The sequence below is a fragment of the Rhinatrema bivittatum genome, chromosome 12 (genome assembly GCF_901001135.1).
Source record: "Rhinatrema bivittatum chromosome 12, aRhiBiv1.1, whole genome shotgun sequence".
Taxonomy (NCBI): Eukaryota; Metazoa; Chordata; class Amphibia; order Gymnophiona; family Rhinatrematidae; genus Rhinatrema; species Rhinatrema bivittatum.
The window spans coordinates 757,334-872,909 of record NC_042626.1 but is presented as its reverse complement, the minus strand read 5'-3'; the positions used below and the strand labels follow the sequence as shown (position 1 = coordinate 872,909).

The window sequence follows — 115,576 nt, the reverse complement described above, 5'->3', positions numbered from 1 at the left end:
CATTCTGCCGCATACAGAAAGAACTTTATTTCCTTGAAAAACCTGTGTTTAGATAGCACTAGGAATACCATGAAAGCACTTATATCTGCTAGAAAAAGTAATGACCATGGAACTCAAGCAGATTCATCAAATAAAGCAGTAGGGAAGTGAAATGGTAACAGAGAATGTTTTATTCCAGTGGTAAGAAAACGCTGGCAGTGCTGGGAATGGGAAGGGGACGCTGGCAGTGCTGGGAATGGGACACTGGCAGTGCTGGGAATGGGAAGGGGACGCTGGCAGTGCTGGGAATGGGAAGGGGACGCTGGCAGTGCTGGGAATGGGAATGGGACACTGGCAGTGCTGGGAATGGGAAGGGGACGCTGGCAGTGCTGGGAATGGGACACTGGCAGTGCTGGGAATGGGAAGGGGACGCTGGCAGTGCTGGGAATGGGAAGGGGACGCTGGCTCAGGGCTGGGAATGGGAAGGGGACGCTGGCTCAGGGCAGGGAATGGGAAGGGGACGCTGGCAGTGCTGGGAATGGGAAGGGGACGCTGGCTCAGGGCAGGGAATGGGAAGGGGACACTGGCAGTGCTCGGGAATGGGAAGGGGACGCTGGCTCAGTGCTGGGGAATGGGAAGGGGACGCTGGCAGTGCTGGGAATGGGAAGGGGACGCTGGCAGTGCTGGGGAATGGGAAGGGGACACTGGCAGTGCTGGGAATGGGAAGGGGACTCTGGCTCAGGGCTGGGAATGGGAAGGGGACGCTGGCACAGAGCTGGGAATGGGAAGGGGACGCTGGCAGTGCTGGGAATGGGAAGGGGACGCTGGCAGTGCTGGGGAATGGGAAGGAGACACTGGCAGTGCTGGGGAATGGGAAGGGGACACTGGCAGTGCTGGGAATGGGAAGGGGACGCTGGCAGTGCTGGGGAATGGGAAGGGGACACTGGCAGTGCTGGGAATGGGAAGGGGACACTGGCAGTGCTGGGAATGGGAAGGGGACACTGGCAGTGTATACAAGTTATGTGCAGCTATGAACCATTTCACTGTTTGCTGAGATGAAAGATAAATACTTGCTCTTTCTCCTTTCGTTGTCTCCATCACAGATTTAGCATCATTAATGCCACTTCCAGACGCTGAGCTAATCCATTCTGACAGGTTACAAGTGCACCTAATCCTGAAATGCATCAGCAGAAAGCGCCTTTCTAATCGGATCTTTCTAGCACTTATTAAAGTTTTGCAGGCTAATCTACCCCCACTTTCAATTAAAAGGCACTCTTCATCATAAGAACATAAGAAATTGCCATGCTGGGTCAGAGCAAGGGTCCATCAAGCCCAGCATCCTGTTTCCAACAGAGGCCAAACCAGGCCACAAGAACCTGGCAAGTACCCAAACACTAAGAAGATCCCATGCTACTGATGCAATTAATAGCAGTGGCTATTCCCTAAGTAAACTTGATTAATAGCCATTAATGGACTTCTCCTCCAAGAACTTATCCAAACCTTTTTTGAACTCAGCTACACTAACTGCACTAACCACATCCTCTGGCAACAAATTCCAGAGCTTTATTGTGCGCTGAGTGAAAAAGAATTTTCTCCGATTAGTCTTAAATGTGCTACTTGCTAACTTCATGGAATGCCCCCTAGTCCTTCTATTATTCGAAAGTGTAAATAACTGAGTCACATCTACTCGTTCAAGACCTCTCATGATCTTAAAGACCTCTATCATATCCCCCCCCAAGCCATCTCTGTCTTCTTCCTCTTGGGTTGGCCTGCATGTTCTGAACCTTTGTCTGATTCCAGTCAAGTGAGTTTTTGAAGGCAAAGGAGTAGTGACTGGTTTGAAGTTCTCACATAATTACTATTACAGCTGTACATGGTTAATGTATCTCAGTCTCTCCAACAGGAGACAAGGCAATGGGGGGCCTTGAGAAGAAAGAATCCATCATTCCTTTGGTCAAGCAAAAAATTGCCTGCTTTTTTAACATGCACATGACGCCCACAAGGAGGGTGCCATGTGCAAATTAGGGGATCACGCTAGCAAGGAGGCACTAGGGTCGCTTGCGTGCCCCTAGTGCCTCCTTGCCAACACAAACCTGCGGCAGCTGCCGGTTACGAAAACGGACACCGGTAAATTCGGCCAATAATGAAAGCGGACGCCGAGTTTACCAGCGTTGGTCTTCATAACTTGGCGGTCTGCCGAGGTATTTTTTTTCTTTTTTTTACTTAAGAAGTACAGAAAAGCAGAATATTCAGCAACTATTCTGTGACTCATATGAGGGAAGTAAAAATCCATAAGTAGCAAGAGATGCAGTCAGAGACCAAGAAAACGTGGCGGAAGTTAGGCCGCACAGGGAACACGAGGAAATCGGAATGTCATTATCATTGGTTGTGTCTTTATAATCTCACAATTTGCTTTAATAAAATACGTAGACAAAGGAAGTACCACAAAACTATTATATAATCACAGACCCAATAAATAGAAGCAAAATTCGATTAAACTACAAAACTAAAAGAAACTAATCACTTTACCAGACCAATTAATAAAACAAATGTAATAGGCCTACCTCCAACAGCTCCCAGTAGGCCAGCTGATTACTCAGCCTTGGCTGAGGTCCCAATGAATAAAAGCTTAGGGACATATATCTAATTCTCCTTTTGCTGACTCTACATGTAATAACTCAGCTTTTAATTTTACATTAATATATCTGTTCTCTGCTTCTGATGACTATATATATGTAATACTTCAACCCTTCATTAAACTGTAATTCTTATTGTGATCTGCTTTGAAGTGGCTAACCAGCTTCAAAAGTCAGAGTAGAACTATAATATTAAATAATATTAAATTAAAATATATTTTTTGAGGCTACATGCAGAATAGGTCATTTGAGGCTCTTTCTTCTTTTAACTTATGAGACATCTATAAATAATCTGAACAAAGATGGAATTCTAACACTGAATAAATATGATGCATTGTAATATGCTCATATATGCTTTCGGATAAAAGAAGGACTAGGGGGAATTCCATGAAATTAGCAAGTAGCTCATTTAAATCTAATCGGAGAAAATACTTTTTCACTCAACGCACAACTAAGCTCTGGAATTCATTGCCAGAGGATGTGGTTAGGGAAGTTAGTTTAGTTGGGTTTAAAAAAGGATTGGATAAGTTCTTGGAGGAGAAGTCCATTAACGGCTATTAATCAAGTTGACTTAGGGAATAGCCACTGCTATTAATTGCATCAGTAGCATGGGATCTTCTTAGTGTTTGGGTAATTGCCAGGTACTTGGATTGGTGACTGTTGGAAACAGGATGCTGGACTTGATGGACCCGCAGTCTGACCCAGTATGGCAACTTCTTATGTTCTAGAAAGATAAAGAAATAGACCGAATTATATTGGGTGCCACCGGCCTGATCAAGAGGAATTTCCAAGTGCACCATGATCTGTTGCCTGTAAAAAATTAGTTACATTCGGTGGTATGCAGGCTAACCCTGTGAACCGCTGCCCTCATCTTGTGGACCGGGCCATGGTCATGAAAGAAGTGTTCACAGCAGGACACTGCTCTCCTCCATGCCAGACCCCACTCCTTCTCGTGGCAACAAGCCACTGGCTTGCCTTGCAGCTGGATGCCACCAACTCTCTGCTGTTGTGCCTCCCTCTAAGCTTGCGTGGCTGATGCTGCCAGATTTAACGATCCCACAGTGGGAAAAGCCCGTCTGCACAGCTTGAAGACCTATAAAGGAACATCCATACTTTCACATCCTTGTCTCAGCAGCAGGTCTCCATGCTCCAGTAACAGGGCATGTTGCTCCAATGGTCCTGTCTCAGTTCCAGTATTCCTTGTCTTCAGTTCCAGCATCACTGTCTTCAGTTCTAGGGTTCCATGTCTTCAGCTCATCAGTTTCAGGTTTCCTTGTTTTCAGTTCCGCATTTCCAGCACTACTGTGTTCAGTTCTTGAGTTCCAGCGTCCTTGACTTCAGTTCCGAAGTTCCACCATCACTGTTTCCAGTTCTTCAGTTCCAGCGTCACTTTCTTCAGTTCCTCAGTTCAGCGTCACTGTCTTCAGTACCTCAGTTCCAGATTCACTTTCTTCAGTTCCTCAGTTCCAGTGTCACTTTCTTTAGGTTTTCAGTTCCAGGGTTCCTTGTCTTCAGTACTTCAGTTCCAGCATCACTGTCTTCAGTTCCTCAGATCCAGGGTTCTTTGACTTCTGTTTTTCAGTTCCACGGTTCCATGTCTTTAGTTCTTCAGGTCCAGCATCACTGTCTTCAGTTCTTCAGTCCAATAAAGCAAATCGGAAGGTGGTCCCACGTAGCCAAGGCAAGAAACAACAAGGGGACAACCTTATGCCGTGGAAAGATTTATTAATATAATTACAGAGCCCGACTCCGGCCGAGTTTCGCCAGTTAAGGCTGCATCAGGGGATGACTTCTGATGTCAAACGAAACTACATAAATAGATTCTTTTGTCAAATTTCAATCTTGATCCTGCATATAGTTATTTCCACTTCGCAATCTGACAGCATGTCACGCTCAAATTTATGTAGAAATTTTGCAATGTCTCAAACGTAATGAGGCAGGTCCTCGTATCGCTAAAAAATGAATCTATTTATGTAGTTTCGTTTGACATCAGAAGTCATCCCGATGCAGCCTTAACTGGCGAAACTCGGCCGGAGTCGGGCTCTGTAATTATATTAATAAATCTTTCCACGGCATAAGGTTGTCCCCTTGTTGTTTTTTGCCTTCAGTTCTTCAGTTCCAGCATCACTGTCTTCAGTTCCAACATCACTTGCTTCAGTATCCTCAGTTCAAGCGTCACTGTCTTCAGTTCCTCAGTTCTGGCATCAGTGTCTTCAGTGCCAGGGTTCCTTGTCTTCAGTACTTCAGGTCCAGCATCAGTCTTCAGTTCCTCAGTTCCAGGGTTCCTTGTCTTCCATTTTTCAGTTCCATGGTTCCTTGTCTTTAGTTCTTCAGGTCCAGCATCATTGTCTTCAGTTCTTCAGTTCCAGCATCACTGTCTTCAGTTCTTCAGTATCCTCAGTTCAAGCGTCACTTTCTTCAGTTCCTCAGTTCCAGCATCAGTGTCTTCAGTTCTAGGGTTCCATGTCTTCAGTTCCTCAGTTCTAGGGTTCCATGTCTTCAGTTCCTCATTTCCAGGATTCCTTGTCTTCAGTTCTTCAGTTCCAGGGTTTCTTGTCTTCAGTTCCAGTGTCACTGTCTTCAGTTCCTCAGTTCCAGGATTCCCTGTCTTCAGTTCCTCAGTTCGAGGATTACTTGTCTTCAGTTCCTCAGTTCCAGCATCACTGTTTTCAGTTCCAGGGTTCCTTGACTTCAGTTCCGGCATCAATGTCTTCAGTTCCTCAGTTCCAGGATTCCTTGTCTTCAGTTCTTCAGTTTCAGCATCATCGTCTTTAGTTCCTCATTTCCAGTGTCACTTTCTTCAGTTCCAGCATCACTGTCTTTAGTTCCTCAGTTCCAGCGTTCCTTGTCTTCAGTTCTTCAGTTTCAGCATCATCGTCTTCAGTTCCTCATTTCCAGGATTCCTTGTCTTCAGTTCTTCAGTTCCAGGGTTTCTTGTCTTCAGTTCCAGTGTCACTGTCTTCAGTTCCTCAGTTCCAGGGTTCCTTGTCTTCAGTTCTTCAGTTCCTCTTTTCCAGTGTCACTGTCTTCATTCTTCAGTTCCAGGGTTCAGAAGAAAAACAAAGCAGGCATGATACTTTACTCAGGATTCGCAGCTCACAGGAAGGCCTTGTTAGATGCTGGACTCACCCTGATGACGCCAGATTCCAGCACAGCCTGAACGCTCTCAAGTGCTGTCCACCATGCTGACATCTAGGATCTCCTAGGGCAGGCATGTGCACAACTCCTGGCATTGAAGATCCTGCAGTGGGAAAATTCCTGCAGTGCCCTCTGATAACCAGCAGGCCTGTCCTACTGAATGGCCCCTCGAACTGCTTGCCGGCACCTCCAAATGGGTCTCCTGCCATAGCAGTGTGTGTTGCTAGTGTTCCTGTTTCCTGTTGTCCTGCATTCCTGACTCTCTTTTCTTATCCAGCCTTGCCTCTTCCTGCCTTTCTCCATCCTACCTTGTCCTGCTACGTCTTATTCCTCTTGTCCAGTGTCTTCAGTGTGTCCTCGTCTTCCTTTGGACTGATTCTCCTGTACCCGACCTCTTGCTTGGACTTGACCATGTCTGTTCTCAGCCTGCCCTGACCCTGGCCTGTCTCTGTCTGGCCACTGCTTGCCCTGACCATGATGTGCTATTGGACTCTTGCCTCCACCCTTGGGACCCACCTAAGACCTGCCGGGCACTGGAACCCAAGGGCTCAACCTGTGGGGGAGGCAGTTGGTATAGGCAAAGCTCCAGTCTGTCTGGTTGTACAGGGCATGTTTGCCAGCTGCCAGCATAGGCTTTCCAACGAGGCTTTGTCAACTACACTGCAGCACCAAGGGCTCATGCCAACCTTCACCCCTGGACCCACTTCATCCAACCCAACATCCTGAACTTCTAACAAGAGACTGTGTTATACACAGCAGAGACACAACTGGGTCTTATATTCACAAATGGTTTTGCCATGCTGGTTTCCCAAACTACTCTAATTGCATGTTTTAATTGTAAGATGTTCATTTAAATGTATTGTAATACCCCTTGTGATGAACTTTGGAAAAGGCAGAATATCAAATATCATAAATAATGATGATGAATGAATAAGTCATAATTCATGTTGTCAAGTGTGAGGGGAGAGGATCAAAACAGCAAGTAGTTGACCTCATTAGGCAGAGTCATTTTCCCACCTCCACCCTAGTCACCTACTGAAATTCTTCCAAACAAAATCGTCCCCTATTGGTGACACAAAGCTTTGACAATATTCCCCTATTGGTGGACACCAAGGCCCGTGTCCTGATGATCTTTTCCTATTGGTGGACACAAGGCCTATGGTCCTGAGAAAACCTTCCCCTATTGAGCTGACACAAGGAACACAGCTCTTTCCCCACTTCCCCCATCGAGGATCTTCCTTTATCTCCCTCTGGATGCTGTTTCCTCTACTCCAACTCACCTCTCCCTATGATTTTTATCACCCTCCCTGCTCTATCGCTTCCTTCTCCATCCCACTCCTCCTCCCCACTGGAAGTCCATCTCTCTTTCCCTCCCTCACCTCTACTTCTCGTCTCCTCTCCCCAGATGGGGGGGGGGGCGTCTCGATCCTTTTCCCTTCTTTCTATCTTGGGTTGCCTTTCCTCTCCCTCCCTTTCTTCTTTCTTCCACCAAGCCGGATGCCTGTTCACTCTTCTCTCTCCTCCCTAAATCCCTGGATGATGTCTTTCCTCTCTCCTCCTCCTTCTTCTCTTTTCTTTCCCCACACCCCATGCTATGTATCTTCCTCACTCCCTGCCACCCCCTCCTTCTCCTCCATCCCCATTCCCACATGTACAGGTGCCAGATCTGAGGGTGCAGTGGTTGCAAGAGACCCCAGTATTGAGCAAACTCCTTCACCGTTTCTAAGGAGGGGTAATGTCCCAATCGTTTTGAAAAGTTGGCTCCTACCCCCAGATGTTGTCTGTCTCCCGATGCTCTCTCTCGCCCTTCCTCAATGTTGGCCTCTTCCCTGACCCTCTCCTCTCGCCCCCTTCCTCCTTGCATGTGGTATCTCCCCCCCCCACCTCATGATACAGCTTCTTTCCTCTCCCCGTCCCTTCCCCTTTCCGGATTTTATGTCTCATCTCCATTATCCCCAGCCCCTCCCTTCCCGGGAGGCTGTATCTCTCCTTCCTGCTAAGCTGCCTCCCCCCTCCCTTCCCGGAGGCTGTATCTCTCCTTCCTGCTAAGCTGCCTCCCCCCTCCCTTCCCGGATGCTGTCTCCCTCCGCCTCTCTCTCCCCCTGCCTCCTCTTCTCTTCTCCCCTCCCCTTCCGGATGCTGCCTCTTGTTCGGCTCTCGCTCTCGCTCTGCCCCGGTAGCTGAGACCGGGGACTTTGATCTGATCGGCGAGGAGGAGCCTCTCGCTTGCAGTCGCAGTCCCCCCGGCCGCACTTCCTCCTCCGCCCCCGGCCGCAGCGAGATGTCCGCCGCCACCGCTCCAAGCAAGCACCCTCTGAAGAAAACGGGGGAGCCTGCAGCCCTCCGCTCGGATAGGTGAGTGCCCCCAATCTCCGGGTGCAATCCTATCCCCACCACCCTCCTCCTCCTCCACCCCCCATCCCCGTGCATCCTATCCCCACCCCATCCTCCCTCCACCCCCCCCATCCCCGGTGCATCCTATCCCCCCCCTCCTCCTCCTCCCCCCCCCCCATCCCCCCTCCTCCTCCTTCACCCCCCATCCCTGGTGCATCCTATCCCCCTCCTCCTCCTTCACCCCCCATCCCTGGTGCATCCCTATCCCCCTCCTTCACCCCCCCCCCCCCATCCCTGGTGGCATCCCATCCCCTCCTCCCCCTCCCCACCCCCCCCATCCCTGGTGCATCCCTATCCCCCTCCTCCTCCTTCACCCCCCATCCCTGGTGCATCCCTATCCCCCTCCCCCTCCTTCTCCCCCCACCCCGATCCATCCTCATCCCCTTCCTCCTGCTTCCTCTCTCTCTCCCCTCAGATCCCCTGAACGTCCGTCTCTACTTGCCCAGAGAGTGTCCCCTCTCCTCTCTTCCTCTGGAGAACCTGCGATGGTAGAGTCTGTGGCTGATGAATATTGGCAGTTCCTCCTTCACTTCCTGCTCTTTTGAGGTGGGTGGGTGGGTGGTGCAGGATAGAGCATGAATACCTGGCCCTGGGCCCCATTCCAGCCCTCATGTGTGGCCCTGTGTGATAAATCACTCTAATCTCAATCCAGCCAATAGGCTCCCAGGGACAGGAACCTTGTGTTTTGTCCAGTGCTTCCCCATTCCCTGCTCTAGGAGAAAACATTTAAGCAACTGCAAGACTTCATATGCTGAAGGTCACCCCATGTTTCCCATCCTTGGTATCACTCCATGGTCTCTCCTTCATCCTATGCCCCATTCACCTCCTCCCCTAACTCTTTGCATGAGCTCTCATGGCTGGAGTTGGGCTTGCTTTGAAGCTATTGTGGAGATCATGGACACAGCACAAACCCTAAGCTGTTAAGATTTCCTGTGTTCTGAAATGAAGCTGCAGACCTGGAGAACCCTAAGGTCGTCTGCAAAGACAGCACGGTCAGATTTCTTGAGGAAGTCTTCCAGCCATGCCTGGATTCATTGTTCTGTGCCTGCCAGCAGATAAACAGGATGAATCGGGCACACAAGTCTGTGGCATCATTAGAGGAGGCATTTGCTGCTGTTTTTAGAGAAATTTTCCTTTCTCTAAGAAGTATTCTTAATGGGTTCACACTGATGGGGTGATGCCAATGACAATAGCATCATCAAATGACCACACACATGTCTGTGGGTGATAATCCTGCTGTCTGGGGAGAACAACTGTTAAGGTAAGTAACTCTGTTTACCAGTATCAAAATGCTTGAGCAGGAAATGTCGACACCTTGAAATAAATATACAATGTAATAGCCTGATTTATTTTGTTTAACATGTAGACTCTGCCGTAACCCTGACAGGGGCAATGTAGAGGTTTCCATTTCTATTTACATTTTACCTTGCCCTTTCAATCCCTTACAGCAGATTTAAAATACAATATTTCCTAGCATGTAGCCAGATGGACTCAGGACCAGTGGGTTATGTGCTCTTCTGCTAGCAGATGGGAGATGGAGTCAGATTTCAAAGCTGATGTCACCCCTGCAGTAACCTCAGCTCTTCAGTATCTCTCCGTCTCCTAGTAGATGTGGACACTGTCCCACACACTAGAATAGTGTTAAGAATTACAGCACAGAAGAAACAAAATTTGCCTTAAGGAAGATCGAGCCCGGCTCTGCTGCGGTGATACCTAAGGGTCCCTCCCCCAGTCGAGAATTCCTGAGGTTGATCTCCGATATCCCTCAGAGGTGTGCCTTGGTCCGGTGGCCAGTTCCCGGCTGGACTTAGCCCCCCAGTGTGGCTGAAAGGCAGCGGGTGCAGAAACGAGTGTGGCAGTGAAGGTAATTCCCTCTCCCCCCACAGCTGGAGGCCGTCTGGCACACGATCAGTAAGCGCTGAGACCAGGTAAGAAAAAAATCTTTAAATTCAGGTCTCCAGTCTCCACAGCTCGGATTGCCATGCCGAATCCATCCTTGACGAGGTTAGAAGGGAGCACCGATCGGGTTGAGCAACCTTGGTTAGGCTAAGCCCCGATCTGGTGCAAGGTTCCACACACGTGGAGACCCTCGGGGGGCACCATCTTCCCTTCTCGCCAGCGGTACGTGCGGGGCAGGCCGGGCGGCCGATGCACCTAACTTGCGCATGTCCAATACAGACGCACGCATAGCTGTGCACAACTGAGTGCACCCCGTGTGCACATCTGAGCACACCCGGCGAGCATAACTATACGCACAGCTGAGTTTACAACTGCACGCACGCAAACACATAGAAAGAATGGCACCGGTGGCCCAAGAAGGCCAGAAGGCACTCTCTTTGCACAGCCTGCCACATAAGAGCCGCGCAGCCTGAAGTGGAGTCCTGCCTGTGTCGTCATTGCGAAGAAGCCCAGGGGGAACCGAAGCCTGGTCCCTTACTGTCGGGAGATGGCTTCGGAACTGCTGAAGAATGCTCCCCGGACCTTTGCATCTCCGAGATGGCTTCCCCACAGGAGGGCACCTCTGGGGCCCCTACTCCGACTCCCCCTGGGATTAACATGGACCCAGGGACCTTCTCCTCGTTGGAATTTTTCCAAGGCCTTCGTTCAGGCACGAGAACCTCCCGGCCCTCCTCCGATGCCTCACCTAACCAAGAACTTCCCTAAAAGGGACCCAGACAACTCAGATGAGGAGAGTGACTCCCTGGAAGAAGGAGAAATCCCTCCAGGTCTGGAACCATACCGAACCATGCTTCACTTCTTCCACAAGGACGAATTACCAGCCCTTGTTTCCCAGACTCTGAAGACGCTGGGTATTCCTGGCACGGAACCTATGGCAGAACCAAAGAAGAACCCCATCTTGGTGTCCCTTCGTAAGCCCTCAGGCTACTTTCCAATGATGGAAGCCATCCAGGGACTGATTGACCTGGAGTTGGATACCCCAGAGGCCAGCTTCAAAGGAGGTCAGGCCTTCCTAACCCTAACCCTCTAGAGCCAGTGACCAAGGAACGCCTGCGTTTCCTGAAAGTGGACGCTATGGTCTGTGCCGTCTCAAAGCAAACAACGATTTCCGTTGAGGGAGGGGCTGCATTGAAGGATACTCAGGATAGATGATTAGAATCCATCCTTAAGCAGGCCTTCGACGCTACAGCAATACACTGCAGATTGCTTCCTGCTTGCTCCTCTCGAGAGAGGCAAATAACTCCGGAACGTATACCAGTGAGACGATGGAACCTGCAGCAGCCTTCCTCACGGACGCAAGCTCAGACCTGGTATGCACCTCAGCCAGGGGCATTGCCTTGGTAGTGGCAGCCAGAAGACAAGTATGGCTACGGAATTGGTCTGCGGACGCGACATCTAAAGCGAATCTCACAAGAATGCCTTTTTTTTTTTAATTCTTTATTTATCAATTTTTTACATATTACAATGCAAAAAATAGGTTTACATCAAACATCAGCAAACCTAAATTGCACTTAAACTGTTATTTTTTTCATAGATAGTGCTGTTACATTTGCTGTTTTAGTATGGGAGGGCCAAGCCTACAGCCAATATGTTACAATAGGCCTAATATCATATGGGGTCAACAACAAACCTTTTCCTTGGGAAAAAAATATGATAGAGGTGTTTAAGATCATGAGAGGTCTAGAACGGGTAGATGTGACTCGGTTATTTTCACTTTCGGATAATAGAAAGACTAGGGGGCACTCCATGAAGTTAGCATGGGGCACATTTAAAACTAATCGGAGAAAGTTCTTTTTCACTCAACGCACAATTAAACTCTGGAATTTGTTGCCAGGGGATGTGGTTAGTGCAGTTAGTGTGGTTGGGTTTAAAAAAGGTTTGGATAAGTTCTTGAAGTCCATTACCTGCTATTAATCATGAGGGACTTTGTCAAAAGCCTTTGGAAAATCCAAATACACTACATCTACCGGTTCACCTTTATCCACATGTTTATTAACTCCTTCAAAAAAGTGAAGCAGATTTGTGAGGCAAGACTTGCCCTGGGTAAATCCATGCTGACTGTGTCCCATTAAACCATGTCTTTCTATATGTTCTGTGATTTCGATCTTTAGAATTGTTTCCACTGTTTTTCCTGGCACTGAAGTCAGGCTCACTGGTCTATAGTTTTCCGGATCACCCCTGGAGCCTTTTTTAAATATTGGTATTACATTGGCCACCCTCCAGTCTTCAGGTACAATGGATGATTTTAATGATAGGTTACAAATTTTAACTAATAGATCTGACATTTCAGTTTTGAGTTCCTTCAGAACCCTAGGATGCATACCATCTGGTCCAGGTGATTTGCTACTCTTTAGTATGTCAATCTGGCCTACTACATCTTCCAGGTTCAGTGATTTGGTTCAGTTCATCTGACTCATCACCCTTGAAAACCATCTCTGGAACTGGTATGTTCCCAACATCCTCATTAGTAAACACAGAAGCAAAGAATTCATTTAGTCTTTCTGCAATGGCCTTATCTTCCCTAAGAGCCCTTTTAACTCCTCGGTCATCTAACAGTCCAGCTGACTCCCTCACATGTTTCTTGCTTCGGATATATTTTATAAAGTTTTTATTATGAGATTTTACCTCTACGACCAACTTCATTTAAAATTCTTTCTTCATCTGTCTTATCAATATTTTATATTTAACTTGACAATGCTTATGCTTTTTCCTCTTTTCTTCAGATGGATCCTTTTACCAGTTTTTGAAGGATGTTTTTTTGGCTAAAATAGCCGCTTTCACCACACCTTTTAACCATGCCATAATTGTTTTACCTTCCTTCCACCTTTCTTAATGCGTGAAATACATCTGGACTGCGTGTCTAGGATTGTATTTTTAAACAATGTCCATGCCTGTTGAACACTTTTAACCTTTGCATCTACACCTTTCAGTTTTTTTCTATTTTCCTAATTTTATCAAAGTTTCCCTTTTGAAAATTTAGTGTTAGAGCTGTAGATGTATTTATTGTCCCCCTTCCAGTTATTAGTTTAAATTTGATCATGTTATGATCACTATTGCCAAGTGGCCCCACCACCGTTACTTCTCTCACCAAATCCTGCATCCCACTAAGAATTAAATCTAAAATAGCTCCCTCTCTTGTTGGTTCCTGAACGAATTGGTCCATGAAGCAGTCATTTATTACATCCAGGAACTTTGTCTCTAGCAAGTCCTGATGTTACATTTACCCAGTCAATATTGGGTAATTGAAATCTCCCATTATTATTGCACTGCCAAATTGGTTTGCTTCCCTGATTTCTCTTAGCATTTCATCATCTGTCTGACCATTTTGTCCAGGTGGACAGTAGTATACTCCTATCACTATACTCTTACCCAACACACATGGGATTTCTACCCATATAGATTCTACTGAGCATTTAGTCTCTTGTATGATCTTTATCCTGTTTGACTCTATATCCTCCCGGACATAAAGTGCCACAGCCCCACCAAGTTGATCCTCCCTATCATTGCGATATAATTTGTACCCTGATATAGCACTGTCCCATTGGTTATCCTCCTTCCACCAATTATGTCAATCTCATCATTTGCTGCTAAACACTCTAGCTTTCCCATCTTACCTCTTAGACTTCTGGCATTGGCATACAGACATTTCAAAGTGTGTTTTTTGTTTGTTTTAACAACCTGCTTTTCAGTTGATAGGGATAATATGGAAATCTTTATCTCAGGTGATTCTTTACTTATAGGCACATGGACTAGGTTTGCTTTTATTGGAACCTCTCTGTTGGGATGCTCTAACTCTCCTGTTTCTTTAGTATCCTTCAAGGATACATTTCTCTGAACCATGCACTGCTGAGTGACTGTCGGCTTTCCCCCTTGTTCTAGTTTAAAAGCTGCTCTATTTCCTTTTTAAAAGTTAGTGCCAGTAGCTTGGTTCCACTCTGATTAAGGTGGAGCCCATCCTTTCGGAAAAGTCTCCCCCTTCCCCAAAAGTTTCCCCATCTCCTTACAAAACTGAATCCCTCTTCCTTGCACCATCGTCTCATCCATGCATTGAAACTCTGGATCTTTGCCTGCCTCTGGGGACCTGCACGTGGAACAGGAAGTATTTCAGAGATATACTTAGTTTTTGGGTAATTGCCAGGTTCTTATGGCCTGGATTGGCCACTGTTGGAAACAGGATGCTGGGCTTGATGGACCCTTGGTCTGACCCAGTATGGCATGTTCTTATGCTCTTTGCAAGTAAGAGGGCAGATTCTGTGTGTCACTGGAGGACAGGGGAGAGTGCAGATAGGTCATTGTAGAGTAAAGGAGAGGGCAGTTACTGTCTGTTACTGCAGGATAAGGGAGAGTACAGATAGCAAAAAAAGAGCCCATATAATATGTGTCATTGCAGAGCAAGGGAGAGGGCAAATACTGTGTGTCCCTGCAGGATTGAGGAGAGTCTAGATACTGTGTGTCCCTGCAAAAGAGGAAGAGCACAGATACAGAATATCTGTCATTGTAGTACAGTAAAGAGAGCACTGCGTGGCACCACATATTCTGCTTTAAGCCTTATTGCAGAAGCTGATTTTCAGATCACTGATTTGTGCAGGTAAAAAGCTTCTAAAAATTGATCTCATTACTCTTGAGAGACTCTAGGAAGGAAGCCTTTCCATGGACAAGGAATCCCATACGGAAGCTCAGCAGGGATCCTGTAGCCCTGAAGTAATGTGTGCAGCTCTGCAGAGCGCTTGGAACTTTCCAGAACTGAGTGGGGGATTTCGGGGTTCCCCTAGTAGATTCTGGGCTGACTCTGCATTTGGTTTCTAGGTTGTATATTCTCTTGGGGAGCTGGCTGTGTGCTCAGATTTGTGTCTTTCTCTCTTTTCCTTCTGTGTCCTTGACTGATGGTACTGAATCGTGTATTCACAGATGTCCGTGGCAGTGTGGGACCTCACCCTCTGCAGTCTGCAAAGTCTCTTCCAGGAATCCCCCACTGCCTGAAACATTTCCCCCTCGACCTGCGAACATCCATGGACGGCAAATACAAAGAGATTGCAGAGGTATCTCTTCAACCTGTTCTCTCTTGTTTTAGGTTTTAGAAATGCTCAAAAACACATAAAAGAGCTGACAGAGTGATCAGACTGTACATCTAAGTACCCGGTGCTCATCTGTTCAATCAATTCAAGTTGCAGTCCTGTGTGCTGCAGAGGGGCACAGTTACATGGAGGGTGGACTTGCAGAAAGTCTTCTGGGTGTTAAGATTTCACTTCCTATTTCTCCATAGTTGATTCTGCTTGTATTCTGGGACTCTGTCTCGGTGACCGGTAAGGCAAAAATGCTTGCAAATCAAAAGTTGCTGGCAGCCAGGTTCACCATTGCGCAGAGCTGCAAGGAAGATGGTTGTTTGCATAGAAAGCAATGTCAATATTGGAGAGACTGAAAGGCAGACTTAAAACATATGAGAGACAGTCTGGAGAAAAGTCTGACTCATTTTGCAGAAGTCTTAGTGAATTCACTTTTTCTCTCTTCATTGCCCTAAAGTGAAACAATTCTCAGTTTGCTAATATTATTGTAATTTTGTCAAAGGTGGTGAAAATGTATTTTCATGTTCTTTGCCTCATTTTGTTTACAATAATATCATACTAACAGGAAGGCATACAAGATTATAAATGTTTCCTGCTGTTTGTCTCCATAAGAAATAAAGAATTAAGAAAAAATACACACACACTGTCCCACCAGGTACAGCATGGGCAGCAGGAGTGCAAGCTTCCCTCACACACACACACACACACAAACACACACCAACACGTAGAGCGCTGACAGCAGGAGTGCAGGCTTCCCTCACACACACACACACACAAACACACACCAACAAGTAGAGCGCTGACAGCAGGAGTGCAAGCTTCCCTCACACACACACACACACACACACCAACACGTAGAGCGCTGACAGCAGGAGTGCAAGCTTCCCTCACACACACACACATACACACACCAACACGTAGAGCGCTGACAGCAGGAGTGCAAGCTTCCCTCACACACACACACACACACAAACACACACCAACACGTAGAGCGCTGACAGCAGGAGTGCAAGCTTCCCTCACACACACACACACACACACACACCAACACGTAGAGCGCTGACAGCAGGAGTGCAAGCTTCCCTCACACACACACACACACACACACACCAACACGTAGAGCGCTGACAGCAAGAGTGCAGGCTTCCCTCACACACACACACACACACGTAGAGCGCTGGCAGCAGGAGTGCAGGCTTCCCTCACACACACACACACACACACAAACACACACCAACACGTAGAGCGCTGACAGCAGGAGTGCAAGCTTCCCTCACACACACACACACACACACACAAACACACACCAACACGTAGAGCGCTGACAGCAGGAGTGCAAGCTTCCCTCACACACACACACATACACACACCAACACGTAGAGCGCTGACAGCAGGAGTGCAAGCTTCCCTCACACACACACACACACACACACACACCAACACGTAGAGCGCTGACAGCAAGAGTGCAGGCTTCCCTCACACACACACACACACACACGTAGAGCGCTGGCAGCAGGAGTGCAGGCTTCCCTCACACACACACACACACCAACACGTAGAGCGCTGGCAGCAGGAGTGCAGGCTTCCCTCACACACACACACACACACCAACACGTAGAGCGCTGACAGCAGGAGTGCAAGCTTCCCTCACACACACACACACACACACACACACACACCAACACGTAGAGCGCTGACAGCAAGAGTGCAGGCTTCCCTCACACACACACACACACACGTAGAGCGCTGGCAGCAGGAGTACAGGCTTCCCTCACACACACACACACACCAACACGTAGAGCGCTGGCAGCAGGAGTGCAGGCTTCCCTCACACACACACCAACACGTAGAGCGCTGGCAGCAGGAGTGCAGGCTTCCCTCACACACACACCAACACGTAGAGCGCTGACAGCAGGAGTGCAAGCTTCCCTCACACACACACACACACACACACACACACACAAACACACACCAACACGTAGAGCGCTGACAGCAGGAGTGCAAGCTTCCCTCACACACACACACACACAAACACACACCAACACGTAGAGCGCTGACAGCAGGAGTGCAAGCTTCCCTCACACACACACACACACACCAACACGTAGAGCGCTGACAGCAGGAGTGCAAGCTTCCCTCACACACACACACATACACACACCAACACGTAGAGCGCTGACAGCAGGAGTGCAAGATTCCCTCACACACACACACACACACACCAACACGTAGAGCGCTGACAGCAGGAGTGCAAGCTTCCCTCACACACACACACACGTAGAGCGCTGGCAGCAGGAGTACAGGCTTCCCTCACACACACACACACACCAACACGTAGAGCACTGGCAGCAGGAGTGCAGGCTTCCCTCACACACACACCAACACGTAGAGCGCTGACAGCAGGAGTGCAGGCTTCCCTCTCACACACACACACACACACACACCAACACGTAGAGCGCTGACAGCAGGAGTGCAGGCTTCCCTCACACACACACACACACACACACACACACACACACCAACACGTAGAGCTCTGACAACAGGAGTGCAGGCTTCCCTCACACACACACCCACACACACACACCCCAACACGTAGAGCGCTGACAGCAGGAGTGCAAGCTTCCCTCACACACACACACACCAACACGTAGAGCGCTGACAGCAAGAGTGCAGGCTTCCCTCACACACACACACACACACACGCGTAGAGCGCTGGCAGCAGGAGTGCAGGCTTCCCTCACACACACACACACACCAACACGTAGAGCGCTGGCAGCAGGAGTGCAGGCTTCCCTCACTCACACACACACACACACACACACACACACACACACCAACACGTAGAGCACTGGCAGCAGGAGTGCAGGCTTCCCTCACACACACACACACACACACCAACACGTAGAGCGCTGGCAGCAGGAGTGCAGGCTTCCCTCACACACACACACACGCGCACTTCCGACTCAGGACGGGTAGAGCATGGGAAGCAGGTTGGTGCAATTGTCTGATGATCGTGCAAGCTCCCTGGACATTGGAGATAGTGGAAGTAGCAGCTCCAGTACTGCCCCTTCCTTCATGGGTTCTAGCACCATTTGCCTGAGCAGAGCTGCTTGAAGGGCATCTTCTCTGCAGTTTAGCAAATGGCAAGGGCAGTGGAACATTTTTGTGGAGGTGCAGGCAAATAAACCAACCTCTGCCCCTGCCCCTCCAGTGCCCTGGTTGCTGATGCCTTGTGGGTTAATTGTTATTAGGGTCATGGCCCCCAACAGTGCACCCCAGTCCACCTCCCTTGGCAGACGGGATACTCTGGTCCACATCTCTGAAAAACAGGCACAGGTGGAACCTCTGCTCCCCCCGCAATGCGCCCCACCTGCTTCATAGCTCACAGTTCCAAGGGGGATTTGCACTCATGCTCTGTACACATTTATTTCCTGTTCAGTAAGAAGAGTGGGAGAATGGGTGCTCCATGCTGAGCACCCGCTCTCCCAACACGCGTTCAGCCACCTCTCCTGGGTCATGCTAAAAGGTCGATTATGTGCCTCTAGCGCCTCCCTGACCCAGAAGAGGTGGCTCTGTCAGCGGGTGGGGAAATCGAATCTCAATTTTTCAAGCGTCGGTTTTCTGAACCTACTGACAGCGATTGGTTAGGAAAATGGATGCTGTTAGAATTGAGTGTCCGTTCTCTTAACTGGTCCAGCTGGCACCTTTTTTTAATATATATTTTTTAAATTTTTTTTTAATCATTTTTGGTTCCTCCGACTTAATATCGCTAGGATATTAAGTTGGAGGGTGTACAGAAAAGCAGTATTTTCTACTTTTCTGTTCACTTTTCCGGGTTGCTCAGAATTTAATGCCTGCCCTTGGGATTGGCTGCTCATTTTACTTTCAGCCTTATCAACATGCATTTGCAGGTGATCAGCGCTATTAGTTTCCAGGGGACTTGGCCGTGCATTTGCAGGTGATGAGCGCTATTAGTTTCCAGGGGACTTGGCCGTGCATTTGCAGGTGATGAGCGCTATTAGTTTCCAGGGGACTTGGCCGTGCATTTGCACGTGATGAGCGCTATTAGTTTCCAGGGGACTTGGCCGTGCATTTGCACGTGATGAGCGCTATTAGTTTCCAGGGGACTTGGCCGTGCATTTGCAGGTGATGAGCGCTATTAGTTTCCAGGGGACTTGGCCGTGCATTTGCAGGTGATGAGCGCTATTAGTTTCCAGGGGACTTGGCCGTGCATTTGCAGGTGATGAGCGCTATTAGTTTCCAGGGGACTTGGCCGTGCATTTGCAGGTGATGAGCGCTATTAGTTTCCAGGGGACTTGGCCGTGCATTTGCAGGTGATGAGCGCTATTAGGTTCCAGGGGACTTGGCCGTGCATTTGCACGTGATGAGCGCTATTAGTTTCCAGGGGACTTGGCCGTGCATTTGCACGTGATGAGCGCTATTAGTTTCCAGGGGACTTGGCCGTGCATTTGCAGGTGATGAGCGCTATTAGTTTCCAGGGGACTTGGCCGTGCATTTGCAGGTGATGAGCGCTATTAGTTTCCAGGGGACTTGGCCGTGCATTTGCAGGTGATGAGCGCTATTAGTTTCCAGGGGACTTGGCCGTGCATTTGCAGGTGATGAGCGCTATTAGTTTCCAGGGGACTTGGCCGTGCATTTGCACGTGATGAGCGCTATTAGTTTCCAGGGGACTTGGCCGTGCATTTGCAGGTGATGAGCGCTATTAGTTTCCAGGGGACTTGGCCGTGCATTTGCAGGTGATGAGCGCTATTAGTTTCCAGGGGACTTGGCCGTGCATTTGCAGGTGATGAGCGCTATTAGTTTCCAGGGGACTTGGCCGTGCATTTGCAGGTGATGAGCGCTATTAGTTTCCAGGGGACTTGGCCGTGCATTTGCAGGTGATGAGCGCTATTAGTTTCCAGGGGACTTGGCCGTGCATTTGCAGGTGATGAGCGCTATTAGTTTCCAGGGGAGTTGGCTGTACATTTGCACGTGATGAGCGCTATTAGTTTCCAGGGGACTTGGCCATGCATTTGCAGGTGATGAGCACTATTAGTTTCCAGGGGACTTGGCCGTGCATTTGCACGTGATGAGCGCTATTAGTTTCCAGGGGAGTTGGCTGTGCATTTGCAGGTGATGAGCGCTATTAGTTTCCAGGGGACTTGGCCGTGCATTTGCAGGTGATGAGCGCTATTAGTTTCCAGGGGACTTGGCCGTGCATTTGCAGATGATGAGCGCTATTAGTTTCCAGGGGACTTGGCCGTGCATTTCCAGATGATGAGCGCTATTAGTTTCCAGGGGACTTGGCCGTGCATTTGCACGTGATGAGCGCTATTAGTTTCCAGGGGAGTTGGCTGTGCATTTGCAGGTGATGAGCGCTATTAGTTTCCAGGGGACTTGGCCGTGCATTTGCAGGTGATGAGCGCTATTAGTTTCCAGGGGACTTGGCCGTGCATTTGCAGATGATGAGCGCTATTAGTTTCCAGGGGACTTGGCCGTGCATTTCCAGATGATGAGCGCTATTAGTTTCCAGGGGATTTGGCCGTGCATTTGCAGGTGATGAGCTCTATTAGTTTCCAGGGGATTTGGCCGTGCATTTGCAGGTGATGAGCGCTATTAGTTTCCAGGGGATTTGGCCGTGAATTTGCAGGTGATGAGCGCTATTAGTTTCCAGGGGACTTGGCCATGCATTTGCAGGTGATGAGCACTATTAGTTTCCAGGGGACTTGGCTGTGCATTTGCACGTGATGAGCGCTATTAGTTTCCAGGGGACTTGGCTGTGCATTTGCACGTGATGAGCCCTAGTAGTTTCCAGGGGACTTGGCCTTGCATTTGCACGTGATGAGCACTATTAGTTTCCAGGGGACTTGGCCGTGCATTTGCAGGTGATGAGCGCTATTAGTTTCCAGGGGACTTGGCCGTGCATTTGCAGGTGATGAGCACTATTAGTTTCCAGGGGACTTGGCCGTGCATTTGCAGGTGATGAGCGCTATTAGTTTCCAGGGGACTTGGCCGTGCATTTGCAGGTGATGAGCGCTATTAGTTTCCAGGGGACTTGGCCGTGCATTTGCAGGTGATGAGCGCTATTAGTTTCCAGGGGACTTGGCCGTGCATTTGCAGGTGATGAGCGCTATTAGTTTCCAGGGGACTTGGCCGTGCATTTGCAGGTGATGAGCGCTATTAGTTTCCAGGGGACTTGGCCGTGCATTTGCAAGTGATGAGCGCTATTAGTTTCCAGGGGACTTGGTCGTGCATTTGCACGTGATGAGTGCTATTAGTTTCCAGGGGACTTGGCTGTGCATTTGCACGTGATGAGCGCTATTAGTTTCCAGGGGAGATGGCTGTGCGTTTTCGACATGCTAAACCCCTTACAGTATAAGTCGAAAACGCACAGCCAACCTGCATGTTAAAGAGTGGGCTTAGCTGCCTGTATGTTTGCCAAGAAGGTGCGATTTCATAGCAGTGTTGCTTCTGGCTTTAGTGATATAGACTCTTGCCCCATTAGGTTTGTGCAGGGATGGTAACCAATGAGCCTTTCTTTTGTTTGGTTTGTGCAGGAGCTGTTCTCCCGCTCCTTGGCAGACAGCGAGATGCGCAGCGCTCCGTACGAGTTCCCAGAGGAGAGTCCAATTGAGAAACTGGAGGAGAGAAGGCATCGTCTGGAACGACAGATAAGCCAGGAAGTAAAGTAAGCGAGAACTTACTCGAACTGTATCTCTCTGGCGGGGCCGATAAAACAAGAGGGTAGGTTATCTGAAAAAGCCGTGAGGGCAACAAAATGGATTAGACTCCAAAGAATGTCCATTTAGAATCTTTTTTATGGAGACGCGTTCATCCAAAGTTAAGCCCGACTCAGGCAGTGTTTCGCCCCCTCAACGGGGCTGCCTCAGGGGGGCTGTATGTGATATCTCTTGATTATGAATGATTGTTAACTCATATCATAGAGATTTTCTGAACGTTTTCAGATACATCCGACCAGAGTGTCCGTCTCCTTTCTAAACGCAAACCTCTTAACTTTGGATGAACGCGTCTCCATAATAAAGATTCTAAACGGACATTCTCTGGCGTCTAATCCATTTTGTTGCTCTCTCTGGCTGGGGACACCCAGGAACGTGAGTGCCAGAGATAGCACTGAGCACACATGTTCTCCTAACCTGCTCAGCAAGCTGTAAATCCCCTTCCAACCTATTCATTCCATGACAGGGTGCTTGCCTATTCTCAGACATGTGACATCCCTGCTATTTATTTATCTACTTACAAATATTTCTATACTGTTTACCCCTCAAAAAGATCAATCTAAGCAGTTTATATAAAATAAACCATAAAACAAAATACAATAAAAACCAAATTCATAACAATTTAAATCTGAAACATCTCATAACCACTGGCACTCCTGTCAGTAATCCATTAGGTAGCCCCAAGCAGTCCTAACAACCTGTGCTTCAATAACGATCTAAAACATGTGGTCACAAACATCCATGTTTAACTTTTCCCTAAAGCCTGATAAAGCAAGCTCACCCTGCTTCCATCCCTCTGTGGGACCTTCCCCTTTCATGCAATGTGACTCCTACTGCTTCCACTTTGTGAGATGGGACTTGGGTGCAATCATGGGGTTATCCTGCTCCCCCTTTCTCTCTCTCAACAACTCCATGAGATGTGAATCAAACAGTTACCAACAAGGGCCCTGAACTTGGTGGTTGGTGAAACAGATACGTCTGGGGAAATAAGTGTGGGAGCTTGCTGGGCAGGTGGATGGGCCGATTGGTCTTTTTCTGCCGTCATTTCTATGTTTCCAGGTATTGCCACACAGCTCAGCACACACACCAGGGGCATAATTATGAGGGAGCCCGGAGGACCTTGGCTCACACCCCACTCCCCTAGCAGTAGATTCATGAGGGCCTAGAAGCACTGAAATCACTGCCAGTCCTTGATCCTCTGTGCCTTTATCATTAAACTTTTTATTTAAACATTTACAATAAGTACAAAAATGCTTGCCTGAAAATAAAGGCTATTTATTACAGAAGAATAGATGAAATAATATAGTGCAACAGCCCAAAAACTATAGAAAAAAAGCTAACTTGAATAGGGAAACAGCACTGCTTACACTCCCTCCCTCAGGTCAGAAAAGGCAGGAATGAAAGTGACATTGCCAGAAGACAGAAGTGATTGATTGATTGATTTATTAACTTTTATTTACCGACATTCGTGAAGCACATCATGCCGGTTTACAAAGAACTCAGGCGGGAAATACAATGAAACAATATAACAATATAACAATAACACGTTAATAAAAGAACCAAAAATCAGAATACAAAGAGAGCCAAAGGAGCAATGATAACGGAGGGAGGAAGGGGGAGGGGGCGGTGGGGGAAGATAGGCAGGGGGCAGGGTATGGGGAGGGAGGGAGGGTAGGGGTAGGGGGCATGGGAAAAGGGGGGATGGGGAGCGGGAGGGGAAAAAGGCATAGCTAGATGAAGTATAAAAAAAAAACAAAAAACACCAGAAATAAATATAAAATAAATAAAAGGGGGGAGACTATGTACAGTTGAAGAATGTACAGGTACTATTAACTTAGGTAGTCCTACGGAAGTGTTGGAAACCGGCTACATTAATTAGGCGACAGTATTCACTAGGATATAGTTTATTTAAGGGGAAACTGGAGGTGTAAAAGCGGAATCTAACAGATTAGGTTTTCAGCTGAATATTCGCCTAAATCCAGCCTGGCAAAATTAGACAAAATAGAAACTGGAGGTGTAAAAGAGAGAGAGGTGTACTCGGGGAGATGATAGCGGCCAGGAGGCCCAAGGATCTGGGGATGGCTAGGGGGGGGGGGAGAGGGGGTGGGGATGGGTCGGGCCAAGGGTGGGTAGGAGTAAGTGACAAGGGCAGGGGGGGGCTGGGAGGTGTGGGGGCGGGTGGAGAAAAGTCGGGCGGGTGGATCTGGGGGAGAAATTAAGTTTGGTTAGAGTCGGGGTAGGCCTGTGCTTCAAATCAGCACACAGTTTCTTAATGTACAAATGAAATTGTTTTTAAATTCCTGGGGGGAGCTGATGCAGCACAGGGGTTTATGCATGGTTGGGTGTACATTTAAGTCCTCCTTAGTATCATTGTGATATTTAATTTACTGTTTGCAGTGGAGAAAAATAATGGTATATTTTGACTTGATTAAAAGAAACCCACTTTTTTTATGGCCACATAATTTACACATCAATAACAAGGGGCACCTAATATTTTGCTGAGGTTTCTGAAGTGAGATGAAACCGGACGCTCGTATTCAGCACCTGATGCAATAAACTATCGGGTGCTATGGATGCTCAATTCTCCTTTAACGCGCCCTTTTTTTTTTTGCCTCATTAAAATATTGCATTGGGCACCCAGGGGATGTGGCTGTGCTCAGTACTAGCGTCTGTTTTCAGCAGGGACCCCCTGAGGAGTCTGGAGTTAAGAAAACGGGTGGGGAGCCGAGACGCTGGAGGCCCCAGAAGCAGAAATAAACTCCCCCCCCAGGGTCTGCTACCGAGCCCCAAAGCAAAGACGAGTACCGATCCCTCTCCACTGCACACAGGAGCAGCACAGAGAGCCTATTTTTTAATCTTTTTTTCATGAGCCCTTGACTGCAAGTTGAGTTTACTCCACTTCTGAGGCTGGAGTTAAATTTTCTGCTTTAAAAAGTGCGCGTCGGGCGCCCAGCACTTTCCAGCATAAGGGGTAATAGCGAATGCCCTCATCTACATGGAATTTACATCTGTTTTAAGCAAAATATTTTGAAATACCAAAACTGAAAGCAATGTAGGGTTGATGTGAGGAAGCCACCGCTGTACAATAGTAAAAAGCAAAACAGGTTTTACAGTGCATCTCCCTGCAAATATAGAAATAGTTAAATAATTACAGAAAACCCCCTCAATTTCTGACTAGGAGAACAACTTCCAGCGCTGGGAAACCTTGAGCTAAGCCTGCTCACCTCCCTGCATGGGAGGGTAATGTTTGATCCCCTGATGGGCGTGGGATTTCCCTCCTTTTACCCTCTCACTGCAGTCAGGGGCGGAAGAATTGTGTCTCGTCAGGAGTTAAAAGCTCAGGCTTTGCTTTAGCTCTGATCAGTCTTCCGTTCCTGGATTTTGGTGTCGCTGTCCTGATGCTCTGCTCCTCTTGCCTGTCCATACTCTCATTGCAATGCATTTTATCATTCACTTTTCATCTTCCATTTTCTGACCCGAGGAGGGGAGTCTGAGCTCCAATAGAAAGAAAGCACATCTGAAGCCCTGCACAGGCCTTCGGCACATTTTAAACTCCTTGCAGATGTCCCCTTTGAAAACGTAGGGGTTGGCTGCAGCCTTTCTGTCTGGAGAAACATGAAAGCTCTGGGCCTGTCTTTGTGTGCACATAACACATGCACTTTCTTTATTGATCGCCCGTAAACCTCCAGGGCTAGGAATTGTCCCCATGAGCTGAATGTAAAAACACGAATGAGATAAACCATGCATGGAGGTGGCAGAACAAAATCTTCCTGCACTGTGCTCTCTGGCACAAAAGGGAAGGACAACTTTTTTTTTATTATTTCTTTTGTATGTTATTTTTTTGTTAACCTTTATGTGTGTTCAAATGGATTAACACAGCAGACATACTACCCCCTACATTGGTAGGAGAAGTATTGCTATAGTGGTAGCAGGTGTACACAGCACTGTACACAAACAGATAAGAGACAGTCAGTGCTCCATTGAGCTTACATTTTAGTCAAGACACAGAAACAAATAAGAAGCCTTAGGTTCAGCTCTACAGTTTGGGATTCCCATAGAAATCCATGGTGTGGCTGTGCCTTGACTCTGGTGTGTCCCATCTAAAAGAAAGGCAGAGCAGAAGCAGGAAAAGGGCAGAGAAGGGCAACAGGAATGGCCACCCCGTTATTTATCCTTTCCGATAGGACAAGGGAAAGGATTGAGAGCAGATTTGGAACAATTGTAAGAAAGCATTTTTACACTCAGCATAAGCTGTGGAGGATGTGGTCAAGGCAGTTCTGGAAGACAGAGCCAGACCCATTAACTCTGATGGGAGCTTCACCGGTTCTGGAAGGGATTTGCTGAGTTCTTCCAAGTGACCAGGACTGGTCGCTGGGCTGAATGGACCTTTGATCCGACCCAGCCTGGCACTTCTTAGGTGTAAAAAATAATACAATTTGCAGTGATTGGGCAGTTTGGCAGGATTGCTGTACTCTGGGGTGACCCACATGGCTGCAGGTGGCTGCTTCTCATGGGCTCGATGTAACTTGGGGGCATTAACAATCTCTGTTTTTTCTTCTCCTGCCTTTGCTTTATTCCTGTTTGCCCTCCTCAGATTAGAGCCGGAGATTTTGCTCAGAGCCAAACAGGACTTTCTGAAGGTGGACAGCACTGCTGACTTGGAGTGAGTACTTTGTGCGCTGCTGGGTCTCTGGGAGGGCTGATGGAGGGGATGGGCAATGGTTCGGGGAAGTTTTGCTGGATTGGGCGAGAGCTGCTTCTGCTCATTCGTTCTTGTGCAGTCTCTGGGACTCTTTCTCTGAGCAGAGATCCTTCCTTGTTCTCCTTGCTTTCAGTTTGTTTAAAACTGACTTTCGTAATCCTTGGAAAACCTCACTTCCCCCATCTGCCTATGATTGTTTTCTACATTGTTGGATTTTAAAATTGAAATCCACCTTGGGCTTGTTGAAAATTGTAGAATATTGAGAAAAAATAAATAAACAAGCATCTCCCCCATTTCTCCTCTGTCCTCCTCAGACAGTGCACCAAGAAGAGACAGGACTAAACGGGAGTCTCCTTCAAAATGAGCCCTCACCCCTCCGTGGCACTCCCAAACGCCTCGCCTCTGGGCAGCCTCATTTTCATGGGGTCCCGCCCCCATAAATTGTGAGCTCTGGCTCTTTCTCTGCTCCTCACCTGCTCCTCTTTTCCCAGGCTGTACAAAGAAGAGAATGAGGAGCTGGCCGAGGAGTTTGTGAAGGAGCGAGACGTCATGCTGGAGCAGGAGTTCCAGAGAGTCGCCATTTCTGGAGAGGAGAAATGCGGGGTGAGATGCGAATTCTTCCTGCCTGTCCTGTGAGGAGCAGGAGACAGAAATACACTCTCACTCGCAGTTTACAGGCAGGGAAATGTGAGAGGAGACGAGCAATTCGGCACCCGAAATGAGAGAGTGCATGTGCTTACTGGTTAACCTAAGGAATGTACTTTTCCTGACTCAAACAATTCCGACGTTCTTCCAAACTGAGCGCACATAATCGCCTCTCCCGGGTGCTCGATGCAATAGGCAAATGAGTCACTGTGATAAAAAGGAGGAGCTAGGGATACATTGTGCGTCCCTAGCGCGCCCATGGCATCGGGCACCCGGGAGACGTGGCTGGGCGCGGGTTAGGAAAACGGACGCTCATTTTCCTAACCCGTGCACAGCTCGTAAATTGAGCATCCATTTTCCTAACCTGATGCTAGCAAGACATTTTTATTTTTTTTCACATTGCTGCTTTCTGTGGTTCCTCCGACTTAATATCGCCAGGAGCAGTATTTTCTGCTTTTCTGTAAACTTTTGGGGCTCCTCCAGACTTAACACCAGCTCCAGGCTGGCATTAGTTTTTGACGGTTAAAATGTATGCATTGGAGGCATGGAAATGTTTTACATCAGGTGTACTAGCTAATAGCAAGAGAGGGACACACGCTAAGAGATCTCTCCACGAAGCCCACATGTACATAAGATCATAAGATATTCCATGCTGGGTCAGACCAAGGGTCCATCAAGCCCAGCATCCTGTTTCCAACAGTGGCCAATCCAAGTCACAAGAACCTGGCAAGTACCCAAACATTACATAAATCACAAGCTACTTTTGCTTGTTAATTACTGTAATAGCAGTTTATGGATTTTTCCTCTAGGAACTTATCCAAACCTTTTTTAAACCCAGTTACACTAACTGCTATAACCACATCCTCTGGCAATGAATTCCAGAGCTTAACTATGCGCTGAGTGAAAAATAACTTTCTTTGATTTGTTTTAAATGAGCTACTTGCTAACTTCATGCAGTGTCCCCTGGTCCTTCTATTATCTGAGAGAGTAAATAACCGATCTACATTAACTTGTTCAAGTCCTTTCATGATCTCTGTCAGATTTATTTATTTAAAAATTTTTATATACTGCTTATACAATGGGAGTGGGTCTAAGCGGTTTACAAGGTGAAACCATTCATAATAAGAATATGATACAAACAGAAATTAAAAATAGTAAAAAAAATCAAATTAATAACAAACATAAAAATCTGACAAGCTAAAGCCTCATAGAGGGGATAGGATGGAATCAAACCACTGTTGACCTGCCAAATACAATGGAACATTGATAAGTTTTTAGTTTTTTCTTAAACTCCTTAGAATTGGATACAAGCCTGAGGAAATCTGGAATTGAGTTCTAGAGTGCAGAACTGGACTCTAGGTGTTAAGAACTGGACTGATATGGTCTCTGGATTTTACATTAACAAGGATTCGGACTTTGTAGCATTTTGTATTAATTGGAGTGGGTGAAGAGAAGTGTCTGGGAGCCCTAAATCTAAAGCATTACAAAAGTCTAGTCTAGTAAGGATTAGGGCTTGTAAGACAGTACAAAAGTCATCAGGTATAGTAATGATTTTAAGCATTTTAATAGGTGAATCTTTGAAAAATGAACTTTTTACCACCAATGAAATGTGACAAGACATGGATAATTCTGAATCCAGGTTGTTATGGGAATGGGAACATTATCAAAAATTAAGTGAGGTGGAGGACGACATGGGGAATGTGGGATGGCAGATAGATGTAAAATTTCTGTTATGGAAGTGTTAAGTTTTAGACGGTTGTGAGAAAGTCAGATGCTAATAGACTTAACGTAAAGTCTAACAGTGGATAATGTATTGGACCAAGAAGGGTTATGTGGTACGAAAAATTGAATGTCATTGGCATAGATTTTGAAGTCTATGCCTAGACTGGCTAAAAGGTGGCAGAGGGGAAGTAAGAAGATATTGAATAGGATGGCAGAAAGTGAGGAAGCTTGTGGCCCACCAGAGGGAATAGTGTACCAGTTGGAGTGGTGTAAGCTAATATTGATTTGCTGGGGTCGCTTGGACAGGAAAGAAGTGAACCACTTGAGAATAGTGTCATTAATGCCAATAGACTGCAGACCTGAAAGAAGAATGTCATGATCCAAGGTGTCGAAAGCAGCTGAGATGTCGAGGGGAACTAAAATGTAATCAGTACTGATGTCAACCCATGAATGATAGTATGAAAGGAAGAAAGAAGAAGTGTTTCAGTACCATGGCCTATTCTCATTGATCTAATCTGTTAGCAGATGAAGCACTACGGATTCTATAATCTTGGCTAGTGAAAGTTGGGCAATGGCGTGGAAGTTGCTAATGAGGGTGGGATCCATGCTTTTCTTCTTGGGGATAGGAAGAATAGAAGTCTACGTTAGTATATCTGGGAAAGGGCCAGAACTGAGGGAGAGCTTAACGGAAGTGAAATCTTTTAGATGTCCTGGGCAGGGGGTGCTAAGGGCTGGTTGAAACCTTCATTTTAGTAAGGATACGGAGTTGGACCATAAACAAGTGACAGGAGGCAGATTGTGAGAGAATTTGGCAGAGATGTTGGTTACCTTATCTCTAAAACATTGTGCAATACTGTTACAGAAGGCGGTGTTGATATAGTTACAGGGGTCAGTGATTTAATAATGTTGAAGAGAATACTGGGATTGCCATTAGCTACCTTTCTTTTATTTCCATAAAAGGATTTTTTTTTTTTTTTGCGAGGTTAATCTGTTTTTTATATTTATTCAGATAAGCAAAGAATGCAATTTTACGCTAAGGGTTCTTTCGCCACCGTCCAAGACGTCTGAGTTCGGATTTCAGCTGGGTTTGGAAGGAACAGATAGCAATTAAACCTAAGGAATTTGTGATTGAAGAGTTCCAGTTTGAAACTAGGCAGTCAATGTCAATACCAGTACGCATGGGCATATTTGGGAGAAAAGCTTCAAAGAAAGAAGATGGATCACCTTTTTTCCTCTTCAACAGTTTTTTACTGCTGTGAGAGACATTAGAGATCTTAAAATTGATGTTACGTGATACATGAATTAAGAAGCGATATGACCATGGTACAGGTTCTAGCTGGAGTATAACAGAGGGTAAATGTACAAAATACAAGGTCAAGGATTTGGCCAAGTTTGTGTGTGAACTTATCAAATAGCTGCTCCCAGCCCAATTCAGCCAATGCTTGAAGAAAAGATGAGGCAGCAGGGGGAGTTAAGATGGATATTGAAGTCCCTGGCTAAGATCGTAAGTCCACAGGCAAAGTGACCAAATTCTCTAGGAGAGGAGATAAATCATGATTTAATAGACCAGAAGGGCAGCAAACAACACTAAAGTGAAGAACAGGCGAGGAAATTAGCAGAATTTGGAAGGACTTTTCAGTCTTAAGGTCTTCCTACAGGGATGAGGTGGAGCCTTAATAATGACGATTTCCTAGCGTACAGCCAGATGGACTCAGAACTCAGGTTATGTGCTCCCCTGCTAGCAGTTGGAGACGGAGCCAGGTTTCAAAGTTGACGTCACCCTACATACACCCCTGTAGTGACCGCGGCCTTCCAGCATTCTCCGTCTCCAGCAGACACTGGACTGCCTATCCCTATGGGATTGCTGTGCTTTTAGGAAGCAGAAATTCTACTTTTAAATTGAAGGAACATTGAGCCCTGCTCTCCTGCGGTGATACCTAAAGGTCCCTCCCCCAGTTGAGAATTCCTGGGTCGATTTCTGAGATCCCTCAGAGGTTTGCCTTGGTCCGGTAGCCGATCCCGGCATGGACTTTGCTGCTGAAGCAGCTGAAAGTTCTGGAACATACCCAGATCAGTCCAGAGAAGTGGGTTGTGTATCCCTACCAGCAGGTGGAGTCAGAGAACAATTAGACCTTTGGGCACTGCTACATAACGAGAGAGCCACCTGCAGTCCCTCAGTATTTCTCTGACTCCAGCGGGTGGTACAGATGCACACCTGCAGTCCCTCAGTATTTCTCTGACTCCAGCGGGTGGTACAGATGCACACCTGCAGTCCCTCAGTATTTCTCTGACTCCAGCGGGTGGTACAGATGCACACCTGCAGTCCCTCAGTATTTCTCTGACTCCAGCGGGTGGTACAGATGCACACCTGCAGTCCCTCAGTATTTCTCTGACTCCAGCGGGTGGTACAGATGCACACCTGCAGTTCCTCAGTATTTCTCTGACTCCAGCCGGTGGTACAGATGCACACCTGCAGTCCCTCAGTATTTCTCTGACTCCAGCCGGTGGTACAGATGCACACCTGCAGTCCCTCAGTATTTCTCTGACTCCAGCCGGTGGTACAGATGCACACCTGCAGTCCCTCAGTATTTCTCTGACTCCAGCGGGTGGTACAGATGCACACCTGCAGTCTTTAGTTATAGTTTTTATTTAGTTAGTTTGAACTTAATTTTTTGGTTTACGGTCGCTTCCTGAGGTGTTAGGCGCCTTCGTGGACCATCCCTCAGTGGAAGCCGGGTGTCCGGGGAATTGGATATTCCTGTCAGGGTTTCACCCGCCACAGTTTGGTGTCTGACGAGCAGGGGCTCCTGGCTACTCACCACCATCTCTGCTACAGCTGCTCCCTTGTCTCCTGCAACAGCTTTTCTCTGTGTCTTGGTAAAGTTTAATTAAAAAAAAAAGCTGTCTTCACTGCGGCTGACTGACAGTCTTCAGTGCTGCGGTAAGGAGAGGCGCAGCAGGGACCGGGTCTTTTAAGACCGGCTGGGGAAGCTGTCAGCAGTGTTCCCCTCAGCTCCCGGGGCTCCGGGTCGTTTTCTGAGGGCAAGGGTGAGTTTTTCTCCGTGAGCCTCATTTACGCGCCGCTTCCCTGATAGGGGCCTTGCGATTTCACTATAGACAGGCTTCCTTCCTGCGGCACGGCTGCGCGTGTTTTTTTTCTCCTCAGCCGGTAGTCTCTTAGCCCCCAGCATGAAGTTTGTTTTTCCGGCCCGGCCTGACTGAAATTTTCTCTGCATCGCAGCTCCGAGCGCTTCTTTTTTTATTCGCGCCCTTTTCTATTTCACTTCAGACTATCGGCGCTCTGCCGCAGATGGGACCGAAAACAGAATGGCAGGCCTGCCGCGCATGTGGGTCACGCGGGCAGGCGTTAGATGCGGCCTCCTTATGCGCTGCGTGTGCCCCGGGGTTAGAGGGCTCTTCAGGGCTTCTTGCCTCCTCCCTCGGGGAGGGAACATCTGTCTCGCCTTCGGCTTCGCGGGATGAGGATTCTCCACCTGTTCTAGCCCCGGTGAGGGAAGACCTCACCAGGGGAACTGATGAGATCACCCCAGCCGACTCTCCAGTGGGGGAGGGGGACCCGGAGGGGTTTTCCCCAGAATTTGTCCTCCTTATGCACCAGGTTTTCCTGGCAAGGAAACGCTCGGTGGTAAAGCGGCCAGGTCTCCTGGGGGCAGGTTCAGACCCGCCTGAGAAAAGGTCAGGGTATGGACCCTCGTCAGTGCCTCTCTGATCAGGTTCACCCCACAGGGGATTCACCTCAGGGTACACGAGATCCGATCCCGGGGTCTGGGGTAGTAGGGGTGGCAGACCCGGATCCTCGGCTGGATCCAGCTGATGTGGATACTGATGATCCGGATGAGCCCGATGACCCTCCTGCGGAGAAGGATGACCCCAGCCTGGTGCGTTTGTTCACGTGGGATGAGTTAAGACACCTTATTCTCCAAGTCCTTGAAATTCTGGGACTTAAGGTTTCTCAAGAAGAGTCTGACAACGAGGGCATCAATCCAGTCCTCGACAGCATTAGGGGTCCCACAACATCTTTTCCTCTGCCTAAGAAGGTTGGCAAACTCACTAGATGGGAGTGGGAGACTCTGGATTCCAGCTTGAAGGTGGGCAGAACTATGGCGAAACTGTACCCGTTATCGTCTGATGTTTTGGATTTACTGAAGGTTCCAAAGGTGGATGCTGCGGTCTCGGCAGTCACGAAAAAGACCACTATCCCAGTTGCGGGGGCGGCTGCCCTTAAGGATATGCAGGACCGCAAGCTGGAGATCCAGTTGAAGTGAGCATTCGAGGTTGCTGCACTAAGCCTTCGGGCGGCGCTTTGCATTAGCCTCATGCAGAGGGCCTGTCTATGTTGGGTCCAGGAGTCGGCTGCCGGAGCCGGTACGGGCGACAGGGGGGCTCTGCAGTCCACCCGCCTAGAAGCAGGCATCGCTTATGTTGCTGATGCTTTGTATGATCTGGTAGGGATGTGAATCGGGCTTCGGACAATTGAAAATATTGTCGATATTTTCAAAATCGTCAGCAATCGGGGGCTCTCCGAAAACAATAGGAAAACCCCACGATATTGATCGTGGGGCTTCCCTTATCGTTTTGGGGGAGGGCGGGAAAAAACGGCACACAAAAATAACCCCTAAACCCACCCAACCCTTTAAAAGTAACCCCTTAGCTTCCCCCACCCTCCTGACCCCCCCCCCCCCCCCCCAAAACCTTTTTACAGATGGTGGTCCAGTGGGGATCCCGGGAGCGATCTCCCGCTCCGGGCTGTCCTCCGGCTACCGGGCCGTCCTTTGCCCTTACCTTGTGACAGGGTATCCGTGCCATTGGCCGGATCCTGTCACATGGTAGGAGCACTGGATGGCCGGCGCCTTCTTGTGCTCCTACCATGTGACAGGGGCTGACCAATGGCACTGGTAGCCCCTGTGACATAGTAAGGGCAAGGCTATTGGCGCCATTTTGGTTCCTGGCACCCGACGGCACGAGTGCAGGAGATCGCTCCCGGACCCCCGCTGGACCCCCAGGGACTTTTGGCCAGCTTGGGGGGGCCTCCTGACCCCCACAAGACTTGCCAAAAGATAGTGAGGGCAAAGGTAGCGCCGGCGCCATTTTGAATACTGGCAATACGGCCCGAGTGCAGGAGGTCGCTCCCGGACCCCCGCTGGACTTTTGGCAGGACTTTGGCTGGACTTTTCGGCTGGGCAGCCGATAAACAAAACGCCATTGGGCCCGATGGGAAAAAACCCACATGTGAATCTGAACAGGAATCCGAACCGATTCCGGTTCCGATTCTCATCTCTATGTTCTGGTGAGGACCTCGGTGAGAGGTATGGTGTCCTTTAGGAGGATCTGGATCAGCTGGTAAAACTGCTTGCTGAATCCAAGGGCAATCAGTTGCCGGAAGATAAAAGATCTTCTAAGAAAGTCTTCCCTCCTCGAGCTAGGTTTCGGGACCCTTGCCGCTTCAGTGCGGGTAGATACTCCGCACCTCCTGCTTCTAAACCTGCTTTGTGGCGCCAGCAGTCCTTTTGAGGGGGATTCGGGACATCTTGGTGCAGGAAGTAATAAAAACCCCCAATGAAGCCACAAACACCCATTCCATCGTCGAAGCTGTCGGAGGCAGATTATCCAACTTTTACACGGAATGGGCAAGAATTACATCAGACCGCTGGGTCTTAGAAGTGATCAAAGACGGGTATGCACTGGAGTTGTTGCGCCCGGTCCAGGAGGTTTTTGTGGAGTCCTGAGTGGTGTCAAGTGAAAGGCGGTCCGGGTGACTCTACAACAACTTCTCGAGCTCAAAGCTATTGTCTCAGTTCCGGAGGCTCAACAGGGACGAGGTCGGTACTCCGTGTACTTTGTGGCCCCAAAGAAGGAGGGCGTGTTTTGGCCCATCCTCGATCTGCAGAAGGTGAACTGTTGCCTTCGGGTTCCTCGCTTTTGTATGGAAACCCTGAGGACAGTGATGGCCGCGGTTCGAAAAGGGAGTTTCTCGCTTCTCTGGACCTCACGGAGGCGTATTTACACATTCCAATATGGCTGAATCACCAGAAGTTTCTGCGGTTCAAGGTCTTGGGACGGCACTTCCAATTTTGAGCCCTCCCATTTGGTCTCGCAACAGCTCCTCGTACGTTCACCAAGGTGATGGTGGTGGTGGAGGCCTTACTTCGTCAGGAGGGAATCTTGGTCCACCCGTACCTGGACGACTGGTTGATTTGCACGAAGTCTCGGGAGGACTGCGAGAGATTGGTGTACATGGTGATGTTCACATTGCGATCCCTAGGTTGGGTAATCAATGTGCAGAAGAGTCACTTGGAGCCCACTCAGAAGTTGATTTATCTCGGAGCACAATTCGATACCTTGCTGGGCAAAGTGTTTCTAGCGGCAGACCGCATAGGGAAGTTGTAGGAACAAATACATTCCCTTCTTCAAAGGAACAATCCCACAGTGTGGCATCATCTTCAGGTCCTGGGCTCCATGGCTTCAACCTTGAACTTGGTTCCTTGGGCGTTTGCTCACTTAAGACCTTTACAGCGTGCGCTTTTGTCTCACTGGAGCCCAGTGTCAGAGCAATTCCATCTACCAATGCCTCTACTTCCGGAATCCAGAGCCAGTCTGACATGGTGGCTGTCACTGGACAATCTGGAATGGGGGGTGGATTTGGACACTCCGAATTGGCTGATAATCTCCACCGATGCCAGCCTCTCAGGTTGGGGGGTGGTGTGTGCAGACAGGTCCGCCCAAGGGTTCTGGTCAGTGATGTAAAGATCCTGGTCCATAAACCTGCTCAAGACCAAGGCTGTACGTCTGGCCCTGCAGGCGTTTCTTCCCTGGATCCAGGGCAGAATGGTGCGAGTCTTCTTGGACAATGTGACAACGGTGGCGTACATCATCCGTCAAGGCGGGACTCAAAGTCCCGCCATAGCACTGGAGGCACGTCTTCTTTTCACCTGGGTGGAGCATCATCTCAAGGGCATTGCCGCATCCCATGTCATGGGAGTAGAGAATGTGCAAGCCAATTATCTCAGCCGTCAGCAACTAGACCCAGGGGAATGGGAACTATCTCTCGAGGTGTGGAATCTCATTTGCGCCAGATGGGGAACTCCTCAGCTGGATTTGATGGCAACGCAGGCGAATGCAAAAACAGTTTGTTTTTTCAGCCGTCGCTGAGAACAGGGCTCGGTGGGCATAGACGCTCTCGTGTGCCCTTGGCCCACGGGGATTCTTCTGTATACCTTCCCGCCCTGGCCCCTCATAGGTAAGCTTCTCCGTCACATAGAGTGGCACCCGGGAAGGGTGATTCTGGTGGCGCCGGAGTGGCCACGTTGTCCGTGGTTCGCCGATCTGGTACGCTTGGCTCTAGAGGGTCCACTTCAGCTGGCTTATCTAACGCATCTGCTCCGTCAGGGGCCCATATTTTCAGATCGGGAGGATCGCTTCTTTCTCGCGGCTTGGCTTTTGAGAGGCAATGTTTACGCTTGAGGGGTTACTCAGAACAAGTCATTTCCACCCTCCTACAGGTGAGATGTCTATCCACCTCTTTGGCCTATGTGAGAGTTTGGAAGCTTTTTGAGACTTGGTGTCATCAGCGTTCCTGCGACCCTTTAGCGGTGCATGTTCCTCGGGTGCTTGGCTTTCAGCAACAGGGCCTCGCTAAGGGCTTGGCGTTCAGTTCCCTTTGTGTACAAGTTGCAGCTCTAGGTGCCTTGCGGGGAAACTTTGATGGCTGTTCGCTAGCAGTGCATCCGGATATTGCTCGTTTTCTTAAGGGGGTCAAACATTTGTGCCCTCCCATCCGTTCGGTGTGTCCGGATTGGAGTTTGAATTTAGTCCTGCGAGTTCTATGTGGTGCTCCTTTTGAGCCTCTTCGTGGAGTTTCTCTGAAAGATCTGACCTTGAAAACGGTGTTTTTGGTGGCCATTTGCTTGGCCCATCGGCTCTCAGAGTTGCAGGTGCTGTCTTGTCGGGATCCTTTTCTTCGGATTTACGACGATCGGGTATCGTTACGCACGGTTCCGTCTTTTGTCCCTAAGGTGGTTTCAGCCTTTCACGTCAATCAAACTGTGTAGCTTCCGGGGTTCCCTAACTGGTCCCGGGAGTCTTCTCAGAACAGAGAGCTTCATCTTTTGGATGGCTGGAAGGGTCATTTGCAGAATCGAACATCACAGGGGATTAGTCCTACTAGTAGCTCCAGATTGGCCCAGGCATCCATGGTATGCGGACATGCGCAGACTCCTGGTGGAGACACCACCCCCCCCCCCCCCCCCCGTGCCTCCCACCGCACAGGGACTTGCTACAGCAGGGACTGGTCTTTCACGAGGATCCGACTTGATTCTTTCTTATGGTCTGGCCCTTGAGAGGGCTCGCCTGATGAAGCGAGGATATTCTGCAGTGGTAATTGCCACCTTACTCCGTGCTTGGAAGTTCTCTAGGGCTCAGGTTGTCTCATGGGCGGAAGTTAGACTGCTGTCTCCCGTTGGCATCTGTCCAGCAGCGACGTGGTCCTGCTTGCACACCTTCTCCAGGTTCTGTCACCTGGACATTCAGGCCCGGGAGGACGCAGCCTTTTCAAGGGTGGTGTTAACTGGACCGCAGGCAGCCTCCTGCCCCGTTCGGGAGAAGCTTTTGTACATCCCATTGGTCCTGAGTCCATCTGGCTACACGCTAGGAAGTGGTGACATTACTTAACTGATAATTTCATTTTCCTTAGTTTAGTCAGATGGACTCAGCATCCCATCCCCGGCTGCCCAAGAACTGTGCCAAGAATTTGCCCGTACAGTGGTTATCGAATCCAAGAGTTTACGGGTAAGCCTTCATCCAGTCCCTAAATCAGGGCACCTATTGTTTGGTTGAGTACAGTTATGGTTATCTGTTTTTAATCATATTTTTAATTGTTTTTCACTAATAGGTCCACAGTGGCCTTTGAAGAGAATACTGAAGGACTGAGGTCACTGTAGGGGGGGATCTAGGAAGACGTCAGCTTTGAAACCTGACTCTGTCTCCATCTGCTGGCAGGGGAGGACATAACCCATTAGTGCTGAGTCCATCTGGCTACACTAAGGAAAACAAAATTATCAGGTAAGTAATTTCTCCAGTAGACCCCCCTCCACGATGGTTAAGCCTGGGTTCCAGGGGCAGATTGACCTATCGGGGGATCGGGCATCCCCCGGTGGGCCGGTCTAGCTGGTCACGTGGTCTCGACCGTGTGGCTCTTCCTCAGCCCAGCCTCAGCGCCTCCCAGCCAGCCCCCCGCCATTAGACCAAGCCAGCGTGGGCCGAAGAAAAGATCAGCCAGCCCCCGCGGAAGACCAAGCCGGCAGGGGGCCGACTAAATTAAAATCGAGGCTGGCGGCAGCCAAAGAAAATAAGATGGGCGCCTCCCAGCCAGCCTCAAGCGGGGGCTGGCTGGGCGGCGCCCATCTTCTTTTTTTCGGCCCCCGCCAGCCTCGATTTTAATGTCTTCAGCCCCCGCCGGAGACCAAGAGGGCCGAAGAAATTAAAACCGAGGCCGGCGGGGGCCGAAGAAGTGAACACCGGTGCTGCTAACCGCCGCCGGAGACCAGCTGTTCAGTGGGGGCTTTGGATCGGAAGGGTGCTTCTGTGTGGATGTGAGAAAGGGATGGTGCTTCTGTGTGTGTGTGTGTGTATGTGTGTATATGTATGTATGTGTGTGTGTATGTGAAAAGGAACGGTGCTTCTGTGTGGATGTGAGAAAGGGATGGTGCTTCTGTGTGTGTGTGTGTGTGTGTGTATATGTATGTATGTGTATGTGTGTATGTGAAAAGGAACGGTGCTTCTGTGTGGATGTGAGAAAGGGATGGTGCTTCTGTGTGTGTGTGTGTGTATATGTATGTATGTGTGTGTGTATGTGAAAAGGAACGGTGCTTCTGTGTGGATGTGAGAAAGGGATGGTGCTTCTGTGTGTGTGTGTGTATATGTATGTGTATGTGTGTATGTGAAAAGGAACGGTGCTTCTGTGTGGATGTGAGAAAGGGATGGTGCTTCTGTGTGTGTGTGTGTATATGTATGTATGTGTGTGTGTGTATGTGAAAAGGAACGGTGCTTCTGTGTGGATGTGAGAAAGGGATGGTGCTTCTGTGTGTGTGTGTGTATATGTATGTGTGTGTGTGTATGTGAAAAGGAACGGTGCTTCTGTTTGGATGTGAGAAAGGGATGGTGCTTCTGTGTGTGTGTGTGTATGTGTATGTGTGTATGTGAAAAGGAACGGTGCTTCTGTGTGGATGTGAGAAAGGGATGGTGCTTCTGTGTGTGTGTGTGTGTGTATATGTATGTATGTGTGTGTGTGTATGTGAAAAGGAACGGTGCTTCTGTGTGGATGTGAGAAAGGGATGGTGCTTCTGTGTGTGTGTGTGTATATGTATGTGTGTGTGTGTATGTGAAAAGGAACGGTGCTTCTGTGTGGATGTGAGAAAGGGATGGTGCTTCTGTGTGTGTGTGTGTATGTGTGTGTGTGTGTATGTGAAAAGGAACGGTGCTTCTGTGTGGATGTGAGAAAGGGATGGTGCTTCTGTGTGTGTGTGTGTATATGTATGTGTGTGTGTGTATGTGAAAAGGAACGGTGCTTCTGTGTGGATGTGAGAAAGGGATGGTGCTTCTGTGTGTGTGTGTGTGTATGTATGTGTGTGTGTGTATGTGAAAAGGAACGGTGCTTCTGTGTGGATGTGAGAAAGGGATGGTGCTTCTGTGTGTGTGTGTATATGTATGTATGTGTATGTGTGTATGTGAAAAGGAACGGTGCTTCTGTGTGGATGTGAGAAAGGGATGGTGCTTCTGTGTGTGTGTGTGTATATGTATGTGTGTGTGTGTATGTGAAAAGGAACGGTGCTTCTGTGTGGATGTGAGAAAGGGATGGTGCTTCTGTGTGTGTGTGTGTGTGTGTATGTATGTGTGTGTGTGTATGTGAAAAGGAACGGTGCTTCTGTGTGGATGTGAGAAAGGGATGGTGCTTCTGTGTGTGTGTGTGTATATGTATGTATGTGTATGTGTGTATGTGAAAAGGAACGGTGCTTCTGTGTGGATGTGAGAAAGGGATGGTGCTTCTGTGTGTGTGTGTATATGTATGTATGTGTATGTGTGTATGTGAAAAGGAACGGTGCTTCTGTTTGGATGTGAGAAAGGGATGGTGCTTCTGTGTGTGTGTATATGTATGTGTGTGTGTGTATGTGAAAAGGAACGGTGCTTCTGTGTGGATGTGAGAAAGGGATGGTGCTTCTGTGTGTGTGTGTGTATGTGGAAAGGAACGGTGCTTCTGTGTGGATGTAAGAAAGGAATGGAGCTTCTGTGTGTGTGTGTGTATATGTATGTGTGTGTGTGAATGTGAAAAGGAACGGTGCTTCTGTGTGGATGTGAGAAAGGGATGGTGCTTCTGTGTGTGTGTGTGTGTATATGTATGTGTGTGTGTGGATGTGAAAAGGAACGGTGCTTCTGTGTGGATGTGAGAAAGGGATGGTGCTTCTGTGTGTGTGTGTGTGTGTGTATATGTATGTATGTGTATGTGTGTATGTGAAAAGGAACGGTGCTTCTGTGTGGATGTGAGAAAGGGATGGTGCTTCTGTGTGTGTGTGTATATGTATGTATGTGTGTGTGTGTATGTGAAAAGGAACGGTGCTTCTGTGTGGATGTGAGAAAGGGATGGTGCTTCTGTGTGTGTGTGTGTATGTGAAAAGGAACGGTGCTTCTGTGTGGATGTAAGAAAGGAATGGAGCTTCTGTGTGTGTGTTGTGTGTGTATGTGAGAAAGGAATCTGCCAGTTTAAAAAAAATGAAATGTGATAATACATATAACTCAACTTTTATGCTGGTAGTGCAACTTTTGAAAAGTTGGATGAAAGATTAAATTACTGAATGTTAAGCATCCCTCTTCTGGAAAATAAAATTTAGCAAAGTGGGTAGAGACAAATACTAAAGCAAAAAAAAAGAAACTATTTAAAATGTTCATCTCAGCAAAATCACAAATTTAAGATACTGATGCCAGGTGGGGGTTTTTTGTTTTTTTAAGCATAATTTAAGCATGAAGACTAGAATAGTTTCAATCTGAAACGGTTTTGCTATTTTTTTTTAAACCTTTAGAAAATGTATATTTTTAAATGACTAAGACTGGAGTCTTCCCATTTAAAAGGGAAGTTGACTAAGGATGTCTTTCGGTTCCATATCTCTCACATGAATAATCATACGACTGATAGTTTGAAGAAAGACACTTGCTTTATTGCCTGAAAGCGCAAAACAAGAGAAGCTGTACGGTGTGGGTGGCTGTCCCTTGGGAGGACAGAACCTGAAGGAAGGGTGTCATTTCGCCTTCTGATAGGAATGTGGTTTTCGTATTTAATGGTTGGGAGCATCACTTTCACTTTTAGTAAAAGTGAAAAATGCTGCAAGTCTGAAAGCAAGGTGCTTCTGTGAGTGTAATGTGTATGTGAGACAGGGAGGGTGCTTCTGTGAGAGTGTAATGTGTATGTGAGACAGGGAGGGTGCTTCTGTGCGTCAATGTGTGTACGCAAGAGAGATGGAGCATGTTTTTGGCTGGCTTGTGGCTGTGAGAGAGGGCATGTGTGTGATCGAGCCTGTTTGTAAGTGAGATAGAACATGTGTGTGATTGAGAGCTTGTGTGTGATTGAAAGCCTTTGTGTAAGTAAGAGAGAGCGAGAGCATTGTGTGATTGAGAGATTGGCCAGAGAGGTGACGTGTTATGTGTGAGACTGATCAGGGAGATGACTGGTATGTGTGTGCTTGTGTGTGTGAGAGAGAGACTGGTTGAGGAGATGATTGGTGTGTGAGAGACAGAAACTGGTCTTGAGGGTATGACTGGTGTGTATGTGTGTGAGAGTGAGAGAGAAGAGATTGGTTGTGGTCCCTAAGGAAGAGGACCGTGAGGACAGCTTCAGCAGCTACTGCTGCATCTGGTGTGGCCTGCAAGGGAAAGGAGTAGGAGAACTGCTGGAGAGGGTAAGTAAAGATGGCTTTTTAAGTTCATTTTTCTTGATTGACTACAATTTTAATTATTGGGTAGTATGTGAAGTGTCTGCTGTTTGAAATATTTTATTGGTGTTTGGTAAAGGTTTCAAAATTTGCTTGAGTCTTTAATGGATATTCTATTCATCAGCTGTTTTGAAATTATTTTATTAGTATGATTTTATAATTATGATTCATGATTTATATATCTTGATTTTATTGATTGTTTCATGAGGAATAGTGTCATTTTGTTTTTCCATTGTTGCACTGTATAGAGTCTGGCGTGATACGTTTTACAGTTTAGTCTTTGTCTGCACATTTCTATTTCTACTTTATGTGGCTTTATTCTGTATTTGATGAGGGTCTGTGTTCTGCATGCAAAGACTGAGATGAAGCATTCTTTTAGCATGTGGTTTCTCTGTAGGGATCTGTAGTAGCTTGGCCTGTTCTGTTTTCCTGATAGGAGGTGTATTGATATTTTAGATTCTGGTATAATATTTGTGGTATTCTTTTTCATAGGTGGGGTTGTTATTCTTTGAGTTTTGGCAAATAGTACTGTGTTGATATGGAAGGACCATGCCGAAATATAGGGGTGTGTACATATATATGTAAATTATATATGTAAATTATATTGTATATGTAATTGGGTACCCATGGGCGAGTATGGAGAAAAATCCCCCGGGCCACTATTTTCCCTCAATCCGCCCCTGCTGGGTTCTGAGAAAGAAATATAATCAGCTGGGCATAAATAATTGAGAATAACATTGTCAAAGTCACAAAGGCAGGATTCAGAAATTAAAACAGCATTGGGTTTGTGTGTAGAGATTAAGTCATGGATAATAAACAAGGAGAAAGTCTGATACGTCACTTTCAACGTATATCCAGCATAGCTCTCTGCTCAACGGCAGGGGCAATGTAGAAAAGAGGATCTATATATTTAGACAACAACCAACAAGGACTGAATTACATAGTCGAGTAAACAAAAGCATGGGTGTAGCTTGCTTATTGAGGCGGTTACTACCCCTAACTAAGCTACATATTCAATTAGATGCAGTTCCAACACTGCTCTCTACATTAATGGTGGGGTGGAAGGGAAATAAAACTAAAAGGTTACTAAGAGCCAAGCGTAACAAGTAAGAGGGAAAAAAAAAAAAGTGCATAGCTTGCTGGGCAGACTGGATGGGCCGTTTGGTCTTCTTCTGCCGTCATTTCTATGTTTCTAATAGGAACTTTCTTCCTAATTGAGTGAGCATTAAATACCAGGATGAAAGCACTAAGGCATCAGTTTTAACAGAAGGCATGATAGTGATTAGAGAATTTCTTTGAACAGGAAAAGGTTTACGACAGTAATGTCTAAGGTTACCATATTTACTATTACCGGATACTCTACAGATCTCCATGACAAATAATAAACTAGAAAACAAGACATGGGATAGCAGAAAAAGAAAAAGTTAATAATTAAACAAATATAGCCTGGGAAGTCACTACAACAAGGACCCAGTAAGAAGAGGACTGTGAAGGGGGCAAACCTCCGGGGGCAAGCTGGCACCCCAGTGACATCAGGAATGGGCAGAGTGAGGAAGACCCCAGGATAGAACAGGCAGCGAATCACAATCCTGCCAGGCTCAGGTCAGCTTAGGCTCCCAAGGTGGTCGATAAGAGCTGACAGAGGCAGATCTGTACAAACATACATGCTAAGAGAGATATTCATAACTATTCTCCGAGAGAGAGAGAGAAACCTTCATAGAGATCTGTATCCATTCACACGCTGAGACATCTTCCATGAATAAGCACATATATGAGAGAGACGCTCATAGAGATCTGTATCCATTCTCACGCTAACAGACATCTCCATGAATAAGCACATGTATGAGAGAGATGCTCAGAGATCTGTATCCATTCACACGCTAAGAGACATCTCCATGAATAAGCACATGTATGAGACACATGCTCATAGAGATCTGTATCCATTCTCACGCTAAGAGACATCTCCATGAATAAGCACATGTATGAGAGAGACGCTCAGAGATCTGAATCCATTCTCACACTAAGAGACATCTCCATGAATAAGCACATGTATGAGAGAGATGCTCATAGAGATCTGTATCCATTCACACGCTAAAAGACATCTTCATGAATAAGCACATGTATGAGAGAGATGCTAATAGAGATCTGTATTCATTCACACGCTAAGAGACATCTCCATGAATAAGCACATGTATGAGAGAGACGCTAATAGAGATCTGTATCCATTCACACGCTAAGAGACATCTCCATGAATAAGCACATGTATGAGAGACACGCTCATAGAGATCAGTATCCATTCACATGCTAAAAGACATCTCCATGAATAACCACACATATGAGAGAGACGCTCATAGAGATCTGTATCCATTCACACACACTAAGAGACATCTCCATGAATAAGCACATGTATGAGAGAGATGTTCATAGAGATCTGTATCCATTCACACACACTAAGAGACATCTCCATGAATAAGCACATGTATGAGAGAGATGCTCAGAGAGAACTGTATCCATTCACATGCTAAGAGACAGCTTCATGAATAAGCACATGTATGAGAGAGATCCTCACAGAGATCTGTTTCCATTCACACATGCTTAGAGAGATCTCCATGAAAACTCACACATACTCCATTTGTGCACACCCACACATTCTCCCCAAAAAGGTGACTTTTTTCACTCTTCCACCAGGTCCCTTTCACAGACCTTTGGGATGCTGCTAAGAGTGTGGTGAAGGCGCTGTTCATTCGCAAGAAGTACATGGCACTGTCCCTTCAAAGCTTCTGCAAAATAACTTGCCGTTTCCTGCAAGAGCTAGCAGAGAAACCCCTTGAGACACAAGAATATGATGAGGTACCGGAGACCCCTGTACCTGCAGGTGAGAGTTGGGGAGATATGAGCTGAAGTAGGTGAGAGAGTTGCAAGGCACTGAAGACCCTCATGACTACAGCTGACACAGAGATATGAGGTGCTGGAGACACGGTAGCTGCAGGTGATGGGAGTCATGAGGTGCTGGAGTCACAGTAGCTGCAGGTGATGGGAGTCATGAGGTGCTGGAGTCACAGTAGCTGCAGGTGATGGGAGTCATGAGGTGCTGGAGACACCGTAGCTGCAGGTGATGGGAGTCATGAGGTGCTGGAGACACGGTAGCTGCAGGTGATGGGAGTCATCAGGTGCTGGAGACAAGTAGCTGCAGGTGATGGGAGTCATGAGGTGCTGGAGACACAATAGCTGCAGGTGATGGGAGTCATGAGGTGCTGGAGTCACAGTAGCTGCAGGTGATGGGAGTCATGAGGTGCTGGAGTCACAGTAGCTGCAGGTGATGGGAGTCATGAGGTGCTGGAGTCACAGTAGCTGCAGGTGATGGGAGTCATGAGGTGCTGGAGACACGGTAGCTGCAGGTGATGGGAGTCATGAGGTGCTGGAGACACGGTAGCTGCAGGTGATGGGAGTCATGAGGTGCTGGAGACACAATAGCTGCAAGTGATGGGAGCCATGAGGTGCCGGAGACACAATAGCTGCAAGTGATGGGAGTCATGAAGTACTGGAGTCACAGTAGCTGCAAGTGATGGGAGCCATGAGGTGCTGGAGACAAAATAGCTGCAGGTGATGGGAGTCATGAGGTGCTGGAGTCACAGTAGCTGCAGGTGATGGGAGTCATGAGGTGCTGGAGACACGGTAGCTGCAGGTGAGATTTGAAGAATCCCATCATAAGTATGGGAAAATAAGTGTGGAAGCTTGCTGGGCAGACTAGATGGGCTGATTGGTCTTTTTCTGCCGTCATTTCTATGTTTCTATGATGTGAGCATACTGTGAACACTCCAGTCATTGTGGCGGTTGGGTGGGACAATGGTAGAATGAGCAGTACAAGCTGCTTACTGTAGAGGAGATCATTGCTTTTTGAATTGATGGTGACCTTGACCACTGCTGTAAACAGCAGTCAGGGACTTATAACAGTGACTGATTTATGCCTCTCCTGTTGGCACACTTAATTGGTCTGGTTTTCAGGATATCCATATGCATGAATTAGATCTGCGTACATTGGAGACTCAGGGTATGCAAATCGATCTCATGCATATTCATTGTGGCAATCCTGAAAACCTGACTTGCTAGGTGTGCCTCCAGAAGAGGGCTGGGAAACACTGCTCAGTGCCATTGATCCTAGCATGTCTGCAAACATTTAATTGCTAAGAAATTTACATATTGAATTAAAATAAACATTTCTTGATAGGAAACCTTTTCACACTGAGTTATGTGGTGAGAATAGGAAGTGATGTTGTCTTTAATGAAAAGGGGCTCCAGGGGTGATCTGGGAAACTATAGAGCAGGGAGCCTGATGCCGGTGCTGGGGCAAAAAGGTAGAAGCCATTCTTGAAAGCTACTGACCACATAAATAGACATGGCTTAATGGCGAAGTGTCAACATAGTTTAATAGGAGGACGGTGTTGTGTTTGTGGCATTGTGGACACTTGGTTGCAATGGAGATGACTCCGCCCACAGGGAGGGGCCCCGTGGGGAACCATTGCAATTGGCTGAACTCAGCAGACACAGTATGGATAGAGGCTTTATTGTACTGCTTGCAGATAGATGGTAAATGCAGGAAGATAAGGCACTGATCCCAGAAGTGCCAGTACGCTCAACAGGCTGAGAAGTGAAGTCTCACCCAGATGTTCATGATAGGCAGGAGCCCGCAGTGCGGGTGACGTCACAGCTGGTGGGTGGAGCTGGAGCACCGGATCACAGAGGTACTCACAGGAATGAAGGCGTCTTCCTGGTGATGGTGGGACCGCAGGTCCGTGGTGCAGGATATAACGGCTGATAGGCCCTCGAGGAGCGAGTAGCCGATGATCCGATATCCTGAAATGTAGAAAAGAAAGACCCCCGAGGAGCGGCTGTCTAGTTAGAGAGGGCCCCGAAGGGTAGTTGGAAGCGAGAGACCCCCGAGGAGCGGCTGTCTAGTTAGAGAGGGCCCCGAAGGGTAGTTGGAAGCGAGAGACCCCCGAGGAGCGGCTGTCTAGTTAGAGAGGACCCCCGAAGGGTAGTTGGAAGCGAGAGACCCCCGAGGAGCGGCTGTCTAGAGCTTCTGCTGGAGCGAGGCCCTTGGAGAGAAAGCAGCGTCTAAGCGTGCAGCTTAGAGCGGTCAGAGTAGCTCAAACCGAAGTCCTTGCTAACTCAAGGTGGAAGTGAAAGCAGAGGCCAGATATACCCGGAGGTAGTGACGTCATGCGGTGGGCCCGCCCCCGAGGTTCCCGCCATGACAAGTATTTAAGCATAAGAGATGTGCGTGCTCGCGCCCTGGGAGGCCCACGGGAGTGAGCATGGCGAATGGGGACGCCCATGCTAGTTTGGAAACGCCAAGACCCTCGGCACCGGAGGCAGCCATCTTGCCCAGAGAGAGAGAAAGGGGAGAGAAAGGGGTAAGGCAGAGCAGTCGCAGCCGTCTGCAACCGATGGATGCAACAGACGGTGTGTCATACCAATTTTTTCTTTTAATTTATACTTTATTAAGATTTTAAACAAATGACATTGCAAAAAATCAAAGAAAAAAATGTGCATGTCAGATAATCATAAGGCAATAATCTTTGAAAATTCAATCAATTACACCAAAATTCCTAGTCCCCATCATGGGAGGATACTTCAAGAACTAAAACTAAGGGAAACTGTGGTACCAATTTTTAACATTTCTCTGAAGGTATGCATACACCTGTAGATAAAGGTAAGTTGGTGGATGCAAGGTATTCGGATTTTCAGAAGGCATTTGAAAAGTCCCTCATGAGAGATTCTTCAGGAAAGTGAAAAGCATGGGAGGCAGTGCCCTCTTGCGGATTGATAATTGGTTAAAGACAGGAAACAGAGTAGAATTAAATGGACAGTGCTGTTTATTAGGGATGTGCATTCATCACATCCAATTCGGCAGGTATGCGGTTACTTTGCTACAGGAAATGTGCACAATACCCATTTTCCCGTGCAATAGAAAGTCGGAGCAGTATGCGCATTCCCGCTGAGATGGATGTGATGAATGCACATCCCTACTGTTTAGCATATTCATAAATCATCTGGAAAAAGTAGTGAGGTGATCGGATTTGCACTTCATAGAAACTTATTCAAAGGAATTAAAACATGAGCGGCTTGTGAGGAACTGCAGAAGACCTTGGCAAGACTGGGAGACTGGACATCTAAAAGACAGATGAAATTTAATGTAGCCAAATGCAAAGTGATGTATGTAGGGGAAAAAATCCTAACTATAGTTCGGAGGTCCATGTTAGGAGTACTACTCTTAACAGAAGACAAGGGGGCAACTTGCACAGAGCGGCAGTTACTACCCTTAACAGAAGACATGGGGGTAACCTACACGGAGCGGCAGTTACTACCCTTAACAGAAGACATGGGGGTAACCTGCACGGAGCGGCAGTTACTACCCTTAACAGAAGACATGGGGGTAACCTGCACGGAGCGGCTGTTACTACCCATAACAGAAGAAATGGGGGTAACCTGCACGGAGCGGCAGTTACTACCCTTAACAGAAACATGGAGGTAACCTGCACGGAGCGGCAGTTACTACCCTTAACAGAAACATGGGGGTAACCTGCACGGAGCGGCAGTTACTACCCTTAACAGAAACATGGAGGTAACCTGCACGGAGGGGAAGTTACTGCCCTTAACAGAAACATGGGGGTAACCTGCACGGAGCGGCAGTTACTGCCATTAACAGAAACATGGGGCTACCTTGCACGGAGTGGCAGCTACTACTACCCTTAACAGAAACATGGGTGTAACCTGCATGGAGAGGCACTTACTACCTTTAACAGAAGACATGGGGGTAAACTGCACGGAGCGGCAGTTACTACCCTTAACAGAAACATGGGAGTAACTGCACGGAGCGGCAGTTACTACCCTTAACAGAAGACAAGGGGGTAACCTGCACAGAGCGGCAGTTACTGCCCTTAACAGAAACATGGGGTAACCTGCAAGGAGTGGCAGTTACTGCCCTTAACAGAAACATGGGGATAATCTGCACAGAGCGGCAGTTACCGCCCTTAACAGAAACATAGGGGTAACCTGCACAGAGCGGCAGTTACTTCCCTTAACAGAAACATGGGGTAACCTGCAAGGAGCGGCAGTTACTGCCCTTAACAGAAACATGAAGGTAACCTGCACGGAGCGGCAGCAACTACCCTTAACAGAAACATAGGGGTAACCTGCATGGAGAGGCAGTTACTACCCTTAACAGAAGACATGGGGGTAACCTGTCATGGAGAGGCAGTTACTACCCTTAACAGAAGACATGGGTGTAACCTGCACGGAGCAGCAGTTACTGCCCTTAACAGAAACATGGGGGTAACCTGCACAGAGCGGCAGTTACTGCCCTTAACAGAAACATGAAGGTAACCTGCACGGAGCGGCAGCAACTACCCTTAACAGAAACATAGGGGTAACCTGCATGGAGAGGCAGTTACTACCCTTAACAGAAGACATGGGGGTAACCTGCGTGGAGAGGCAGTTACTACCCTTAACAGAAGACATGGGGGTAACCTGCATGGAGAGGCAGTTACTACCCTTAACAGAAGACATGGGGGTAACCTGCACAGAGCGGCAGTTACTACCCTTAACAGAAGACATGGGGGTAACCTGCACATAGCGGCAGTTACTACCCTTAACAGAAACATGGAGGTAACCTGCATGGGGCGGCAATTTCTACCCTTAACAGAAACATGGGGGTAACCTGCATGGAGGGGCAGTTACTGCCCTTAACAGAAGGCATGGGGGTAACCTGCACATAGCGGCAGTTACTACCCTTAACAGAAGACATGAGAGTAAACTGCACAGTTGATTGATTAGGATGCACCAAACTATAAATTATTTGTAACCTACAAATGCACATTAAGGTTAAATTCTTTCCATCTAATATGCGCCCAATAGACAAGCTTAATGTACACACATGTTTATTGAAGTGAATTGTTACCAGCACTATGATGGCACATGATTAATTGTAATCTATACCACTTACTTTATTCATTATCGTGCCTTGCTGTAAACCGTTGTGACGGTTATCTAACTTAACGATGGTATAGAAGAGCTTTTAAATAAATAAAATAAATAAACATGGGGATAACCTGCACAGAGCAGCAGTTACTACCCTTAACAGAAGGCATGGGGGTAACCAGCACAGAGCGGCATTTACTACCCTTAACGGAAAGCATGAGGGTAACCTGCACGGAGCGGCAGTTACTACCCTTAACAGAACCATGGGGATAACCTGCATGGAGTGACAGTTACTACCCTTAACATAAGGCATGGGGGTAACCTGCATATAGCGGCATTTACTACCCTTAACAGAACCATGGGGATAACCTGCATGGAGTGACAGTTACTACCCTTAACATAAGGCATGGGGGTAACCTGCATGGAGTGGCAGTTACTACCCTTAACAGAAACATGGGGGTAACCTGCACAGAGCGGTAGATACTACCCTTAACAGAAACATGGGGGTAACCTGCACTGAGAGGCAGTTACTACCCTAAACAGAAGGCATGGGGGTACCTGCACGGAGAGGCAGTTACTACCCTTAACGGAAAGCATGGGGGTAACCTGCACGGAGCGGCAGTTACTACCCTTAACAGAACCATGGGGATAACCTGCATGGAGTGACAGTTACTACCCTTAACAGAAACATGGGGGTAACCTGCATAGAGTGGCAGTTACTACCCTTAACAGAAACATGAGGGGTAACCTGCATAGAGTGGCAGTTACTACCCTTAACAGAAACATGAGGGTAACCTGCATGGAGCGGCAGTTACTGCCCTTAACAGAAACATGGGGGTAACCTGCACAGAGTGGCAGTTACTACCCTAACAGAAACATGGGGGTAACCTGCACGGAGCGGCAGTTACTACCCTTAACAGAAACATGGGGGTAACCTGCATAGAGCGGCAGTTACTACCCTTACAGAAACATGGGGTAACCTGCACAGAGCGGCAGTTACTACCTTAACAGAAACATGGGGGTAACCTGCACAGAGCGGTAGTTACTACCCTTAACAGAAACATGGGGGTAACCTGCACGGAGCGGCTGTTACTACCCTTAACAGAAACATGGGGGTAACCTGCACAGAGAGGCAGTTACTACCCTTAACAGAAAGCATGGGGGTAACCTGCACGAAGCGGCAGGTACTACGATGAGCAACTTGCAGGGCAGACTGGATGGAGCATTTGATCTTCATCTACCATCATTGCTATGTTTCTATGTTTCAAGAGTAACCATCCAGGAAAAGGATCTTGGGTCGTTGGTGAGGCAATACATTGAAATCCTCAGCTGACACTGCAACCATGGTAAAAAAAATAAAAGCAAACCAAAGTTTAGAAATGATCTGAAAAGGAATGGTCAAAAAAATGGAGAATGTCACAGTGCCCCTGTATCCATCCACTGTGCATCTGCACCCTTGGCTACTGTGTGTAGCTCTGGTCGCCACATGTCAGAAAATATAAGAGGAACTAGAAAAAGGTACAGAGAAGGGTAAGAAAAATGATGAAGTGGATAGAGCAGCTCTTTTATGAGAAAAAGTCTAAACTGTTTAGAGAAGACTGAGGTGACTGAGAGGGGAAATGAGATGATGTATAACATCATGAGTTGGGTGGAACAGCAATTTAGGAAATATTTACTCTTTTATATAGTGTTAGGAACTGCGGTCACTCCATGAATCTAACAAGTAGCAGATTTAAAACAATTTGGAAAAAGTGTTGTTTCCATTTATCTCACAATCAAGCTGTGGAGTTTGTTGCTGGAGGATGTGGTGAAGACATCTAGCAAAATTGGTATAGAAGGAGTTTGGATGAGCTTCTGAAGGAAAAGTCAGGCACTTATCCCTGAGAGTGAAGAAATGGATCTACTGTTTTGGGATTTTCCGGGTACTTGTGTCCTAGATTGGCTACTACCTGAGACAGGATGCTGGTCTCGATGGATCTTTGGTTGTACTCAGTACCTATATCTTATATTCTTAAGTTTTTTAAATTAACTATGAACATTTCGAGATCCATATTCAAAAAGCCATTTAGACAGATAATGTAATAGTTATCCATGTAAATGACTTACTCAGTTAGAATTTAGCCAGATAGAAAAGGGGCGTTTCAGAGTGTTCTCAGGAAGGGTTGAGTTATCCAACTAATCTAGCTGAATATCAGGCATATCACTCCCCACTAAAAATACTTTATCTGTCCTTCTCTGCTTCTCCCACCCATTGCCTTCTAAAGTGGCTGGCTCTTCTGTGTGCCGGGAAAGCTCTTTTCAGCGATCCCAGCTGCTTCAAGCTTATGTAAGTAATAATGCTGGAAGCATTACCTGGAAGCATTAAGTAGGTAATAGTGCCGAAGCCTTATGTAGGTAATAATGCTGGAAGTGTTACCTGGAAGCTTTACTTAGGTAATAATGCTGGAAGTGTTACATAGGTAACAATGCTAGAAGTGTTACTTAGGTAATAATGCTGGAAGTGTTACATAGGTTATAACACTAAAGTGTTACCTGGAAGCTTTACTTAGGTAATAATGCTGGAAGTGTTACATAGGTAACAATGCTAGAAGTGTTACTTAGGTAATAATGCTGGAAGTGTTACATAGGTTATAACACTAAAGTGTTACCTGGAAGCTTTACTTAGGCAATAATGCTGGAAGTGTTACATAGGTAACAATGCTGGAAGTGTTACATAGGTAACAATGCTAGAAGTGTTACTTAGGTAATAATGCTGGAAGTGTTGCCTGGAAGCTTTACTTAGGTAATAATGCTGGAAGTGTTACACAGGTAATAATGCTAGAAGTGTAACTTAGGTAATAATGCTGGAAGTGTTACATAGGTAACAATGCTAGAAGTGTTACTTAGGTAATGCTGGAAGTGTTATGTAGGTAATAACGCTGGAAGTGTTTCCTGGAAGCGTTACTTAGGTAATAATGCTAGAAGTGTTATGTAGGTAATAACACTGGAAGTGTTTCCTGGAAGCGTTGCTTAGGTAATAATGCTGGAAGTGTTGCCTGGAAGCGTTACTTAGGTAATAATGCTAGAAGTGTTATGTAGGTAATAACACTGGAAGTGTTTCCTGGAAGCGTTACTTAGGTAATAATGCTAGAAGTGTTATGTAGGTAATAACACTGGAAGTGTTTCCTGGAAGCGTTACTTAGGTAATAATGCTGGAAGTGTTTCCTGGAAGCGTTGCTTAGGTAATAATGCTAGAAGTGTTATGTAGGTAATAACACTGGAAGTGTTTCCTGGAAGCGTTACTTAGGTAATAATGCTAGAAGTGTTATGTAGGTAATAACACTGGAAGTGTTATCTGGAAGCGTTGCTTAGGTAATAATGCTGGAAGTGTTGCCTGGAAGCGTTACTTAGGTAATAATGCTAGAAGTGTTATGTAGGTAATAACACTGGAAGTGTTTCCTGGAAGCGTTGCTTAGGTAATAATGCTAGAAGTGTTATGTAGGTAATAACACTGGAAGTGTTGCCTGGAAGCGTTACTTAGGTAATAATGCTAGAACTGTTATGTAGGTAATAACACTGGAAGTGTTTCCTGGAAGCGTTGCTTAGGTAATAATGCTAGAAGTGTTATGTAGGTAATAACACTGGAAGTGTTTCCTGGAAGCGTTGCTTAGGTAATAATGCTAGAACTGTTACGTAGGTAATAACACTGGAAGTGTTTCCTGGAAGCGTTGCTTAGGTAATAATGCTGGAAGCTTTACTTAGGTAAAAAAGCTGGACATGTTACTTAATAATAAAGCTGGAAGTGTTATCCTGGAAGCATTACATAGGTAATAGCGTACTTTACATTAGAAGGAGCTGGGATCGCTGAGAAGAAGAGGTCGGTATCAGCCAGGGGTGGGGGGGGGGGAGATGAGTGGGGGAGTAGAGGAGAAATTGTTAAAGTATTTTTAGTGGGGAAAAAGGGTTGCGATCTTGTGGCGAATCGTCGCATGAAACGTTAAACTTTCCAATCTTTAAAGGTTTGTGCCAGCTTAAGAGCAGAGTCAAGGGTGAAGAAAGTACATACATGTGGTGGTGTGGCGTGGGCATTGGGCCAGGAGGCTCGCAACTCAGAGCTTTTTTTTTATCTAAGTCACTCTTCTTACCTGCATATCTCTGAAGATATCCAAATAAGTAATGACAAAGGAGGCTGGAAACTTTTAGGCCTAACTGGCCATATTCAGTCACTGGCTGGTCAGGATTAGAGGTATCTGGTTACACATTTATCCTGCTGAAGATACTGAACAAGTTATCACGCTAACCCTAGCTGGATAACTTGTTATCTAAATGGTCTCCTCAATATGTTTAGTACTCCCTGTTGCTAGGTTCTGCTGTTGAGTTCTAATCCCCGGTATGGCTTACAAGTGCAAGAGCTGCTGCTGAGTGAAAGGATCTCATTTGGGGACAGCATTGTACTGGGTGTGTGTGTGTGCAGGATGAGGATAATACAGGAATGTACTGCAAGCCCTAGATAATATATGCATTGAATGAACTGGGGGTCAGGAGGAGGCGTTCTCGTGGCTCTTATATTAGAATTCTGCTTGCTTGGTTTTGCAGATGCTCCTGTTCATCCCCCTTTTGCTCAGCAGCACCCCTATGAGAAGTGTGACCCTCACTCTATGCCCAGTGACATAGGATTTGGGCTTCGAATGGTAGATGGGGTGGTTCATGTTTACACCAAGCGGAACATCATGGACAAGTAAGTGTGTATGTATGTATTGGTCTGGCTGTGAGTGTGTGCGTGTACTGGTCTGGCTGTGAGTGTGTATGTGTGTATGTATGTATTGGTCTGGCTGTGAGTGTGTGTGTGTATTGGTCTAGCTGTGAGTGTGTATTCAGATGGCTGTGAGTATGTGTACATATTGGTCTCGCTGTGAATGTAAGTGTGTGTGTGTTTATTGGTCTGGCTGTGAATGAGAGTGTGCATGTGTATCGGTCTCGCTGTGAGTGTGTGTGTATAGGTCTGTCTATGAATGTGAGGGTGTATATGTGTATTGGTCTGGCAGTGAGTGTAAGTGTGTGTGTGTATTGTTCTGGCTGTGAATGTGAGGGTGTGCCTATGTATTGGTCTGGCTGTGAGTGTGTGTATGTATTGGTCTGGTTGTGAGAGTGTAAGTTTGTGAGTGATTCGGTCTGGCTGTGAGTGTGTGTGTGTGTATTGGTCTGGCTGTGAGAGTGTAAGTTTGTGAGTGATTCGGTCTGGCTGTGAGTGTGTGTGTGTGTATTGGTCTGGCTGTGAGAGTGTAAATTTGTGAGTGATTCAGTCTGGCTGTGAGTGTGTGTGTGTGTTCTGGCTGTGAGTGTGTGCGTGTGTGTATTGGTCTGGCTGTGAGTGTGTAAGTTTGTGAGTGATTCAGTCTGGCTGTGAGTGTGTGTGTGTGTGTGAGTGTGTGTGTATGTTCTGGCTGTGAGTGTGTGCGTGTGTGTATTGGTCTGGCTGTGAGTGTGTGTGTGTGCGTGTGTATTGGTCTGGCTGTGAGTGTGTGTGTGTGTGTGCATGTGTATTGGTCTGGCTGTGAGTGTGTAAATTTGTGAGTGATTCGGTCTGGCTGTGAGTGTGTGTGTGTGTTCTGGCTGTGAATGTGAGGGTGTGCCTATGTATTGGTCTGGCTATGAGTGTGTAAGTTTGTGAGTGATTCGGTCTGGCTGTGAGTGTGTGTGTGTGAGTGTGTATTGGTCTGGCTGTGAGTGTGTAAGTTTGTGAGTGATTCGGTCTGGCTGTGAGTGTGTGTGTGTGAGTGTGTATTGGTCTGGCTGTGAGTGTGTAAGTTTGTGAGTGATTCGGTCTGGCTGTGAGTGTGTGTGTGTGTGTGTTGTTCTGGCTGTGAATGTGAGGGTGTGCCTATGTATTGGTCTGGCTGTGAGTGTGTGTGTTTGTGTGTGTATTGGTCTGGCTGTGAGTGTGTGTGTTTGTGTGTGTATTGGTCTGGCTGTGACTCTACGTGTGTGCGTGTGTATTGGTCTGGCTGTGAGTGTGTGTGCGTGTGTATTGGTGTGACTGTGACTGTATTAGTGTGTGCGTGTGTATTGGTCTGGCTGTGAGTGTGTAAGTTTGAGAGTGATTCGGTCTGGCTGTGAGTGTGTGTGTGTGTTGTTCTGGCTGTGACTGTATTAGTGTGTGCGTGTGTATTGGTCTGGCTGTGAGTGTGTGTGTTTGTGTGTGTATTGGTCTGGCTGTGACTCTACGTGTGTGCGTGTGTATTGGTCTGGCTGTGAGTGTGTGTGCGTGTGTATTGGTGTGACTGTGTCTGTATTAGTGTGTGCGTGTGTATTGGTCTGGCTGTGAGTGTGTGTGTTTGTGTGTGTATTGGTCTGGCTGTGACTCTATGTGTGTGCGTGTGTATTGGTCTGGCTGTGAGTGTGTGTGCGTGTGTATTGTGTGACTGGTGACTGTATTAGTGTGTGCATGTGTATTGGTCTGGCTGAGTGTGTGTTAGTGTGTATATTCACAAGGCTCCTCCTTTTTACAGAAGCACTGAGCTGGACCTGCCATATCCTGACCTGCAGGAATTTATAGCTGATATGAACTTCCTCATGGCTCTGATTATCAATGGTCCAATGTAAGTAGAGAGAACTCTTGTACCTTCACTTCTCCTCATTCCCCCCTGAACAGCTCCTCTCCCCCTACCAACACAGCCTCTTACATCCATCCTGAAGGCCTTGTCGAGCTGAAATACGTCTTCTACAGACTGACATTTCCAAATGTTCTTTTCCTGCCTTGGCACCTGATGTGTTATCCATGGAGTGCTGTCCGGGCCTGTGAATCCTATTATTGCTGTCTTTTGTCTGGGCAGAAAGTCCTTCTGTTACCGCCGACTGCAGTATCTCAGCTCCAAATTCCAGATGCATGTACTACTGAATGAGATGAAGGAGCTAGCAGCTCAGAAGAAGGTGCCCCACCGCGATTTCTACAACATCCGAAAGGTATCCTCCTCCTTCATGTCTGCAGTCAGAGCATGCAATCTGGGGTCCATGTTCTGCCTTACTCCCCTCTCCACAAGGCTACGATCAGGATCCCATTCCCCCCTCCTGCCGCCCACCCATGGCTGCAGTCAGGGTCCTCGTTCTCTCGCACTCCCATGGCTGCAGTGCGGATGTTTACTCGCTTTTATCCCTGTTCCCCTCAGCCCCATAGCTGCCGTCAGGAATTTTGCTGTCTTTCGTCTCCCCCTCCCCCTCTCTCTTTTCTCCTTTACCCCTCTCGTCCTGGTGGCTGCAGTGGAGGTTCTCACCCCGTGTGTTCCACAGGTGGACACTCACATCCACGCCTCCTCCTGCATGAACCAGAAGCACTTACTGCGTTTCATTAAGAGATCCATGAAGAAGTCCCCGGCTGAGATTGTTCATGTTGAGAATGGCAAAGAACAGACATTGAAGGAAGTTTTTGAGAGCATGAATCTCACAGCCTATGACCTGAGTGTGGACACACTGGATGTTCACGCGGTATGTGGCCTGTGCTTTTCCAAGGCCCACACATGGAGTTTAAATAAATCCACACTAACATTGCTGCAGTCAGTTACACTGAATGGGAAGACAGAGGATGTCAGTGATAGACTGACTTCTGTACACATGGAGAGAAGGAGCATGCATGTGTGAGCCAAGGGGTGTGTACACACGGAGGGGAGGAATGTGCATCTACGGGACAGGGAGTATGTACACATGGAGAGAAGGAGCATGCATGTGTGAGCCAAGGGGTGTGTACACACGGAGGGGAGGAACGTGCATGTACAGGACAGGGAATATGTACACATGGAGAGAAGGAGCATGCATGTGTGAGCCAAGGGGTGTGTACACACAGAGGGGAGGAACGTGCATGTATGGGACAGGGAGTATGTACACATGGAAAGATGGAGCATGCATGTGTGAGCCAAGGAGTGTGTACACATAGAGGGGAGGAACGTGCATGTATGGGACAGGGAGTATGTACACATGGAAAGATGGAGCATGCATGTGTGAGCCAAGGAGTGTGTACACATAGAGGGGAGGAATGTGCATGTATGGGACAGGGAGTATGTACACATGGAAAGATGGAGCATGCATGTGCACCTGTGGAGAAGGAGATGGGTACAAATTGAAGGGGAGGAGCATGCATGTGTAGGGCAGGGAGTGGGTACACATGGAGAGGAGGAACATACATGTGTAAGCCGTGGGGTGTGTACACATAGAGTGGAGGAACATGTATGTGTGGCACAGGGATTATGTACATATGGAAAGAAGCATGCATGTGTGGAGTAGTAGATGTATTCACATGGAGGAAAAGGAGTATGCATGTGTGAACCAAGGGGTGTGTACATTTGGAGAGAAGGAGCATGCATATGTGGGACGGGAGTGTGTTTACATGAAGAGGAACATGCATGTGTGGGACAGGGAGTGTGTACACATGGAAAGGAGGAGCATGCATATGTGAACCAAGGGGTGTGTACCCATGGAGAGAAGGAGCATGCATGTGTGGGACAGGGAGTGTGTACACATGGAAAGGAGGAGCATGCGTGTGTGGGACAGGGAGTGTGTACACATGGAAAGGAGGAGCATGCATGTATGGGACAGGGAGTGTGTACACATGGAAAGGAGGAGCATGCATGTATGGGACAGGGAGTATGTACACATGAAGAGGAACATGCATGTGTGGGACAGGGAGTGTGTACACATGGAAAGGAGGAGCATGCATGTGTGGGACAGGGAGTGTGTACACATGGAAAGGAGGAGCATGCATGTGTGGGACAGGGAGTGTGTACACATGGAAAGGAGGAACATGCATGTATGGGACAGGGAGTGTGTACACATGGAAAGGAGGAGCATGCATGTGTGGGACAGGGAGTGTGTACACATGGAAAGGAGGAACATGCATGTATGGGACAGGGAGTGTGTACACATGAAGAGGAACATGCATGTATGGGACAGGGAGTAGGTACACATGGAAAGGAGGAGCATGCATGTGTGGGACAGGGAGTGTGTACACATGGAAAGGAGGAACATGCATGTATGGGACAGGGAGTGTGTACACATGGAAAAGAGGAACATGCATGTATGGGACAGGGAGTGTGTACACATGAAGAGGAACATGCATGTGTGGGACAGGGGAGTGCACCTTTGGAGCAGGAGGTGTGTACACATGGAGGGGAGGAATGTTGTGGTGGATAGAGTTCTGTGTGTATGGTGTTGAGCTGGACACATCTTGTAGTACCCTAAGCATGATAAGAGGCTGCTGGCTCTATAATGATATTCTCGCCTGCTTCTTTGCACAGGACAGAAACACTTTTCATCGTTTCGATAAATTCAATGCCAAGTACAATCCAATTGGAGAATCCATCCTTCGAGAGATTTTATCAAAACTGATAACCAAGTCTCTGGAAAATATTTTGCTCATATTATCAAGGTAAATGATTGTTCCCTATCTGCTTCCTGTTGGGCCCCTCAGGCAGACTATGCTGACCGCAGCTTCTCCCTTCTCAGGAGGTGATGTGGGATCTCGAGGAAAGTAAATACCAGAATGCAGAGTTGCGCCTCTCCATCTACGGCCGCTCCCGGGATGAGTGGGACAGCCTGGCCCGCTGGGCTGTGGACCATAAGGTGCATTCCAACAACGTTCGATGGCTGGTGCAAGTGCCACGTCTCTTGTGAGTCTGCAGGCTCTGCCCTGGCCCAGCGATCAGAATAGACCATCCCACCTTTAAAGGGGTCACCAGATTCCTTGAACTTTCAAGCCCTCTGTCCACTTATGCTCTTTGTCTGCTCTCCCCTCTTCCCTTACCCCACTGCTCCTCTGGATTCTCCTATCCCCCCCCCCCCTCACTGCTCCTCTGGTTTCTCCTATCCCCCCCCCCCTCACAGATTCTCTGGTTTCTCCTCTCCCCCCCCCCTCACTGCTCCTCTGGTTTCTCCTATCCCCCCCCCCTCACTGCTTCTCTGGTTTCTCCTATCCCCTCCCCCCCTCACTGCTTCTCTGGTTTCTCCTATCCCCCCCCCCCCCTCACTGCTTCTCTGGTTTCTCCTATCCCCTCCCCCCCCCCTCACTGCTCCTCTGGTTTCTCCTATCCCCCCCCTCACTGCTCCTCTGGTTTCTCCTATCCCCCCCCCTCACTGCTTCTCTGGTTTCTCCTATCCCCTCCCCCTCACAGATTCTCTGGTTCTCCTATCTCCCCCCCCCCCCCACCTCTGCTTCTCTGGTTTCTCCTATCCCCTCCCCCCCTCACAGATTCTCTGGTTTCTCCTATCCCCCCCCCCCCCCCTCACTGCTCCTCTGGTTTCTCCTATCCCCCCCCCCTCACAGATTCTCTGGTTTCTCCTATCCCCCCCCCTCACTGCTCCTCTGGTTTCTCCTATCCCCCCCCCCCCTCACTGCTTCTCTGGTTTCTCCTATCCCCTCCCCCCCTCACTGCTTCTCTGGTTTCTCCTATCCCCCCCCCCCCCCTCACTGCTTCTCTGGTTTCTCCTATCCCCTCCCCCCCTCACTGCTCCTCTGGTTTCTCCTATCCCCCCCCCCTCACTGCTCCTCTGGTTTCTCCTATCCCATCCCCCCCTACTGCTTCTCTGGTTTTCTCCTATCCCCGTCCCCCCCCTCACAGATTCTCTGGTTTCTTCTCCTATCCCCCCCCCTCACTGCTCCTCTGGTTTCTCCTATCCCCCCCACTCACTGCTCCTCTGGTTTCTCCTGTTCCCCCCCCCTCACAGATTCTCTGGTTTCTCCTATCCCCCCCCCCCCCCTCACACGGATTCTCTGGTTTCTCCTATCCCCCCCCCTCACTGCTCCTCTGGTTTCTCCTATCCCCCCCCCTCACTGCTCCTCTGGTTTCTCCTGTCCCCCCCCTCACAGATTCTCTGGTTTCTCCTATCCCCTCCCCCCCTCACGGATTCTCTGGTTTCTCCTATCCCCCCCCCCTCACTGCTCCTCTGGTTTCTCCTATCCCCTCCCCCCCCTCACGGATTCTCTGGTTTCTCCTATCCCCCCCCCCCCCCCTTACGGATTCTCTGGTTTCTCCTATCCCCCCCCCCCCTCACTGCTCCTCTGGTTTCTCCTATCCCCTCCCCCCCCCCTTATGGATTCTCTGGTTTCTCCTATTCCCCCCCCCCCTCACTGCTCCTCTGGTTTCTCCTATCCCCTCACCCCCCCCCCTCATGGATTCTCTGATTTCTCCTATCCCCCCCCCCCCTCACTGCTCCTCCCCCCCTCACGGATTCTCTGGTTTCTCCTATCCCCCCCCCCCCTCACTGCTCCTCTGGTTTCTCCTATCCCCTCCCCTCCCCTCACTGCTCCTCTGGTTTCTCCTCCCCTCATGTTCCTTCCTCTCTCATTTCCTTCTTTCCCTCTTCTCTGACAGTGATGTCTACCATGCTAAGAAGCAGCTGTCCAATTTCCACGAGATGCTGCAGAATATTTTCTTGCCTTTGTTTGAAGCCACCATCAACCCTGCTAGCCACCCGGAGCTCCACCTCTTTCTGGAACATGTATGTACACAGGGCTTGCAAAGGTTACCAAACGTATTCAGTCCTTCAGCAGAGGACAGCCCGGGAGTGACTGGAGCACTCCCAGCCTGACAGGCCACTGCCTAAGCAATGGCGCCTTTTCAAGTTATTACTGCTTATTGTGCAAGTGCTGCCTTCTCTTTCTCTCAAAGCATCCTCTCTCTGCCTCTGGGTGGCATGCAGGTGTTTCTCTGCTGGTCTCTGCTATCCTTTATCTCTCTTTTCTCCATGCTGTTGGCTGTATAGGTGATTGGCTTTGACAGTGTGGATGATGAATCTAAACCGGAGCACCACATCTTCAGCTTAGACAGTCTGTTACCTGAGAAGTGGATGGAGGAGGATAACCCACCTTATTCATATTACCTGTACTATATGTTTGCCAACATGACAGTTCTCAATCATCTACGTAGGTAAGAGATTAGTACCTCATGGCCCTTGGCTCCAGTCAAATAGGGGTGTGATGCAGTAAACTGTACCACCAAAATTGCTCTGTAACCCCTGCGAGTGATGCTGGCACGCTCTTACACTCAGTACCCTGTAACCCCTGGGTGTGATGCTGGCACGCTCTTACACACAGTAACCTGTAACCCTGCGAGTGATGCTGGCACGCTCTTACACTCAGTACCCTGTAACCCCTGGGTGTGATGCTGGCACGCTCTTATACTCAGTACCCTGTAACCCCTGGGTGTGATGCTGGCACGATCTTATACTCAGTTCCCTGTAACCCCTGGGTGTGATGCTGGCACGCTCTTACACACAGTAACCTGTAACCCTGCGAGTGATGCTGGCACGCTCTTACACTCAGTACCCTGTAACCCCTGGGTGTGATGCTGGCACGCTCTTACACACAGTACCCTGTAACCCCTGCGTGTGGTACTGGCACGCTCTTACACTCAGTACCCTGTAACCCCTGCCTGTGGTGCTGGCCACGCTCTTACACTCGGTACCCTGTAACCCTGCGTGTGATGCTGGCACGCTCTTACACTCGGTACCCTGTAACCCCTGGTGTGATGCTGGCACGCTCTTACACTCGGTACCCTGTAACCCTGGGTGTGATGCTGGCACGCTCTTACACTCAGTACCCTGTAACCCCTGCGTGTGATGCTGGCACGCTCTTACACTCAGTACCCTGTAACCCTGCGTGTGGTGCTGGCACACTCTTACACACAGTACCCTGTAACCCCTGGGTGTGATGCTGGCACGCTCTTACACTCGGTACCCTGTAACCCTGCGTGTGATGCTGGCACGCTCTTACACTCAGTACCCTGTAACCCTGCGTGTGATGCTGGCACGCTCTTACATTCAGTACCCTGTATCCCCTGGGTGTGATGCTGGCACGCTCTTACACTCAGTACCCTGTAACCCCTGGGTTTGATGCTGGCACGCTCTTACACTCAGTACCCTGTAACCCCTGGGTGTGATGCTGGCACGCTCTTACACTCAGTACCCTGTAACCCCTGGGTGTGATGCTGGCACGCTCTTACACTCAGTACCCTGTATCCCCTGGGTGTGATGCTGGCACGCTCTTACACTCAGTACCCTGTAACCCCTGGGTGTGATGCTGGCACGCTCTTACACTCAGTACCCTGTAACCCCTGGGTGTGATGCTGGCACGCTCTTACACTCAGTACCCTGTAACCCCTGGGTGTGATGCTGGCACGCTCTTACACTCAGTACCCTGTAACCCCTGGGTGTGGTGCTGGCACGCTCTTACACTCAGTACCCTGTAACCCCTGGGTGTGATGCTGGCACGCTCTTACACTCAGTACCCCTGTAACCCCTGGGTGTGATGCTGGCACGCTCTTACACTCAGTACCCTGTAACCCCTGGGTGTGATGCTGGCACGCTCTTACACTCAGTACCCTGTAACCCCTGGGTGTGATGCTGGCACGCCCTTACACTCAGTACCCCTGTATCCCCTGGGTGTGATGCTGGCACGCTCTTACACTCAGTACCCTGTAACCCCTGGGTGTGATGCTGGCACGCTCTTACACTCAGTACCCTGTAACCCCTGGGTGTGATGCTGGCACGCCCTTACACCCAGTACCCTGTAACCCCTGGGTGTGATGCTGGCACGCTCTTACACTCAGTACCCTGTAACCCCTGGGTGTGATGCTGGCACGCTCTTACACTCAGTACCCTGTAACCCCTGGGTGTGATGCTGGCACGCTCTTACACTCAGTACCCTGTAACCCTGGGTGTGATGCTGGCACGCTCTTACACTCAGTACCCTGTAACCCCTGCGTGTGGTGCTGGCACGCTCTTACACTCAGTACCCTGTAACCCCTGGGTGTGATGCTGGCACGCTCTTACACTCAGTACCCTGTAACCCCTGCGTGTGGTGCTGGCACGCCCTTACACTCAGTACCCTGTATCCCCTGGGTGTGATGCTGGCACGCCCTTACACTCAGTACCCTGTATCCCCCTGGGTGTGATGCTGGCACGCTCTTACACTCGGTACCCCTGTATCCCCTGGGTGTGATGCTGCACGCTCTTACACTCGGTACCCTGTAACCCCTGGGTGTGATGCTGGCACCCTCTTACACTCAGTACCCTGTAACCCTGGTGTGGTGCTGGCACGCTCTTACACACAGTACCCTGTAACCCCTGCGTGTGGTGCTGGCACGCTCTTACACTCAGTACCCTGTAACCCCTGCGTGTGGTGCTGGCACGCTCTTACACTCAGTACCCTGTACCCCTGGGTGTGATGCTGGCACGCCCTTACACTCAGTACCCTGTAACCCCTGGGTGTGATGCTGGCACGCCTCTACACTCAGTACCCTGTAAACCCTGGGTGTGATGCTGGACACGCCCTTACACTCAGTACCCTGTAACCCTGGGTGTGATGCTGGCACACTCTTACACTCAGTACCCTGTAACCCCTGGGTGTGATGCTGGCACGCCCTTACACTCAGTACCCTGTAACCCTGGGTGTGATGCTGGCACGCTCTTACACTCAGTACCCTGTAACCCCTGGGTGTGATGCGGGCACGCTCTTACACTCAGTACCCTGTAACCATGCGTGTCATGCTGTCACTCTGATTTGGATTTTTATATTTATTGTTTAAATTGCTTTTTGCAAATCTGAGCTGAAGGTGAGGGTTCACAATCCAACTTGGTTGCTAGCTGAGGTAACAGAGGGTAAAGTGAATTATTTCAGTGGGGTTTGAACCCTGCTGCTCTAACCACATGGGCTACACCTGCACTCGTAATACTTGGGTGCTGTTCTTTAGGACGAGGGGCTTTCACACCTTTGTGCTGCGGCCTCACTGTGGTGAAGCAGGGCCTATCCACCATCTGGTATCAGGATTTATGCTCTCCGAGAACATCTCACACGGACTCCTGCTGCGTAAGGTAAGGCAGGAGGCAAGGCTGATGCTTGTTGGGATTGTGACTGGGCCTTGGCTGTTAACTCTTTGTTGTCACCGGCAGGCTCCCGTTCTTCAGTATCTCTATTACCTGGCCCAGATCGGCATTGCTATGTCTCCTCTCAGCAATAATAGTTTGTTTCTGAGTTACCATCGCAACCCTTTACCAGACTTCCTGTCGCGGGGGCTGGTGGTGGCCCTGTCTACTGATGACCCCCTGCAGTTCCACTTCACTAAGGTCAGTACTGGGGTGGTCTGAAGGTGGCATTTGCCACCGTTAAGATGCAATAAGGATGTGTGCATGTTAGCACACCTCTGCACATATTTTTATGCTTGAAGTGTACTTGTGAAGTATAAGTATTTTACACAGAGACGTGTGCACACAGCATAGCGCTCCTCTGTGCAGATCCCCTGTTAATCAAGGCAGAGAGGAGCAGAGGCCTCCCTAACGCTGGAAATCTATGGGCGATTTCTGACACTAATCAGGAGCTCAGCTTTCAACAGCTTTAGGCTCTTAATTTATCATTAGAGCTGAGTCCCTAAAAGCTGGTTGAGTAAGAGCAGGGAAGCAATGCTTGCAGCTTACCACTGATTTCCAGCTCTTGGAGCCTGAATCTAGGAAGATGAATAGCAGGAGTCTAAATTCAGGAGCTGGGCTTTTTTTTTTTTTAATATCGTCCTCTGTGTTATGGGCAAACAATTTTTAGGAACCTTAACTAGTGCTTTTAACCCATCTTTTCCTAGTGTGTAGCCAGATGGACTCAGGACCAATGGGTTATGCTCCCCTGCCAGTAGATGGAGACGGAGTCAGGTTTCAAAGCTGACATCACCCTAGATACCCCCGCCCCCTGCAGTGACCTCAGCCCTTCAGTGTTTCTCCGTCTCCAGCAGATGTGGATGTGCTTTCCCTATGGTGCTCGCTGTTCCTTTTGGAAGAAGAAATTCTACTTTTATATTGGAGAAAAGATTGAGCCCCACTCTCCTGCGGTGATACCTAAAGGTCCCTCCTCAGCTGAGAATTCCCGAGGGGATTTCTGAGATCCCTCCGAGGTTTGCCTTGGTCCGGTAGCCGGCTCCTGGTGTGGACTTTGCCTCTGAAGCAGCTGAAAGGCAGCAGGTGCAGGAAGCAGAGGGTGGTGGTGATGGTCAAAGCCCTCTCCCCCCATAGCCAGAGACCGTCTCTGTACTCAGCGGGTAAGCGCTGAGCTCAGGTAAGGAAAAAAAAAAGAGAGAAGAGGATATCTCATCGATTCAGAGACATTGGAGGGTTTTCGGGAAGACTTCCTCCGGTCTCCCTGCTCGGTGTTCCCGATCCCGTTGAGGTAAGGGGAAGTGGGCTTCCGAACTGGCTGAGTGGCCCCCGATGTGCTAGGACCCGCTGTAGGCTTCATCGGCACACCTTGTGTTAGGCCGCGGCATCGCCATCTTGTGCGCGTTTTTCTGCCGGTATTGCCCACCACAGAATACAAGTAAAGCCAGGTGCACGGGCTGTGCGTGTGCCTTGCTGTGGTCCGTGTAGGTGCCTGAAAACTGTGTGCATAAAAGTCTAAGTGTAAGCTGTCTAAACTCGCAGTTACTGTCACCAGTGACTCCGGCAGCAAAGAATCTGAAGCCTTTTCTCTCTGTGCTGCTTCTCATATTGGGGACTGCAGAGTCTGACCTGGATTATGAGGAAGCCCCGGGAGAGATGGGCCTCCCCAGACTTTGCTAAGCCCAGCTCCTCCCATTCAGAGGATGGGTCAGCCATAGCCTTAACTGGAAGTACCCTGGATCCGAGTATCCCCGGGACTGGGTCTTCCATGGGAGAGGGAAATTCAGCAGCACCTACCCCACTACCTCCTGGGCTAGGCATGGACCCAGCCACCTTCTCTTGGGTGGAATTCTTTCAAGGCCTTCAGGCCTTTGTACAGGCACAGTCTGCTACCTCACTCGCCCCTGGCCGGACAGAACCTCAGCCGGTAAGCCCTCCCTATCCCAGTCCTATCGGCAGACCTTGAGGCATGCCTTGCCTCACCAAGGGTATCCCTGGCAGGGACCTGGATGGCATGGACGAAGAAGAGGACCAGATTCATTGGAAGATGGGGAAATCCCACCCTGGTTTAGAACCATATCAGACCACCTAAGTGGTGGCAACCAAAAGGCAGCTATAGCTGTCGAATTAGTCACCAGGTGCAACCTCCAAGGCAAATCTCACAAAGATGCCCTTTAAAGAATCACTCCTCTTCGGGAGCAAATTGGAAAAGCTGGACAGTAAATGGGCCATTGTCCAATACCAGACAACAACCAACAAGGACTGAACTTCACAATCTGGGTAAACAAATAAATGTGGGGGTAGCTTGCTTATTGCGGTGGTTACTACCCTAAACCAATTAAGCCTGAATCATCACTTTGAATGCATATACAGCATTTCTCTCTGCTTCGACGGCAGGGGGAAATGTGGAAAAGAGGATTTACATTCAGACAACCAACAACAAGGCATGGATCTGTGCAGTCTGGGTAAACAAGCATCAGGGTAACTTGCTTGATGCAACGATTACTACCCTTAACCATTAAGCCTTATGCTCACCTTTGATGCAACTCCAACATTACTCCCTGCATCAATGGCAGGGAATGGCAGGAAATTCAAATCAAACAGTTACCAACAAGGGCCCTGAACTTGGTGGTCGGTGAAACAGATAAGTCTGGGAAAATAAGAGTGGGAGCTTGCTGGGCAGACTGGATAGACTGGTTTGGCATTTTTCTGCCGTCGTTTCTATGTTTCTATGTATGTAAGATAAGAGAAAGCAGTTACAGCGCCCCTCGCCCATGAGGGGTCGATCCAGGGGCTCCCAATGCTTTCGCCCCTAAAGAAACTCGACTTTTCAGAGGTCTCAGTCCTTTAGGAGAACTCAATCTTTTCAGAGTGGCAGCCCAAGAGAGGGGTCAGGCTCAGGATTAGGTTTGTCCCAAACCCCCCAATGAAGTTTTCCTGACCCACCCTCAGAACGAGGAGATAGGGGGTCGCCTGTCCCTATTCTACCAATGGTAGGTTGAGATCGTTTCAGACAAATGGGCACTGGAAGTCATACAAGAAGGATATGTGCTGGAATTTCGCAGCACTCCTCAGGACATATTCATGATATCTCCTTGCCACTCCCAGCACAAGAAGCAAGGAGTGGAGACTATCCTGTTAAGGCTTCTCAGGATGAGGGCTATAATTCCAGTTCCTGTGCCCCAGGAAAATACGGGGCATTATTCCATCTATTTAATCGTACCCAAGAAGGAAGATTCCTTTCGCCCCTTCCTAGACCTCAAGAGCGTCAACCAACATCTACGATTGATTCATTTCCACATGGAAACCCTACGCTTCATGAAAATGGCTGTACAATCAGGAGAATTCTTAACCTCCCTGGACCTATCTGAGGCCTACCTACATATTCCAATCCAGCAAGAACATCAACTTTTCCTACGCTTTGCAGTATTGGGTCGCCATTATCAGTTCCAGGCACTGCCCTTTGGCCTGGCCACCACCCCTAAAACATTTTCCAAGATTATGGTGGTCTTAGCGGCAGCGTTGAGAAAAGAGGGAATCCTGGTGCACCCACACTTGGACAACTGGTTGATCCGGGCAAAGTCCATGGAAGAGAGTGTCCGGGTTACCAATTGGGTGACCTCCTTGCTTCAGGAACTTAGTTGGATCGTAAACATAGACAAAAGCAGTCTCAAACTCTCCCAGTCCTTGGAATATTTGGCAGTCCGGTTTAACACCAAGCAAGGCAAGGTTTTCCTCCCGACCACACAGATAAGGAAGTTGATGTCTCAAGTATGTCTGTTGATGAACATGATATGCCCGATGGTGTGAAGCTATCTTTAAGTCCTCGGTTTGATGGCAGCAACCCTGGAAGTAGTGCCATGGGTGAGGGCACACATGCGACCACTTCAACGTTCCCTGCTGTCACGTTGGAACCCGCTGTCTCAAGACTATTCGATTTGTTTCCACTTACTGATGGAAGTATGCTCTTAGCTCCAGTGGTGGCTGCAGCTCATCTGGGCAGGGGTGTACCCCTGTCCCCTCCAAACTGGCTGGTCCTCATGACAGACATGAGCCTCCGGGGCTGGGGAGCTCACTGTCAGGAACTGATGGCCTAGGGGCATTGGACCAAGGAAGAGGCCCTCTGGAACATAAAACTCTTGGAAGCCAGGGCAGTCAGATTAGTGTGTCTAAAATTCAGCCACATAATCCAGGGTCAAGCAGGCCGCATAATGTCGGACAACGTTACAACGATAGCCTACATCAACCAGCAGTGTGGCACCAAAAGCCAGCAAGTGTCACGGGAGATAGATCTCCTTATGGAATGGGCAGAAATACACCTATTTATTTATTTATTTTATTTCTTTTCCTATACCGATGCTCAAGACTAGGTCTTATCGTACCGGTTTACAATGTAACTGAGGGGAAACCAATTAACATCAAGGTACCAATTAACCAATTAACACCTACAGATGATCTCAGCTTCCCATATCACAGGAAAAGACAACATCAAGGCAGACTTTCTAAGCAGGGAGAGTCTGGATCCAGGAGAGTGGGTGTTGTCAGCCAAAGCCTTTCAGCTGGTAGTAGATCACTGGGGTCTCCCGTCCATCGACCTGCTGGCCGCATTTCACAATGCAAAGGTTCCCCGATTCTTCAGTTGCAGAAGAGATCAGTTGACCCTAGGGATCGATGCTCTCGTTCAGACCTGGCAGGAAGAGGAGCTCCGCTATGCCTTCTTTCCATGGCCCTTCCTAAGCAGGGTCATTCACAGAATCAAACGCCACAGGGGATTAGCTCCAGATTGGCCCAGGTGTCTGTGGTATGTTGACATGTGGAGACTCCTGGTGAAGACCTCCCTGTGCCTCCCACCGCACAGGGTCTTGCTATAGCAGGGACCTGTCCTTCAGGAGGATCCGACTCGATTCTGTCTTATGGTCTGCCCCTTGAGAAGGCGCGTCTGATGAAGTGAGGATATTCGGCAGCAATAATTGCCACCTTACTTTTTTTTTTTTAATTCTTTATTTATTGAGTTTTTCTTTTACAAATTAAGAAAACTTAAATTTAAGTTAACATTTTTGGTGCAATTTAAACAATTATACAGTAGTAATTTAAACATAAAACATTCAAGTAAATCATCACCATCATATTGTAATTATTCAATTTGTATTTTAACAACAGCATTTTTTATATAGAAACTTAAACTTGGAGGCAAGTGAAATTCTTTAAGGAGATTTCAAAAGAAAAAACAACTAAACAGTCCACTAACAGGGCATTAACATAGATTACACTCCAGCATCCACTACTCATTGAGAGTTATTGGGGAAGAGGTGGTGGGCTGTCTGGATTCCACGAATTTTTTAAGCTGATCAAACTGAAAAAATATAAATGCCTCTGTGCCTCTTTTTAGGAGACGGATAGCTTAACACAAAGGAAAATCCTAAGGCAATAACTTTCTGACGCAAAGTAAGAAATTCTTTCCTGATTTGAGTGGCCTGAGCCAAATCAGGAAATAGCTTTACCGGCTGGTCATAGAACATCAAAGGAAACTTCCTAAAATAGGATTTCATGATATTATTTACATCCTGTTTATAGATAAATGATGCCAAGAGAGAATTCCTCTCTATAACATCCATATTGGAATTTTCCAAAAAACTAGTCAAATTTGCTGGTATATTTACTAAATTTGTTCCTCTTGCCGAGGCTCTCTTATTCATACAACATTACTTAACAACCTTTAGAATTAAACAAATTCAATGTCATGAACCCTAATTAATCTGTTTTGACTTTCTATAATCGGATCGTGGGTCACCAATATAAATCTCTGTTAAGAAATTTTAATCTTTATTCAAATTATCAAATTCTAAAATAAATCTCAATTTTTCATTTTACTATTTTTAATTAAATTGTTTTGTATGTTTTTTTTATAATAAGGAGACAGAGCCACAGAACTGGTATCTTAGGTTATGACCTAAGATTGTTAAACCAGTAAGTTCAGTCACCGGCTCAATTTTGTAAGTCTCTTTTTCTGCTTTAAAATAAAATGCCAATGTTGCAAATTGTTTTAATTCTCAAAAATTCTCAAAACTGATATGAGATCAATCTTTGCATTTTTAAATTCTCAAAACTGCTGTGAGATCAATTTTCTTTGTTGGAATTTTGTTTTTATAATAGGGATGATGCAAATAATCCCTTCTGTATATCTTAACCAATGATAACAAAATTATTTCATTAAATGCAAAAACATCTGTCCATATTGGTAAATTGTATCCCAATTTGTAAGCCCAAAATCTTATAGCTTGCACAACTGTGTAATGGTTTCAGAATCTGACTGACTGACACTTGCCCGATGTTGCAGGAGAGCCCTTTGTAATTTTGCTTTGATGTGGTTTCTTTTCTTTAGCGATCAGCTTGCTACACATTTGAATTGAAAACAGCAAAAAATGGCTACAAAGTATCAAGAAGGCATGTTAGAAATACTCAAAACTTATTGCTGATGTCTAGCCAAAGCAATGCAAGCCTCTCTTGAATGGCTGCTGTATCTGCTGATTTAATGCAGCAAAAGGCACTTATCTGAAACTTGTAGCGTCATTCTGGTTTTCTTAGCTTAACAAGTCAGTGCCGTGCTCCACCCGCCAACGTTAACGTTTCGCTAAACGCTGCTTCAGGGCGGATTCTGGAAACTAATGTAAAGAACAGAGCAACAGAATAAGTTTAACAACTCAGCCTCAAAATACAATCATTTTAATGGTCTGTACTCACATGTATCTCTCAGCTTTCAGATGTATCGGGCATAATTCTGCCAACAAACATGGCTACGGCTTTTTTAAGCTACCCTCCATTTTCAAATGTGACCAATGAAAAATAACATTTAAACATCCAACGTGCTTACGTCAACTCATCCAACTAATTGTGTATTTTTTATTATTATTTAATCTTGCAGAGGATGGATCAATCAGCGAATTAAACTAGTCCACTCAATTTTACCATTAAGACCTTTAGGTTCTTCTGAGCATAATTTGTAAATCCATTCCTGTTCTCGATGATATAATATTCTCTCCCGATTCCCTCCTCTTATATCTGAACGTATGTGATCTATGACAAACCCACGATCCAGTAACAGTTAGTATATATATGTGGATTTAATTGGATTCTAACTGATCCCCTTTTTATTTTGACTTTCTATAATGCCTTTTTAGATGTAGTTTATTAGTTGTAATTGTTTTAGATGTAATGTTTTTATTTGAAATATTATAACTGTTTTAATTGGTGTTTATGTTGTTTATATACTTGTATGTTATTATGTATGTTTATATACTTGTAAACCGCTTAGCCAGACAGATACTGTTTAATTTGCGGTATATACATTCTTTTAGATAAATATTCAAGAAGTAACAACAATTAATAGAGGGAATATTTTCAGATGAAAAAGAGAGAGCTTCTATGAGAAATCTTTTCAATGTATTAAAGGGAATTTCTCCAGCAATTTTAGGAAAGTTTAAAATCCTTATATTAAGATATTTAGAGCTGTTTTCAATAGCTTCCAAAAGTCTTAAACAGGATATCTGGTCCCTGAGAATAGTCCCTTTTATCTTGTTCTCTGCCACGCCGACTTTATTCGAAATTTGTTGTACTTGTTCCTGAATTTCATCTGTTTTCTGTTGAGAATTGTGGGCAACAGAGTCCATTTTTCTTTCCAATCTATTCAGTGAAGCCCTGAGCCCCACCATTAGCTCCCAGATAGTCTCCGGACTAGGTGGTATTACCGTTAACTCACCCCCAGCACTCGATGTCATCTGGGCACGATGTTCCTCTGGAGATACCCCCTCTCTCACGTTTCCTCCGGGGTTCTCCAGCAGTCCAATCTCCTCTCCTCCGTCGCCGTGGTCAGTTTCTTCCGCAGCGTTCAGTACTTCCGTGAAGACACCCCCTCCTGCTCCGTCGCCTTCACCGCGTCATCGGTAGGCGTCTGGGCTGGGTCACCTCCGGGTTCACGCTGAGCTGGGGGCTGATGCTGGTCGGGGCTCAGGGAAGCTTCCTCCAGGGGAACTCCCCACTCTCCTTCACAGGGGTTCCCAACGGGCTCATCAGTTCCCCGATCTTCTGGAGTGGACAAGAAACGCTCAATATTGAGCTGAGAAGCGGCGGTAAGGATTCAGAAGGGTAAATCCTTATTTTGCCTTTCCTCTTTGCAGGCATAGCACATTATTTTTCAAGAAAAAAGGTTCAGCTTGAGCGTTCCATGCCGCATACTATGCCGCCATCTTGCCTCTGTCCAATTGCCACCTTACTTTGCACGCGGACATTCTCTACATTCTTAGTGTATGTGCGGGTCTGGAGAGTATTTGAGGCCTTGTGCGAGGTATGTGGTGTTTCCCCTCGGACATTCAAAAGCTCCTTGAAGATCCAGGTAGCGGCTCTCTCCAGTTTCAAGGGTGAGGTGAACGGAACCAGTCTGTTGGTTTATCTGGACATGTCCCGTTTTCTGAAAGTGGTGAAGCACCTCTGGCCACGCCTACGGTGGCCAGTTCCCTTATGGAATCTTAATCTAGTATTGGAGTTTTTGGCAGGGCCCTCCTTTTGGCCATTGCGCAGTCTTTCCTTGCATTTATTAACACTGAAAATGGTGTTCCTGGTGGCTATATTTATTTTATTTATTCGGCACATTGCATTTCTGAACTACAGGAATTGTCATGTTGGGAATCGTTCTTCCGGATGACTCCATGAGCATTACAGTGTCGTACCATTCTATCCTTCTTGCCCAAGGTAGTCTTGGAATTTCATTTGAATCAGTTCATTTCGTTGCCATCCCTAGATAAGCACAAGGATGTGGAAGAATACTGCCGCCTCTGTCATTTGAATATTGGTAGACTTTTGGTGCGGTATCTGGAAGTTTCAGAACCGGTCCAGAAGACAGACCGCCTGTTTCTCCTTCATGGTGGAAGGAAGCAGGGCAAACCAGCTTCGCGGGCTACCATAGCTCACTGGATTAAGGAGGTGGTCCCAGGTGGAGGCAGGAAAGCCATTACCTTCTCAGGTTAAAGCTCATTCCACTAGGGCTCAGGCAGTCTCATGGGCGGAAGTTAGACTGCTGTCTCCCGTCGACGTCGGCAGAGCAGTGACTTGGTCCTCCTTCCACACCTTCCCCAGGTTCTGTCGCCTGGACTTTCAGGCCCGGGAGGACGCAGCCTTTGCAAGGGCAGTGTTAACCGGACCATGGGCAGCCTCCTACCCCATTCGGGAGAAGCTTTTGTACATCCCATTGGTCCTGAGTCCATCTGGGTACACACTAGGAAATGGAGAAATTACTTACCTGATAATTTCATTTTTCTTAGTGTAGACAGATGGACTCAGCATCCCGCCCACGGCTGCCCAAGAACGGCGCTAAGGATTCACCTGTAGAGTGGATATCGATTCCAAGAGATTACGGATGAGCCATCATCCAGTCCCTAGATCAGGGCATCTATAATCTTACTGGAGTTCAGTCTTTGTTTGGTCAGGTACAGTTACAGTTATCAGTTTTCAATCACGTTTTTTGAATAGTATGTCCACAGTGGCTTTTGAAGAGAATACTGGAGGGCTGAGGTCACTGCAGGGGTTTATCCAGGGTGTTGTCAGCTTTTGAAACCTGACTGTCTCCATCTGCTGGCAGGAAGCATAACCCATTGGTCCTGAGTCCAACTGTCTACACTAAAGAAAATGAAATTATCAGGTAAGTAATTTCTCCATTTATGAGGGGAGCACAGTTTTTAGGTGAACAAGTCATATTTTCTGTAATCATGAGCACAAACCATATTTTACTTACGCTAAGCACATTTTCTGGTTCGTACATGCTTTTTAACTCTCGATGGGTAAGCAGAGCATTTCCTTAGTCTATCAAGCCTCAATTCTTTTTTCTAATATGGGAACGTCAGGTCTCTTTCTACTTCCATCTTATTACAGCAGGCCCATAGTATCAGTTTTCCAATAAAATTGTACAGCTCTCAGAATAGCATCAACCGGAAACTTTTCAGACATCTATAAATGTAGAGAGTAAAGCAATACCATAAGAACATAAGAAGTTCCATGCTGGGTCAATGCAAGGTCCATAGAGCCCAGTATGCTGTCTCTGACAGTGGTCAGTCCAGGCCACAAGTACCTGGCAGATCCCAAAAAGTAGATCTAATTCCTGTTACTTACTGCCAGACATAGCAAGAGCTTTCTGTAGTCTGCCTGGCTAATGTGTTTTGGACTTTTCCTCCAGTAACTTATCCAACCTTCTTTTAAACCCCACTCTACTCGTTGTCTTCACCACGTCCTCTGGCAACATATCCCAGAGACAGAGTAGGGAGACCACACATCAAACACACATAATGAGGAAAACCACATATCACGGTCTCTGTGATACGTGGTCCTCCTCACTCTGTCTCTCTGATATGTGCTCCTTCTCATTCTGTGTATAATTATGTAGTCTTCCCCAATCTCTGTGATATGTGGTCCTCTTCACCCTGTCTCTCTGATATGTGGTCCTTCTCATTCTGTGTATAATTATGTAGTCGTCCTCACTCTCTGGGATATGTGCTCCTTCTCATTCTGTGTATAATTATGTAGCCTTCCTCGCTCTCTGTGATATGTGCTCCTCCTCACTCTGTCTCTCTGATATGTGCTCCTTCTCATTCTGTGTATAATTATGTAGTCTTCCTCAATCTCTGTGATATGTGCTCCTCCTCACTCTGTCTCTCTGATATGTGCTCCTTCTCATTCTGTGTATAATTATGTAGCCTTCCTCACTCTCTGGGATATGTGGTCCTTCTCATTCTGTGTATAATTATGTAGTCTTTCTCACTCTCTGGGATATGTGCTCCTTCTCATTCTGTGTATAATTATATAGTCTTCCTCACTCTCTGGGATATGTGCTCCTTCTCATTCTGTGTATAATTATGTAGCCTTCCTCACTCCCTGGGATATGTGGTCCTTCTCATTCTGTGTATAATTATGTAGTCTTCCTCCCTCCTCTCTGGGATATGTGGTCCTCCTCACTCTGTCTCTCTGATATGTGCTCCTTCTCAATCTGTGTATAATTATGTAGTCTTCCTCACTCTCTGGGATATGTGGTCCTCCTCACTCTCTGGGATATGTGGTCCTTCTCATTCTGTGTATAATTATGTAGCCTTCCTCACTCTCTGGGATATGTGCTCCTTCTCATTCTGTGTATAATTATATAGTCTTCCTCACTCTCTGGGATATGTGCTCCTTCTCATTCTGTGTATAATTATGTAGTCTTCCTCACTCTCTGGGATATGTGGTCCTTCTCATTCTGTGTATAATTATGTAGCCTTCCTCACTCTCTGGGATATGTGGTCCTTCTCATTCCGTGTATAATTATATAGTCTTCCTCACTCTCTGGGATATGTGCTCCTTCTCATTCTGTGTATAATTATGTAGCCTTCCTCACTCTCTGGGATATGTGGTCCTTCTCATTCCGTGTATAATTATATAGCCTTCCTCACTCTCTGGGATATGTGGTCCTTCTCATTCTGTGTATAATTATGTAGCCTTCCTCACTCTCTGGGATATGTGGTCCTTCTCATTCCGTGTATAATTATATAGTCTTCCTCACTCTCTGGGATATGTGCTCCTTCTCATTCTGTGTATAATTATGTAGTCTTCCTCCCTCCTCTCTGGGATATGTGGTCCTCCTCACTCTGTCTCTCTGATATGTGCTCCTTCTCAATCTGTGTATAATTATGTAGCCTTCCTCACTCTCTGGGATATGTGGTCCTTCTCATTCTGTGTATAATTATGTAGTCTTTCTCACTCTCTGGGATATGTGCTCCTTCTCATTCTGTGTATAATTATATAGTCTTCCTCACTCTCTGGGATATGTGCTCCTTCTCATTCTGTGTATAATTATGTAGCCTTCCTCACTCCCTGGGATATGTGGTCCTTCTCATTCTGTGTATAATTATGTAGTCTTCCTCCCTCCTCTCTGGGATATGTGGTCCTCCTCACTCTGTCTCTCTGATATGTGCTCCTTCTCAATCTGTGTATAATTATGTAGTCTTCCTCACTCTCTGGGATATGTGGTCCTCCTCACTCTCTGGGATATGTGGTCCTTCTCATTCTGTGTATAATTATGTAGCCTTCCTCACTCTCTGGGATATGTGCTCCTTCTCATTCTGTGTATAATTGTGTAGCCTTCCTCACTCTCTGGGATATGTGCTCCTTCTCATTCTGTGTATAATTATATAGTCTTCCTCACTCTCTGGGATATGTGCTCCTTCTCATTCTGTGTATAATTATATAGTCTTCCTCACTCTCTGGGATATGTGCTCCTTCTCATTCTGTGTATAATTATGTAGCCTTCCTCACTCTCTGGGATATGTGGTCCTTCTCATTCTGTGTATAATTATGTAGCCTTCCTCACTCTCTGGGATATGTGCTCCTTCTCATTCTGTGTATAATTATATAGCCTTCCTCACTCTCTGGGATATGTGCTCCTTCTCATTCTGTGTATAATTATGTAGCCTTCCTCGCTCTCTGTGATATGTGCTCCTCCTCACTCTGTCTCTCTGATATGTGCTCCTTCTCAATCTGTGTATAATTATGTAGTCTTCCTCACTCTCTGGGATATGTGCTCCTTCTCATTCTGTGTATAATTATGTAGTCTTCCTCCCTCCTCTCTGGGATATGTGGTCCTCCTCATTCTGTCTCTCTGATATGTGCTCCTTCTCAATCTGTGTATAATTATGTAGTCTTCCTCACTCTCTGGGATATGTGGTCCTCCTCACTCTGTGTATAATTATATAGTCTTCCTCACTCTCTGGGATATGTGGTCCTTCTCATTCTGTGTATAATTATGTAGCCTTCCTCACTCTCTGGGATATGTGCTCCTTCTCATTCTGTGTATAATTATATAGTCTTCCTCACTCTCTGGGATATGTGGTCCTTCTCATTCTGTGTATAATTATGTAGCCTTCCTCACTCTCTGGGATATGTGGTCCTTCTCATTCTGTGTATAATTATGTAGTCTTCCTCCCTCCTCTCTGGGATATGTGGTCCTCCTCACTCTGTCTCTCTGATATGTGCTCCTTCTCAATCTGTGTATAATTATATAGTCTTCCTCACTCTCTGGGATATGTGCTCCTTCTCATTCTGTGTATAATTATATAGTCTTCCTCACTCTCTGGGATATGTGCTCCTTCTCATTCTGTGTATAATTATATAGTCTTCCTCACTCTCTGGGATATGTGCTCCTTCTCATTCTGTGTATAATTATGTAGCCTTCCTCACTCTCTGGGATATGTGGTCCTTCTCATTCTGTGTATAATTATGTAGTCTTCCTCACTCTCTGGGATATGTGCTCCTTCTCATTCTGTGTATAATTATGTAGCCTTCCTCACTCTCTGGGATATGTGCTCCTTCTCATTCTGTGTATAATTATATAGTCTTCCTCACTCTCTGGGATATGTGGTCCTTCTCATTCTGTGTATAATTATGTAGCCTTCCTCACTCTCTGGGATATGTGCTCCTTCTCATTCTGTGTATAATTATGTAGCCTTCCTCACTCTCTGGGATATGTGGTCCTTCTCATTCTGTGTATAATTATGTAGTCTTCCTCACTCTCTGGGATATGTGCTCCTTCTCATTCTGTGTATAATTATATAGTCTTCCTCACTCTCTGGGATATGTGCTCCTTCTCATTCTGTGTATAATTATGTAGCCTTCCTCACTCTCTGGGATATGTGCTCCTTCTCATTCTGTGTATAATTATATAGTCTTCCTCACTCTCTGGGATATGTGCTCCTTCTCATTCTGTGTATAATTATGTAGCCTTCCTCACTCTCTGGGATATGTGCTCCTTCTCATTCTGTGTATAATTATATAGTCTTCCTCACTCTCTGGGATATGTGCTTCTTCTCATTCTGTGTATAATTATGTAGCCTTCCTCACTCTCTGGGATATGTGCTCCTTCTCATTCTGTGTATAATTATGTAGTCTTCCTCACTCTCTGGGATATGTGCTCCTTCTCATTCTGTGTATAATTATATAGTCTTCCTCACTCTCTGGGATATGTGCTCCTTCTCATTCTGTGTATAATTATGTAGCCTTCCTCACTCTCTGGGATATGTGGTCCTTCTCATTCTGTGTATAATTATGTAGCCTTCCTCACTCTCTGGGATATGTGGTCCTTCTCATTTTGTGTATAATTATGTAGTCTTCCTCACTCTCTGGGATATGTGCTCCTTCTCATTCTGTGTATAATTATGTAGCCTTCCTCACTCTCTGGGATATGTGGTCCTTCTCATTCTGTGTATAATTATGTAGTCTTCCTCACTCTCTGGGATATGTGCTCCTTCTCATTCTGTGTATAATTATGTAGCCTTCCTCACTCTCTGGGATATGTGCTCCTTCTCATTCTGTGTATAATTATGTAGTCTTTCTCACTCTCTGGGATATGTGCTCCTCCTCACTTTGTGTGTGTGTGATATGCTCATATAATGGCTGTGTGTGTGTATAAGAATCATTTTTCCAATCTCTAACTTTCCTGTACTAATACCTGTTCATGATGAGAGACAGAGATCTCTAATTGTGCAGAATGCGGCTATAGAAATGGTCCAAGGTTTCTAACTGATTCAGTTAGTGAATGCACAATAATGTGACTAATTCTGTAAATGTTTCTTGCTTTTGGAATTGTTTAGTCTAAGCTGCCCCTCTTTTATCCTTGGGGATATGAGAAATAATTGGATTTTCCTATCTGTCTTATTTGTAAAGTGCTTGCTTGTGCTTTCCTTAGGAGCCTTTGATGGAGGAATACAGTATTGCCACCCAGGTCTGGAAGCTGAGCTCCTGTGACATGTGTGAATTAGCTCGCAACAGTGTGCTCATGAGTGGTTTCTCTCCCAAGGTAAAACAATGCTCCATGTCTGGGTCTGGGTCCGTGGTGCACAGCATATCCAGTATCCACATCATTACTCACCTGCATGCAGGTACATATAGTTTGCTTTACTTAGGGAATGCAATAGGGAAATCAGAATAAGTCCCAGCATGCAATGGGGTAAAACCAGGACTGGATCAACCTGTCTTGAAAATTTGGAGCCAGTTGGCAACAGTAGATCATGACAATCTGAGGAAATTCTTAGAAAAAGCCACTCAATCTTATACTCAGGAAAAGAAAATTAAAACTTTGACTCAAGGAAGTACCTGCTGACCTCCAAGGGTTTATGTCCAGACTCTGAGAAAGTGAGGGCAATGCAGCAAATACCCACATCTGTAAATGGAAAGTCACTGCAATGGCTATTAGTATTTATTATCTACTTAGCAAAATGTCTTCCTTCTTTATCAGTTGCCTGTGAACCTGTTAGATGATTGTACAGGTAGCCATGGACTTGGCTACCTCAACATAACATAGCTGTCAAGCACATCAAGTATTTGCTCTGCTGAAATACCCTGATGTACAAGGTGACATCCCCAGCAACACTGGACATTGAGCAGCAATCAGATCCTTATCTCCAGCTGAAGGGAAGTACACGCAGATTGAAAAAGAGGGTCTAGCAATTGTATTTGCTTGTGAGAAATTTACCAAACTGACCATGACTGAGGTCATTTAAAAAATCGAAACTGCTTGCAAGAAAATGTCTGCAATGTATGCTCCTGTGGCTGCGGTGCTACCATCAAGATAAAAGGGAAAAGAAACGAATCCTGCAGATAACTACAACTACACAGTGAAGAGGGAGTCTAGTATGAGGGCCTCAGCCTGCTGGAACCAAATGAAACGCACAGACATTGAAAGTATCAATTAAGTTGATTAGGTTCCCATCTCACAGCAGGGCGTATTGGATAAAGCGCTACAGACTTTGTTGCTTTACAAGGGTGGCCAAATATCCCTGAAAAGGCCCTGAGGTGACCATGATGAGCTTAAATCGAATCATCATACCTGAAGCCATGAGGAGGGAACCTTATGATAGGAACATCACTGCCACTCAGGGGTGTAATATAGTGGCCAAATATTATTAATAATATAAAACTGTGAGGCAGCGGCAGTAAACTTGGAAGATACACAGAATCCCCAAGGTAGGAACTGCCTTATCACTCAGATTTTGGGAGATAGACGAGCTATCAGACACCTATGTGGTCACAGAAATTGAGAACATAATGCAGAACGTCAGCAGGCTGTAGATTTGTAGGGTGTGTCCTCCATACAATGGGAAAGCTGAATCTCTTGATGACAAGAAGACAAGCGGCAAGACAAATGCTACTGAAGGCAGGACCTGCAGGTGTATGTGGAGCCAGTCGGCTATTAAAACCAGAAGTTATGAACAGAATCACAGACCAGGGAGTCTGCAGCTGCACCCTGGGACCAGAACAGATCCAGCCCTTGCAAGAAGGCAACATGAGGAGCAGATCAGCTGATGGGCAAATGAAATTGTAGACTCATCCGTATTTACCACCCTGTATAAACCGAGGACACTCTGCAAGGAAACGGAAAAGGACGTCCGCATCAAATGCAGATGAAATGGAATCCAGAGGGCCTGCAACCCTGCCAGGGGAAGATGCCACAAATATGAAAGAAGCCCGCCATCTTCCACACTCAGCTACATTAAACCTCTTCGGAGATTCAAGGACTCGCCTCTTCTTAAAATGCGCGCTTCTCTTTCTTGCATACAAAGTTATTGGGACCTTGGCAAGCAGAAGGTGTGGAGCACTGAGCCCTCACTGCAGCCACTGGACATTTGTTCTGGTAAATGTTCCGTGCCCGGTGCCATCAAATGAAGTTATCCACGTGTGTGACTCACTCTTTCTCCCTCCCTCCCTCCCTTTCAGTGTATTCTTCCCACCCCCTCGCTTCACTTTCTTTACATCATGCTGTTCTGCACCTATGGCATCAGAAGAGAGAAACCTTCTGACCCATCGGTCTGAGAGAGAGATTCATTAGTGGCGTCACTGGATGCTTCCTTGACTCTTGCTTCAGAGAGTGGAGGGGTAAGATCTTGGTTAGTACCTGGACACTTTTGGAAGGCTGAATGCTTCACTATAGATGTGCACTCGTTAGGGTATTTGGTTAATGGGCTGTCGGCTCTATGCTGATGACATACAAATTCATATTGTTGTTTATTGTTTTGTGGGCGACCTATTATGTGTGGTTTTATGTTTCGGCAGTAGGTGGTATATATATTTTTGAAATAATTTATGAATTGGGATCAAAGCAAGATCCTAAGATGCAATAATTTGTAACTTGTTTGCGGGAAAGTTAAAAATGGATGTTTTTTTAACGGATTGACCATAAAGATGAGATGATATGGGTTCATAAAACATCTGTTAGGTTGTAGGTCAGGCTAAAACTTTGGAAAGGATACTAGCTGTCTCTCCATGACATCCCAGATTAACAGTATAGTGACAGTCTCCTATGCCCATCTCTCAGCGATCTCTCTGGCTACAGTAGGCAAGGCCCTGGGGTTACTGTAAAGCTTTATATGTTAGGGTAAATAAGAGTCTCATAGTTTGGCTTTGGTATTTTTAGAATAGGGCTGCAGGTTTGCTTCTGGGATTAGGTCCTAGCACTCCAGCACTAAAAAAAACTGTATTGGCTGCCTGTTGAGCATCGAATCTCTTTGGAGTCTTTCAGAGCTGCAAAGGGACATGAATTTATGGGATGTTGCCAATATATCAAACTCTATAAAGCAGAGGGCTTGCATTTAGAAGATAATTTAATTATCTTTTCTGGGGCAAAGAGTGTTGCCAAGCACAAATGTGCTTTCTCTGGAATTCACTTACTAAAGACCCAAGAGTAATCACTGACTAAATGAGGTTCTGAAGGGGCTGATGCAGTGTTTACTTCTTTGATTGCGTTGCTTTTCGTTGTTTATTGGAAGACTTTGGAATGAAGCTTCCGTCCTCTCTCTTCTCTGTCCTCCTGCCCTTCTGCAGGTGAAGAGTTACTGGCTGGGGCCCCACTACCTCGAGGAGGGACCAGAGGGGAATGATATCCGTCGCACCAATGTGCCAGATATTCGTGTGGCCTATCGCTTTGAAACCTTATGTGAAGAGCTAACCCTGATCACGCAGGCGCTGCGCACCGAGGACCTGCAGGTTATTCCAGAAGAGGACTCTCTGAGCATGACCTCGACTCAGGATTCACAGTGAGGCGGACGGGACACCAGGCAGAGCACTGTGATATCCAAGGGAAGATGACTGTGATAGGGAGGGTGGTGCACTGATATTAGGGTACCATCAGAGGACAGGGAGCCTGGGGGAAGTGTACCCTGGTGTGGGGGGTGGGGGAATGGACTGGGGAGAAGAAGGGGACCCTGGTGTTGAGGGTCTGAGGGAGGTGACTCTGATAGGGAGCTTGGTTCCCTTATATATAGGGATTTCAATTTACTTTTATAATAATAGATGATGATATTTATGTTAGTTTTAAATTTTAAGGCTATATTTTAATTCCATGTGCTGTTGCCTTTTTATTATTTTGTGTTGTTTAAATTGCTTAAAATATTTACTCTAAGTATTACTGAATGATGACACAAGAAAGCTCTGTGCTGGACTCTCACAAATCAAGCATTTGTCTTTGCTGCAATGTGTGAAGCCTGAAACGAGTGCCCTGCTGCGTGCATGTGAAGCAGGAGTCCTGGCCCTGTTCACAGAGTCGTGAATCCATAGAGCCACTTCCCTGCCATCTCTGAGTAGGTTTCTGATTTCAGCTGCTGATTGCACTCTCACTGCATTTATCCTGAAAGCTCATCTCTGTGTAATGGGCATAAGAGGCTCTCTTGGAATGTCACGTTTACTTTTATTTTCTTTGTAATTGTTCTTGTATTGAAATGGGACTTTCTGATAGCCAGGGAAATTTCCCTGTGACATCACAGCTGGCCCTTTGGCACACTGGAGGGAGATAGCTGGAGTTACTGTAGAACAAAATCCCTTTTCGTAATTCCCATACTAGCCATTTAGTAAGAAAACTCTTGGTTCTGCTTACCTTGTGTGTGACAGTTTCCTGTACCTGCTTCTGCCTTGCTTCTCTATTGGTGTCTGGCCATCTTTAGACGTTGCTAGTACTGTCAGGTTATAAATTCATTTTACTTGGAGAATGTGCATGTTTCGCTCTGGGGCAGCTGCACCCCTCCCCCAGAAGAGGTGGCAGTGAGGGGCTTGTACGTTTGGGAATGAGCTCCTTGCATTCCCTTGCCATGTGGTCCTAGTCTCAGCCTCCTCCCTATGCACTGTGCTGGCATCAGCAAGGAAGCTGCACCTGGATTGCTGGGAGGAGCTTGGTTTCATCCGGAACAAACAGAGGTGCAGGGAATGCTTGGTGAATATGCGAAGTCCTCATCCTGTTTATTGGAGGCCAGCTCTCTCCTCCTATCCATAGGGGGGTTGAGTGTGACGCTTGCATGAGTGATCATGGCATAGATATAGATATAGATGTGATGCATGGGATCATAGTATGTGTAGATTTAGTACATACATGTGTACATATGTGTGGTGCATAGTGTGCGCAGGTATAGTACACACAGGTGAAGTATGTGCTTTATAAAGTGTGCATGCTGCATGCACATGCTCATGATATGTATACATGTGGTCATGATGTGTACTTGTATGCTGTGTATATGTATCTGGATATAGGAGCATGGTGCATGTATGTGGTAACAAAGTGAAACAAAACCAGAACCCCTGGTGATACTATGATTGATAAATTTGCAGTTCTGTAAATAAAGCTACATCTCCCCGGAGACTGGGCGGGATACCATGTAGAAAGGAAAGGGGGCAGGGTGCTGTATGGAATGGGAGGTGATGTCTCGCAGGTGGGCGTGGCCAATGAGTGGCAGCTGGGAGATGTCTTTAGCACCGTGCACAGGGAAGGCTGGATGGGCCCATTGGTCTTTTCCTGACGTTTCTCCCAGCTCAGCTCCTGCTTATTCTGCCCCTGTAGCTCTTCAGTAGCTTGGAGTTGTTGCCACTTCTGCCCTTGATTGTCGATGATCCACAGAAGGCAAATCACAGATCTTTAAACTATAACAGCTTGGCCAGGAAAAAATACAGTTCTTTACCTTTTCAGCTTCCTTGTCCCTTTTGGGGCAAGTCCTGGGGAGAGAGATTTGCCCATAAGAATGAGGAGGATCCACCCACTGTCTTTGGAGGGGCCACTAGCCCAGCTCCTGAGGGCACCCACCACCTCCCACAGTTCCCAGGTGCTCTTCCATCAATCCTCTCCTGAGCCAGGAAGGAAGACATCTGCTGTCTCTGCATTCTCCTTTCCTTCGTGCTCAAGTTTCACGTTAATAAATACTTTATGGTAAAACAGGAGCCTTCATTTTATGAAAATGCATTGGCACTCATTTACTATTATACACAGGCAGACAAGACAACTCTAAATGTCCTAAGAAAAATGTATTTTCTATGCAATAACCAAAATTAAGCAAAAGGCTCGTCTGTGCAGAGAATGCAGATAAATGTGACAAAAACAAGTTCTCCAGAGGAAGCATCTTTCCAACAAGCAAACATCTTTAGAAAATGATGATTGCAAAGCACAGAAGTTGGCAGGTCAATATTGAAAAGGATTTATCTTCACAACTTTTAAGATACCCAGACTCTGAGATTTAAATTTCCTGCCCTGCCCTGTGGCTGTGGCCTAAATGTATTCAGTGGTACCTGAGTAACCTGATCTGGAGGCTGCACTCATATGCACCTCTTTGATCTTCCTGCAACCAGAGCTGAACCTTGCTCTAAATTTCCAGCTTCAGCAAAACTCCCATAAAAAAAAAAAGGTTTTCAAATATGAGTTTGGTACACATAAGTGAAGATATGTGTGCTGCATGTGAGATCCCGCCTCAAGGAGCAGTGTTGGGACACGAAGGGGCTCCTTCAGCAAAGCTGAGACAGAGTCTGCCGTGGTCTGGAGGCGCTGGGCCCCACTGCTGGCTCTGAGTCGCTCACTCCCTGACCTCCAGTCTCATTCATTTGTGCAGTGTCTGCCACCTTCCTACCCGTGACCTCAGCTTCTGGTGCCGGGCAGCGTGTTCAAAGCCCACAAGCACACTGCCCTCTAAAAACAGCAGCACTAGTGCCAGAGATCTGAGGGAGCAGTGGAGAGAAACAGAAATCTGCTGGGTGTAGAGGGACTTCGGGAGGGAAGGGGATGGCAGCACAGCACCCGCACCGTCATGCAAAGTGGTCACAGAGAGCAAAGTCCTCCGTCCAGCAGTATTTCGTCATGTTTGTATGTTCACTGGCATATATTGTAAAGAAGAGGCTGAGAAATAAAATCTGTATTCAATGTTTCTCATTCTGAGCAGAAGCAGTGTGTGCGTTTGTGTGTCTGATTTACTGACAACTTATTAAGCCAGATTTTTACGTAGGGACAAAGGCAGGCAGACCCAGAACACACTCAGTGACTAAGCTGTGCTCCCTGACTCTGAGCACTAAGCTCAGGGAGGTGAGTGAAGTTTTTACGCAGGTGAAATTGTCCTTACGGATGTCCTAGAAGTTTTTTTGCTGGTGCTATGATTTGTATTCGTGTGCTGTAAATATTTTAGTGAAGACATGTATGACAGAGAGAGAGAGGATGGATCAGCACTGATGGAAGTGGCTGACGGAGACTTTCAACGCTACCTTCAGGGACTGGAAAGCAGATCCTGAGAGCTCGGTACTGTATCCGCACTATGAAGAATGAGGCTAAATTTTATTTATTCATTTTTCTCATCCATGCAGTTTGAAAACATTAAACAATCAGCAAGACTTTTATGAGGAACTAGGCAATCTGATCACATCACATCACACCCTCCTCTGATTTCACTGCATTGGCTGCTAGTACAATCCCTAATTTATTATAAAGTATTAACATTAATCTTCAGAATCATTCCAGTAACCCCGACACTACAAAGCATGCACACCACAGAGAACCCTGAGAGCTCACACTAAAGGACTACGTACGAGATCGAGTGCTTCCCTAGTGAGGCCAAAGCTGTGGACTGCTCTACCTGAGACGTTACGATTGATACAGAAAGAGATTTAAATGTTAGCTGAAAACATGGCTATTCAAAGATGCGGACAACCTAACGTAAAAAAAATCAGAACGTAGAGAACTAATAGCAAGAAGGACAAGAGATAGTAATGGAAGCATGAGTAATAAATTAATGATAGAGCATAAGAATCTTAGGACAACATACTGACGATGGAAGGGGGGCGCTCCCCATTGCGGGACGAGATGTGTGTGCCTTGCGGTGAGATGGAGCCTCGTCTGGGAGATGTGAAGACCAGGTCCCTGCTGATCTGCACAGCCACAGTGAGACCAACCACGCAAGGTTTGCTCTCTGAGTGGTCCTCCGACCACTCCAAGCCCTTTCGGACCTGCCGCTGGGTAACGGCAAAGGCGGCAGGCCGGACAGGAGGCAAGGGTGGACTGGAACCGAAGTTGAAACTCTGGTGCTGATGAAGCAGGAGTCAGATGATGTTGAAGATGGATTCAGACGAAGATCAGACTCAAACGAAGTGAGGATGAGACAAGTTAAAATCAGGATAAAACTCAGGATGGAGAAGACTCCGGATAAGACTCCTACAGCCACAGCCGGGGAGGAGGCTGCAGTGGCCAGAACGGCTCTCAGGCTATCCACTGGAGCACTGCCCACTGGAGACTAGGCATAGCCGGAGTCGAGAGCATCAGAAGAATGATTAAGAGATGAGCCTCCAAAGCGAAGATCTAGGACGTCCAGGACAGACTCCCCGGACACCCAGGACGGACAAAGCGGGACATCCAGAAGACTTCAGACCTAGGAGGTGACAGAAAGGAACATGGAGATCCTCGGCTTAAAGATGGAGAAGACGCACCAGTGCCCTACACACCCCAGCAGGGGTGGTCGCTGACCACTGGGTTGCAGCGCGCCGTACCAACCCAGCCGGGCTGGTCGCAGACCACGCTAGGATGGATCAAGCGAAGCCTTGGACATCTGGACAGGACGGACATCAAAACGAGACCGAGGTACATCAGGACTGGGACAAAGGAGACATCAGCAGAGACCAGGACAGATGACAACGACAAGGAGGGATCCCATGAAGATACAGGAAGCCAAGTAGGAGCAGGAACGCAGAGAAGTCCAAGAATGAACTAGCTCCTTGCGAAGGCGAAGTTGGAATGGCAACTGAGCCCTTTTGTAGGGCTGCACAGGAAACACCCATGTGATGACATCCAGGTGGAGCCAGAGGGACCACTCCCTGCTGGCCCTTTAAGACTGGACAAGAGGCACGGCCCCGCGCCTGAGGAAGAGAAGAGGTGCAGGACCCTGGACAGCGGTCATGCAGCCGCACAGGAACAGGAGAAGGGCCGCAGGCAGGCCCCGACGTGGGAGGCGGCTGAAGCAGGAAGCAGGGCCTCGAGGTGAGCGACGGTGTCCAGCCGCGGAAGGAGGTCAAGGACGGCTCCTGCCACTCAGAAAGGGTCCAGGGAGTCAGTGGCCTCCGTGCCACGGAGGTAAGAGGCTGCCCATAGCTCAACACCATGATGTGAAAATTATCATCTTCCCGTAATACTACTCGCCTGAAGTATTAAGATCTTTAGTTCATATGAATTAGAACATCACATTAGATGTATATTAATTCTTGTTTATGAATACTACCTCTGTAAACTGTCATTATCTGTTGATTTATAGTATGAATGTTACTTTTGTAAACTGTTATGAATCTTTAAATAGAACAACAGTATATAAAAATGCTTAAATAAATAAATCTTAATATAAAACATAACTGACCACAAAATAATTCACAACACAGCAACCTTTTAAAAATTCCTCAAATATCCTAAGCCATCTGATCCCAAAATCCTGTAGAACCTTCCCCAGACTGACCACAAAACTAATAGATGAAGAAGTTGCTTTTGGCAGTGCCAAATGTTATAAGAAAGGTGAGATCAGTGCTGGATTTAGTTTATCACGGGCCTGCAAATAGTAAATACAAAACGTGACTGAGCTTCAAGTTTTACATTTTTTGCTTAAACTTGGTAGAGTTTCGGGCCTCAGCATGAGTGAGAGAGGATGGCAGCAAGCCTGGGAACCGGGGTGACTCACTGCCCCTGCCCCCTGAGGAGGCAGCACCGGAGCTTAGGCCTCCTGCTATGACCAACATGGGAGGGAGAGGAGCCAGCAGTAGCAGGAAGGGCTTCAGAGGGAGCGGGCGGTCCCTGGCAGGCTGGGACTGAAGGAAATAGACAACAGAGGGTTAAGATGGGGTTGGGAGAAAGGTGACAACTACTCCAACATCACTCCCCTGTGGGCCAGAAAGGTTGGCCTTGGGCCCTGTTGCAAAATACGACTGTTCAAAGTGTGGATACAAACAGGCCGATGCAATATCGGGCGCTCAGGTCAGCCGCCACTAAACCTGTGCTTGGATGCGCATTTTCAGTGTGCTACAGTTGTGCCTGATGCAATACTGGGATTAGTGCATCCAAAATGTGAATCCAAACCAGCCCGAGGCTAATAGCACTCATCACATGAAACTACCCTGCGAAGCCAAAAAATTGCTGCACAGCCAAGGCACCTGTTTTAATGCAGCAAATCCCTCGTTTCCCCTGGATCTCATCCTCTAAAGAAATTAATAATTATTCTGAAAAAAATGAAACCAGCAACCCACCCCTCTGACTCTATCCCTACCAAAGCACCGTTAACCATTCCACATATCATCGCCAAACCCTTAGCCAACATTATTAACTGCTCCCTCTCCTTGGCAAAGTCCCTGACACACGAAAACATGCTGTGGTCAAACCCTCCTCAAAAAACCCACCCTTGACCCTAAGGATCCCTCCAACTATCGCCCTATTTCCAACCATAAAGAACTGATGCTTCTCACGGACACTATACCCGTTATCCAATTAGTTCCTTGATCATATGCTGGTTTCTTACCTCTCCTACCTTGCTCATGTCCTATTCCATTGTTTTTTCTTTCAATATAACCCCTGTTCAATTGTTCGATGTAATTCTAACCTTGGTTCACTGTAAACCGATGCGATATGTCCTTTCATGAACGTTGGTATCAGAAAAAAGTATAAATAAATAAATAAGTAAACCTTCCCTTTATAGCTAAAATCATGGAAAAGGTGGTTAACGCCCAACTCATAGATTACCGGGACACCCACAACATTCTTCACCCGTCCCAATTTGGTTTCCGTAAGCATTTTAACACAGAAACTCTATTACTCGCCCTCTTAGACACCCTCCTTAAAGGCACAGACCGAGGTCAATGTTATATTCTTGCCCTCCTTGACATCTCCTCTGCTTTTGACACCATGCAGCCACAACCCTCCTCCTCTCTCGGCTATCAGACATAGATACATCAGGTACTGCCTACCTTTGGTTCAAATCCTACCAATAACCTGTAAAAATAGGAAACTTTGAATCCTCCCACATCCCCCTCTCCCAAGGCGACCCACAAGGCTCTTCTCTCTCATCCTCTCTCTTCAATATATACCTGTTACCTCTCTGCCATCTTCTCTCTCACCTAGGCCTCAAATTTTTCATATATGCCGATGATGTTCAAATCCCTTACCCATTCAAGAATCCATTACCAATTCCTTAAAACACTGGGAGAAATGCCTCTCCTCCATAACCACCCTCCTCACGAACCTCCACCTATCACTCAACACTACTAAAACAGAGCTGCTCAGCATATCAAATCCACAGAATCCGAGGATTGCCCTCTCAAGCAACCCTCTCTCAACTTGACCTCTACACAGCCATTTGTAACGTGACCTTGGTGTCATGATTGACCAACAACTTAACTTCAAAAAAACACATCAGCACAGTCCTTAAAAAAAAAAAAGCTCCATGTTATGAAGAAACTCAAACCCCTACTTCCGTGCACAGGATCTCCGCACAGTCATACAAGCGACCATCTGCCCCAAAATGGACTATTGCAACACCCTTCTTCTGGGCCTTCCGTACACCACAATCAAACCACACAAACTAGGACTCCCACACATCGATAAGACCACTCCAGATACTTCAAAATACTGCAGCCAGAATACTGATGGGAAAAAAGAGGAGGGACCATATAACCGAAACTCTAGCAGACTTACATTGGTTACCTATCGAATACAGGATAAAATACAAGGCCTTATGCACCATACACAAATTAATATATGATAAAGAAGCAGACTGGCTAAACACAAGCTTACGAGTACACGTTCCACAAAGAAACCTCCGCTCAGCAAACAAAGCACTACTAACAATCCCTTCAGTAAAGTCAGCAAAATTAACCCAAGTGAGAGAAAGGGCTTTATCATTGGCTGGGCCCATACTATGGAACACGATGCCCCCCGAACTCAGATTACAGAGTAATCTCAAAACTTTTAAGAAAAATTTAAAAACATGGCTCTTTAAAAAAGCCTTCACTAAAGAGTGTGGAGGGTAGAGAATGAAAGTACAGGGTAATGCAGATGAGAATGAATTTACTCAATTCTACATTTAAGAAGTAATATCTCAAAGAGATAGTAACTCAATAATATACCTGGACTTGGCCAACATTACTCAAATAATGATTTTATTTATGAAATTGTAACCAAACTTTATTGGCACCTGTTAGAATGTACGATATCCTACATTTACTTACCTTAGTCTATGTGCCTATTTGTAAACCGACGCGATGGTATATAACTTAGCGACGGTATAGAAAAGTTTTAAATATATAAATAAATAAACCACTTCAAATGCTACAGAATGCTTTAGCCAGAACCCTCACTAATACCCGTAAATCCGACCATATAACCCCTGTCCTCAAAGATCTTCACTGACTCCCCATACCCTCACGTATCCTCTTCAAAACTCTCAACATTATCCATTAAACACTACACATGCACAACTCCAACTGGCTTGAAGAGCCACTGCAGTTCATTCTCCACAATCGCCCCACTAGAACATCTCACAAAGCAACTCTCCACACCCCCACCCTGAAGAATGCTCACCTCACCTGCACCAGAGAGCGAGCTCTGTCAGGTGCTGGAGCCCTTCCCACTGATCTCACACTGAACCCTGGACCCATCCCTTGGAATGCCCTTCCCACTGATCTCCGCACTGAGCCCTGGACCCACCCGTTGCAATGCCCTTCCCACTGATCTCCGCACTGAGCCCTGAACCCACCCCTTGGAATGCCCTTCCCACTGATCTCCGCACTGAGCCCTGGACCCATCCCTTGGAATGCCCTTCCCACTGATCTCCGCACTGAGCCCTGGACCCATCCCTTGGAATGCCCTTCCTCACTGATCTCTGCACTGAGCCCTGGACCCACCCGTTGGGAATGCCCTTCCCACTGATCTCCACACTGAGCCCTGGACCCACCCGTTGGAATGGCCCTTCCCACTGATCTCCGCACTGAGCCTGGACCCACCCGTTGGAATGCCCTTCCCACTGATCTCCGCACTGAGCCCTGGAACCCACCCGTTGGAATGCCCTTCCCACTGATCTCCGCACTGAGCCCTGAACCACCCCTTGGAATGCCCTTCCCACTGATCTCCGCAACATGAGCCCTGACCCACCCGTTGGAATGCCCTTCCCACTGATCTCCGCACTGAGCCCTGGACCCACCCGTTGGAATGCCCTTCCCACTGATCTCCCGCACTGAGCCCTGGACCCACCCGTTGGAATGCCCTTCCCACTGATCTCCGCACTGAGCCCTGGACCCACCCGTTGGAATGCCCTTCCCACTGATCTCCGCACTGAGCCCTGGAACCCATCCCTTGGAATGCCCTTCCCACTGATCTCCGCACTGAGCCCTGGCTGGACCCACCCATTGGAATTCCCTTCCCACTGATCTCCGCACTGAGCCCTGGACCCAACCCGTTGGAATGCGCCCTTCCCACTGATCTCCGCACTGAGCCCATGGACCCACCAGTTGGAATGCCCTTCCCACTGATCTCCGCACTGAGCCCTGGACCCACCCGTTGGAATGCCCTTCCCACTGATCTCCGCACTGAGCCCTGGACCCATCCCTTGGAATGCCCTTCCCACTGATCTCACACTGAGCCCTGAACCCACCACTTGGAATGCCCTTCCCACTGATCTCCGCACTGAGCCCTGGACCCACCCGTTGCAATGCCCTTCCCACTGATCTCCGCACTGAGCCCTGGACCCACCCGTTGCAATGCCCTTCCCACTGATCTCCGCACTGAGCCCTGGACCCACCCGTTGGAATGCCCTTCCCACTGATCTCCGCACTGAACCCTGGACCCATCCCTTGGAATGCCCTTCCCACTGATCTCCGCACTGAGCCCTGGACCCACCCGTTGGAATGCCCTTCCCACTGATCTCCGCACTGAGCCCTGGACCCGCCCGTTGGAATTGCCCTTCCCACTGATCTCCGCACTGAGCCCTGGACCCACCCGTTGGAATGCCCTTCCCACTGATCTCCGCACTGAGCCCTGGACCCACCCGTTGGAATGCCCTTCCCACTGATCTCCGCACTGAGCCCTGGACCCATCCCTTGGAATGCCCTTCCCACTGATCTCCGCACTGAGCCCTGGACCCACCCGTTGGAATGCCCTTCCCACTGATCTCCGCACTGAGCCCTGGACCCACCCGTTGGAATGCCCTTCCCACTGATCTCCGCACTGAGCCCTGGACCCACCCGTTGGAATGCCCTTCCCACTGATCTCCGCACTGAGCCCTGGACCCTCCCGTTGAAATGCCCTTCCCACTGATCTCCGCACTGAGCCCTGGACCCACCCGTTGGAATGCCCTTCCCACTGATCTCCGCACTGAGCCCTGGACCCACCCATTGGAATGCCCTTCCCACTGATCTCCGCACTGAGCCCTGGACCCACCCGTTGGAATGCCCTTCCCACTGATCTCCGCACTGAGCCCTGGACCCACCCGTTGGAATGCCCTTCCCACTGATCTCCGCACTGAGCCCTGGACCCACCCGTTGGAATTGCCCTTCCCACTGATATCCGCACTGAGCCCTGGACCCACCCGTTGGAATGCCCTTCCCACTGATCTCCGCACTGAGCCCTGGACCCACCCGTTGGAATGCCCTTCCCCACTGATCTCCGCACTGAGGCCCTGGACCCTCCCGTTGGAATGCCCTCCACTGATCTCCGCACTGAGCCCTGGACCCACCCGTTGGAATGCCCTTTCCCACTGATCTCCGCACTGAAGCCCTGGACCCACCCGTTGGAATGCCCTTCCCACTGATCTCCGCACTGAGCCCTGGACCCATCCCTTGGAATGCCCTTCCCACTGATCTCCGCACTGAGCCCTGGACCCTCCTCCCGTTGGAATGCCTTCCCACTGATCTCACAACCTGAGCCCTGGACCCATCCCTTGGAATGCCCTTCCCACTGATCTCCGCACAGAGCCCTGGACCCACCCGTTGCAATGCCCTTCCCACTGATCTCCGCACTGAGCCCTGGACGCCACCCCGTTGGAATGCCCTTCCCACTGATCTCCGCACTGAGCCCTGGACCCATCCCTTGGAATGCCCTTCCCACTGATCTCCGCACTGAGCCCTGGACCCTCCCGTTGGAATGCCCTTCCCACTGATCTCACACTGAGCCCTGGACCCTCCCGTTGGAATGCCCTTCCCACTGATCTCCGCACTGAGCCCTGGACCCACCCGTTGCAATGCCCTTCCCACTGATCTCCGCACTGAGCCCTGGACCCATCCCTTGGAATGCCCTTCCCACTGATCTCCGCACTGAGCCCTGGACCCACCCCTTGGAATGCCCTTCCCACTGATCTCCGCACTGAGCCCTGGACCCATCCCTTGGAATGCCCTTCCCACTGATCTCCGCACTGAGCCCTGGACCCACCCGTTGCAATGCCCTTCCCACTGATCTCCGCACTGAGCCCTGAACCCACCCCTTGGAATGCCCTTCCCACTGATCTCCGCACTGAGCCCTGGACCCATCCCTTGGAATGCCCTTCCCACTGATCTCCGCACTGAGGCCCTGGACCCATCCCTTGGAATGCCCTTCCCACTGATCTCCGCACTGAGCCCTGGACCCACCCTTTGGAATGCCCTTCCCACTGATCTCACACTGAGCCCTGGACCCACCCGTTGGAATGCCCTTCCCACTGATCTCCGCACTGAGCCCTGGACCCACCCGTTGGAATGCCCTTCCCACTGATGCTCCGCACTGAGCCCTGGATCCACCCGTTGGAATGCCCTTCCCACTGAGCTCCGCACTGAGCCCTGAACCCACCCCTTGGAATGCCCTTCCCACTGATCTCCGCACTGGAGCCCTGGACCCACCCGTTGGAATGCCCTTCCCACTGATCTCCGCACTGAGCCCTGGACCCACCCGTTGGAATGCCCTTCCCACTGGTCTCCGCACTGAGCCCTGGACCCACCCGTTGGAATGCTCTTCCCACTGATCTCCGCACTGAGCCTGGACCCACCCGTTGGAAATGCCCTTCCCACTGATCTCCGCACTGAGCCCTGGACCCACCCGTTGGAAATGCCCTTCCCACTGATCTCCGCACTGAGCCCTGGACCCACCCGTTGGAATGCCCTTCCCACTGATCTCCGCACGGAGCCCTGGACCCACCCGTTGGAAATGCCCTTCCCACTGATCTCCGCACTGAGCCCTGGACCACCCGTTGGAATGCCCTTCCCACTGATCTCCGCACTGAGCCCTGGACCCACCCGTTGGAATGCCCTTCCCACTGATCTCCGCACTGAGCCCTGGACCCACCCGTTGGAATGGCCCTTCCCACTGATCTCCGCACTGAGCCCTGGACCCACCCCTTGGAATGCCCTTCCCACTGATCTCCGCACTGAGCCCTGGACCCCCCCCTTGGAATGCCCTTCCCACTGATCTCACACTGAGCCCTGAACCCACCCCTTGGAATGCCCTTCCCACTGATCTCCGCACTGAGCCCTGGACCACCCGTTGGAATGCCCTTCCCACTGATCTCCGCACTGAGCCCTGGACCCACCCGTTGCAATGCCCTTCCCACTGATCTCCGCACTGAGCCCTGGACCCACCCGTTGCAATGCCCTTCCCACTGATCTCCGCACTGAGCCCTGGACCCATCCCTTGGAATGCCCTTCCCACTGATCTCCGCACTGAGCCCTGGACCCACCCGTTGGAATGCCCTTCCCACTGATCTCCGCACTGAGCCCTGGACCCTCCCGTTGGAATGCCCTTCCCACTGATCTCCGCACTGAGCCCTGGACCCACCCGTTGGAATGCCCTTCCACTGATCTCCGCACTGAGCCCTGGACCCACCCGTTGAATGCCCTTCCCACTGATCTCCGCACTGAGCCCTGGACCCATCCCTTTGGAATGCCCTTCCCACTGATCTCCGCACTGAGCCCTGGACCCACCCGTTGGAATGCCCTTCCCACTGATCTCCGCACTGAGCCCTGGACCCCACCCGTTGGAATGCCCTTCCCACTGATCTCCGCACTGAGCCCTGGACCCACCCGTTGGAATGCCCTTCCCACTGATCTCCGCACTGAGCCCTGGACCCTCCCGTTGGAATGCCCTTCCCACTGATCTCCGCGCTGAGCCCTGGACCCCCCGTTGGAATGCCCTTCCCACTGATCTCCGCACTGAGGCCCTGGACCCACCGTTGGAAATGCCCTTCCCACTGATCTCCGCACTGAGCCCTGGACCCACCCGTTGGAATGCCCTTCCCACTGATCTCCGCACTGAGCCCTGGACCCACCCGTTGGAATGCCTTCCCACTGATCTCCGCACTGAGCCCTGGACCTCCCGTTGGAATGCCCTTCCCACTGATCTCCGCACTGAGCCCTGGACCCACCCGTTGGAATGCCCTTCCCACTGATCTCCTCACTGAGCCCTGGACCCTCCCGTTGGAATGCCCTTCCCACTGATCTCCGCACTGGGCCCTGGACCCACCCGTTGGAATGCCCTTCCCACTGATCTCCGCACTGAGCCCTGGACCCATCCCTTGGAATGCCCTTCCCACTGATCTCTGCACTGAGCCCTGGACCCTCCCGTTGGAATGCCCTTCCCACTGATCTCACACTGAGCCCTGGACCCATCCCTTGGAATGCCCTTCCCACTGATCTCCGCACTGAGCCCTGGACCCTCCCGTTGGAATGCCCTTCCCACTGATCTCCGCACTGAGCCCTGGACCCACCCGTTGGAATGCCCTTCCCACTGATCTCCGCACTGAGCCCTGGACCCATCCCTTGGAATGCCCTTCCCACTGATCTCCGCACTGAGCCCTGGACCCTCCCGTTGGAATGCCCTTCCCACTGATCTCTGGCACTGAGCCCCTGGACCCACCCGTTGGAATGCCCTTCCCACTGATCTCCGCACTGAGCCCTGGACCCTCCCGTTGGAATGCCCTTCCCACTGATCTCTGCACTGAGCCCTGGACCCATCCCTTGGAATGCCTTTCCCACTGATCTCCCGCACTGAGCCCTGGACCCATCCCTTGGAATGCCCTTCCCACTGATCTCCGCACTGAGCCCTGGACCCATCCCTTGGAATGCCGTTCCCACTGATCTCCGCACTGAGCCCTGGACCCATCCCTTGGAATGCCCTTCCCACTGATCTCCGCACTGAGCCCTGCCTGTACAAATTTAGGAAAAAGCTAAGACCTGGCTCTTTAAATAGGCATTCCCAGTATTGGTCTTCCAGCTCCTCCCTTTATTACCCTCCCACATTATTATTATCAAGCAAATTTATTTATGTCATCTCGTGTGATTATTGTTATGCTATTTCATGTTTCTTTTTTTTTTTTTTTTATTTATGCAAATTTCGGATTTATTACATCATGTATCAAAGTGTAAGAGATCTTATAATATAATTCAATAGCAACATTTAACATTTCTAGGTAAATAGATATTTTAACATAGATCTCTGAATACAGGTAGTAGAGGGACCAAGATTATATAGGAAATTAAGCAGCTCAAACCATATAATCAGACAAAAAAATATAACCACCACATGATGCATTACCCCTAACTTTATAACCCTTCATCCTTTTCCATCTAGGAAACCTCTTAATTGATCCGGTTCATTAAAGATATATCTATTCTCTTGAAATTTTAAACAACATTTACAGGGATATTTCAGGACCATCTGGCCCCTCGACTTAAGACTTCAGATCTCATTAGCAAGAATTTTCTTCTCCGCTCCTGAGTGGAGAGGATAAATCCAGATATTTTGCCCATAGTATTTAACAGTTCTGTTCCTGAAGAAATACTTCAGGATCAGGTTTCTATCCTGTTCAAATGGAAAAGTGGCCACTAGTGTGCCTCTGGTCTTATAGACATCTCAATTAGTTCTGAGGCATTCAGAGATTTCCTTTCCTGGTTTTCCTCTGCTCCCGTAGATGACATATCCTTCTTAAAGACAAAAAATGCTTTTGAAACAATTGGAGTTATTTCCTTGGGAATTTTTAAACAATCTTGCATGTATTCTCTTAACATTTCAACCGGAGATCATTTTTTCACCACTGGCAAATTCACAGTTCGTAAATTAGGAAACCTTAGTGAATTCTCTATGTTCGCAAACCTCTCAGCATTTACCTCTGCTTTTATTATGGTTCCCTGGATATTTTCCATAGAGGTAACTTTCTCCTCCAGTTCCTCAATTTTATTCTGGTGTTCATCCATCATTTTTCAACATTCATTCCCCTTTTGTTCAAGTCTAAGCCTGTGTTAAAGTTGAAATTGCTGACTCAGCTGATGTCATGGCTTTCCAACGCATATCTAGAGTCACTACAGGGGGGTTTGCAGAGCAAAACATTATGAGAATGTAAATTAACCAGTTCTTGAAGGGCTTTATCCTCCATGTTTCCCGGTATAGCCTCTTGGGGTTTAGGTGTGGAGGGTAACTACTCCTTCCAGAACTTCTCCACCTCCTCCATGCGCCGTCTCTCTCCGTCCAGCTCGAGGGAGGGGGGTAGCTCTCTCCTCCAGAGCTTGCGATATTTCCTCTCCTCCATCTCCTGTTTGGACTTGTGGCGATGTCTCGGGTGCCCCTGCGCTGAGCGACATCTCTTCCGCCATGAAGATCAATCCCAGCTCCAGGATTTCTCCCCCAGAGACCCTCGCTCCTGGATCAAAGAAGCTCTCACTCTTTAATTGTTGTATTCCTCCTTCTTTTGTAGCAGGAAAAGATGCTCTCTCTGCTTTTCCTGGTAAAACTCTTTACTTGGACTTCTTTTTTGCTTTCCCTCTATAATGCCACATACAAAGCGCGATTCATGTTTGTTTTATATTATTTTATGTTTATTATTATTATAAACTTTCATTATATAATATTATTTCTCTTGTTAGTTGCATCCATTACACTTCTTCTGTTATGCCTTTACCCTGTTATACCCCCATTTCTTCCACTCTTCCCCCCCCTCCCCCGTTCACTGTATTTCTCTTAGTTCCATGTAAACCGAAATGATGTATCCATGAATGTCGGTATAAAAAAGTTATTAAATAAATAAATTTCAACAAAAAAAAAAAAATGTGCGGCATACAATGTACTGGACAATAATATAGCAACCAAACAATTATTTGTTTTTTCATTTGCATCCTGGGAATGTGCAAGAAATCTGATTTAAAATTTACAATGTTGTAAGAGCGACAGAGCCCCGACACGGCCGAGTTTCGCCTCCAGCTGCGTCAGGGGGACCGAAGTTTATCAAAATTGAATGTTTTATGAAAGATGATTTAAACTATTGAAAAACCCGCTGGATCAGCTTACGGGATTGCTTATCGAAAAAAAAAATTCAGATTGTTCAAGTTGGTTCATGGCTCAGAGCTCAAACTCGCTGGAAACGTCGCGGCTATGGTGGATGAGAATCTCCGGATAGGTTGAAAAACCTCTTGCGGGTCCCGGGAGGATTGCGGAAGTAAAAATTCTTTTTCGAAATTTCCGGGTGATCAAAGCTTGTCTTCATGCTTTTATGTGGGATCTGAAAGCCTCTGAGTGAAAAGATGTGCTCTGTACTTCCAAAGCTGTTTAAAAACGGGCCGGACCGGCCTCCAGAAAGTGAAAACAAAGACACACAAAGATGTCAACTTCACCGCGATATACCAGGCTGTTGTGGGATGTAGAGGGGAGCAGGATAGATTGGTGAGATTTTGCAGGGTTATATGGGTGCGGGGACGTAGAGGGGAGTAGGAGAGTGAGTGCAGGGTTATGGGGGTGCGGGGACGTAGAGGGGAGGAGGAGAGTGAGTGCAGGGACGTAGAGGGGAGGAGGAGAGTGAGTGCAGGGTTATGGGGGTGCGGGGATGTAGAGGGGAGGAGGAGAGTGAGTGCAGGGTTACGGGGGTGCAGGGATGTAGAGGGGAGGAGGAGAGTGAGTGCAGGGACGTAGAGGGGAGGAGGAGAGTGAGTGTAGGGATGTAGAGGGGAGAAGGAGAGTGAGTGCAGGGTTATGGGGGTGCAGGGATGTAGAGGGGAGGAGGAGAGTGAGTGCAGGGTTATAGAGGGGAGAAGGAGAGTGAGCGCAGGGTTACGGGGGTGCAGGGATGTAGAGGGGAGGAGGAGAGTGAGTGCAGGGTTACGGGGGTGCAGGGATGTAGAGGGGAGGAGGAGAGTGAGTGCAGGGACGTAGAGGGGAGGAGGAGAGTGAGTGCAGGGTTACGGGTGCAGGGATGTAGAGGGGAGCAGGAGAGTGAGCGCAGGGTTATGGGGGTGCAGGGATGTAGAGGGGAGGAGGAGAGTGAGTGCAGGGACGTAGAGGGGAGGAGGAGAGTGAGTGTAGGGACGTAGGGGGGAGGAGGAGAGTGAGTGCAGGGTTATGGGGATGCAGGGATGTAGAGGGGAGGAGGAGAGTGAGTGTAGGGACGTAGAGGGGAGGAGGAGAGTGAGCGCAGGGTTACGGGGGTGCAGGGATGTAGAGGGGAGGAGGAGAGTGAGTGCAGGGACGTAGAGGGGAGGAGGAGAGTGAGTGCAGGGTTATGGGGATGCAGGGATGTAGAGGGGAGGAGGAGAGTGAGCGCAGGGTTACGGGGGTGCAGGGATGTAGAGGGGAGGAGGAGAGTGAGTGTAGGGACGTAGAGGGGAGGAGGAGAGTGAGTGCAGGGTTATGGGGGTGCAGGGATGTAGAGGGGAGGAGGAGAGTGAGTGCAGGGACGTAGAGGGGAGGTTTAGAGTGAGTGCAGGGTTGTAGAGGGGAGGAGGAGAGTGAGTGTAGGGACGTAGAGGGGAGGAGGAGAGTGAGTGCAGGGTTATAGAGGGGAGGAGGAGAGTGAGTGCCTTGGGGCGGGGGAGAGGCTGATTGGTATTGTGGAGGGTGGGGAGGGACGGCCCCTTCGCGCCCTTGCATTCACCCGGGAAGCAATCGTGGAGCGGGAGTGCGAGCCGCGCCTCCCCTTCCGCCCGGGCACTTTCAGTCCTGCTCTGAGCGCGCAGCAGGGACGTCCAGGATGGTGGTGACGCTGGGATATTGGGACATTCGCGGGGTGAGTCGCAGCCTTCCCTCCGCACCTCTGCAGGGTGGGATTTCTGATTGTTTTAAATTGATAAACTTGTTGCTGGGAGGGCTTTTTGCTTTTTATAAAGATCGTCCCGGACGCTGGGAGCCGACTCCCCAAAGAGAAACCCGATACCCGGAAAAGTGATGGGACGTGGAGCAGCAGGAGCGGGGGAGGGGGAGACGTGCAGGCCGGAAACTCGGAGGGGAGCGGGAATAAAGCTGATGTCCGTCTTTCTTGCAGTTGGCGCACCCTATCCGTCTGCTGTTGGAGTACACCGGCACGGAGTACCAGGAGAAGCGTTATAGCTGCGGGGAAGGTATTGCACGTACAGTCAGGGGCTTTAGTGCTTCCCTGCCAGGAAGAAGTCGGCACTGCCCGCGCAAGCGGCCACTCTTACCCGCGCAGCCTGTGTCTTGTTTGCACTCAGCACCGGACGGGAGCGCTCGGCCCCTGCTGAAATTCTTTATTTTTGTCACTGCTTGGATTTTGTATTCGCTGCTTTATTGTACATATAGAGCAAAGAGGAAACCTTAAATTAATGTTTATTCCATATTTATACCAAGTCTATTTTGTTTAAAACTTGTTTCTTAAACATAAGCCAAGTGTATGGTGTCCCTTATGCACGCTCGTGTACACGACAAAGATAAAAGAGAGCACTTTTTCAAACATTATCTCACCCTCCCTAAAAACCACAGAAAGAAACAGCCAAGGTCTCCCTCCAGTCTATTAATAACGCTGAATCCCTGTATAGCACAAGCCCCTGTATCCAGGAACTGCCTACACATTCTCCATGTAGAGATGGGGCTGTTGTGTCTTTCCAGAGTTTTTTCTGATAAACAGACATGGAAGAAATGTCATCAAAGAGAATAGCAACCCCACTGCAAGGTATAATTCCCTCCGAATTCCACCAAGAAAATCCCTAATCTTTTGCCAATAACTCTGCGCTCTTCTGCAGGACCAGAAGCCACTTTTATTGATACGCCAATGCAAGGACAGTAAATCAGTAAACATAAAATAGAACAATTTTATGTAAAACAAAATTCACAATAATCAGGTTAGTAAAACACCTATTTAATGATTGGGGTACTTAGAAACGGTGCTTGATGGACCCACTATGGTGGCTTATGTTGTTAAATATGTGTGGAAGTGATAAAGCCGCAGCATTACAGAGGTAATGCGTTAGGAGTTAAAGCCTAGTAACCTGTAAAAAGATGATTTATGCATATAATAAGCAGTGTTTTGCGCACACCTTATTACATTGTCCCTCAGAGTGCTGGCAGGCACATGTGAGGCCACGATAAATAACCTAGTCAGCTGCTTGCAACCACCCCAACTTTCTGATCCATTGCCAAAGGGTCACTGCCTAGCAGGAGAGCAAGCGGTGTTACTGAATTATATTATAACCCTGCTGTATAGCAAGAGCCTGCAGTAAGCCAGCTGCACACAGAAGCATCTCTGCATGCCCAGCTACCTAAACGTCACTACGCCTCTCAGCCAAGCCAGACATGTACAAAGCAGAAATCAGTGTTACTGAATTATATTAATAACCCTGGTGTATAGCAAGAGCCTGCAGTAAGCCAGCTGCACACAGAAGCATCTCTGCATGCCCAGCTACCCTAAACGCAAGTCACTACTCTCAGCCAAGCCAGACATGTACAAAGCAGAAATCAGTGTTACTGAATTATATTATAACCCTGGTGTATAGCAAGAGCCTGCAGTAAGCCAGCTGCACACAGAAGCAATCTCTGCATGCCCAGCTACCTAAACGTCACTACTCCCCTCAGCCACGCCAGACATGTACAAAGCAGAAAATCAGTGTTACTGAATTATATTATAACCCTGGTGTATAGCAAGAGCCTGCAGTAAGCCAGCTGCACACAGAAGCATCTCTGCATGCCCGGCTACCTAAACGTCACTACTCCTCTCAGCCACACCAGACATGTACAAAGCAGAAATCAGGTGCTTGCTTCTGCACTGTTGTCCTCACACACATTATCATAGCTGCAGTTTTCCTATAATCTTTCCAATTAAAGTTCATACATTTTGGATCTTTATAGGATGAAATGTTTGTCCTGTATAGATCCTATGAGGGCCATGTAATCCAGCCCCTGCACGCCACTCTGGAAGGGGCATGAGGAATGGGAACCGTTTTGGTCACCGGTGCGTGCAATGTCTCCGAGCTGTAGGGATGTGCAGACCAAAAGTTTAAGTTCATAAGTCCATAAGTCAAAAGGGGTTCCCATTTGCGGTCAATATGGACATATGGAGAATTCGATAAGTTGAGTCTATGTCCATATGTGCAAATAAAAATTTAAACCCCTCACCCGCCTTAATCCCCCCCCCCCCCCCCCCCCCCCAAGACTTACCAAAACTCCCTGGTGGTCCAGCGGGGTCAGGACGCCATTCCTGAACTCCTTTGCAAGGAGCACGTGACGTCGGCGTCACGTCAGAGTGAGGCGGCGTCACGTGATTCCCCTCGGGTTCGCTCCCGGACCCCTCGTTGGGCTCAAAAGGAACTTTTGGCCAGCTTGGGGGAGCCTCCTGACCCCCCCCCAAGCTGGCCAAAAGTGCCTTTTGGGCCCAACGAGGGGTCCAGGAGCGAACCCGAGGGGAATCACGTGACGCCGCCTCACTCCGACGTGACGCGGACGTCACGTGATTCCCCACGCGTCCGCTCCCGGACCCTCACGGAACTTTTGGCCAGCTTTGGTAAGTCTTGGGGGGGGATTAAGGAGGGTGAGGGGCTTAAATTTTTATTTAGATCAACAATCGCGATTTCCAACGTATTCAACATAGCTATGTTGAATATGTTGGAAATCCGATCGTTTAAGCCTCATCTTTTTTTTAAGTAAAAAAAAAAAAAAAGTTGCGTTTTCCATTTAAGTTCAAAACGAATGCACACCCCTACCGAGCTGTGCTGCTCTTGAATTGGCACCAGGGCTCCTGAGGCCAGCAGACTCTGTGTCTGTTTCCTTACTTGGATGACATCTTGAGCAGGGGCAATGAATCCATCTGCTCCAGTTATTAGAAGTGGAAGGTTTTATTTATTCTGCTTTCTGATAGGATTATGGACATATAATTGTAATCCGCATTGGACAAGAGTTTGGAAAGCATGAAATATTTATTTTAAATATTGTCACCCTCCCATAATCAAAATTCATCCTCTTCGAGGTCCTCAGGGCTGTGCCTTCCTCCCATGTCTGCCTGGGGCAAATTTTGCTCCTGCCACCCCATGGCGTGTGGACTCTGTCCATGCAGGGGCTTCAGGACCAGGCTCTCTGTTAGATTGGTCTCTGCTTTTCTTTTAAATCGTCTTCGTTATTGCAGTTTGTTTTTGGCTGGGGTGCTGCACTGCTGTTGATGCAGAACAGGGCTGCACACATGCGGGCTTGTATAAAGCATTATATGATTGTATTAGCCCAGTCTTCACCTGCTACCTAGAGCTCATAGGATAATATTTTAAATAGCGTTCTGAAGGGCATAGCTGCAGCTTATTCAGCCGCTCCTTGTCGAGCAGTTTCTTCCCTTCTTTACCTGAAATGAAGTTTATAATATGAAGACACTAGGGGCTTTCCTCTCACCCTGACACACACAAATCACTCTATAAACACAAGTTTGGGAGGTCAAACACGCAGCTTTAGTACAATCAAGTACTGCAGCCCAACAAGATAAAGATTACACATAATCTGCAGAAAAGAGTCCCTGGTAAGTCAACCGCCACAGCCTGGCAAATTGACACTACCTCCAGGTCGCTTGACCACAGGCCCCCGCCACAGCCAGCGAGGAGCCAATCACCCACAGGGCTGAACCCTGACCCTACAGCCCAGTACACCCCAAAGAAACTCCAAATCATACAAAGTTTACATTCCTGCTCAGGTTCTCCCTCCCCCGCTGCATCAAAATAGTATGAAGACCGAAAACCCGACAGAGTGCAGGGTGGGAGGGAGAGCACTGGGGACGTCCAAATATAAATAGGAGCGGGAGGGAGGAGCTGAATTTGAAAAGGGTCCTCTTGTGCTGTGGCCAACCAGGATTGATACTGATCCATTGTCCTGGCAGTGCTCAAGGAGCCAGGGGGAAGGGTGTTTTTTTTCTTTTTAAATTCAATTTCAAAAACAGCCAATTAAAAGAAGAACAGATTGGTGGGGTGTCGGGCTACCTGCTCATGGAGGCGGCAGCCCAGGAAGAGCCTGAGCTAGAACGCCTTCTCTGTAATTGCTCTCTATTTTTAGAAAGAATTTGCCTCAGGAAGTTTGTTATAATCAGTTTTGAAGTGTTTTTTTAACCAAATCAAAGCCTGGTTACTTTCACAAATGTTTTATGTTTACTCTGGTGGGTGGTGGGAGACAAGGCAGAATGCTAGGAATTATTAGGAAGGGTATGGAAAATAAAACGGGAAATGTCCTAATGCCTCTGTATCACGTCAACTAAGTGCCTTCCTCTCTGCAATGCTTGCCGTATTAGACCTGGACGCCAACTTCAGTGCAGCAAGGAAGCCCAAAGGGATCTGAGCTCCTCAGGCTTTGCTAAGCCAGGCTCCTCCCGTTCGGATGATGGGTTGGTCACTGGACCTCAGTATCTCCCTGACTGGATCATCCGTGGGAGAGGGAAATTCAACTGGTCCTGGGCTAGGCATGGGTCCGGCTGCCTTGTCTTACCAAGGGGGTGGGCATGGATGAAGAGGAGGACCCAGATTCCTTGGAACCGTATCGGACCATGTTGCGGTTTTTCCATAGAGACGAATTGCCGGCCCTGGTTTCCCAGACCCTGAAGATGCTGGGAGTTCCTGGGGTGGACTCTTTTAAGATGGAAGCAAAGAAGAATCCCATTCTGCTTTCCCTGCAGAAGGTCTCCCTCATTCCAGTGATGGACGACATCCAGGAGTTGATTTATCTGGAATGGGATGCCCCCTATACCGAATTCCACAGCACTCCTCGGGACGTATTCATGTATCCTTGCTACTCCCAGCACAAGAAGCAGGCAGTGGAGACTGCCTAAGACTCCTCAAGATGAGGGCTGTGATCCCAGTACCTATGCCCCAGGAAAATATGGGGTGGTGGTCCATTTATTTTGTTGTACCCAAGAAGGAAGGTTCCTTTCGCCCCATCCTGGACCTCAAGAGCATCAGCTGTCACTTGCGAGAAACTCATTTTCAGATGGAGACCTTATGCTCTGTGATAATGGCCATGCAACCGGAAGAGTTCCTAACCTCCCTGGATCTATCCAAGCCCTACCTACATATTCCAATCCAGCAGGAACACCAATGTTTCCTACGCTTTGCGATGCTGGGTCATCATCAGTTTCGGGCATTACCCTTTGGCTTAGCCACCGCCCCCAGAACCTTCTCCAAGATCATGGTGGTTGTGGCGGCAGCATTGAGAAAAGATGGGATCCTGGTGCACCCATACTTGGACCATTGGCTGATTCGGGCCAAGTCCGTGGAAGAGAGTCTCCCAATAACCAACAGAGTGATCTCCCTGTTACAGGAACTCAGTTGGGTAGTAAACCTGGCCAAGAGCAGCCTCAAGCCTTCCCAGCCCTACATCAGGCGGGGCAGTCTTTTTTAACATCCACATGGATACAGAAGTTGATGTGCCAGATGCATCAGTTGGTGAACACAGTATGTCCGATGGTGTGGAGCTTTCTCCAAGTTCTCGGGTTGATGGTGGCAACCCTGGAAGTAGTGCCATGGGCAAGGCACACGTGTCCTCTTCAACGCTAGTTGATATCACATTGGAACCCACAGTCTCAAAACTATTCGATTCGCCTCCATCTACCAATGGGAATTTGCTGTCACCTCAAGTGGTGATTACAGGAAGCTTATCTGAACAGGGTTGTGCCCCTGTCCTCTCCAAACTAGTTGATTCTCATGACAGATGCAAGTCTCTGGGGCTGGGGAGCTCACTGTCAGGAGCTGGTGGCCCAGGGACGGTGGACAAAAGAAGAGGACTTCTGGAACATTAATTACCTGGAGGCCTGGGTAGTCAGATTGGGCAGTTGTCGGACAATGCAATGACTGTATTTATTTATTTATTTAACTCTTTTCTATACCGACATTCATAGGGACTGTAGAATAGAATAGTTCGGAAATCATGATGAAAAAGAAGAGGGCAAAGATGTTTTAAGAGTTGCAGTTTGTAAAATAATTTTTTAGTCTATTAAACCCAGTATTAGATGTACTGCAGAATGTTTATATCAGCTGCAGAACGTGTATCAATTAGTCAAGTTGACTTAGAGAATAGCCACTGCTTATTACTGGCAGTAATAGCATGGGTACTTGCAGCCTGGATTGGCCACTGTTGGAAACTGGATGCTGGGCTTGATGGACCCTCGGTCTGGCCCAGTATGGCAACAGTTTATATTCTTATGTTCTCAAGTGGTCTCCAGTCTGATAGCAGAGGGTGGAAGGAGGTGTAATACATTATTTTGCAGTGAATGATCTGGGGAATAAGGGATTAACAACTTGAAAGATAGAAAGGAATTGTAAAGTGCAGCACACACAATGTTAAACTTAATCTGGCAAGAGACAGGAAGCCAATGTAAACTCTTCAAGATAGGGTCACATGATCGTATTTCTTTAGGCCACAGATCACCTTTGTAGCCATATTTTACAGCAACTGTAATAGCTTAAGTGAAGAAATAGGTAGTTCAATATCAGCGACATGACAAAGGCACAGCTCAGCAATTTTAAATCGGGAGGGATTTAAAAACAGTTGTGATCAGCAGACCTATCAGAAAAAAAAGATGTTTTGATTATATATGAAACCATAGACAACTTGACATCTAGATGAGCTGCTAGAGTATTTACAGTATCCTTTAATATAAAGGGAGTACCCAGGCACTTCAGGAATGATGGAAGGTGATAAAGCTTCCAGTTTAGTTGGATTAACATTTAGTCCATGCCTGGAAAGCCGACGTGCATCATGATGTAGACCAGGGCTTCCCAAACCTGTCCTGGAGGATCTGCAGCTAGCTGGGGTTTCAGGATATCCACAATGAATATGCATGAGATAAATCTGCATGCAATGAGGGCCAGAAAACTAGGGAGGAGTTACAGTAATTGATGCTCTCGGCCTAGCTTAACCTCTTTCTTCAGAAATAGTGAAGGCATTGAATGTAACTGAGAAGCCATGAGATACGAGGTTAAATTGAAAGAAGACAGCTGGCGTCAGAAATGGGGGACCTCCAGATTAAAGTCTGTGGGAAATTCCTTAGAGATGGATTTAATTTTCTCTGAGAAGAAAGCTGCTCAGTTCACCTCTGGTGGAAGGAGAGCAGGCTGATTAGGAATCTGAGCAATCATTTTAAATAATTGCTTAGGGCAATTGGCTGCTACTTTTAGTCTTAATCAAGTGTTTCTCTCTAGCAGACAATATTTCTGATAAGTGTGATTAGCAACCAAGCATTTGTTCTTGGTTTTGGCAGAGTTATTCTTGTGGGGCATGCACTCAGTGCTGTTCTTGTCTTTTTAGAATCCGCAGGCCGGGATGGTACCAAGGATGAATAACTCAATGAGACAACTGTGGTGTGTTTTGTTGTTTTAGTATTGCTTCAAGCTTGATATTACCGTATATTTGGTATTTTCCATTGTTTGGCTTATCTGATCTCAGCGTTATTGCCATTCTTATTTAATTTAAGGTACCATTGTGGTAGATTTATATCTATGGGTCCTGATATCAAACTCCAAGAGGGTAGACTCAGGACCATTGTCGGGCATTTGGTGGTGAAGACCAGAACAATAATGGCTTTCAGAAGGATGAGGGATAAAGACTCAGAAGAAACCTGCACAGAACAGCAGACTGGATAGAAACGGAGACATGACGGCAGAAGAAGAGCCAACGGCCCATCCAGTCTGCCCAGCAAGCTTTCACACTTATTTTTCTCATACTTAACTGTTGGTCTGACCACTGAGGTCAGGGCCCTTATTGGTAACTTTTTTTGATTCTAATTTCCTTCCACCCCCGCCATTGATGTTGAAGGATCAAGGAAACAAATTGAAGAATGAGCAGTCAGAAGTGGAATTCGAACCCCCGACTCCATCGGGAGAGCAGAAGACTGAGCACAGAGAAGAAGAAAGACTTCAGTTCAGCACCTTGGACCACTCCACCATTAGGGCAGCTGAGTAACAATAGAGCAGTATCCTCACCTGCTATCATTTTTTACCTTATGCAACTTTTGTTTGTGTTAGGATTGCTTTGTACATAGAAAAAATGGTTTCTAAATAATTTTGCATTGAATTGTGTTTTCCCATATTAATCTGGATAACCCCAAATTCCAGCTCACCAGATTGTTCTGAGCACAGAAGCCTCCTGCCTCACCCTCAGCCCTAGAGAAGACCAAATCAATGTTCTGGAGCTCTGGGCCCTGATGAATGCGTGAAAGGTCTTCAGCCATTGTCCTAATATACTTACAGCTCGATACAGTAAAGTTCAGTTGAAGATTTCTCGTCTGTAACGAGCTCGCTGCGCACAATTCGGACGCGTAAGGCAAACCAGCGATACAGTCTCCAGTTTTGCGCGTCCGTAGCGCTTCTTAAAACAGACGCGTAACCCTTCCCGCACCCGGCATGTAAATGAACGAATTAGCTGTATAATGAAGGAATTAGCTATTCCCCTCCGATACCGTAACGGGCACTCAGGTTCTCTCATTAGTAACGCACTGTTTGCCGCGGCCGTAACGTGTTAGTTTACCGCCTCCCCTCCCCTAGTAGGAGTTAGGACTGTGAGTCTAGTAACAAATCCATCGACAACCGCTTAAGATACTCAAAAACAATAAACACAATTTAAAAAAAAAGCGATACAGAGATGATCGAGAAAATGTAATGATGTGGGACACATAAAACATGTCAGAAGAAAAAATGAAAATTTTTAAATACCTGTCGGAGGGCCGCGTGGGTCCAGGCGGCCGGCGGCGGCGGGAGCCGGGTGGTCGCATGTTAAATCTAGGCCGCGGGCGGGTGGGCGCCTGTTCCAGGCGGCGGCGGCGGCAGCGGCGGCGGGGGGACACGCGTTAGTTCGAGACGGCCGGCGGGCGGCGGGTGGTCGCGTGTTAAATCTAGGCCGGGTCCACACAGGCCCGCATTCATTCACTGCCGGTGGGGCTGCCGGAGGCAGCCCCCACCGGCAGTGAATGAATGCGCGCCTGTGCGACCCCTGCGATTCGGCGCTCAAGGCGTGACGTCACGGCATGTGGGGGCTGCCGGAGAGGCAACCCCCACCGGCAGTGAATGAATTCATTCATCCAGGCGGAGGAGCCGGCTGCTTTCGCCACCGGCTCCTCCGCCTGGATGAATGAATGCGCGCCTGTGCGGACCCGGCCTAGATTTAACACGCGACCACCCGCCGCCCGCCGGTCGTCTCGAACTAACGCGTGTCCCCCCGCTGCCGCCGCCGCCGCCTGGAACAGGCGCCCACCCACCCGCGGCCTAGATTTAACACGCGACCACCCGGCTCCCTCCGCCGCCGGCCGCCTGGACCCACACGGCCGTCTGAAACTAACGCGCGTCCACCCGCCGCCCGGAACAGGCGCCCACCCGCCCGCGGCCTAGATTTAACACGCGACCACCCGGCTCCCTCGGCCGCCTGGACCCACACGGCCGTCTGAAACTAACGCGCGTCCACCCGCCGCCCGGAACAGGCGCCCACCCGCCCGCAGCCTAGATTTAACACGCGACCACCGGCCCCCCGGATCCCGCCGGCCGCCTGGACCCACGCGGCCCTCCGACAGGTATTTAAAAATTTTGATTTTTACACTTCCTGGTGCCTGTCATTTCAAATGCCATTTGAAATGACAGGCACCAGCGCACCCAGGTTACTGTATAGGCGCTGTATTAAGCGCCTATACAGGAAAATGGGTTGCGCGGGCATAACCCTTCCCTACCGCTTTAAAGCCGTGGCCTGCATTTGCATACGATTAGAGGAGAGTATCGGGGAGTTAGTGAAGAGAACTGTGCGTGCGGGGAGGAAGGGTGCGCCTGACACTGCCGCACTGTTTCTACCTCGACCTTACTGTATCGACCTGTTAGGTACATCCCATTGCTGTTTGGACACTGACTTCTGACATGGAAGTGGTAGATTGGGCCTGTTCAAGGATAGAATCCAACTTATTCCTGCAGGGCCCGTTTTATTATCTGGTTCCCTTCTTAACTTTGTTGCTGAAGGCAGCCCTTAGCTAGAGATTCCCTCACTTGTTAGTCATCCTGCCAGTCCTCAAAGAAGTGAAAGTTGCTTTCTCACTGAGCACAACAGAATGATTCGTACGTAGCCTTCTGGCTTTATGTGAGTGCTCGTACATAAAACTCAGGCTTCTGCACAACACTTCCCATGCTCGTTCCAGAAGGCTGTGGGAGATGCTTTGTGTGGGCAGCGTTGGATGAGGTCCCGTCCCTGTGGGTCTGGAGTCCCTGCCGTCCTCAAAGAATTACAGAGAAGCAAAAAAAGTGTAAAAATGTCTATTGGAAGTGGAGTGGTGAGTGCAGCCTGTGGTGGCTGGGCCAGTTCAGATCTGCAATTCCTTATGCTAAATCTGTTTCCTTTCTTAAGCTCCTGATTATGACAAAAGCGAGTGGCTGAAGGACAAGGAAAAACTGGGACTGGACTTTCCAAATGTGAGCATTGCAGGCGCTGTCCTTCCCTGTTATACTTGAAAGAACAGCAGGGGTGCAAAAATAGTTCAACAACTTGTTGGCCAGAAAGTTTTAGGAGCCAATGCAATTCTTTTTCTTTTTTCCTTTATTTTTTGTCTTTTTAATTTTGTTTTCAACTTTCTTTTCCTTTTATTTTTCCTTTTGTGCATTTCTTTGCTCTTTCCTCTCCAGGTATTCTTCCCGTTTCTGCTCCCTCACAGGACCCTACCTTCCTCCCTTTTTCTATGCTTCCTGGCACAGCCAGATTTTCTGCACTTTGTGAGCCATTAGCAGCCTCTGTAGCCCGGGCCCACTGCTGCAGCATTATACAGCCTAGAGGCCTACTGTCAGCTGCTGCCACAACTCTTCACTCCTCAGGCCTTGCTGACAGCTTTTGGCAACCAAGAAACCTAACATTTTCCTGCCCTGAGGACAAGCTGTGCTGAGCATGCACTGGTTGCTCTGGGAAGATGTGCAATAATTGGGAGTCTTGTGGTGGATGAGCAGTGGTGCATGGGCTGTTCTAGCTGCCGTGGTTGGATTTACTTGATTGGATTGGTCTACAGTGGTTTGTCTTTGCTAGTCTGCACTGTTGGGTGTGCTGTGGCTGATATAGGAGGACATGCAGTATTTGGGGTGAGAGGATGTGCAATGGTTGATGAGCAGTGGTGCATGGGCTGTTCTAGCTGCCGTGGTTGGATTTACCTGATTGGATTGGTTAGTTGTGTTATGGAATAGTCTACAGTGGTTTGCTGTGGTTTGTCTTTGCTAGTCTGCACTGTTAGGTGTGGTGTGGCTGATTTAGGAGGGCATGCAGTATTTGGGGTGAGAGGATGTGCAATGGTTGGGTGTCTTGTGGTGGATGAGCAGTGTTGCATGGGCTGTTCTAGCTGCCGTGGTTGGATTTACCTATTTGGATTGGTTAGTTGTGTTATGGAATGGTCTACAGTGGTTTGCTGTGGTTTGTCTTTGCTAGTCTGCACTGTTGGGTGTGCTGTGGCTGATATAGGAGGACATGCAGTATTTGGGGTGAGAGGATGTGCAATGGTTGATGAGCAGTGGTGCATGGGCTGTTCTAGCTGCCGTGGTTGGATTTACCTGATTGGATTGGTTAGTTGTGTTATGGAATGGTCTACAGTGGTTTGCTGTGGTTTGTCTTTGCTAGTCTGCACTGTTAGGTGTGGTGTGGCTGATTTAGGAGGGCATGCAGTATTTGGGGTGAGAGGATGTGCAATGGTTGGGTGTCTTGTGGTGGATGAGCAGTGTTGCATGGGCTGTTCTAGCTGCCGTGGTTGGATTTACCTGATTGGATTGGTTAGTTGTGTTATGGAATGGTCTACAGTGGTTTGCTGTGGTTTGTCTTTGCTAGTCTGCACTGTTGGGTGTGCTGTGGCTGATTTAGGAGGACATGCAGTATTTGGGTTGAGAGGACGTGCAATGGTTGGGTTGAGGATGATTGAATATTGTTTAGTATGAAAGTGTTAAGTTACAGAATGGATAAAAATTACCATTTCTTTTGTGTTTCCTTGAAGATCCCTTATCTAATTGATGGTGATTTAAAAATCAGCCAGAGTCATGCCATTCTGCGCTACATAGCACGCAAACACCATCTATGTAAGTACTTGTATTCTTGCCGATTAGTGCTGCTGTTTGCTAAATAGCACAAATGCACCAGTATAAGAGGGAGAGATGGGGAAGAGGACGGATTTTTTTATACTACTCGTTCAGTTTGGATTAGTGATGCAATGAAATATTTCCCTTGATTTATTTCTGCCTTTTAGGTGGAGAGAGTGAGAAAGAGATGATCAGGGTGGATATGTTGGTTAATCAGGCCTTGGATTTTCGGATGGGTCTTGTAACCATTGCCTATAATCCCAATTTTGTGAGTTCCCCCTACTGTTTCTGTTTTGGTACAGTAAACTGACAATAAGAGTGAATGAAGTATGCAGTAACAAGATAAGGTGTGAATTCAACTTTTCAGACTAAGGACAGACCGTCTTAAAGTTCAATCCCACTGACAAGTTTCTGTGATTGAAATTCCTCCTTACAGGAGAGTCTGAAAGGTAGCTACCTTGATGCACTTCCTGGAAATCTGAAGTTGTTTTCCAAGTTCCTGGGAGACAGGAAGTGGTTTGCTGGAGAGAAGGTATGATGTAATTAATGCACATATGCTAAAGTGACCTGTTAATGTGGAGACATGAGTGGGGGAAGGCAAGCTGGCTTATGGATATGAATGGTGGTTTTGCTGTTATGTTAACATCACTTTTTGCATATAGCTGGCTTGGTCAGTACACTCCTCCAGATCACTATTAATTGATATCTTGGAAGGTGGGACATAGTCACAGTTATAGCTATTGGGGAAACAACACAGTCTTCATACTGGAGTTGGCCAAACAAAAGCACCAAAGGAGCTGTACTGTTTGTCTGGATTTCTTCTTCATAAATCCATGGTCCTAAATTTATTTCTGAAACTGGAATCCTACCTTATTTCAGTAAAATGCACGCTTAGTTGACAATCCATCGCAGTAAATGCTACACCAACAGAAACATTACTTAGAGGTAACTGATCCAAATAAATGTAATTGTAATTCTTACTCGACTGCCTACTGATATTTATCAGGCAGTATCATGAAAATTGACAGCTGTCATAGACAAAGTTGCATCCCTGAAACTGATAACGCTTACCTCGTAAACGTTATGCTCCTTGGTACTCCTGAATTTAAAAAGATGAAGCAAAATTTTAGATAATTAGAAAAATAAAATCCCATTCCACCACAAAAGAAAGCATATTGATCCTATCTAAATTTGTGTAGAAAACACATTGAGACAAACTCTTTTTCCAAATACATATTGCTGGTAATGACTGCTCAGCCTCGTTTCGTATTACTAAATCAGCTATTGTGAAGAAAAATACCCTTCACTCAATTACCACTGAACATTGGGAAGACAAGGCTAAATATTCGTGGAGAAAACATCTCATCTTCCACTACCAATAATTCCATCTTCAGTTCCAGCTCAGCTGGAATTTTATTTTCAGAGGTAACTGCAGATACTACATATTTAATTTGGACAAAAATAAAATCATCTTCAAGCCCACTCAACCCATTGAAATCAGCCAAAGATTACACTTCACAATACATAGCTGATATTGTTAGCCTATCCCTATCTCTGGGACATTACCATCCCCTTTAAAACAAGCCTCTGTGATGCCTATCTTAAAAAAAAAAAAAAAAAAAAAAAAAAGACCGCTGACCCTTTGGACATGTCAGATTATCAACCAATTTCATCCCTTTTGTTATTAACCAAAATAATTGAGTCGGTTGTCCTTCACTGATTATCCGACTTCATCAATAATGCTATCTCTGATTCACATCAATATGGATTTAGGCCAGAAACATCAACTTTTGACACACACATTTGTGGATTTGATTCAAACACAGAGTACGTTATGATCCTTCTGGACTTAACAGCCGCATTTAACACCTTGGATCTTGAAATATTCCTTAAGCAGTTATCATTCTGTTGGTATCTCAGGAACAGTTCTAAAATGGTTTACCTCTTATCTGTCTGACAGATCACAAGTCAGGCTCTTCTGTGTCCTCTGCTGTTCCCCCAAGGCTCTGCGCTTTCTGCAGTCCTATTCTCATATCTGGGTGCAAATTAAACATCTATGCTGACATACAGTTTTTCATTCCTTACAACTCCTCGTGCTCTGATACCCTTGCTCTAGTATTCCTGTACTCACAACCAATTATCAATATTGGTAAAATGGAAATACTAC

At 47.8% G+C, this 115,576-nt stretch overlaps 2 protein-coding genes across 2 annotated transcripts in view; both read left to right on the top strand.

The window, feature by feature from the left end:
* The first annotated feature begins 7,330 nt into the window (after positions 1-7,330).
* Positions 7,331-83,056, top strand: AMPD2 (adenosine monophosphate deaminase 2). The gene is given in 19 exon segments (XM_029573513.1): positions 7,331-8,108; positions 15,015-15,145; positions 21,727-21,857; positions 26,501-26,569; positions 27,100-27,211; positions 44,659-44,845; positions 54,526-54,667; positions 56,439-56,528; positions 56,763-56,892; positions 57,217-57,411; positions 59,214-59,286; positions 59,289-59,344; positions 59,422-59,585; positions 61,287-61,413; positions 61,678-61,841; positions 64,665-64,785; positions 64,864-65,037; positions 79,586-79,696; positions 82,717-83,056. Coding segments are annotated over 18 exon segments (2,292 nt in total). The 5' UTR covers positions 7,331-8,108; positions 15,015-15,115; the 3' UTR covers positions 82,933-83,056.
* A 17,958-nt stretch (positions 83,057-101,014) lies between these two features.
* The window catches only part of LOC115074228 (glutathione S-transferase Mu 5-like), a 16,993-nt gene continuing 2,431 nt past the window's right edge, over positions 101,015-115,576 (top strand). Inside the window, exons 1-6 of the mRNA XM_029573517.1 lie at positions 101,015-101,156; positions 101,412-101,487; positions 111,713-111,777; positions 113,328-113,409; positions 113,577-113,677; positions 113,846-113,941. Of these exons, the coding sequence (XP_029429377.1) occupies positions 101,121-101,156; positions 101,412-101,487; positions 111,713-111,777; positions 113,328-113,409; positions 113,577-113,677; positions 113,846-113,941 (456 nt within the window). The 5' untranslated portion in view covers positions 101,015-101,120. The remainder of the gene's footprint in view (positions 101,157-101,411; positions 101,488-111,712; positions 111,778-113,327; positions 113,410-113,576; positions 113,678-113,845; positions 113,942-115,576) is intronic.